Source organism: Setaria viridis, chromosome 7 (assembly GCF_005286985.2).
Source record: "Setaria viridis chromosome 7, Setaria_viridis_v4.0, whole genome shotgun sequence".
In the NCBI taxonomy this organism is placed as follows: domain Eukaryota; kingdom Viridiplantae; phylum Streptophyta; class Magnoliopsida; order Poales; family Poaceae; genus Setaria; species Setaria viridis.
Genome location: NC_048269.2, coordinates 15,491,461 through 15,635,639, shown reverse-complemented (window position 1 = coordinate 15,635,639; position 144,179 = coordinate 15,491,461). Strand labels below are relative to the sequence as shown.

General features: G+C 43.5%; 5 protein-coding genes, 2 non-coding genes and 3 pseudogenes across 7 annotated transcripts; 8 read left to right on the top strand and 2 right to left on the bottom strand.

Annotated features, from left to right (window-relative positions):
- Window positions 1-22,348: 22,348 nt before the first annotated feature.
- Window positions 22,349-29,110, top strand: LOC117865970 (wall-associated receptor kinase 4). Its single transcript, XM_034750253.2, has 4 exons — window positions 22,349-23,293; window positions 24,028-24,510; window positions 27,283-27,432; window positions 27,675-29,110. Exons 1-4 carry the CDS (start codon window positions 22,396-22,398, stop codon window positions 28,925-28,927), a joined length of 2,784 nt encoding a protein of 927 aa, XP_034606144.1. The 5' UTR covers window positions 22,349-22,395; the 3' UTR covers window positions 28,928-29,110.
- A 1,625-nt stretch (window positions 29,111-30,735) lies between these two features.
- On the top strand, window positions 30,736-31,556 carry LOC117862911 (auxin-responsive protein IAA2). Its single transcript, XM_072295293.1, has 3 exons — window positions 30,736-30,784; window positions 30,852-31,063; window positions 31,182-31,556. The coding sequence occupies exons 1-3, from the start codon at window positions 30,736-30,738 to the stop codon at window positions 31,290-31,292; spliced, it is 372 nt and encodes a 123-aa protein (XP_072151394.1). The 3' UTR covers window positions 31,293-31,556.
- A 21,780-nt stretch (window positions 31,557-53,336) lies between these two features.
- On the top strand, window positions 53,337-54,508 carry LOC117864655 (tubby-like F-box protein 7; annotated as a pseudogene).
- An 853-nt stretch (window positions 54,509-55,361) lies between these two features.
- On the top strand, window positions 55,362-55,500 carry LOC117866009 (small nucleolar RNA Z247). The gene has a single exon (XR_004642710.1). It is a non-coding gene; the product is annotated as a small nucleolar RNA Z247 (small nucleolar RNA).
- Window positions 55,501-58,052: 2,552 nt separating this feature from the next.
- On the top strand, window positions 58,053-58,191 carry LOC117866081 (small nucleolar RNA Z247). The gene has a single exon (XR_004642774.1). It is a non-coding gene; the product is annotated as a small nucleolar RNA Z247 (small nucleolar RNA).
- Window positions 58,192-65,518: 7,327 nt separating this feature from the next.
- LOC117864654 (reticulon-like protein B1) lies at window positions 65,519-70,915 on the bottom strand (annotated as a pseudogene).
- A 173-nt stretch (window positions 70,916-71,088) lies between these two features.
- On the top strand, window positions 71,089-113,123 carry LOC117864653 (wall-associated receptor kinase 2-like; annotated as a pseudogene).
- A 1,608-nt stretch (window positions 113,124-114,731) lies between these two features.
- LOC117864652 (reticulon-like protein B1) lies at window positions 114,732-117,804 on the top strand (the record flags this gene model as incomplete). The annotated part of the gene is made up of 3 exons (XM_034748773.2): window positions 114,732-114,921; window positions 115,972-116,152; window positions 116,272-117,804. Coding segments are annotated over 3 exons (543 nt in total), but the record flags the coding sequence as incomplete, so codon positions are not given.
- A 1,359-nt stretch (window positions 117,805-119,163) lies between these two features.
- Window positions 119,164-120,228, bottom strand: LOC140223449 (tubby-like F-box protein 7). The gene is made up of 2 exons (XM_072295292.1): window positions 120,208-120,228; window positions 119,164-120,074 (listed from the first exon to the last, which is right to left on the bottom strand). The coding sequence occupies exons 1-2, from the start codon at window positions 120,226-120,228 to the stop codon at window positions 119,487-119,489; spliced, it is 609 nt and encodes a 202-aa protein (XP_072151393.1). The 3' UTR covers window positions 119,164-119,486.
- A 1,017-nt stretch (window positions 120,229-121,245) lies between these two features.
- On the top strand, window positions 121,246-123,704 carry LOC117864434 (auxin-responsive protein IAA16). The gene is made up of 4 exons (XM_034748540.2): window positions 121,246-121,804; window positions 121,901-122,054; window positions 122,830-122,980; window positions 123,506-123,704. The coding sequence occupies exons 1-3, from the start codon at window positions 121,702-121,704 to the stop codon at window positions 122,831-122,833; spliced, it is 261 nt and encodes an 86-aa protein (XP_034604431.1). The 5' UTR covers window positions 121,246-121,701; the 3' UTR covers window positions 122,834-122,980; window positions 123,506-123,704.
- The last annotated feature ends 20,475 nt before the right edge of the window (window positions 123,705-144,179 follow it).

Below are 144,179 nucleotides of genomic sequence, written 5' to 3'. Positions count from 1 at the left end.
TTTTGAATTAACCCCAAACTTGAGCTTTTGAGGGCAAAAAGGACCTTTCACTTGCTAGATTAGTGTCTAAGCCTCCTATTCCAGCTTAACCAAGTTTAGTTTAAGTAGAGTTGTTACAGATTGAATGGAGGATGTGATGATATTGAAAACTTAGAAGAAATGAGAGATGTAGAAAGAGATCTTGAAAGATATCAGAGATACTTTAAGAAAGATAAGACCTCAGCAAATACATCAAATGGGCTGGTTTGAAAATAAAAATGGACTATATAGAATATCTAGAGAAGTAGAATTAATTGTTTTAACAGAACCAGTTCAACTAAGAATCATTAGTAAACAATTTGAGAGTGGGCTAAAATATTTAGGGTACAAGTATATACATCAAGGAATGTATATTATAGGAATTAAAGGAATGACAAGGAAGAAATTAGGAACCAAAATTTTAATAACTCTGTTAGATAAAAGATGGGATTCAAGAAATAAAGCAGCGTTGGGATTCTTAGAAGGAGATATGAATGAAAATATGTTAATAAAATACATAGCTCCAGACTTAATAATGCCAATAAAAGAATTTATAGATAAAATGGCAATTGGTTTCTGGACCAAAGGCTATCAAGACTTTAAAGGTACAAATTTATTAGTAAGTATAGAATTTGTAGGAAGGTTAACTAATAGAATTTGTAGGAAGGTAAATGTAAACAATATAATAGAAAGCATGCAGTCTAAGGGAATAAAATTTATGAGTCCTTTAAAAATTAGTTTTGAAGAAAGAGCAAGTGAAGAATGGAATATAAGTGCTTTAATAGAACCAAAGATTTTTAAACAACCTAAAGATTATGTAAGCTATGAAAATAGTAAAGGCAAAACTAGTATTAGGTTTGTTAATTATGAAGAAAAATTGGATATTGATAATGAAATAAAGCATTATAAGAAAAAGTTAAGTAAAATCCAAGATGAATACAATACCTCTATGATATGTGAATAGTTTGCTATTAGAGAGAAAGAACTTTACTTCAGACGAGAACTATATAGAGTTGGTAAGGTTAAGAAAGAAAGGGAGTTAAATAATAAAAAGGTTAGCATGCCAATAAAGAAACATGAAACTTCCTTCAAACAAATAAGCATTAAGGATAGTAGAGTTCAAGAAGAATTAGAGAATAATAATGAAAGGGTAAAAGACATAGAAGATAATACTATAAGTGAAGAGGATTAATAATAAGCTTTTACTAGAATGTTATGAAGAAGAAGATGAAGATATAAATGAAATATATAGTAGTAAGTCAGAAACCCATATTTGTTCTTTATGAAATGAAGAATTATGCAAAAAAGAGATTGCTATAGAAGCCATGGATATAGATCCAAGTCCATCAAAGAGACAACGAGAATAAGAGAGAGATATAAAAATTGAAGGAGAAAGGGATAGTCCATCTAGAAAACCTGGAAATTGGCCACCAGAAAAGGAAGAGCCAACATATAACTATATACCTGGACAATATAAACATATGGGGTCAAAAAGAAGAGATTTTGAAAGGATAGTACAATTTCAGAATTATAGAAGTGAAGGTGCTATATTAAATTTAGCATCACATGATCCTATAGATTGGCCAAATATAATAAGCATATGGAAAGGATTAATAGTCCAAAAATATATACAAAACCAGCATAATATTGGAAATTGAGTAGAAGATTTGATTACATATTTAGAAACATTCTTAGGAGAATTAGTTAAAGTTATTTGGGAACAATAGGTAGAAACTTATCCTCATTTTTATGAAGAATTAAAAAGAGCCGGTAGCAACCCTTATAATTTTGCAAATATTATATCAAGTATCGTCATAGATGAAGATCATGAACTAGGTTATACCACCTTGAAAAATGAAAGACTAAAGGAAATAGAAAAGTTGACACTAACAAATTGGAAAGAAATAAAATAATTCTCTCAGCACTATTTGTATAATGCTACAACTGCTAAACAAGGTTATAACAAAAGTATAGTTGAAAGATATGTTAATAAATTGCTACATCCTTTAGGATCGATGATATTTGAAGAACTTAAAAAGGAATCTAATGGCAAATAATACAATATTTCTCAGGCTATAACATTTGTTTTTAAGCAACTAAGAAAGATATGGACGAACATACAAGCTAAAAGGTCAATGAAGCAATCAGATTACAATTTTTGTAATAAAATAGTCCAAATACCATTGACATATGGAGAAGAAAAATATAGAAATAAAAAATACTCTAAAAATTATGAAAAGGGAAATGTAAAGACAAAGAAGAGAAATTTTCTGAGAAGATTAGATAATAGAGCTCCTTTTCTTCATATGGGAAATGTAAGAAGATATAATCCTAGAAAAAATTATGATAGTACATGTAGGTGTTTTATTTGCAACTCTCCAGATCATTTAAGTAAGACTTGCCCTAATAAAGATAAGAAAGGTATTCTAACAAGCAAGAAGAACAAGAAAAGGTATTGATAATGGATAGTGTGAATGAAAATATTTTGATATGTGATGATGACATAATGGATGATGAATCAATATATTCAATAATAGAAACAGATGAAATTGACTATGATGAAGAAGATGAATCAAGTGAAGAAGAAGTAAATTTAATAAATGAACTAGCAGGGTTAAAGATAGAAATGATGGATCAAATAATCTAGGATCATAAAAAAAGTGAACCTAATATAAAATGTGTGTTTTGTATATATTACCAAGATCCAGGAAAAAGAGCAACTTGTAGTTTATGTTTAAGACAAGCATGTGAGTCATGCCTAGAACAACAAAATAACAAGACAAAATGAGTCTATAGTTAATACAATATATGAGGAAAGTAAGACCATTCCAAGGGAAGACTCTTTAAATGATAAAAGAGAGAAAAACTATTTAGTCAATACTCCACAAGAGTTTCTCATTCCTAGAATAAGTTTTAAGAATGAACAAGTGTTGACATATTTTACACAAGATATTATAGATCTAATCTGGAAGAAATATGCTGAAAGGCAATACAAAATATTTTATGATATAGAAAATTACTTCATGAAGCTATATCAAGGAATAGAAAGGAATTTAGGAATAATTGTTAATGCAAATATTTTTTCTTTGCTTCATCTTGATGATAAATTAATTGTTAAGCCTCATCAAAAATTTATAATACTTAAGGTTGATATAAATCTAAAATATTTCAGAAATATACAAGGACATACAGGAGAAGACATCTCATTACAAACTATTATTGATCATGGGTTAGTCCGTGATGTTTATGGAACAATGGAAGAAATTCTTCAATCTAATTTAGGAAAGGCTGTTAAAGAAGCATGTAAAAGATTGCATATGTTCAAGGAAAATATAAAACAAAATAATATTCTAATCCACCAAAATTTACACAACCATTAAGACCAGCAAGTCATGATATATATATTACAAAAGGTTCATATAATTTTCCTACTATATGGTCTTCATACTCATGGCCTAATTATTAAGAAATATTTACCAAAAATACAAATCATGATAACTGGAGAATCTTTAGTGAAGCAAAAGAAATAGAAGGAAATACTAAATTTGATCCTGAATATCATATGATGTATCAAAAAGAATAACAAAGATATTTCTAAGAGAATATTTTTGTAAGAATAGTATAATATCAAGAGAAGTGGGAAGGCTAGCCAAGCCAGGTTATGGAAAGGAATGCCAACTAAGAAAGGAATATCATGAATTGTTGTCACGGTATGAATTATGGCAACCAGAAGAACCTAATATTGAAGAAAGTGAATAAATATATAACTTGCATAAAAGAATATTCTATCTCACATAAGAATATATTCCCTTTGTTGTTAAAATGTTAACAACAATTCGGTCAGAGGAAGAATAATACAACACAACATGCCACGATTTTATGATTGAAGTCTGCGACGTCAATCATTCAGGCATGGAAGACCGTACCAAGCAGCATTCAGAATGTCACGAGAAGACAACGCGCGATAGAGGATAGGGAAAAAGGAATAAATAGTGATTCTACTATAGCCAGGACAATTATTGAGGAGCGGAGCGCCGTCCAGCTGTCCAGGCAATAGAAGAGGTGAATAATTGAGGAGTCCCCCGAAACCTCTACTACGGCTATAAAAGGAGAAGACGGGCGAAGCGTTCATCATGGCACCACCAGACCAGAAGAAGATATCGCTCAGCACAACAAGCAGAAAACCTCCACCCACACTCCACTAACAAATAACTCCATGAAGACCACCACCACCTCGAAAGTGCTCTGAGGGATACCCACCATTAGTAGTAACACCCCACTACCATTGTATCACTCCACCACCTCTGTGATATTAGAATAAAGGGAGGCCGTTGAAGCTCATCCCGTCATTTGTAAGGTAATTAAGGTTCGTGCTAAGTGCTTGGGGTTTCCTGAAAGGGAAAGCCGTATGTAATCTTATCCTGTGGAAATGGATTAAGCTGTACTGGTAATATCCCTGCCTTCCCTTAAGCTCGTTCATATGGGGCGATGTCTCTACGCTAGGGACCCTACAGGAGAAACCTCTGCGTGTGTCATTCTCATGTTAGCCCTGGTAGCGCCATTTGAGGAGAACCCCGTGTGCGCAGAGAAGTGTTCCCTTCGGGTGGAACTACCTAGGGAGATGGTAGAGCCTGAGTCCTATGTACGCGTGGCTGGGGACGGTGAGGGTGAAGACCGGACTGGCCTGGTTATGAACTGAGCCAGCGTCGCATGCGGTGAGTACCGAGTAGGAGTGACACAAAGCATAGCAGCACAACCGATTGAATTCTTGGTCTCGCCAATCCACAAAGATCCTGTGAATCAATATAATTAAGCTATACGCCTAATCACGCACCCGCGCATTTCATATTTGCTGAATAGATGCTGATAGCAACCCCAAATAGTTGCTTAATAGTGCAGAATAGTGAGCGAATAGTGCTGCCATTTTTGCTCATCCTGAGGTGCTCCACCCACTCGTGGTGAGTGTCCGAGCGCTGTTCATATTCCTATAGCTTGATTGAGAAGCATCACTATTTTAGCTTAATTGACTACTTATAGATATATACCTATGAATAATGATTCTACTGTAACTAGGACAATTATTGAGAAGCATCACTATTTATTCTAGGACAAGTAATGCTTGGTATGGTCACTTTTTAACTGTTATACGAACAGTTACTATTCACTACACTATTCAAAATCGTTGGTTACTATTCAAATTGAGAGGCACTATTCAAATTCAGGTTACTATTCAAAATAGGAATATGAACAATGCTCGGGCACTCATCACTTCCGAGGTGGTGGTGGTCTTCATGGAGTTATTTGTGAGTGGAGTGTGGGTGGAGGTCTTCTACTAGTTGTGCTGAGCGATATCTTCTCCTGGTCTGGTGGTGCCGTGATGAACACTTCTCCCGTCTTCTCCTTTTATAGCCATAGTAGAGGCTTCGGGAGGCTCCTCAGTTATTCACCTCTTTTGTTGCCTAGACAGCTGGACGGTGCCTCACTCCTCAATAATTGTCCTGGCTACAGTAGAATCACTATTTATTCCTTTTTCCCTATCCTCTATCGCTCGCAGTCTTCTCGTGATATTCTTGATGCCGCTTGGTATGGTCTCCTACACTCGAATGATTGATGTCGCAGACTTCAATCACAAAATCATGGCATGTTGTGTTGTATTATTTTGAAAGGACTACGAGGTAGGCTACACTAGTGCAAAATAATTTTTTTACCGTGTAAACCAGGAATACTACTGTTTATGGATCACGGGATTACCACTAGACGCACAGATGCGGAAGTCAAAGCGCGTCAGGGCAGTGTAGTCGATCACATGTCAGGGCAGTGTAGTCGAACACCTCTATGTCAAGCGTGCAGCTCCTCGTGCAGCAGCTCATCCAAGTGCTGCAGATGCAACACCTCCAAGGTATCCACACATGCGGGGAGGAAGTGTCGCAAACCGGACTGCTAGATCTGCGAGTGCAACTAGGTGAGGATGTGGGAGGTGCGGCGGCTGCTCAACTAAAAGGATTAACCTTAAGCCGCCCCTACCCCACAATATATATAGGGGTCCTTGCCGGGCCTCTAGGTCCAAGGCCCATTAGTACTCCTAAACCTGGTCCAATTCAGATCATATCCTCATTGGGCTTCCAGCCCCTTAAGTGTGCGACCCTATAGGTTCAAATACGTATAGACATGATGCGAGTACTCCTACTCAACCAATAGTTGGTAGCGGTCTCTAGCAAGACATGCCAACTCCTATACACACACGAAGATCATATAAGACGAACCATCACAACATCACGTACATGCTATTCCCTTTGCCTCACGATATTTGGTCTAGCTCCAAGCCGACCTCTCTTTCTCACAGCATGCTTCCTGACAAACCCGAAAGATACCTTTATAACTACCCAGTTACGGAGTAGCATTTGACAGCCCCTAAGTAAGTCGATCCACAAATTGAGTGCATGCGACAATCTCAGGTCTAAGGACAAAGCATACACATTGTGTAAAGAGAGAACTATGTAACTACGTCTCGTGTTAGGTCAGTCCTAGCACATGTTTCTACACGTACCCACATTATTAGTTTGACATCTCCATGTCTATGACTTGTGAAACATAGTCATCAACTAACATGTACTAGTCTAATATTCATGTGTGTCCTCACATGAACTCCGACTAGGGATAACTTTAGAATAACTATACAAGTAAAAGAGTGTCACATACAATTCACATAATTGCCTATCAATTCAAGTAGCCTTTAATGGATATTCAAAGAACACAATATAAATCATGGATACAATGGAATATCATCATCTCTATGATTGCCACTAGAGCATATCTCCAACAGTCTCCCACTTGCACTAGAGTCAATCTAGAAGATATCTAATACCCATAGCTCTTGTGTGTGCATCATGCTTAGCTTGCGGGAGAGGCGTTGTCAAAGGATCAGAAATATTCAAATCTGTGTGTATTTTGCATATCTTGATCTTACCCTGGTTAGCAAAGTCTCGAATGAGATGAAATTGCCGCATTACACGTTTGTTCTTCTGGTGATTCCTTGGCTCCTTTGCTTGCGCAATAGCCCCATTGTTATCATAGTAGAGATTCAATGGGCTAGATGCATTTGGGAACACACCAAGCTCAATAAGGAAATTCCATATCCAAACACCCTTGTTCGTGGCTTCTTAAGTTGCGATGTACTCAGCTTCTGTCATAGAATCAGCCATCGTCTCCTGCTTGGAACTCATCCAGCTAACAACACCACCATATATCGTAAACACAAATCCTGATTGTGACTTTGAATCGTCTTTGTCTGATTGGAAACTAGCATCGGTGTAACCTGTTACAACAAGCTCCTCCTCACCTCCATAGACGAGGAACACATCTTTAGTCCTTCTGAAGTACTTAAGAATGTTTTTCACCACCGTCCAGTGACTCTCACCCGGATTAGACTGGTGTATGCTTGTCATACTTAGCACATATGAAATATCTGGGTGAGTACTTATCATTGCATACATGATAGATCCGATAGCCGAAGCATATGGCACTCTACTCATGCGATCCCGCTCATCAGTTGTCGAAGGACACTAAGTCTTTGCTAAGGTGTATGCCATGTGACATAGGCAAGAACCCTTTCTTCGCCTCTTCCATGCTGAACCGTTTCAACACTTTGTCAGTGTAAGTATCTTGGCTTCCTATAAGCCTTCTGGATCTACTCTATAGATTTTGATGCCCAGAATATATGCTGCTTCCCCTAAGTCCTTCATTGAAAAACTATTTTTCAGTGAGGTCTTGACAGACTCAAGCATAGGAATGTTGTTTTCAATCAGTAATATGTTATCCACATATAAGATTAGAAATACTACAGAGCTCCCACTAACCTTCTTGTAAACACATGCCTCTTCTTCGTTCTTAATGAAGCCAAACTCTTTGACCACTTCATCAAAATGAATGTTCCAACTTCTGGATGCTTGCTTCAACCCATAAATGGATTTCTGAAGTTTGCATACCTTTGCAGCATTGTTCGGATCGACAAAACCCTCAGGCTGCATCATATACACATTCTCAGTTAAATTTCCATTTAGGAAAGCTGTCTTGACATCCATCTGCCATATCTCATAATCGAAATATGCAACTATAGCTAGAATAATTTGAATAGATTTAAGCATCACTACGGGTGAGAAGGTCTCATCGTAGTCAACTCCTTGAACTTGTCGAAAACCTTTTGCGACAAGTCGAGCTTTATAGATGTGAACATTTCCATCCATATCTTTTTTCTTCTTATAGATCCACTTGCACTCTATGATTTTAACACCATCAGGCGGGTCAACCAAGTTCTAAACTTGATTGTCTCCCATCGACTCTATTTCGGATTGCATGGCACTCTGCATGTTTCAGAGTCTGGGTCCATCATTGCTTCTGCATATGTCGCAGGCTCATCATTTTCCAACAATAATATTTCCCGCGTTTCGCGGAGCCTTGCCGACCTTCGTGGTTGTGGTGCTTCTCTTGCTGTGGGTATCTCAACTTGTTCTGCTATGTTAGCATCACTCATTGATTCTTACCCAATTGGCTCATCCCAAACTTCTTCAAGATACATTGTCTTTCCATTCTTCTCCCCTCAGAGAAACTCTTTCTCTAGGAAAACACCGTTCCGAGAGACAAACACTTTGCCCTCTAATTGGTTGTAGAAATGATATCCTAAAGTTTCCTTTGGATATCCCACGAAAATGCATTTATCTGACTTGGATGTTATCTTGTCCGACTAAAGTCGCTTGACAAACACTTCACATCCCCAAATCTTTAGAAAAGACAAACTGGTAGTCTTCCCAGTCCACATTTCATATGGTGTCTTAACTACGGATTTACACGGTACCCTATTAAGTGTGAAAGCTGTTGTTTCTAGAGTGTATCCCCAAAATGATAATGGTAGGTCTGACTGGCTCATCATTGATCGAACCATGTCCAACAAGGTTTGATTACATCGCTCGGATACACCATTTCTCTAAGGTGTTCCAGGCTGCGTAAGCTGTGGAACAATTCTGCAACTCTTCAAATGATTGCTAAACTCGTGGCTTAAATACTCACCTCCGCGATCAGATCGTAAAGCCTTAATTTTCTTGCCATGCTGATTTTCAACTTCATTTTGAAATTCCTTGAACTTTTCAAAAGGTTTCAGACTTGTGCCTCATCAAGTAGACATAGCCATATCTACTAAAATCATCAGTGAAAGTTATGAAGTATTGGAACCCTCCTCTAGTTGTCATGCTCATTGGTCCGCATACATCAGTATGTACGAGTTTCAACAAGTCTAATGCTCTCATAGGAAAACCTATGAAAGACGCCTTGGTCATCTTGCCTAGCAAGCAAGTCTCACATGTCTCGTATGATTCAAAATCAAACAAACTTAAAAGTCCATCAAAATGGAGCTTCTTCATGCGTTTTCCACTTTTATGACCCAAACAACAATGCCACATGTAGATAGGACTCAAATCATTAGGCCGAGACCTTTTAGCACTTATATTATAGACAAGTGAATCATCAAGACTTAAAACAAACAATCCATTTACAATGGATGCAAAAGCCATAAACATATTATTCTTAGAGATCACACAACAATTGTTGACACTCGAAAATGAATAACCATCCTTCATCAAGCATGAAGGAGAAATAATGTTTCGAGTTAAACTAGGAACGAAATAACAATTATTCAACTCCATAATAAATCACGACGGGAGGTGGAGTTGCATCGTCCTGATGGTCAACGCAGCAACTCTTGCATTATTGCCCACGCGGAAATCAACTTCTCCTCTCTCCACGCTTCTACTTCTTATCAATCCCTGCATTGAACTACAAATATGAGCAACCGATCCAGTATCAAATATCCAAGAATTAATAATTGTATCAGTGAGAAATATGTTGTCTATAACATTAATAACAAGCGCACTTGAGGTGGAAGTACTCTTACTTCTGCCATTCTTCAACGAAGCTAGATACTCCTTGCAATTTCTCTTCCAGTGACCAAGTTTGTGACAATAAAAGCACTCTTTATCTAGAGCAGGTCCAGCTTTAACCTTGGGCACTGGGTTTGGCTTAGAGATCACAGCCTTGCCCTTTTTCTTTCAAGAATTGCCCTTCTTCTTAAAGCTAGGCTTGTTCTGTATTGCCATCACATGGCTGCTGCCAGCACTTTTCTTAATGTCACCCTCTGTTGTTTTAAGCATGCCACACAGTTCATTTAGACCCTTCTCCGCCCCATGCATATGGTAGTTCGAGATGAAGTTCCCAAAACTAGACAGAAGAGGCGAAAGAATGAAATCAGTGGCCAACTCTTGGCCCAGTGGGAAGCCCAGCTTCTCCAGCCGTTGAGTGTAACCAACCATCTTGATTATGTGTGGTCCTACTGCTGCGCCTTCTGCTAGCTTGCTCTCAACAAAAGCCTTAGATACATTGAACCTTTTAGTCTTAGCCTGTGTCTGGAACGTGTCTCTAAGTGCCACGATCATATCGTATGCCTCATGATTTTTTTTCAAACTGCATCCGCAGTTCGGGTTCCATGCAAGCAAGCATAAGGCAGCTTACTTCAAGATTAGCATCACATGTTTTATTGTAAGCATTCTTAACAGCAGCAGGTGCATCATCAGCAGGTTCTTATGGTAATGGGGTGTCCAGAACATCTTCCTTTTTCTCAGACTTAGTTCTGTTCTGCCTCCAATACTTAATTATAGTTTCCTTCGCATAAAGTCCTTCAGGCTTCACTCTAGTCTCCCGAACCATGTCTAGGTAATTTTCCCCCAAAGCAAGTCACTGTCAGGTAAAGGCACATCATACTCCTTCCTAATCTTTTCTATCAGTTCTTGTGTTTGTCTTGACTTCCATGGTTCCGATGTATGACCCAACTTTAACAATAAACGGTGCATATCAAGAAACTAACACTACTTGCTACACATCATACTAACATTCTCCTACTAAACTTACATGGGTCGTTAGCGTGCATTGAAAGAATGGAGTGAACTTAGGTGGAACCCCTAAGTTAGGACGTATAAGCTTAGCAGCAACTCCACACTTGCACATGGGAGGATCCCTCACACACCTACAAGTAGCCTCCTGCTTCTCCTCCTCGGTCATTCTAGCTGGTTTGGTGAGGAGGAACACAATGCCTAAACTGATGGTATGGTTTAAGCTCTGTGCTATTGTATGGGAATAGGTGGATCCTAGGATCATATTTGTCGAGTCCATCCATCTATTGAAAGAAATCATAAGGCGCAGCAAGAATTGGATCAAACGTCCACTTGCACACATAGATGGCTCTTCCGGCTGTCTTCGGGTGCCTTGATTGTTTCACCTCAGCTTCCACGCCACATCTACAAAGAGGTACCAGAAGGGTAGGAGGTACGGGAGCATCCGCATTGGACTCACCCACATAATCCACATACCAGCTACGCCGCTTGTATTCACATCCGGACGACATCATCTCACCTACATATGAAGTAACAAAAAATTAATACACAAATAAACTTTAGACACGTAATCCATCAACTTTACCATACCAACTATTGGCATCAATTGCATGAATATCTACCTAAGTCGAAGCATTCAACAAGTTCTACACATCATTTTTCAACTATAAGAAAATGAATTGAAATACTTAATCTAATTTTCCTAAGTATATACACATGGATTGGTTTTTGAAGTTTACTATCCATGTACCAACAGAGGATAAAGTTTCTAACCTTTAGAACACTTGAATGATTTCAATCCCTAAGAAATAGTCACAAATCCAGCAGCACCTCCCCTATGGCACTATGGATAGGGTGAAGCTTGAGATGTGGAAATTGTAGTAAAAATGTTGCATAGCTAGAGAATATAGAAAAATTCTTGAATTAGTGAGAAATGAACATTATTTCCTACAATTTGATAACATAACATATAAATAAAAAATTTCACCATTGTAGCTTATTCTAAAAATGAGTAATTACATACCTCTATTTGAAAAAAAGTTCTAAACTATGAAATTATTCCTCTAACCTCATATCAATTTCTTTGACTAGTATGAATCATGGCATGCAAAATTTTGTATCTTATTCTAAAAATCACAAATATGAGCTCTAAATAATACATTCATATAAATGAAAAAAATTCCCATTGTACCTTACTCTAAAAATCACAAAATTTTCTAGCTCTTAGCATAAAACTTAGTATACTAACCATGTATCAAGGGAGGATGAAGTTTAGAACACTTGAATGAGTGAAATCCCCTAACTAACATATTCATATAAATGAAATTTTTTCCTATTGTACATTATTCTAAAAATCACAAATTACTCTAGCTCTACAGCATAAAACTTAGTATACTAACCATGTATCAAGGGAGAATGAAGTTGCTAACCTTTAGAACACTTGAATGAATGAAATCCCCAAGAAATGGTCACAAATCCGGCAAAACCTCCCCCTATGGCGCCATGGACAGGGTGAAGCTCGAGCTAGTAGATGGGGCTCGGGCTAGAGGAAGAAATAGAGTATTTATAGAAAGGAAATAAGTACCGGTTGCGGTCACCAACCGATACTAAAGGGGTGCCCTCTAGTACCGGATGGTGCCTCGAACCGGTTCTAGAGGGGGGTGCCACACTAGTACAGGTTGCTAGCAACCGGTACTAGATGGTGCCCCCTTTAGTACCGGTTTATACAAAGAACCAGTACTAGAGTGCGCGTGGAGCATTAGTACGGTTGTAGCCCCCAACCGGTACTAATGCTCACCCTTTAGTACCGGTTGTTTCCTCCAACTGGTACTAAAGGGGTCCTCATGGCGCGCTCCAGGCAATATCATTTGGAACCGGTACTAATGCTAATATTAGTACCAGTTCAAAATGCAACCGGTACTAAGGCTAGGGATAAGAGGTCAGTTTTCTAGTAGTGCTTGCTGGTAGTTTATTCACAGTGCAGGCATGGTTGTCTTCGAATGCATCATATGACTGTACTAGTGAAGAAACAACTGATTATTAGAGCCCGACAAATTAAGGAAGCTGCAATGAGCATAGAATTTGCAAGATAAAAAATTTCCGTGACATCTACTGTCGCAACAGTGGCATATTGCATAAGTAGTATTTAAGTATATATATGTAGATACGTGGAGGGTGTTTTAATTGTGTTCTTGTGTAACACGTGTCTGTATTCTAAGATATATGCTTTCAGGTTGTAAAGAATGAAATGTTATGCAATTTTGTTCTGGGAATTCCATACATGTTCACTGAGAAATGCATGTTAATTAAGTTGTAGCTGAATGTTCCCCTGAATGCAAGGTCTCTTCGTACACTTGAATAACGCCGACCTGTTGCCCTCGAACGACTTAGATGCGGTCTTCACGGTATGTCTTTACCCGGTGAACGATTGAGTTGCAGTTTGGAGCTGATATTAGCCGCTGCATTCCAGATGCATGTTCGCGTCAATCAACGTCCAAGGGGAGACTGGAAAACGAATTGGGACGGAAGGAGTACAAGCCAATGCAAACAATACAAGGAGACTGACTGACTTCGCCGGAGACTGGTAGGTCTTCCCAAGCAATCGGGTTCATCCAATCAGTCAAGAAGGCACGGCGCAAACTGGAGCCACATTAATTCGAAAGCAAAACAGCCTGATGATGTTTCTTACAGACGCAAGCTACCTCATTTCCTACCTCAGTACAAATTTCCAGTCAAGCTATGTTTCGGTAGAACAACTCTACCCACAGCATGCTGCTCTAGGTGTACGTAGCTAAAACCCTAAATTCTGTTAGCATGAAGTGATAATTTTAAGAAGTTGGGAAAGTAATAACAAAAAAATATAGCAGTTTTGCTGCTCCCATGCATTGCAATAACTAGAATTATTGTATATAACATACAAGGAAAGAAAATTGGAATGTCAAATAATATTATGCCAGACACCTCTACTCTCTGTATAAACAGCACACAGACACCTTAACTCTGTTTTCACTGCATGCATTCATATATAAGATGCGGGCTTGAGTGACAATAATATCTATACCACTATACCTATACTAATTACAGATTCCAAGGAAAATCTCATCTTAATGGGAGAAAATCTAAAAATTTAACCATTTGATGAAGTATCAATGGTCCATATTGACTGTAACATTTAGTTAAGACATGGAACGATATTTTTAGATGGAAACTATCCGTCCTACATGAATCTACCTCTCCCATCGTATTTTTGCTGGTATTCTATTCACAGCAAAGGAGGGCAAGCTTTTGGAACTCCTGGACAGGGAGATAGCCGAGCAAGATAACATGGTACTTTGTCAAGTTGCTAGCCTGGCAGACAAGTTTTTGGCTAACACTGGTGCTAGCAGGCCAACGATCGAAGAGCCTAAGTGGCACAGGAACCACGCCAACTACTGGTCGGTCCAGAGATTCATGGCAGTGGTGAACTCCTTGCTGGTATTCTATTCACAGTACAGGCATGGTTGTCTTCGAATGCATCATATGACTGTACTAGAAACACTACGGGAAACCTTAAATTTGCCGAGTGTTTTCTTTTTGCCGAGTGTTTTTTTTCGGACACTCGGCAAACAAGCTCTTCGCCGAGTGCCAAGCCAAAAACACTCGGCAAAAAAAAAAACACTCGGCAAATAGGGACTTTGCCGAGTGTCAAATAAAAAACACTCAGCAAAGCCCCCTCTTTGCCGAGTGTCAAAAAAAATACTCGGCAAAGAGGGAGTTTGCCGAGTGTAAAAAAAGACACTCGGCAAAGAGGGGGGTTTGCCGAGTGTTTTTGCCGAGTGTTTTTTTGACACTCGGCAAAAAAATAATTTTTTTCCCTCTTTTCACCACGAAATTTTTTCTACTCCCCAATACAACATGTGGTACTCCATGTTAAAATTTGGTATATTTTTGGATTTATTTGCTATATTTATTTAATTAATTGCATTTCAAGGAAATTTTTGGTATAAGTCAAATTTGAACTGCAAGTGATTCAAATTATGGAACAAAATGAGTAGAAAAATGATATTCATGTTATTTGGCCCAATTTGAGACCTGACCCATGAAATGAAAAGAAATTTCGAACATCTTGTTCAAGAAACACAACCATGAACGTGTGGCAGTAGTATTTTTAAATTGTAAAAAAAACAAGCAAAGTCTGAAAATCATGAGATTTGTCATGATGTGATGATATAATACGTGGAGGCTATGGAAAAAAATTGAGAAGGTTTTGCACATTTCATCATGTACAATGATTACAAACTGAAGCATCTCAGAAGAAGAATAGTAATTTTGAGAAGATTCGATAAGATTTAGAGTCGAAGTGACGGTCGAGTTTGGTTTGACTACAAAAATTTTTGTACAGGCAATAGAGAACATATATTGATTCGTGTGAAAATTTGGTATTTTTTTGAAACTGTTGGATATTTTTTAAAATTTTTTCAAAAAAAATTTGCCGAGTGTCCTATGGTGGACACTCGGCAAATAAACCGTTTACCGAGTGTCCACATAGGACACTCGGCAAACAGACGGCCCACAAAACAAACCTCCCCCGGCCCCCTCCCCCCACTCTCCTATCTTCTCCTCCTGCCGCCTCCTGCCGCACGCCTCCTGCCGCCCCCTGCCCCCTCCCGGCCCACGCCTCCTGCCGCCGCCGCCGCCGCCGCCGCCGCACACCATCTCCCTCCCCCGGCCCCCTCCCCTCCCTCTCCTCCGGCGGACACCATCTCCCTCCCCTGGCCCCCTCCCCTCCCGCCCCCGGCCCCGCCGCCCGGCGCCCCCCGCCCTGCCGCCCGCCGCCCGATGCCCGGCCCCCGGCCCCGCCGCCCGGCGCCCGACCCCGCCCGCCGCCGCCCCCTTCGGATCTGGCCGCCGCCGCCCCCTTCTTCCCCTTCTCCGGCTCCCTCCCCTTCGGCCGGATCCGCGCCCCCTTCTTCCCCTCCGGCGCGGATCCGGCGGCCCCCACCTCTCTTCCCTCCGGATCTAGCGCGTGGTGGCGGGCGGCGATAGCGGGTGGCAGCGGCGTGGCGGCAGCGGGCGTGGCGGCGGCAGCGGGCGGCAGCGGCGTGCCGGCATCGACGTGGTGGCGGCGGGCGGCAGCGGCGTGGCGGCAGCGGGCGGCAGCGGCAGTGGCGGGCGGCAGCGGGCGTGGCGGCAGCGGGTGGCGTGGTGGCCGTGGCCGTGGATGGCCTGGGCGTGGCGGCGGCGGCGGCGGCCAGCTGGAGCTGCCCCCGGTGGCCGGGGTATGTTTTTTTTTTATTTTTTCTGGAAATATTGTTTGCCGAGTGTTTTGTGCCACTCGGCACACCCTTTGCCGAGTGCCTGACCAAAGACACTCGGCAAAGTTAACTTTGCCGAGTAAAACTTTGCCGTGTGCTCGTCGCCGAGTGTTACACTCGGCAAACACGTTGCCGAGTGTTTTTAGGGTTTCGCCGAGTGCCTGGGGCACTCGGCAATTTGTAGCTTTCCCGTAGTGTGAAGCAACCACTAATTATTACAGACCGACAAAGGAAGCCGCAATGAGCATAGAATTGGCAAGATAAAAATTTCGGTGACATCTATTGTCGCAACAGTGGTATATTGCATAAGTAGTATTTAAGTATATGTAGATACGTGGAAGGTGTTTTAATTGTGGTCTTGTGTAACACGCGTCTGTATATGTTCTTCAGGTTGTAAAGAATGAAATGTTATGCAAATTTGTTTCGGGAATTCCATACAAACAAGTAGTACCCAGCCTTGCTGAGGGAGGTGATGAAGGCGCGCACTTTGGCCTTCTTGCAGCGCTTGTTCTTCTCACGATCGGTGTACTTGTTCTTCTTCTTCTTGCTGTTCTTGTCATTGTACTTGTTGTAGTCGTACCTGTTCTTGGACTTGTTCTTGTTGGGGCAGTCGGCGGCAAAGTGTACCGGCTTGCCACACTCGAATTAGTTGTTTTTGTTCCTTCGCCGGTTCTTACAGTTGTCGTTGAAGCGCATAAACCGTCTCGTGATCAAGGCGAGCTCCCCATCCTCAAGAACCTCCAACTGCTCCTCTGAAGTAGACAACAGAGAAGACAAAGCAAAGGACATGGTGGAAGGGTTAGCCAAAGACGTAGACTGTCCAGAGCCTGACACAAGAGCCATACTATGAGGATCAGTAGGGCTCCCTTATTTTGCTCGGAGCCTCTTGTCAACCTCTGTCGATTTCAGCTTGGCAAAAAGTCCAACTATAAGAGTCTCATAGCTTGTGCACTCCATGATAGCATCAACCTTCGTACCCCACACCTCATGATCCAAAGCACGCAGGAGCTTTAAAGCTCTATCATGATCAGTGTAGGGTAAGATGGTGATGTTTGTTTCATCTTGTTCACAATAGCAAGAAAGCATCAACTCACTCACCGGGCACTGAACAAAGTTTTCATACTCACGCCGATAAGTCTCAAAGAGTCATGCCTTCACGTGATTGTTCCTCTCATGGAAACTCTGGAGTTTGGACCAAATCTCATAAGCAAGACATAGATCCTCGACATGATCAAACTCAGCACGACACAAATTAGCAAACAGGATATCCACCTATCAGGGATAGATCCTGAGTACCCGCAAGAAAGTAAGAAGATGAACTCCTACTAGGATTCCTCTATAATTCTACTAGGACTCATACCATGTGATCCTACTAGGACTCCTCCTTGTAATCAACTAGTTATCGTGCCCCCTAGAGTATATAAAGAATAGCTACTAAAGCATTATAATCCTTAAATTTGACCATTTTCTAACTAGGATAATGTCCTATAGTCAATACAACTCTGATACCACTTCTGTCACACCCAGTTTTAAAGGAAAAACCAAATGAATAAATTACATGCAACAACTTCAATAAATACCATAGACAATGCTAAAACGTAAAGAGAGTATTGAATTTATTACATGATCGAAGGTCTTTAAATAAAATAGCAAATGAGTCTTTATTCTATCACCAGAACTCCAACGATGACGACAACTCCACATGCAGTTGACTAGTGGCACACATTACCCTAGAACTCCTCAAAGTCCTCAGGATTGACTTGGTTTGAGCAGCGGTTTTAGCAAGTGTGAGTACACTTATGGTTGGTACTCAGCAAGCGTGAGGAATGTGTAGTGTGAGGCCATTCAAGGATAGGCTAATGTTTAACAACATCTTAGCATTTTAATTGGTTGGTCAAGTTTTATTAGCAAGTATAAGTTTATACCACCCAAATTAAACATGAACATAAATAAAGATAATAATAAATAAATAACTTCAATTTAATTTAACTTCCGATAAATTAATCATGTGAGGCTCCAGGCCGCTCTTGACCATGAGCACGGCTGATCAATCAATTTTACACTCTACAGAGGTTGCATATCTTTACCTACAAGTTGCGTAAAAGTTCAAAAGAACTTTAGACCCAACCATGTTCTGCCGGCCAAGCACAATACCACACTTTCGAGGTGTGATTGTATAGGGACGCTACGAGGCCTTTACAAAGATTCCCTACTAAATAGTAACCCGCAAAGGTTTCAGGTCAAAGCAGAGCATAAATCTCTCTCAAGACTGTGAAGCTACCATAGAGCAGATCAGCAGCGGGCCGAGTTATACCCCATCAACGCCTCCCTTCTTGCCCTTTCGGTAAGGTTACCCCAGACTAGAGTCTCTAATTAATTAGCCAAGATCAGAGCCATGTAGTTCTTGTGGTTGTACTATTTTCCTGGGTAGTTCTCCATGTTCCAATTTAGCATGGTAATCTTGTATTAATGAAAGGTACAACATCAAAACAAGTTTAAACATTGGTTCATTAATACCACCATACCCAAATAAAGCAACTAAGCAAGAACTATCCAACATGATATAAACCCAGGTTGATCAAGGCATAAGGATAAAACTAGGCAAACCTTATATAGGAACCATCATGTTTATAACCTAATGTGCATAGCATATGTGTATTGAACATAAAAGTAAATGTTGCATAGGATCAAATTGTGATCAACGGCATGACTTGCCTTCTTCAACTTGCTCTTGCTACTCAAAGTCTTCAAAGGCTTGATCTTTGAATCCCTCGAACTGTGATCCTTCTACTCGCATCAAACAGGTACATACAAGCAAACAAAGAACTAAAATAAGAAAACAATACACCAAATAGTAGCAACAGAGAAAAAACAAGTTCATAAAACTAGTCTATGCGTTAACACGAACTCGTAGACGCAAGAATCGTTCAAAACCGATCTAAAATGCTAAATATATAGCCTACACAAGATGCAAGAGCTTATCTGCAAGAAAAGTAAACTTCTAGGGGATAAACTTAAAGAAACCAAGGGCTAAAACCTAATTATGCTAGAAACCGAAGGTCTACTGTGTAAAAGAGCAAATCTAGGATGGCAAGCATAAAAACTAAGAAAGGTAGGGGCTAAAATGGAAGAAAAAGGATCTAGATCAAATTACTTTTGAACTACTCTGGACCTAGGGCGTGGGAGCTTAGGGTTTTCTTGGTGTGGTTTAGGGGTGTGGTGGTTGTTTAAATAGGCTTGGGGAGGGCATCTTGGTGTGCGGGCTAAGGAAGGTGGGGGCGGACGGGAGCGGCCGGAACTCAGACTAGAGTCCAATTCGGGTGCGGCGTCAGGAGAGGGATGATAGGCGGGCCCCGCCTGTTAGCAGCTGGAGCGGAGGCGGCACGGGAGCGAGCCAACGCGGGAAGATGGGTTGAGGCAGCTGCGCTGCAGAGCTGGGCTGGAAGCGGGACGACGCGAAGGGTGCTGCTGAGCCGAGCTGGGGCTGCCATTGCGCTGGTGAAACCGGGCCGAAAGGAAGAGCGGGCCGAAAGAGGAAAAGAAAAGGGAAAGGAAAAAAAAAGGTTTCCCTATTGTTTATAAAGATTCAAACAAATGAATTCAAATGCGAATTTAAATTCAAGCAACCAAAAGATAATGCACGGATGCTACAATAAACTCTTATGATTCATTAATTTACTTTGAGAAAGATATAAACGCCTAAGAAAATTAAATGCAACCTTAAAATTCCTTAGTCATGTGCAATTAAATTCTAACAAATTTTATTAATTGCAAAGTTTAAAATTTAGGGTTTTACACTCACCGGCACGAGTGCATGCATGTCGGCCAGTGGAGGGGACATGGCACGGCCGTGGCCTATGGCATGGACATGGACATGGTAAAGATCCTACAAGGATGAAAACTTTGACAAACATATCAGTCCTGTTGCCATTGATGTCACACAATCCCTAAAATCAGAACAATGACTTTGACCGCCATTTTCCTTACATGCATGTTTCTTTACCTGTATGTCTACTATGGATATGTAGAGAAGTTTCATCTTGTTTGCGAAACATATACCTCTGTTGCACTGTAAACAAGCAAAATTAATCAGCACATGGGCAGTGGCAGCAAACGGAGCGTGGTCATTCTGGACCAAAACAAGAAACATTAATTATAGGTGTTGCATGAGAGACATACAAGTTATTATTGAAATACCAAGCATGTTCCCCAGAGCAAGGAGCATCAGGCAGCTTCAAGATCGCCTCACGGCGACGAGGAAATATTTAAGGAAAACGACCTGTATCAGGGAGAGGGTCCATGATGTCAACATTCTAAGTACCTAACGACTATGTAAATGCATGATTCGCTACGGAAACCAGAAACCAGCTAGCCAAGCGATATTGACGCAGCCGGTGGGGACTGGACAAAAGTTTGTGCCTACCAGCTAGCAAGCCAACCAATCGAAGGCAGCTAGCCCACTACAGTCGCGGGCATAGCCGCATGTGCCTGCTGAAGCAGCTGTGTCAAGTTCTATGTTGTAGGTAACGGGCATTAACGTAGTCCGTTACCAGCTTTACCAGAGGGTAATGGGCGTCAAAATAACAGTCACGTACCTCTAGTGAAAATAGTTATATAACGGCTACAAAAATCCGTCAACGTTGTTGGCCAAGCCTGTAGTGTTGAAGTCTTTTTGTAGACTGTTCTGAGTCGTGGACTGAATGCCTAACTCGCCTGGAGATTGGAATTCCAGCTTGGAAAAATCTAGTCCCTCTTCGAATTGACGTCATCTTTTTTAACAACTGTACCACACACATCAGTCCAATGCTCTGCCTCCAATGAAGGTGTCGAAATCATGAATGCGCTGCTGCCCTATTCTACAGGTTAGAATAGTTTTAGCGTGTAGAGTAAGACAATGCGACTTAACTGATGACTAACATTGGACGACTCGGTGTTATGGGTCCCACGACAAGAGCATGCAGCGTGTTCGGGGCGCTGCTTTGCAGCTGCCTGCTGCAGCAGGCAGCGTGCAGCGGCAGCGGCAGCGGCAGCCGTTCGAACACGTTGATGAAGCCTCTTATTATTGGTCTCGTGTGGACAAGACAACTCGCACTAATTATTCATTATTCTCATCCATACATGTCTCGTGTGGAAAATAATATTTTGCTGATTTGTCACGCTAATACTTGCTGATTTGTCTCGGGTTTTTAATTTAAATCGTGTAGGGACTTTCTTAATTGGTCCAGATCCCAACAAAGTTCAAGTCCAGGAAACATTGTTTTTTGCCAATACATTTGAATGCAGATAATATAGGCCATGTTTAGTTCACTCCAAAATTCCAACTTTGGCACTATGCAAAAAGAAGATTCCCCATCACATCAAACTTGCGGTATATGCATGAAGTACTGAATGTAGACGAAATTAAAAACTAATTGCACAATTTTGTTGTACTTTGCGAGACGAATCTTTTGTGCCTAATTAGTCAATATTTGGACAATAATTCACCAATACAAACGAAACGCTACAGTGTTGCTACAGTAATTTTGGCACCCCAAAATTGGGCAACTAAACAAGGCCATAATCGCATATCTCTAATTATAGTTGTGACACTGAAGTGTATGGAAAACAAAAGCTACGCCACACATGAAAAAAACTTACATGCATACCTGGTCCAATGGATGCCACGTGTTTCGTACGTGTTTCATACATTTCTCACCCGTCGAGTTATATATGCGAGAAATCATAAGAGGAGTCAGAAAATCAAATTAAGGGGCTAGTTGAGATTGGCAAGACCGACACTGCTAGTTGAAATTAAGGGGTTGGATTTGGAGGGGTATACACATGTTTATTTTCTCGTTAAACAAAAGTATCAAATCCCTTGATATTTTGATCTTTTTGTTAGGGCTTCCATGTTTTGGTGTTGTGGACCCAAAAAGGCAAGCAGTAGACTATTGTTCTCTAACCGGCCAAATTTGACAACTGGAAAATGCATGTGGAGAAAAAAGAAAAAAGACGGCAACCTTTAGCCCCACAATTATATTGTGTAGTCAATGGAAATGACTAAGTTGCCCCAACATAATTCTATATAATGATGCATACCCTGTTTCCGAGCTATTCCTTCATCATTGAAACTGCAAACCACATAACATACAAAAGTCCCGCCGTGGAGGATGTTTCCATTATTGCTCCTCCGTTCACTGCTGGGGATTCAACTATTGATGCTGGTATCCGTCGTGCTGGGAAGCCAAGCAGAGAGCAATGGCACGGTTTCCACCATCCCCACCCTCTCCGGTTGCAAGACGAGCTGTGGAGACTTGACATTCAGCTATCCTTTTGGCATCGGGCCTGGTTGTTCCCGTGGTGGTGACTTCCAGCTTACCTGCAACGAGTCTGCTCAGCCCCCAACTCTCCTTCTACATGATGGCATCACCCAGGTTGCCCACAATATTGTCACAGTGGATACAGGGTATCTCTACAGTTCGAACAGATATATTAGGACGATCAATTTTCCATATACTATCCCAGTGAGTTATGGTGTTCACACATACAACATGTCGTGGAGTTCTCCTGGGAATTCATTTACAATTTCTTATATCTCGATGAATATCACTGGTTGCGACTTTGACATATATTTGAGTGATCAGAATGCGAATATAACATCGCCGGTTTGCACACTTAAATGTCCTACCAGTGATATCACGGACCTGGCGGCTAGGCAAAACTGCAACGGCACAGGATGTTGCCATATCTTCTGGGCGAGAAGTTTTCGAGCATTTAAACTCAAATTTGTCCGTCACAGAAAAAGCAGTCCAGAGGTAAATTATAATCGGAGCTCTTTGTGGGATTACATCAACGTAACTACAGTTGATTCTTCCCTCTCCTGGAACATCGTCGATCAACCAAACTGTGCGAGTGCCAAGGAGAATAATGCAACATTTGCTTGTGCTGGCAACAATAGCCGATGTATCGATTCACCACAAGGTTTTGGGTATATTGGGTATTCTTGCCAGTGCAATTCAGGTTACATGGGCAACCCATACATTTCAAGTGGCTGCTCGCGAGACAGAGGTATTAACACTACCCCGTTAACACTACCCCGTTATACCCGTTACAAGTGGCTTCTTCTATTACACTCGATTTCTATATTGAGAACTTAAGCCCGAGTCCATTCAGATATATAGATTTATTATTTATTAATAGAAGCGGTGTTTACGTCTTCAAAAAATGGTACAATATGTAGGGCAGTTAAAAGAACCCGTAGAAATTCAGCAAATTATAAATGGCCCTGCTTGACTTTCTACAGATGTTGTAGATATGCCAACTGCATAGTCACCCATATGACCAACAAAACTAAAATACTTTTCTTCCATTCATTTTCTTTCTGAATTACAAAATCTCCTAGGATTGACACAGTTGTCAAAAATACCAGAGAACCATAGTGGGTGTCAGGGTATGTTGAGCAGAATACAAAATATGGGTGTTAGAAGTATGTGCCCGTGGGGAGCAGAATACAAAGCGCGGTAGGTTTTCGTGAGACTTTGAGATTGGTAACTATATCCTCAAAGTTATAACTTTGGATCCTCTAAAATAAGTAGTAAGAGAATTTGGAGGAACTTGTCCCAGATTTTCTTTATCTTAAAACTACTGTGGTGGCTTATATTCAACCTAGCTAGATAGTAATCATCCCATTCTGGGTCACACTACAGCATCTATTTACATATTAGATAAAGGTATTACCTGCCAAAAGAAAACGTATTACTTTTCTATAGTACTCATTCTAAATACTTTTCTACTGGAATTAGGTTACAATCCTGCAGCGCAACAAAAAGCCAATTGCAGCCGTGTTTGTGGAAACATTGATGTTCCTTTTCCATTTGGGATTGAAGAAGGTTGTTTTGCTAGAGAACAGTTTTTTGTCAACTGCACAAATGTGACAACTTCTACCCTGCAACTGGGACATGGTCATGACTACTATCTTGTGAAAGAGATCAATATTGACGAAGGGCTTATCGAGTACACAATCGCTGATGATTATGAAGGATTTGTTAACCATATTTCTGACGACGACCCTGGCATTTTTGTTAGCTCAGGTGAGTCAGTTTCTATGAAATGGGTTGTTGCGAATCTAACTTGTCAAGAGGCACAGGCAAATAGCTCTGGATATGCATGTGTTAGCGCAAATAGCAATTGCATTCCAGTTAATTCTACAAGTGGCTATGTTGGTTACCAATGCAATTGCTCCTACGGTTTCCAGGGAAATCCATACCTCCATAGTGGTTGCGAAGGTAACTAAACTCTCCTTCCCGTATAAAATTATGATCCTATATGCTAAATACATATCTTTATATTGGAAATTGTTATTTTTAAGCGTGACTTAACTACATACTTAAAATGTTTCTAGTATCAACTAGATACTACAGCAAAATATTTTTTTAGCAGCTCATCCGTGATTGTAAAGTTTGGAACCAAGTACCAACAAGTTGTACCAGACAAACCCCTTATGGGTATCCACCAACAAAAATATCTTCATGATTATATGTGCGACTTTTGTCCTTAATACTACTACAGAAATTGTGATTTTTGGTAACTGCTGTCCTGCAGGCAGCAAAATCACAGCTGGTCAAAGATATGGACCGGTGGTATTATTCTCCTCATCACTGCCACTGATACCTCCATGAGCCAGCCCACATATTTTCCTACGTGTAATTTGAATTATATCTTTTTTAAAGAATTCATAATTTTCCATATAGACTCTGATGGATACAATAAACTCTATATAAAAATTATAAGTATCAACAAGATCTACATTCTCGCAGTTCATATTTTTCATTTAAAATTGTTTTTCTAGACATGTATGAAAGCTGGATATCATTATATTAAGAAGGATATATAGTGTATGATAAACACATACAACACCATGCACCACAAACCCTAGATATTTACAGGAAAACATGGGCACCTTTTAAACTAAAAGAGAACCCACTATGACCTTAAGCTCATCATTACATTTTCGGGCTGGGGGCAAATAAGAGAGAGAGCCCCTTAGCTTGATCCTCCATAAAAAGCACACTGATTCATGTGTTTCCATGGATACCAAGCCCCTAGAACAATGATGGAATTTAATCCTTGTAGTACTTGCCAGTCCAACAAAATCATTACTCCACGACCACCAGCAGCCATTAGAGGAAGATTCAGCAGGTTGCCGAGTCAAGCTTTGTAGGCCAACATTCTGTAGAACAGAAACAAAACTGTTGGGCAAAATCACAGTACAAGCAAGTGGATAATTGTTCCCGCTTCTTGGTCATAGATAGGATAGAGCTCAGGATGCTGTAAGCTTTGACAAGTAAGGCGATCAGCCATCCAACATCTATCAAATACGCCCTCCATCCGAAAATAAACAACATCGTGGGATTTTTCATACAAATTAGGGGTGAATGAAAAATACGCATTTGCCTTTAGTTAGTTGTGTTTGCATAGAGAAGATGGAGGGAATCCATTTCTATTTAATCATGCATGCACAAGCTAGATTAGCGTGCTAGATTATGCATGCACGATGCTTAAATCCTAGATTGCATTCTTTTTGGGATAAAATTTGATTCCAGGATGGTATTCTTTTTGGGACGGAGGGATTATGCTACAAACCATATGAAGAAGTGACATATCCAAATACACTGCCAATGTTCAAACTGAACCGTCCCTTATAAAAGTCCCTCATATTCTGACTTAGCCGAATAATCCCTTAAAGAAGATAAGCATCAAACATGTTTATCCTCCACACTAGAAGGCTGCAACAACACAGCCTGAGGATGAGATCCCAAAGGTCCAAATATCCAGCACTTACACCCACTATAAGAGCCCCTTGCATGTCAGCAATGGAGGCATTATCAGTAAGAGCCTCCAATATAGTTTGCTTGTTAGCCCTTCGCTTGGCCACCAAAGCAAAGAGATAAAGTGCAAGAGATTATATGCCCATGAAGCCATCTCTTTCCAAACAAGAGTATGCGCACAATATCCAACCTTAGTACCAATAGCCTTGGAGAAGAATGCTTGAACACAATGACGTACATGTATTGGAAATATGGACCAAGGCCGATTGGGTTCAGTGTTTTGTAACCACAGCCATCTTATACATATTGCACAGCCCATGCATTAAAGATCAGAAATGCCTAGGCCGACTAGTTCAGTTGTGTAGTAAACTTTTTACTCGTACCAGATGATAATGTTTTACACTGTGGATTCTAACTAGGGTTGTTTCAGAGGGGCGGTCATGTGTTTAAAGCTTAGAAACCACACATGTGGGTATTTCACACAGAAAAACATGCGACTTTTGTCTTGCAACGTTCTACTGCGTGGCTAGATCAGGGGTGGCTTTTGAATTCATTATTTCCTTAATTTTGCCCAAGTATCCATGTCAGTTTAAAAGATATATGAATAAATATTGTGTTCGTAAAATATTACAATTTATAGTTTATTCGGAATTTACCTTGTACTAAAGTTATGAACTGCCATGCATTACATACGGATGACAAAAAAAATATGATATTTGCATTGTCTAAATAACTAATTTGTCAATGGTATAGTATAGTTATAACCTGAGGCATTTAATGATGGTGTACACTCCCTCCATTTATGTTTATAAAGCGTACGTGCATACCTAGATTCAAACATTGCTATCTTTGATCAATAATTTAACAAATATTTTTTTATTTTATGATGTAAAATTGACATGGTTGGATTTGTAATCAAATGTACTCTCCAATGATTATAAGTTTATAACCATAAACAATATAATATAAGATAAATTAATGATCAAAGTGCAATTTGGGAGACCGTGCCATGTCATATCACGCCTTATAAAAATAAACGGAGGGAGTGTATGAACTTTTCGATAGATGTCTTAATAATGTGAAGATGATGTACAACATTATGGTGCATGTGCCGTCTTAAAATAGGGAAGTAATTATTCCTTTGGTTTTACATTTGATTATATCAGTAAACTATGAAAGGTTTTAGCAAATTCTGGCTACCTAAAAAAGATACATGTGCTTAATTTGCAGAGGTTGATGAGTGTTTACAACCAAACAGATGTCAAGGAATGTGCCACAATACTGTAGGAAGCTTCTACTGTACCCCATGCCCTGAGAACACAGTATACGATCCAACCAAATTACAGTGCTCGTCAATGAAACGACAAAATGCTCTCTTAGGTAAGAAGTATATTTTTTGAGATATTGTTAGTGGAAATTTATCTACAGAACACTACATTTACCTGGTTTTGTCGCTATGACACTTTGTTTGTTATCTCGAGGACACTGGACGGTGTCCTACAGTACAGAATAATAAAACTTGCTGCTGTGTCCTAGAGAAAAGTTTGTTTTTATTTAGTGTCCTGTAGACAAATTTCCCTATTATTTATGTTTAAATGGAACTCATATGTACAATTTTTCAGGTGTTATTATCGGTCTGTGCAGCGGTTTTACCGTTCTGCTTCTTAGTGTTGGTGGAATATACCTCACTCATCGATGGAAAAGAAACATCCAAAAACGACTGCGTAGGATGTATTTCCGTAGAAACCAGGGCCTACTCCTAGAACAACTAATATTATCTGATGAAAATGCTAGTGAAAAGACAAAGATTTTCTCTCTGGAGGAGCTTGAAAAGGCAACAAATAATTTTGATTCCACACGTATCCTAGGCCGTGGTGGACATGGTATGGTTTACAAAGGTATCTTATCGGACCAACGTGTGGTTGCAATAAAGCGGTCTAAAATTATTGAGGAAGGTGAGATTAATCAGTTCATAAATGAGGTTGCAATTCTTTCTCAAATAAACCATAGGAATATTGTTAAGTTATTTGGATGTTGTCTCGAGACCGAGGTCCCACTACTGGTGTATGATTTTATCCTTAATGGCTCACTTTATGACTTCCTCCATGGTGGTTCAAGTAACGAATTAGTTTTGTCATGGGATGGCTCCCTCCGGATTGCGGCCGAAGCTGCTGGGGCTCTTTGTTATCTCCATTCTGCAGCTTCAGTATCAGTTTTCCATCGTGATGTGAAGTCATCCAACATTCTCCTTGACTCCAACTATACCGCTAAAGTGTCAGATTTTGGTGCTTCAAGATTGGTTCCAATAGATCAAACACATGTAGTTACCAATGTCCAAGGAACGTTTGGATACTTAGATCCAGAGTATTACCATACTGGGAAATTAAACGAAAAGAGTGATGTTTATAGTTTTGGTGTGGTACTCTTGGAATTGCTTGTAAGAAAGGAGCCTATTCTTACAAGTGAGTCGGGCACAAAGCAAAACTTGTCTAACTACTTTCTGTGGGAGATGAAGATTAGGCCTATTACGGAAATAGTAGCTCCTCAAGTTCTGGAGGAAGCGTCTGAAGAAGAAATAAATTGTGTTGCATCTCTTGTGGAGATGTGCGTGAGGCTCCAAAGTGACCAAAGACCTACTATGAAGCAAGTGGAGATGGCACTACAATTTCTGAGGACAAAACGAGCAGAGTCGAATCAACCTGCTGCTGGAAAAGATGAAGAGAGGAAACCCTTGCTTATGAAAGGTGATATAAACAGCTATCAGTTATCAGGCATTGATTTTGGGAAAAAATCTGAACTTTCCTCATCTCAACGTAGCAAAAAGTTCTACAGTCTGGAGCAAGAGTTCCTCTCGACTGCTGGTTTGCCACGTTAGACGTGCCTCAAGTCCAACGATATGTTGTTCTTCGTGATAATCCATCTAAGCATCAGTTAAATGGGGAACTTTATATACCTGTATATTATTGTAGATAGACCTTCTGGTGTGGAGTGAAATGTTTATCTCTGTAGGTATTTGTAATGCATATCCTCAGACAATTGCACTATTTTACGTTTTACATCTTTTTTTATAGAGTATGACCTGACTGATGCTCTAGCAGCGTCATCAGGTGTCTCCTGAAAATCGCCTTCTCTGCTCGCATCGGCGGAACCCGTCGCCCCCTTCCTCACAGCCGTAGCTGTCGCTGACTCCCTCCTTGCAGTTGCGGCTGCAGAGGAGAGCCCGCACCATGCTGTGATGAGCGTTAGCTATGCGTAGGCCAGCATACAACCTCACTACCATGCAGGATACCTGTCGGATCTCTGGTGCTGGATTTCGCCCCTCCGCTACCGTCGTCTCCTTCATCTCAGCCGTGGCACGCCGCATAGCTGCTGCTGGCCTCCCTGCTTGCAATTGATTTCTGCTCCTCCTCTGTTCTCCATTTCCCCTTGGTCTATCTATTACTCTCTGTTCACCCTCCCTGTTACCACTTCATCATCAGCATTTGATTTGTGCGTTTTCCCTGGTTCAACTTGAGATCAGACCCAGGTGTTCTACCGATTTGATTATATATTTAAATGATTTAATTATTCTGTTGATTGACTTATATACTGATTTGCATGTTCCAATGAAAATCTCATGTGAGGGTTGTTATTACCAGGTAAAATTCAAGAGACGACATTAGATTTCCGATTTTCCATTTGGTAAAGCATGTTTGTTCTGTACCTCAACTGATCATTATATGAATTGATCAAAATATTTAATTAATTTTGAGTTTATAAATAGATTAGCAAATATCGAGCTTTTTAACTTTGGGCACATGGCTATGCTTGTTAATATTTCCTTTCGTTGTTCCACTGTCCATTACTATGCTTAAATACGCAGTAGACTAAAAGTAACTTTTATTCACTAGCCAATAGTTTCCAAATAATGAATAAGGGCCTGTTTTCTTCCACCTTGCTAGTTTAGCAACTTTGAGCTGCTAAACTGCAAAACACTCTTATTAAACTTGCTAAAGTTGAGTTGCTAAAGTTTAATACTTTAGCAAGTTTTTGGTTGCTAAAACTTGCTAAAAGGTGGGATAGACAACATATACCCCTCATTTATTGTTTGTCTCCCCCCTCCTGCGCACCTTTAATAAGGGTAGATAGGTCCTTTTACAGCTCATTAAATGCCTTTTAACAAGAGTATCCAAACAGCTTTGCTAAAGTTTAGCAACTTTTAGCAACTAAAGTTTAGCAAGGTGGAAGAAAACAGCCCCTAAGTACTATTCTTACGCAGTTACAAAGTACCGATTGTTATCGAATTTATATATATTGTCGACATATCATCACCTTTGGCGTTGGTCAACCTAAAATTTATGTATATTGTTATCATGGGAACTAAAAATTGATATTATATTTCCCCTTATATGTTGTGTATACAATCACCAACTAACAGAACTAGAAAGGAGTAGTAGAAACATGGAGGAGAGGAAACAAGAGTGATAAAAGGTATAACATTCAGATTGCTAAGCATAATATATATATATAGAGAGAGAGAGATTTTAAAAAAAATTTGAGTTCACAACTGCACTTCTAATATTAATACTTAGTTTTGCTGTCATAACAGCTAAGCATGTGCTCTTATTGTCTGTTTTCTTTACTAGTGAACTATTTATCTTATTGTATATACAACGAAAAAACTGCATGTATGTGCTTATCGAGATGTCCTCGACCACAGATGAGTGTGTTCACGACCAGCAGGTCGTCAGAGGCCCGTAATTGGTTAATTTAGCATGCCGCAGTCGTCGTCGGCTCATCATCAGGACGGCGGAGTTAAGGGAGGCCGCGGCGCCAAGGGAGGCGGCGCCGGCGAGGGCGAGCACAACCGCACAAGAGCGGCGGCCTGTTCGTGAAGATCAACATGGACGGAGTGCCCATCGGGCAGAAGGTGGACCTCACGGCGTACGGCGGCTACGCCGAGCTCTCCGCCGCCGTCGGCAAGCTCTTCCGCGGCCTGCTCGCCGGTACGTACTCCATCGCCGCCTCGTTTGTTCCAAGAACTGTGTATGCGTGCTCGCGTTGTCTGATCATGCGAGAAAAAAAAATCCCTCGATTGCGCAGCCCACAGGGACCCAGCCGCCGCCGCGGTGGGCCGGCGCTGCGGCGAGGAGGCAGCGGGGGAGGAGGCCGAGGAGCCCGTGATCAGCGGCAAGTACACACTGGTGTACAAGGTCGAGGAGGGCGACCGGGTGCTGGTCGGCGACGTCCCTTGGGAGTAAGTCTGAACGGGATCAAAATCAGCTAGCATGTCTGTCCGCATCAGTCACGATGTCGATTTCATGGAATTCTAGGCTGATGGCCATAGTCAAAGTAATATGACAGTATCTTAGTTGCCATCATTTTCGTTGTGTTTTACTCATTACTCCCAGAGATAAAAGGATGAGTGTTCTGTGCAACAAATCAGTCTGTACCCAACACATTTTTTGAAGGCAATGTTTATTGTTTTCAGTCACACCAATACAATTACGGTGACTGCATATCAATTTGTATTGTCAAATCAAGCCTGTCATTATCCTGAATCCTTCGCACTTGATAAATCACCTGCCACAGTTTGGGCACTAGACATTTAATTATGGTAAATAGCCGTTGTCCTAGTTGTATTAAATCACTTCATAACTATCGTCCATAGACTGTTGAATTATGTAAAATTCTACCATTTTGCATTATTAAATCGTGTCTTCAAGCATCATTTTGCTTTCTTGTGGTAAATCATCTGTCACATCATCATTGCTACATGTTTATTTATAGTACTCACAATTATCGTAAATTGGTTCCTCAATGCTATAATTTATGTAAATTGGGCACTTCATTGTAGTAAGTATGAAACAACGCGTGCTATCGCTTGCATTCTCGTAAATAACCCTCTGTCCATTTTTTAACTGTGTCCAGAATATACAAGAAAACATATAGCACATGCTAGTTTAGTTTCTCGTAAGTGAATCACCGATTGCAGATTAGTAGCGTGAGGAATTGGGAGTTACGATTGCAGATAGGCACTGGAGCACAGATAACAGAGTGACAGGGAGACAAACTCATAAGACAGAGGCACAGGAGCAGATTTATTAGGCAAATGAGCTTGTGATCAACAACAGCATCAAAGTGGTACCTGCCAGTTGCCATGCTCTAGATGATTTTGTAAGGTTGGTAAAAAATCGACTTGTATGGTCATTATTCTTGTTTTCCTTCTTTTATCCAAAGCTGTAGTATAGTAAATTTGATTATATAACTGAACTACAAAGCACTAGTATAGGGTGAACATTTAGTGAGTTTTGCGCAAAATGATTTCTTGTTTCCATGTCTTAGCAGCTAGTATATCACATAGATATGCGTTCATGGATATGTTATCTAGTCTTTATCCTGCAGTAATCATGTGGGACAAGATGCACTGGAAGTGTTGATTTTTTCCCTAGCCTAACAGTTCTGCAGTTTACTATTTTCAGTACCCTTTCATATGTTTATAGGACTATTTTGATAACTATTCAGGCACCATGCCCTGTTATGATGGCGAACCCGTTCATATTGTATCATTTTCAGTACTAAATCTAATACTGTCATTGGGAATTCTATGCATCATGATCAAACTGAAACTGTTTCAATTTGAACAGTGACAGTTGGAATAGTAATTGATATACTTCCATATTTAACATATGTTTCTGCCATTGTAGTAAATTCCACTGTAGTAACTTGATGCCATTGTGGTGACTTGAGATGATGGTTGTCTTTTTCATATTTTTGTCTGAACAATTATGTTGATATGATAAACATTGTACGATTTTTTAGTAGGGCACTCTGATCATAGTGTTCAGTAGGCAAAACAATGTTTATTAGTATCTGATCATCATGTGATTACCATACTTGGTTCAATCCTGCTTGCTCTCATTCATGTAGTTCATTCGTTCTAATTTTAAATCACTACATATGCAGGAAAAGGAGCCCAATTTAGGTTTGTGCTGCTCTTTTAATATTTACCGCTCACTGAACACCAGCCAACAAGTTTCCAGCCAGAACTTATGATACAACTTAATCTATATGTCATGGTATACCATACTTTTGTATTACATCTTTTAACCATTGTCTATTTGTCTTACATCATACTCCCATGGTCGAGCATTTTGGATTATAGTAAATGCAGTTGTGCTAACTTGACAGTTGACACCACCGTAGTAGTTACGAATTAGTTCCTGGTAAATGGGTCATGCTGTTATGGTAATTGGTCCATTTTTTTTTGAGAAACATAGTATAGTAACTAGATTGTGCAATTGTGGTAAATTGATTATAGCATGCCATTGTGGTAATTTTGACCATGTAAGTATCAATTTTCGTAGTTCTGGTACGAGGGATTCTAATAAACTCGATATTATTTTATAGTAACTTGATTATTCCAATTGTGGTAAATAACTTTGTGGTGAATTGATGATGCCATTCTCATAAAAATTGGTGGTAAATTGGTTTATGCCTAATCTGCATGCATATATGCTATTAGCCATCTAAACACTTGTTACAGATGTGAAATGAACTTACTTTTTAACTATTCTCCTAGTTATTATGAAGCTTTCAGGTGATGAGGTCTTCTGGCAAGTCCTGGGCAAGATGCGCTCCCTAACGAGCAGCTAATAGGCACGGTTGAAATCTGATTTCAATATCTCTGGCCAACTAGCTGCAACAAAACGAGAGAAGCTCCAAATAAATGATTTTCTCAAATTCTGGGTGTAGACATATGTATCTATGAGCCTTCTAAATTATTGTACAGTGTTTAAGCCAAGTCGTTCTTCAATGAAGTATGTCCCACCAAAATAGCTGTGTTCAATTTTAAACCTTCCCTCTATGTTCACTGGTAGAGAATTGGCCTTTAGTCCCGGTTGGTAGGGTGCATATCTCTCGAAAATCTATCCGGGATAAACCAACCGGGACAAAAGGGGGGGTCTTTAGTCCCGGGTCTTTTAACCGGGAGTAAAGGTCCCCCTTTAGTCCCGGTTGGATTTCCCAACCGGGACTAAAGGGTTACCCTTTAGTCCCGGCTGGATTCCAACCGGGACTAAATGGCGCTTGCATGGCACTGCCGTGACGCCTGAATTTTTCATGCATGCATCACGTATACGTAGTACCGCGGCCCTTTTAATTTGTTAACCTTTAGTAGTTGAGATTTTTTTAGAACGAAATCAACTAGTATTTAAACGAATGGGATTTGTAATTATACAATTACTATATATATACACAATCCTTATACACAATTCATATACACAATTCAACTAGCTTAGTACAAATCGATCGTAATTAGCACGTATTATATATACAAATAAATCAAAGTATCTTCCTACAATCTTCCCGTCGTGGTGTTGCTGATCGGAGTGTCTAATTGTCTTCCATCGTAATAAAATTCTCCTTTTGGATTTACCACCTCATCCATTATGAATCCAATGAGACCTTCACATATTGCCGCTACTCTTTCTTCCTTCAAGAGTCCTTGTTGAATATTTAACATCTATAATTTGGAAATTTGTGAATGTTACATGAACAAATACATATAAGGAGCTAGAAAATAATTAACTAGTAATAGTTTTATTTTACGTACTTTAAAGTTGTGCAGCGTCATCTTCAGTCCCTTGGGTCCCATAAAACTGTGCATGTGCTCACAGATGTAGTAGCCACATAGATTATTCCCGGGTTCCTGTCTTAAGCACTTCAGTGCGGAAAAAAATAAGTTATGAAATATTCGTGTTATATAATGTAATAAATGTGCAGACTGCATACATACCGGGAAGTCTGTGTTCCATGTAAGTTTTTCTTTGAATGGACCTTTGTGTGTCCTTATGAATTGTTTCCATGCGCTGCGGATTAGAATAATGAATGATATAGTGTAACAGGGATAAAATTTAGGAAATAAATTTTTGCATAGAGATAAAGGTCCAGAATTATTACAGGCCTAGCATGTCTTGCAATTCTTGGTAGTCCACCGGATCTTTCCTTAACGAATCGAAGACAGTGACGTGGCTTCTTTCAGGCTCAATTATAATAAGGATCCAGTGGAAGCTGCGTGCGTAAAATGTTCATGCATATTAGAGCTAACTAACATGTAGAGATAAGGAAAAAGACATCGAAACTAGACGGTATACACACACTTACTTGAAGTTGTATGGAAGTAGTATGAAATCCTTGAATGTTTGTTTGTCTATGAAATTGTATATTTCCGCAAAGGTTTTTTTCCGGCGCTAATTGTATCTGTTGTTGGTTAACTACAGATGGATCCATGAAGCCTATATGTAGGTACGCCTCTCGGCGGCATGTCTGAATTAGCATCCTACATGAAATGGAAGATGAAGTTAGTACGGTGACGCACGCCAAAATTTACATGTAGAGATAAACGGACACTTACAGAATCCAAGCGCTGATCAGAGAGATGTCCAGGGCATCATGATGGTACACTTCGTATATATCCTTGAAGTCTAGCCACAGCACTTTCTCCCCTTCACCGTGAAAATCTATCGGTTTTACCTTCATGCCGATCATCTCCCTCGAGTCGGCGGATGCCATCATGTACCATTGATGGAATGCGTACATCTTTGTTGATAGCTTCCGTACCAATGAAGGCTTTACTAGAGGTTTGCCTAGCTCATAAGGCCACTTCGGCTCAGGGGGCGGTGCAGTTGGCGTCTCAACTTGCCCTATGCATTCATCAAGTCCCAGACCTGTTTCTTCCATGAACTTCAATACATTTGCTTGTTGATCCAAGGGCATTGCTTTTACCCGTTGAGCATCTTTTTTTAATAAATGGCTGAGGTCGGGGACTGGACCGCTGGAAGATGACTTTCCTTTCCTTTTATCCTTTTCATCAGCCTTTACTAGAGCCCGTTCATAGTTTGACAAGAGTGGTATCCTTTTCTTGGCTCCTTCTTCCATCCTGATAAAAAAGTTTAAATCTCGCCGACTTACTGGCGGTGGCTCCATCTCCCTTGACTTTTTTTCTTCGGCTTTTTTCTTGAACCACTCACTGGCCTCTCGTTGGATTTCTGCCCACTGTTCTGCATGAGACATTGCCTTAAAGCGTTCCTTACGAGTCACTTCAGGCTCCTTTGTTTTTTTCTTTCTCTATCTTTGCTTGGGAGGCGGTGCTCGTGACTTCTTTAGTGGTGGTGCAGGTTCCTTTAAGGGGGCCGCTCTTGGTGCCAGCGACGGTGATCGGGGAGGGGTGTTGTTATTGTCGTCGTCGCTCCCAGCACCAGGATGTGGTGGAGATGGAGACCTTGATATAGATGGAAGGGACGGTCCTGGAGCAGGAGATGCCGGTCTCGAGGTATGAAGAGAAGGTCGCTGCTGGGGATCTACGGGGAGCGGTCTTGAGGTCTGAGGAGATGGCTCCGTGCCGGGAATAATGATGTAGCGTTTTTTCCATAGAATGATCCCATGAAGCGCATCTGCCAATGTCTTTTCCCCATCGCCTCCCGGGAAGTCGAGCTCTAGACCTTCATACTGGGGATCAACTATTTGCTCTACGCAGACGCTGGCGTAGCCTATTGGAATTTCCATGCCATGACTGCTCTGCCCTGCCAGGGTTGCTAACGCACTCCCGTACGCTACCTGTACATATAGCAGAAGTAAACAAGTTGAACTCCGATCTCGAGGCCTGGATCAATTGACAAGATTGCATAAATATTATGTATAAGTATACCTTAATAGTGAGGTTGCCGACCGGTGCATGCAGCTCACATGAGGTCCGTTGCGTGATGGCATCCACGGGGAACCGTTGCTCCTCCACGGGTAACCTGGGTGTCTGCGCATCGGGGACCCCTGTAGAAGCACAACTGATCAAGAGGCGTTGAGAAGGGCTGGCGGTGTTAGGATTCGGCAATGCTCCAGATTGGGCCAACTCCGCAACTGCGTGGGCCACCCGCCAATTGATTTCATCCATCATTCTTTGTTCTAGCATCTGCCGCCAGCTCTCCTCAATCTGTTCCTTTCTTCGCTTCCGGCTTCTGTACGAGGCGCTGTCGCCTCGGAAAGCGAACTTCCACGGAACCACCCCGAACCCTCAGCACCGTCCTGGGTGCTCTGGATTACCGAGGGCCAATATGAGCTCATCATTTTCTCGGTCCACCTTCAACCTCCTAGCCTTCGAATCTTCAATGTTCTTCATGAGATGTTCGGCCTTCTCACGTATTGTGTCATTAAAAATCAACGTCCCATTCCTCTTGGCTTAGGGAGCCTCCATGAGCGTAGTACCAATTTTTTGATCGTTCGGGCCATTCAATAGTTGCAGGTACGATTCCCCATTCGATCAGATCTTGTTCCATCTTCCTCCACTTGGGAATTGCTGAGCCATACCCACCTCGCCCCAAATGATGGTGGTAGCCCTTCTGACTAGCATTTGCTGTGTTGGTCGTGATCTTTTTCACACCTTCTTCACTCCTCTTATATTCAACAAATGCATCCCAGTGGTCCCTCAACTTTGGCCACGCGTTGAAGTCTGGAGTTTTGCCCTTCTTGATGTAGTGGGTATCCAGCATCTTCTTGAATGTCTGGAATTGAGTAGCCATCTTCTTAAGCGCCCACACTTTGACATCCTTCTCACTATATCCTTGGGGAATGTGAAATATCTCTTCACGTCTTCCCACAGCATATTCTTTTTTGTCTCTGGAAGGGCGTACAGATTAGTGCTTCTGCCCTTCCATTCTCTGATGCTGATAGGCACGTTGTCCCGGACGATTGCCCCGATTTGACTCACGTACTTCTTTGCTACTTTCTCGGGAGCAACCGGCCTGCCCTCTTCTGTAACTTCCGTGATGACAAGCCTCCCTTCCATCACCTTTGTACGACCTCGGGTCTTCTGCCCTTGTGTCGATCCGGAGGGCTAACAGTACAAGATTCGTTAATTAGTACGTAGTAGTAACGGTGGCGTGAAACAATACAAGAATGGTTGTATATACCTCACCGGAACCTTCCGCCACGGCAAGTTGTTCCTGCGGCTGTTGCTCTTCATTCCCATCGGCGGACATGTTGAGGAACATGTCCGCCTGGGTGCCCTCTTCATCCGTGTATGATAGTGGAACGTTGTCGCCACTACCATCACCAGCGATTATCTGCTCCATGATATACCTTGCAGTCTCATCGTCTGCCATTTCAACTATTGATGGAAACATACATGGAATCATACATGACAGTCATAGAAATCGTCTTACTACAAATTTCTACAAAGTCCTACAAAGTCCGGAATCATACATGTATATAATGAAATCATAAAATAACATGAATCGTACAAAGTCCAGAATATTTATACAAATTTCTACGAATTTTGACGAATTTCTACGAATTTCTACGAATTTCTATGAATTTTGACGAATTTCTACGAATTTCTATGAATTTCTACAAATTTCTACGAATTTCTATGAATTTTGATGAATTTCTACGAATTTCTATGAATTTCTACAAATTTCTACGAATTTCTACGAATTTCTAACAATATCCACGTGCGGTGCCTAGGTTGTGACGGCGGCGATCAGGGCGGCGGAGGCGGGACGGCGGCGGTCAGGGCAGCGGTACGGCGGAGGCGGGGACGGTTCACCGGAACCACGGGCGGTGCCTACTAGGTTGTGACGGCGGCCGTCAGGGCGGCGGTACGGCGGAGGCGGGGACGGTTCACCGGAACCACGGGCGGTGCCTACTAGGTTGTGACGGGCGGCGGGACGGCGGCGATCACGGCGGCAGGACGGCGGAGGGGACGGCGGTGCATCCTACGAATTTCTAACTTCATTTTCTAACTTAAAAATCTAACTTAACAAACTAACTAAAAAATCTAACTTACAAATATAACTTAATTTTCTAGCTTAACAATCAAAATTAAAAATCTATCGTAAAAATATAACTTAATTTTCTAACTTAAAAAAAACCCTCCCGGCGCTGCCGGCCGGCACGGCAGCGGACCTCTCGCGCGCGGGGCGGCGGCCGGGGCGGCGGCGGCCGGTGCGGCGAGGATGGAGCCGGCGACGAGGATGGAGCCGGTGGCCGGAGGCGACGAGGTGGCCGGGGGCCGGGCGCGTCGACGGACGAGGAGGGGATCGAGGCGGGCCGGCCGGGGGACGAAGACGGCGCAATGGGGGACGTCGACGGCGCAATGGGGGACGACGACGGCGGCGGCCGGCGAGGGAGGCGGACGGGCGGCGACGGCGGAGAACGCGCGGGACTTGGTGAAAATTTGGCTAAGTGTAACTGGCGGGGGGTAGAAGGGAGTACAGTGCCTTTTAACCCCCCCCCCCCTTTTATCCCGGTTCGTAATGGCACCCGGGACAAAAGGGCCTTTTGTCCCGGGTCCCGTCACCAACTGGGATAAAAGGCCCCCCCCTTTTATCCCGGTTGGTGACGGGACCCGGGACAAAAGGGTGCCCCCGCTAGGTGGGGTTGGGAGCGTACCCTTTTATCCCGGGTGCCACCACCAACCGGGATAAAAGGGGGGGGGCCTTTTATCCCGGTTGCCAACTGCAACCGGGATAAAAGGGTACGTTCGGCCGGGAGACGAAACGTACCCTTTTATCCCGGTTGCGTTTGCAACCGGGATAAAAAGGGGGCCTTTTGTCCCGGTTGCTGTTAGCACCCGAGACAAAAGGTCTTTTTTCCTAGTTTTCTTCTCCCGCCTATTTTTTGGAAATGGATTTTATTTTATCTTTTCACTGGATTTCAGGATGAAAAACAAAACCTTCACAGATTTTGTACATGCAAAAATATATTTAATTAACGAGTAAATTGACAATAAGTATGAATTAATCATTAATTCTATACCAGTTCATTTAGCCTCTAAAATATTTATTTTACTGCATTGCTATGATCAAGAAATTATTCAATTAAATAATTTCAATGCGCAGAAAAATCCATGTTAGTATGTGGTTAACAATGTTCATGTTTATCTAAAAAATCTTCACCTAACAAATTTAATAACACATGAAATCATACATAGGGTAAATTACAAATTGTATCAATTAATACACAAAGGTCATGTACATTTAACGCATTACAATACAACGTTGTAAAGTTTCTTCTTCACGAAAGTTCCTTGATCATGATCGCGGCGTAAGTACGGAGCCTCTTCTTTGGATAGCAGGATGCTTGGATCAACTTCAACGGCGAATGGAGGCATGCCATCAAACTGATCATAATCATCTGATTGGTCTGTTTTATCCTCGACTCCCACGATTTTTCTTTTACCTGGAAGAACTATGTGGCACTTTGGCTCCCATGTCTCTTCTGGATTCCTCTTGGGTTTGCTGCACATGTCCTTCACATAGAACACCTGATGCACATCATTGGCAAGTACGAATGGGTCATCACTGTATCCAGTCTTGCTCAGATCTACTATTGTCATTCCGTACTGATCTTTGGTGACGGCAGTTAGCTTCACCCAATTGCAAAGAAATAGAGGGATGTACAGCGGTCTGTATTCGAGTTCCCATATCTCCTGTATGAAACCATAATACGACTCCTTGCTATTATTTCTGTCCATGGCATCTATGCGGACACCACTATTCTGGTTCGTGCTTTTCTGGTCCTCGGCTCTCGTGTAAAATGTGTAACCATTTATCTCATAGCCTTGGAATTTGACGATTGTGCTAGCAGGTCCCCTGGCTAACCAGGCAAGCTGTGGGTGAATCTCAGAGTTACCCATAAGTTGTTGGCGCAACCAGGAGGGAAAAGTTTCCATGTGATGACGGGTAAGCCAAGCATCAGATTTGGTCGGGTTTTTGGAAGCTACCATCTGCCTGTGCTGCTCGATATACGGAGACACAAAGGATGATTGTTGTAGAACAGTGTAGTGTGCCTTGTCGAACAAATCAGTATCATTGCTCAAACTTGATTTCCTTCCAAGGGTGCCCATTTCTCGGAGCCTCCCCTCGTGGCGTGAAGTTGGAACCCCAATCGAGTCAATTGAATCAATAAAATCAACACAAAACTCGATCACCTCCTCTGTTCCATATCCCTTGGCGATGCTTCCTTCTGGACGGGCACGATTAAGAACATAGTTTTTTAGGACTGCCATGAACCTCTCGAAAGGCCACATATTGTGCAGGTATACAGGTCCGAGAATACCAATCTTTTTTACTAGGTGAACCAGTAAGTGCGTTATAATATTGAAGAAGGATGGTGGAAATAACAACTCAAAACTGACAAGACATTGCACCACATCGTTCTGTAGCTTTGATAGCTTGGATGGATTGATTGTCTTCTGCGAAATCGCATTGAGAAACGCGCATAGCTTTACGAGCGGCAACCGAACATTTTCTGGTAGAACACCCCTCAGTGCAACCGGAAGCAACTGGGTCATCAACATGTGGCAGTCATGAGCCTTGAGATTTGTAAACTTCTTTTGTTTCATATTTATTATTCCCTTTATATTCGAGGAGTACCCAGACGGGACCTTCATACTATTCAAGCATTCAAACATGCTATCCTTCTCTTCCTTGCTGAGAGTGTAACTGGCAGGACGTAATCCATTATCTCTCTTTTCCGGATGTAGGTCATCTCGTTGCCCCATGGCTTTCAAGTCCTGTCATGCTTCCAATGTATCTTTTGAGGTTCCATAAACACCCATGAAGCCTAGCACGTTCACGCAAAGATTCTTCGTCAGGTGCATCACGTCTATTGCATTACGAACCTCTAGGATTTCCCAATAAGGTAGCTCCCAAAATATTGACTTTTTCTTCCACATGGGTGCATGTCCGTTATCGTCGTTCGGAACAGGTTGGCTACCAAGTCCCTTTCCAAAGACTACATTTACATCCTTCATCATCTCGAACACACGCTTTCCATTACGGTGTGCAGGTTTTTTACGATGGTCTGGCGCCCCTTTGAAATACATCCCAGTCTTTCTCAGCTGGTGGTGAGCAGGGAGAAATCGACAATGACCCATATAGACGACCTTCTTATAGTGCTTCAAGTACATGCTGTCTGTGTCGTCTAAACTGTGGGTGCATGCCCAATATCTCTTATTTGTCTGTCCTGAAAGGTTACTCAATGCAGGCCAATCGTTGATGGTTACGAACAACAGTGCTCGTAGATTAAAGATCTCTTGTCTATCCTCATCCCACACACGTACACCTTCTTCCTTCCAGAGCTGTAAAAGGTCATCAACCAACGGCCTTAGGTACACGTCAATGTCGTTGCCGGGTTGTTTTGGGCCTTGGATAAGCGCCGGCATCATATTGAACTTCCGCTTCATGCACAGCCAAGGAGGAAGGTTGAACATACAAAGGGTCACAGGCCAAGTACTATGGCCACTACTCAACTCACCGAATGGATTGAATCCATCAGTGCTTAAACCAAACCTTATGTTCCTTGCTTCACTTTCAAAGTCTGGGAATGTTCTATCAATTGATCTCCACTGTGCCCCATCTGCGGGGTGTCTCAGCATCTCATGTTCCTTACAGTCTTCTTTGTGCCATCGCATCAACTTAGCATTCGCCTTGTTCCTAAACAAGCGCTTCAAGCGTGGTATTATAGGGAAATACCACATCACCTTCGCGGGAACTCTCTTCTTGGGAGACTGCCCCTCGACATCACCAGGATCATCTCGCCTGATCTTATACCGCAGGGCTTCGCAGACGGGACAAGCATCCAATTTCTTGTATTCTCGGGGACGGGACAGGGCTTCGTATGTTGTGTGTTGGAGGTATGCCCTAGAGGCAATCATAGAGATGATGATATTCCATTTGTATCCATGATTTGTATGTTATGTTCATTGAATATCCATTGAAGGCTACTTGAATTGATTTGCAATTATGTGAATTGTATGTGAAACTCTTTACTTGTATGGTTATTCTAAAGTTGTCCCTAGTCGGAGTTCATGTGAGGACACACATGAATATTAGACTAGCACATGTATTAGTTGATGACTATGTTTCACAAGTCATGGACATGGAGATGTTGAACTAATAATGTGGACACATGTGGAGACATGTGTTAGGACTGACCCAACACGAGAAGTAGTTCTCTCTTTAAACAACATATACGCTTTGTCCTTAGACCTGAGATTGTTGCATGTATTCTAGATGTCGATCGACCTACTTAGGGGCTATCAAACGCTACGCCGTAACAGGGTAGTTATAAAGGTAGCTTTCGGGTTTGTCAAGAAGCATGCTATGAGACATGGTCAATCAAGATGGGATTTGCCCCTCTCTGATTGAGAGTGATATCTCTGGGCCCCTCGAGTGATCGGATCCGAAAATGCATGGCCATGCTACGTACGGTTAAGAGTTAACCTACAAAGGGATTCCGAATCACAGGATCGAGAAAGAGCGGTCGGCTTGAAGCTAGACCAAATATCGTGAGGCAAAGGGAATAGCATGTATATTATGTTGTGATGGTTCGTCTGATATGATCTTCGTGTGCGTATAGGAGTTGGCATGTCTTGCTAGAGGCCGCTACCGACTATTGGGCCGAGTAGGAGTACTCGGGCCATGTCTATACATATCCGAACCCATAGGGTCACACACTTAAGGGGCTGGAAGCCCAATTCGGATCTGATCCGAGTTGGATTAGGTTTAGGAGTACTAATGGGCCTCGGATCCAGAGGCCCATCAGGAACCTCTATAAATAGAGGGGTGGGGGCGCCCTAGGGTTTACAGCTTTTGGCAAAACACACTTGCCGCGCCTCCCACGCCCTCTCCTGTTGCAACTCGCGGATCTAGCAGTCTGGCTTGCAACGCTTCCTCCCTGCACGTGTGGATACCTTGGAGGTGTTGCGCCTGCAGCACTTGGACGAGCCGCCGACGAGCCGACGACGAGCCGCGGTACCGGAGGCGATCTTGCTGCACGTGGACGAGCTGCTGAGGAGCTGCTGGACGTGATCGACTACGTACGACTACGTGATCGTCTTCACTGCATCGACGCATATCTACATCTTCCGCACCAGTAGTGCGTCGAGTGGTAATCCCGTGATCCTTATACGGCAGTTCTTCCTGGTTATACGCGGTAGAAATTTTGATTTGCGCTAGTGTAGCCTACCTCGTATCCCAACAGTGGTATCAAGAGCCGTAGCTGCTTAGTTTTGGATTCGGGATGTGTGCATATGGAGATATGCGAGTTTTCTGTTTGATCTATGTCCTAGTTTCGTGCCCTTACTGCAATGGTAGTGTAACGACATACTCCTACCGGTCGGTTTCCGCCATCGGAGTTAAGTGATACACGTAAATCCAGTTGCAGTGAGGGAAGATCAATATGATTGGTCAAATCGAGATCCAGGGTCATACGCCTGGCGCATTAGATGTGCAATGGTAGATGGGATCTACTGCCGGGGTCGGGATTTTGCCGTATGCGCATGCTTCGGTAAATCAGCCGTAACTTTTCGGTACGATCTCGGATCGGGGCGATTTCTATACGAAAATTGATCTACAGAAAAAGTTACACATGAAATTCAACGGCTTTGCCGTTTTCGGCGAAATTAGATTTCCCAAATTTGGCTTGGAAGATGGAGTTTCAGGCCTCCGAAGTTTGGAACGTTAGGACGCCTAACTCTCTTTTGCAGGATGTATGTATGTATCTTGTGATCAGTATGGCCCCCTTGTGTATGTGATGCATGTGTGTAACTCATTCGTGACCTGTGTGTCACACGTACGGCAACACGGCAGGAGCCATATGTGTTGTCACTTTATTGTATTTAATGGTCTGCGTACCAATCTGTGATGATCCAAGCAACTATGTAATTTTCATTACTAGATTCTTTACTAGCTATTAGGCGTAATAGCATGCTCTAGTTCTTGGAGGACTCATCACCAGGAGGATGGCGCACATGGAACATGGAGATGGAGATCACCATGGTGAACAGGTTCTATGGAGATGGAGATCACCATATGAAAACAGGCCATACTGTGTCACAAGCTGTGTGAATGCTATTCTGTTTATGTTTTACTTTCTGCATGCTGTGATGTTAGAAGTAGAACGATCCCTCACAAAGTTTAAGTTAGTATGCCCTCCCAACTAAAACTTGCACCGTCCCATGTCTTGTACAATTAGTGGTGGGTCTATGAAATTAGGGTGCCACTAGTTTTCCTTGACTAGACGGGTTTGTGTCGGACACTTACACGCATAAGGGTTGGTTTGCTTAACAAGATTATCTTAACGGTTAAGAACCTTGGGGCATAAAGGTTGGGCGCCGAGACATAGAGATGTCACCCAACAACAGGAGTCATATGTGATATGATTAGCAAAAGTTGCTTACCGATCTACCTCGTTTGCTAGCGGTGATGCTAAAGCTCACTAGTAGACTTGTTAGTTGAGGATCCTGAATCACTAAGTTTCAATAGAGGGATATTGATTTTAGTGGGAGTAGATTCTGTTAAAATAGTTTAATGTAATTTGCTCTATCATGGATACGTTTGTCTTAGTGTATTTTGCATTACTTTGTTGTAGATTAAATGGCACCTAGCAACACCACCACATCGTTTGCTTTGCGTTCGGTCCTTGAGAAGGACAAGTTGAATGGAACAAACTACTCGGATTGGATCCGTAACCTGAGAATTGTTCTTAGGGCTGAGAAAAAGGAAGATGTTCTAGAAAACCCACTACCAGAAGAACCTGCTGATGATGCACCCGCTGCTGCTAAGAATGCTTACAAGAAAGCATGTGATGCTAACCTCGAAGTAAGCTGCCTTATGCTTGCTTGCATGGAACCCGAGCTGCAGATGCAGTTCGAAACAAACCATGAGGCGCACGATATGATCGTGGCGCTTAGAGACATGTTCCAAACACAGGCCAGGACTGAAAGGTTCAATGTGTCTAAGGCCTTTGTTGAGAGCAAGCTAGCAGAAGGCGCAGCAGTAGGACCACACGTAATCAAGATGGTTGGTTACACTCAACGGTTGGAGAAGCTAGGCTTCCCACTGGGCCAAGAGTTGGCCACTGATTTCATTCTTTCGTCTCTTCCGCCTAGCTATGGGAACTTCATCTCGAACTACCATATGCATGGGACGGAGAAGGGTCTGAATGAGCTGTGTGGCATGCTTAAAACAGCAGAGGCTGACATCAAGAAAAGCGCTAGTACCAGCCATGTGATGGCGATACAGAACAAGCCCAGCTTTAAGAAGAAGGGCAATTCTTGGAAGAAGAAGGGCAAGGCTGGAACGTCCAAGCCAAACCCACCGCCCAAGGTTAAAGCTGGACCTGGACCTGCTCCAGACAAAGAGTGCTTTTACTATCATGAACTTGGTCACTGGAAGAGAAACTGCAAGCAGTACCTAGCTTCCTTGAAGAATGGCGGAAGTAAGAGTACTTCTACCTCAGGTACGCTTGTTGTTAATGTTATAGACAACATTTTTCTCGCTGATACAATTATTAATTCTTGGGTATTTGATACCGAATCGGTTGCTCATATTTGCAATTCGATGCAGGGAATGATAAGAAGTAGAAGCGTGGAAAGAGGAGAAGCTGATTTCCGCGTGGGCAATAATGCAAGAGTTGCTGCTTTGACCGTCGGGACGATGCAACTCCACCTCCCGTCAGGATTTATTATGGAGTTGAATAATTGTTATTTTGTTCCTAGTTTAAGTCGAAATATTTTATCTCCTTCATGCTTGATGGAGGATGGTTATTCATTTGCGAGTGAAAACAATGGTTGTGTGATCTCTAAGAATAATATGTTTATGGCTTTTGCACCCATTGTGAATGGATTATTTGTTTTAAATCTTGATGGTTCACCTGTCTGTAATGTAAGTGCTAAAAGGCCTCGGCCTAATGATTTGAGTCCTACCTACTTGTGGCATTGTCGTTTGGGTCATATAAGTGAGAAGCGTATGAAGAAGCTCCATTCTGATGGACTTCTAACTTCGTTTGATTTTGAATCATACGAGACATGTGAGGCTTGCTTGCTAGGCAAGATGACCAAGACGCCTTTCACAGGATTTCCTGAGAGAGCAGTAGACTTGTTGGAACTCGTACATAGTGATGTATGCGGACCAATGAGCACGACGGCTAGAGGAGGATTCCAATACTTCATAACTTTCACTGATGATTTTAGTAGATATGGCTATGTCTACTTGATGAGGCACAAGTCTGAAAGCTTTGAAAAGTTCAAGGAATTTCAGAATGAAGTTGAAAATCAGCGTGGCAAGAAAATTAAGGCCTTACGATCTGATCGTGGAGGCGAGTATTTGAGCCACGAGTTTAGCAATCATCTAAAGAGTTGCGGAATTGTTCCACAACTTACGCCGCCTGGAACACCTCAGAGAAATGGTGTGTCCGAGCGACGTAATCGAACTTTGTTAGACATGGTTCGATCAATGATGAGCCAGTCGGACCTACCGTTGTCATTTTGGGGATACGCTCTAGAAACAGCAGCTTTCACACTTAATAGGGTACCATCTAAATCCGTAGTTAAGACACCATATGAGATGTGGACTGGAAAGGTTCCTAGTTTGTCTTTCTAAAGATTTGGGGATGTGAAGTGTTTGTCAAGCGACTTCAGTCGGACAAGATCACACCCAAGTCGGATAAGTGCATTTTCGTGGGATATCCAAAGGAAACTTTGGGGTATTATTTCTACAACCGATCAGAAGGCAAAGTGTTTGTCGCTCGGAACGGGGTTTTCCTAGAGAAAGAGTTTCTCAAAGGAGAAAAGAGTGGAAAGACAGTGCATCTTGAAGAAGTTCAAGATGAGCCAATCGGGCAAGAATCAATGAGTGATGCTAACGTAGCAGAACAAGTTGAGATACCCATGGCAAGAGAAGCACCGCCACAACCACGAAGGTCAGCAAGGCTCCGCGAAATGCGAGAAATATTATTGTTGGACAATGATGAGCCTGCGACATATGCAGAAGCAATGATGGACCCAGACTCCGAAAAATGGCAGAGTGCCATGCAATCCGAAATAGAGTCCATGGGAGACAATCAAGTTTGGAACTTGGTTGACCCGCCTGATGGTGTTAAAGCCATAGAGTGCAAGTGGATCTATAAGAAGAAAAAGGACATGGATGGAAATGTTCACATCTATAAAGCACGACTTGTCGCAAAAGGTTTTCGACAAGTTCAAGGAGTTGACTACGACGAGACCTTCTCGCCCGTAGTGATGCTTAAGTCCATTCGGATTATTCTAGCTATAGCTGCATATTTCGATTATGAGATATGGCAGATGGATGTCAAGACAGCTTTTCTGAATGGAAACCTAGCTGAGGACGTGTATATGATACAGCCCGAGGGTTTTGTCGATCCGAAAAATGCTGGAAAGGTATGCAAGCTTCAGAGATCCATTTATGGATTGAAGCAAGCATCTAGGAGTTGGAACATTCGTTTTGATGAAGTGGTCAAAGGGTTTGACTTCACCAAGAATGAAGAAGAGTCTTGTGTTTACAAGAAGGTTAGTGGGAGCTCTGTAGTATTTCTAATCTTATATGTGGATGACATATTACTGATTGGAAATAACATTCCTATGCTTGAGTCCGTAAAGACTTCACTGAAAAATAGTTTTTCGATGAAGGACTTAGGGGAAGTGGCATATATTCTGAGCATTAAGATCTATAGAGATAGATCGAGAAGGCTTATAGGTTTGAGCCAAGATACTTATATTGACAAAGTGTTGAAGCGGTTCAGCATGGAAGAGGCAAAGAAAGGGTTCTTGCCTATGTCACATGGCATACATCTCAGCAAGACTCAGTGTCCTTCGACTGCTGATGAGCGGGATCGCATGAGTAGAGTGCCATATGCCTCGGCTATTGGATCTATCATGTATGCAATGATAAGTACTCGCCCAGATGTTTCATATGCGCTAAGTATGACAAGCAGACACCAATCTGATCCAGGTGAGAGTCACTGGACAGCGGTGAAAAACATTCTTAAGTACTTGAGAAGGACTAAAGATATGTTCCTCGTCTATGGAGGTCAGGAGGAGCTCGTTGTAGCAGGTTACACCGATGCTAGTTTCCAAACCGACAGAGATGATTCAAAGTCACAATCAGGATTTGTGTTCACGCTAAATGGTGGTGCTGTTAGTTGGAAGAGTTCCAAGCAGGAGACGGTGGCCGATTCTACGACAGAAGCCGAGTACATCGCGGCTTCGGAAGCCGCGAAGGAAGGTGTTTGGATAAGGAATTTCCTCATTGAGCTTGGTGTGTTCCCGAATGCGTCCAGCCCATTGAATCTCTACTGTGATAACAATGGGGCAATTGCGCAAGCAAAGGAGCCAAGGAACCACCAGAAGAACAAACACGTAATGCGGCGATTTCATCTCATTCGAGACTTCGTTAACCGGGGTGAGATCAAGATATGCAAAATACACATGGATCTGAACATTTCTGATCCGTTGACAAAACCACTCCCGCAGGCTAAGCATGATGCGCATGTAAGAGCTATGGGTATTAGGTACCTTCTAGATTGACTCTAGTGCAAGTGGGAGACTGTTGGAGGTATGCCCTAGAGGCAATCATAGAGATGATGATATTCCATTTGTATCCATGATTTGTATGTTATGTTCATTGAATATCCATTGAAGGCTACTTGAATTGATTTGCAATTATGTGAATTGTATGTGAAACTCTTTATTTGTATGGTTATTCTAAAGTTGTCCCTAGTCGGAGTTCATGTGAGGACACACATGAATATTAGACTAGCACATGTATTAGTTGATGACTATGTTTCACAAGTCATGGACATGGAGATGTTGAACTAATAATGTGGACACATGTGGAGACATGTGTTAGGACTGACCCAACACGAGAAGTAGTTCTCTCTTTAAACAACATATACGCTTTGTCCTTAGACCTGAGAGTGTTGCATGTATTCTAGATGTGGATCGACCTACTTAGGGGCTATCAAACGCTACGCCGTAACAGGGTAGTTATAAAGGTAGCTTTCGGGTTTGTCAAGAAGCATGCTATGAGACATGGTCAATCAAGATGGGATTTGCCCCTCTCTGATTGAGAGTGATATCTCTGGGCCCCTCGAGTGATCGGATCCGAAAATGCATGGCCATGCTACGTACGGTTAAGAGTTAACCTACAAAGGGATTCCGAATCATAGGATCGAGAAAGAGCGGTCGGCTTGAAGCTAGACCAAATATCGTGAGGCAAAGGGAATAGCATGTATATTATGTTGTGATGGTTCGTCTGATATGATCTTCGTGTGCGTATAGGAGTTGGCACGTCTTGCTAGAGGCCGCTACCGACTATTGGGCCGAGTAGGAGTACTCGGGCCATGTCTATACGTATCCGAACCCATAGGGTCACACACTTAAGGGGCTGGAAGCCCAATTCAGATCTGATCCGAGTTGGATTAGGTTTAGGAGTACTAATGGGCCTCGGATCCAGAGGCCCATCAGGAACCTCTATAAATAGAGGGGTGGGGGCGCCCTAGGGTTTACACCTTTTGGCAAAACACACTTGCCGCGCCTCCCACGCCCTCGCCTGTTGCAACTCACGGATCTAGCAGTCCGGCTTGCGACGCTTCCTCCCCGCACGTGTGGATACCTTGGAGGTGTTGCGCCTGCAGCACTTGGACGAGCCGCCGACGAGCCGACGACGAGCCGCGGTACCGGAGGCGATCTTGCTGCACGTGGACGAGCTGCTGAGGAGCTGCTGGACGTGATCGACTACGTACGACTACGTGATCGTCTTCACTGCATCGACGCATATCTACATCTTCCGCACCAGTAGTGCGTCGAGTGGTAATCCCGTGATCCTTATACGGCAGTTCTTCCTGGTTATACGCGGTAGAAATTTTGATTTGCGCTAGTGTAGCCTACCTCGTATCCCAACATTGTGGACGGTAATTCATTATTCTCGGGGAGAATCTTCTTGACAATGTTCAACATCCCCTGAAATGCCTTATCGGACACACCATTTTTTGCCTTCCATTGCACAAATTCTAGTGTCGTACCTAGTTTTTTATGGTCCTGCTGGCAACCTAGGTACAACAATTTTATGTGATCATCTATCATGCGCTGCAACTTTGCTGCTTCCTTCTCAGTTTCGCAATCTCTGTATGCATCTCGTATCACCTGACCAAGGTCATCAGTAGGGCCATTTTCTGCAAACTCATCTTCATCAGCCTCGCCCATTGTAGTACCTGCAAAAGCTTGGCCTGCAACCCAGTCCGGAATGTTGTCATCTTCCTCCTCCTCCTCTCCATCTTCCATTACAACCCCTAGTTCACCGTGCTTGGTCCAAACCAAATAGTTAGGCATGAAACCGTATTTAAACAAGTGGCTGTGAATAGTCCCCCAGGAATCCTTTGAATACTCCTTCCTGTTATTGCATTGGAAGCATGGACAACATACGAACCCATTCTCTGGCTTGTTCGCTTTTGCCACTTCGAGAAAATAATGCAAGCCATCAATAAACGCCTTGCTCCGCCTGTCTGCATTATACAGCCATTGCCGGTCCATTTGCATCGTATTACGCATGAAAATGGATTACACTTGATAATGGATTATGCGTGAAAATCGATTAAAGATCCAAACAACATGAAGATCCAAATACACATATTTAAATTAAAGTCCCAAACAACATGATACAATACAACAAGCCATCCACTGGTTATTATCAAGGAGGACTTTAAGCATCCTTGGACGGTGAAGACGAAGGTTCCGCTGACCCAACCTCATCCTTAGGTTTATTTGTGCCGCCTGAAACAGTAGTACTAAGTGGACGTGAAACACCCGGGACTGAGGGTGGAGCATAACGACCACCAAAAGGAGGTTCCTGACCCACGGCAACAGCTTTTTCCAGCTGTTTCCAGCGCGCATTGCTTTTTCCAGCGCGCTCTTTTTCTTCGGCTTATGCTGAGGGCCAACTATGATTGGAACCTTGCCATAATAGGAACCACGATCGCCCCCACGATCGCCACTTCCTCCAATAGCAGAAGCCATCTATGTACAAAAATTATTATCTTAACACTGCATAAGTTGTTCAACTTGAAGACCGTGATCATCTCGCGAGGATGTCCTCAACTGGGCGGCACCGTACTTCGTCATGAAAGAGGTTAGATGCTACGGAAAAGGGGACACGGTCACGATGTCCGTATCCACTCTTTCTCGTAGAATCGAACCTCCTTCTTGACATACGTTGCTGCTCGGCGGAAAACATCCTCGGAGAGATGAACACGGTATGCAAGTTTAACAAGTAGCAGAAGTCATCTATGTACAAAAATTCTTTCCTTACCACTACAGAAGTTGTTGAACTTGAAGACCGTGATCATTTCGCGAGGATGTCCTCAGCTGGGCGGCACCGCACTTCGTCATGAAAGAGGTTAGATGCTACGGAAAAGGGGACACGGTCACGATGTCCGTATCCACTCTTTCTCGTAGAATCGAACCTCCTTCTTGACATATGTTGCTGCTCGGCGGAGAACATCCTAGCAGAAATGAACACGGTATGCAAGTTCAACAAGTATGAATTTAAAAAACCATATTGAATTTGATAAGATAAACCGTCTAGACAAGGTAGCATCATTTTTAAACCACTGCAATAATGCATACTATATATGACACATCAATCTCCCTCACATTCTAGCTCAAAATACCTCTCCATTTTTCTACTTCATCATCACATTCTAGCAAATAATCTTTCCATCTCCAAAGCATAAATCAAAGCATAACACGAGGATGAAGTAGCAAACATTCACAACACTTGTGTTGGCCGAGTGAAATTCCCACGAAAATTAGGGAAAAAACTTCGGGCAGCACCTTCCTTGCTTGCTTCGGCACCACCGGAGAGTAGGTGAAGCTCAGCTCTCTCTGTCAATGTGCTGGACTGGCTCGGGCTGGAGGAGGAAGAAAGTCCTCTGTCTTGGCCGTATATAATGGGGATGAGTTTTTATCCCGGTTAAAAACTCCAACCGAGACATAAAGGAACACCTTTTGTCCCGGTTGGAAGTTAGTCCCGGTTGGAGGCTCCAACCGGGATAAAAGGTGAACCCAGTTGGAGGCACCAACCGGGACTACCCTTTTATCCCGGTTGGAGCCTCCAACCGGGATAAAAGTGTCCCGCCACCGACGCCCCCCAGCTAGCCGTTGCAACCGGGACTAAAGGGGGGCCTTTAGTCCCGGTTGCAATTACCAACCGGGAGTAAATCTCCCCTCCAATTTTGCCTACCGTGACGCACCCCCTTTTGTCCCGGGCCAACTTTAAACCGGGACAAAAGGGGGCGGATCGAAAGCCAATTCTCTACTGGTGGATAATGTATCATCGTAATCCACCAAATAGATTCCAGTACACAAGCCATGCATTATCGTAATTCATACCGCTAAAATAGTAGATATAGTAAACCATCAGATAACTAACTAGTATTGTCGTAAAAATTATCTAGTACCGTGATCCACACATTCTTGTACAAGAATTCTTTATTTCTTTACAGAAAACAGCCAACCCAAGTATTCTCGTAAGTTTTTGAACGTGTAGACAAAACCAAGCCCAAGTATTCTCGTAACCAGTGTACGATACACTTGCATGATGCAGTTCTGATAAGGAGAATTTTTTTTGAACGTCAATGTAGCTTTGATTACGTAGTAATGGCTAATTACTGTCGTTTCTCCTAGCTTCGATTACACAATGACCGGCTCCGTCGCTCAGGCGCCTCAGCTCGCTCGTCTCGTAGGAGCCCGGATCAGCAGGGAGGTGGACCCTCGTAGTAATTCCAATCATGGACTGCCAGTGCCCTGGCTATAGAATAATTATTAATTCTATGGCTGGCTTTAGAGTATACTCACCATATATCCGCTATTTCGTACCCAGGTAGGACCAGCGCGCCTACCCGGTTGTTCACCCCTGCCCGCACACGCCATGGACCAATTTCCCTTCGTCAGGTTTTTTAGAGGCGACAACAACCGCGATGAAAGGCCGTCCACCTCACGGCCATCTATTGGAACCGCCGCAGCCGTGATCTTCGAAGAAGATGTTGAGGCCCGGCATCGCTCCGACGGAGAACGCCGCCCCGACCAGCAGGGAGCCTGGCGGTGTTGTGCCTGGGCAACCGAAAGAGCTCCTCCCGAGGTTATTCGACGAGTCCTTCCGCAGCACAGCAACTTCTTTCTCCAAGTACTCCATCGCAGATAGCTCCATGGACTTGAGCAGTTGTCGGTACTCGGAGTTTGGCGGAGGAAATCAGCGAGGTGGCGGCGACGACGACGACGCAGACAAGGAGAGGCCCCTGGTTCTGTGCAACAAGGCGTCGAGGTGGCACGAGCAGCTGCAATGCTGCTGCCTCAACTTCCGTGGCCGTGTGACGGTGGCATCAGTCAAGAACTTCCAGCTGATAGCTTCTGCGGCACAGGCAGCCGCAGCAGGGGCTTCGGCACCTCCTGCTCGACAGACGCCGCAGCCCCAGGCGTCGTCGAGCCACGACACGGTGATCTTGCAATTCGGCAAAGTTGCAAAGGATACGTTCGATCACCATGGACTACCGGTACCCGCTGTCGGCTTTCCAGGCCTTCGCCATATGTTTGACCAGCTTTGACACGAAGCTGGCCTGTGAATAAGATCCATAGATGGGGTTAGCATTGTTAGAAGAATCGTCCTATGAGACAGGACTGTAACTTAGAGATAAGAGTTGTTATGATTTGAGTTGGCCTGCTAGAGATAGAGATAGAATCTTGATGTATTTGAAGGCTGGCTAAACTCTATCTGTAACTACATATATTGTAATGTGTTGGGACTTTGTCCCTATATAAACATGCAACCACGGTGAGCCAAGACAGGCAACCGTGTTCAATCTATTTGACAGGGTAATCAGAGCGCTTCTTCCATAAACACATCTATCTACTCCACCCTCTCCAGGCACATGCCATACACATCCATGGCATCATCATATGCTTCGCCTACGGCGGCACCGCTTGGAGCTCCTTTAGCTGAAAAGCTTACACAAGAGAATTATGTCTTGTGCCGCCTGGAGCTCCTTTAGCTAAAAATCTTACACAAGAGAATTACGTCTTATGGAAGGCTCAGTTCTTGCCCGCTGTGCGAGGCGCGCAGCTGATGGGAATCCTCGACGGATCTGTCAAGGAGCCGGCCAAGACCTTGGAACTGGTGAAGGCCGATGGCAAGAAAGAATTGGTCGCTAACCCAGAATATGATATATGGGTGGCGAAAGATCAGCAACTGCTGAGTTATCTCCTCAACTCCATCACCAAGGAAGTGCTAGCACAAGTAGCATCAGAGACGACGTCGGCTGGAGCATAGAGTGCGCTGCAGACAATGTTTGCGGCACAATCAAGAGCACGCGTGATAAATCTACGCATGCGGTTGTCTACCTTCAAGAAGGGTAGCATGACTTCATCAACATATTACACCAAGATGGTGGCTATCAAGGATGAGCTGGCGGTAGTAGGAGTCATCATTGATGATGGTGAGATGGCATCTTACATCCTTAATGGTCTTGATATCGAGTATAATCTGTTTGTGTCCTGGATGCTTGGCCGTGCCGATCCCCTCTCTCTTTCCGATTTGTACTCTCACCTTCTGTCCTATGAGATGAGCCTAGAGGCTTATAATGAAGGGGGACAGTACGCATGGTCGGCAAATTCAGCTTCTCATGGAGGTTTTCGGGGACGTGGCAATGGAGGATGAGGCAACGAAGGGTGCAACCGTGGGCGCACTAGTGGTGGCCGTGGTGGCCAGAACAGGGGCGACCAGACCAATAATAGTGGAAATCAGCCCAAGAAGGTTCTCCGTCAAATCTGCAAAAAGGTCGGTCACGAAGCACCAAGATGCTGGTACAGATACGATGAGGATGACATGGAGAAAGTGGCCGGCGCTGCGGCTACAGGTTACGGCTATGATACAAATTGGTATGCAGATAGTGGCGCAACCGACCACATCACTGGAGAACTTGACAAGTTAACTGTCAAAGACAAGTACAATGGTCGAGATCAAGTTCAGGTTGGCAACGATTCAGGTATGCAAATTAGTAATATTGGTCATTCAACTTTACATACCCCGGGTAGAACTTTATTTCTAAACAATATCCTTCATGTTCCTACTGCCCACAAAAATCTTGTTTCCGTCCACATACTAGCTTATGATAACAATACCTTTCTGGAATTTCATCCAAAATTCTTTATTATCAAGGATTAGGAAATGAAGAAAATCCTTCATCAAGGTAGATGCAAAGGAGGGCTTTATCCACTAGAATCTATCTCGTCAGAAGAAAGCGGCGGCAAGAAAGTTTATGGTGTTAGCAAACCTTCTGTTTCTAAGTGCCATAGTCGCTTAGGCCATCCAGCTTATCCTATTGTTCAGCGTGTGCTTAGTCATAATAATCTCCCTTGTGACGGTACTAGTTTTGAGTGAATTTTTGATACTTGTCAAATGGCTAAAAGCCATCAACTACCATATTCGAGTTCAGAAAATTCATCCAAAGCTCCGCTTGATCTTATTCACTCTGATGTTTGGGGTCCTGCACCTACTTCTGTGGGTCGTTATTCTTACTATGTGAGCTTCATTGATGATTTTAGTAGATTCACCTAGATTTATCTCTTGAAAAATAAATCTGATGTGTTCCAAGTTTTTAAAGAATTTCAGAATCTCGTGGAGCAAAAACATGATAAGAAAACTGTTTTTGTGCAAACTGACAGGGGAGGTGAATATGAGAAATTGAATTCCTTTTTTCAGCAGATTGGCATAGCACATCGTGTTTCATGCCCTCATGCCCACTAGCAAAAGGGTCTTGTTGAAAGGAAGCATCGTCATATTGTTGAAGTTGGTCTTGCGCTTCTTGCAAATGCATCGATGCCCTTAAAATTTTAGGATCAAGCTTTTTTAACTGCCACTTATCTCATCAACATGCTTCCCAGCAAAGTTCTTAGTTTTGATATCCCTATAGAACGCTTGCTACAAGAAAAGCCTGATTACAACTCTCTTCACATTTTTGGGTGCGCCTGTTGGCCTAACTTGCACCGTATAATACTCGAAAGCTTGCTTTCAGATCTATTAAATGTACTTTTATTGGTTACAGCTTCATGCATAAAGGCTTCAAGTGCTTAGATCCTTCCACGGGTCGTATCTACATCTCTCGTGATGTTATTTTTGATGAATCTATCTTTCCGTTTACCTACTTACATCCAAATGCAGGCATTCTTCTTAGAAAAGAGATTCTCCTTTTACCTAATCATCTTCGTAATCCATGGGATATAAGTTGCATTGACAATATTACTAATGCTACTAACCATTTGCCATCTAGCGATGAGAAGGCTGTTTTTCAGGAGGAGCTATCATCTGCGTCGGCGCACAGCGGTACAGTAAACTCAGGCGGCAGGCGGCATTTTTTAGGGCACATGCACTGATTTTCAAGCTGATTTGCTGGCTGTTCCTGTCACGCCAACGTACGACACGCCGGTTCCGTCTCCACCGCGTGGCTCAGCAGCTGTGCCTGCCGCTCCTACATATTGTAACGTGTTGGGACTTTGTCCCTATATAAACATGCAACTACGGTGAGCCAAGACAGGCAACCGTGTTCAATCTATTTGACATGGTAATCAGAGCGCTTCTTCCATAAACACATCTATCTACTCCACCCTCTCTAGGCACACGCCATACACATCCATGGCGTCATCATCTGCTTCACCTACGGCGGCGACCCTCGGAGCTCCTGTAGCTGAAAAGCTTACATGGGAGAAATACGTCTTATGGAAGGCTCAATTCTTGCCCGCTGTGTGAGGCGCGCAGCTGATGGGAATCCTCGACGGATCTGTCAAGGAGCTGGCCAAGACCACGGAAGTGGTGAAGGCCGATGGCAAGAAAGAATTGGTCGCTAACCCAGAATATGATATATGGGTGGCAAAAGATCAGCAACTGCTGAGTTATCTCCTCAACTCCATCACCAAGGAAGTGCTAGCACAAGTGGTGTCAGAGGCGATATCGGCTGGAGCATGGAGTGCGCTGCAGACAATGTTTGCGGCACAATCAAGAGCACGCGTGACAAATCTACGCATGAGGTTGTCTACCCTGAAGAAGGGTAGCATGACTTCATCAACATATTACACCAAGATGGTGGCTATCAAGGATGAGTTGGCGGCAGTAGGAGTCATCATTGATGATGGTGAGATGGCATCTTACATCCTTAATGGTCTTGATTTCGAGTATAATCCGTTTGTGTCCTCAATGCTTGGCTGCGCCGATCCCCTCTCTCTTTCCGATTTGTACTCTCACCTTCTGTCCTATGAGATGCACCTAGAGGCTTATAATAAAGGGGGACACTACACATCGTCAACAAATTCAGCTTCTCGTGGAGGTTTTCAAGGACGTGGCAATGGAGGACGAAGAAAAGGAGGGCGCAACCATGGGCGCACCAGTGGTGGCCGTGGTGGCCAGAACAGGGGCGGCCAGACCAATAATAGTGGAAATCAGCCCAAGAAGGTTGTCTGTCAAATCTGCAAAAAGGTCGGTCATGAAGCACCAAGATGCTGGTACAGATACGACGAGGATGACCAGGAGAAAGTGGCCGGCGCTGCAGCTATAGGTTACGGCTATGATACAAATTGGTATGCAGACAGTGGCGCAACCGACCACATCACTGGAGAACTTGACAAGTTAACTGTCAAAGACAAGTACAATGGTCAAGATCAAGTTCAGGCTAGCAACGGTTTAGGTATGCAAATTAGTAATATTGATCATTCAACTTTACATACTCCGGGTAGAACCTTACGTCTAAACAATATCCTTCATGTTCCTACTGCCCACAAAAATCTTGTTTCCATCCACATACTAGCTTTTGGTAATAATGCCTTTCTGGAATTTCATCCAAAATTCTTTTTTATCTAGGATTAGGAAACGAAGAAAATCCTTCATAAAGGTAGATGCAAAGGAGGGCTTTATCCATTAGAATCTATCTCCCTTGTGGCGGTACTAGTTTTGAGTGAATTTTTGATGCTTGTCAAATGGCTAAAAGCCATCAACTACCATATTCGAGTTCAGAAAATTCATCCAAAGCTCCGCTTGATCTTATTCACTCTGATGTTTGGGGTCCTGCACTTACTTCTATGGGTCGTTATTCTTACTATGTGAGCTTCATTGATGATTTTAGTAGATTCACCTGGACTTATCTCCTGAAAAAGAAATATGATGTGTTCCAAGTTTTTAAAGAATTCCAGAATCTCGTGGAGCGAAAATATGATAAGAAAATTATTTCTGTGCAAACTGACTGGGGACGCGAATATGAGAAATTGAATTCCCTTTTCCAGCAGATTGGCATAGCACATCGTGTTTCATGCCCTCATGCCCACCAGCAAAATGATTTTGTTGAAAGGAAGCATCGTCATATTGTTGAAGTTGGTCTTGCGCTTCTTGCAAATGCATTGATGCCCTTTAAATTTTGGGATCAAGCTTTTTTAACTGCCACTTATCTCATCAACATGCTTCCCAGCAAAGTTCTTAGTTTTGATACCCCTATAGAACGCTTGCTACAAGAAAAGCCTGATTACAACTCTTTTCGCATTTTTGGGTGCGCCTGTTGGCCTAAGTTGCGCCCCTATAATACTTGAAAGCTTGCTTTCAGATCTATTAAATGTACTTTTATTGGTTACAGCTTCATGCATAAAGGCTTCAAGTGCTTAGATCCTTCCACGGGTCGTACCTACATCTCGCGTGATGTTATTTTCGATGAATCTATCTTTCCGTTTACCCACTTACATCCAAATGCAGGCGTTCTTCTTAGAAAAGAGATTCCCCTTTTACCTAATCATCTTCGTAATCCGGGGGATGTAAGTTGCATTGACAATATTACTAATGCTACTGATCATTTGCCATCTAGCGATGAGCAGGCTGTTTTTCAAGAGGAGCTATCAGATGCGCCGGTGCACAGCGGTACAGTAAACTCAGGTGGCGTTTTTCAGGGCGCATGCACTGATTTTCAAGCTGATCCGCTGGCTGTTCCTGTCGCGCCAACGTATGACTCGCCGGTTCCGTCTCCACCGCGTGGCCCAGTAGCTGCGCCTGCCGCTCCTACATCGCCATGTGGGGAGGGGAGGGGGACAGAGCGGACCCACCAGTCGCTTTCGCGCCTCCCGTGCCAGGGGACAGCATGGTCCCACCGCCAGCGCTAGGGGACAGAGCACCCCCAGCACTCGCGTCTCCAACGCGCGAATCGTCTCCCACAGGAGCGCTGGATGAGGACGCCGGATCATCTGCGGGAGCTGGATCCGGCGTGGATTTGGTTGGATCTTCCGTGGCTGCTGGTTCTGGGGCAGCTGCTCCATCAGATGTGGCTGTACCTGTTGATTCACCATCAAGACGATGAATGTGGCTTCAAAGCGGAATCACTAAACCAAAACAGTTCAAGGATATGATCAGGTATGGGCTTTTCTCAGCTTCTGGGGAACCACGTGATTTTCGTGAAGCTCGTGGTGATCTTAGATGGAAAGCCGCAATGCAAGATGAATTTGATGCTCTCATTAGAAATCGCACTTGGCATTTAGTTCCTGAAACAAAGGGCAATAATATTATTGATTGCAAATGTGTATTTAAAATCAAGAAAAAATCAAATGGTACTATTGACAGATATAAAGCAAGGCTAGTTGCTAAGGGTTTTCGGCAACGGTACAACATTGATTATGAAGATACATTCAGCCGAGTGGTTAAAATTGCAACTGTCAGGCTTGTTCTTTCAATTGCTATTTCAAAAGGGTGGTGTCTTAGACAATTAGATGTGCAGAATGCGTTTCTTCATGGCATTCTGGAAGAAGAAGTTTATATGAGGCAACCTCCAGGATTTGAAAAAGGAGCTTCACATCTTGTGTGCAAATTGGACAAGGCTATCTACGGCTTGAAACAAGCCCCGCGAGCTTGGTATGCTAAGTTAAGTTCCAAACTTACTGCACTTGGATTTGTTGCGTCTAGATCAGACACCTCATTGTTCATCTATCAAAAGTTGGGTGTCATAATTTACATGTTGGTTTATGTTGATGATATAATTGTAACAAGTTCGTCGAGTGATGCTGTTACCGCATTGCTTGCTGATCTCAAGAAGGATTTTGCTCTAAAAGATCTGGGGGACCTCAGTTTTTTCCTGGGTATTGAAGTTAAAAGAGAAAAGAATACTATGTTGCTAACACAAGAGAAGTATGCAAAGGAGATCCTATCACGGGTTGGTATGGAAAATTGCAAACCGTCATCTACACCACTATCTACTAGTGAGAAACTTTCAAAACATGAAGGGGAGTTGCTAAATTCAGACGAAGTACAAGGTACAGAAGCGTCGTTGGTGCATTGCAATATCTCACTCTTACCCAACCGGATCTAGTATTTTCTGTAAATAAAGTGTATCAATTTCTGCATGCTCCTACCACGGTTCATTGGACTGCGGTAAAAATAATACTTCGGTATGTCAAGTTAACATTGGATCTTGGACTAAATTTCCAGGCGTCATCCTCCACATTGGTTAGTGCTTTCTCTGATGCTGATTGGGCAGGAAGTGTTGATGATAAAAGATCTACTGGAGGGTTTGCAGTCTTTTTTGGTCCAAACTTGATTTCTTGGAGTGCTAGAAAGCAAGCCACTGTCTCAAGATCGAGTACAGAAGCTGAATACAAGTTTATGGCAAATGCAATTGCAGAATTAATATGGTTGGAATCCCTGCTAAAAGAGCTGGGTATACAGCTGCATCAACCACCGTGTTTATGGTGTGACAATTTGGGAGCTACATATTTATCTGCCAATCTAGTCTTCCATGCAAGAGCAAAGCATATAGAAATTCATTTTCACTTTGTTCGCGAGCGTGTGGTTAGTAAGCAGTTGCAGGTGCAGTTAGTTGCTTCCAGAGATCAGCTTGCGGATGGTTTTACTAAGGCCTTGCCGTACGGGTTGCTGGAAGCTTTCAAGAGCAATCTAAATCTCAAAAGGAAGAGAAATTTAGATTGAGAGGGGCTGTTAGAAGAATCGTCGTATGAGACGAGGACTGTAACTTAGAGATAAGAGTTGTTATGATTTGAGCTGGCCTGCTAGAGATAGAGATAGAATCTTGATGTATTTGAATGCTGGCTAAACTCTATCTGTAACTACATATATTGTAATGTGTTGGGACTTTGTCCCTATATAAACATGCAATCACGGCAAGCCAAGATGGGCAACCGTGTTCAATCTATTTGACAAGCATAGCAGCGATTAGAGCAGGTAGATGCAATGTCTTGATGTGATAAGCACAGCTAGTAGCTGTTGATTCAAGTCTTGTTTTGTCCTGAAAATGGCTTTATAGTCCAAATGGGAAGCAATCAACATGAGAAGAAGTGTTGAGTTGTAATGGTAAGCTTGTTGACCTTTTTATTTGCTTCTGCCTGCTGCTGGGTATGCAAGATCGATGTTGTGTAGTTGCGCTGAAAAGTCAGGAAATCCGGTTGGGGTTTGGAATGATTGAGTTGTCTGTCTGCTAGTAGCAGATGAAGATTCATAGGGGTTTTCGTCATCATGATTGTGAATACTTCTAGTGCTGGTCCATACCATTAATAACAACTTGATACAGCGACTGATGCTGATGAGGTTTGCTGGCTGGCTGGCTTGGGGTTAGCTTGATGATTATTGCATAAGCAAGCAACACAAATTGGTCTAATCCTAATCCTGATCCTGATGGACGACCCTCCGCAGCAGCTCTTGGTTTTCCGGTCGCCATCAGCAGCTGCAGCTGTGCACTAGCCACTACTGGAAACCTTAAATTTGCCGAGTGTTTTTTTTTGCCGAGTGTTTTTTTCGGACACTCGGCAAACAAGCTCTTTGCTAAGTGCCGGGCTAAGAACACTTGGCAAAAAAAAAAACACTCGGCAAACGTGCGACTTTGCCGAGTGTCAAAAAAAACACTCGGCAAAGAGTGGGTTTGCCGAGTTTTTTTTTTGACACTCGGCAAAACAACAATTTTTTTCCTCTTTCCACCTTGAAATTTTTTCTACTCCCCACATACAACATGTGGTACTCAATGTTAAAGTTTAGTATATTTTTGAATTTGTTTGCTATATTTATTTAATTAATTGTATTTCAAGAAAATTTTTGGTATAAGTCAAATTTGAACCGCAAGTGATTCAAATTATAGAATAAAATGAGTAGAACAATGATATTCATGTTATTTGGCCCAATTTGAGACCTGACCCATGAAATGACAAGAAATTTCGAACATCTTGTTCAGGAAACACGACCACGAACGTGTGGCAGTGGTATTTTTAAATTATAAAAAAATAAGCAAAGTCTGAAAAAATCATGAGATTTGTCATGATGTGATGATATTATACGTGGAGGCTTTAAAAAAAATTGAGAATATTTTGCACATTTCATCACGTACGATGTTTACAAACCGAAGATGTTTACAAACCGAAGCAATTCAGAAGAAGAATAGTAATGTTGAGAAGGATTGCATAAAATTTGGAGTCAAAATGACGGTCGAGTTTTGATTTGACTACAAAACTTTTTGTATAGTCAATAGAGAATATATATTATTTCATGTAAATTTTTGACAATTTTTTGAAACTGTTGGATATTTTTAATTTTTTTTTAAAATAGCTATGCCAAGTGTCCTAGTTTAGACACTCGGCAAACAACCCTTCACCGAGTGTCACACCTAGGACACTCGGTGACCTTCTTTTCCCCAACCACGTAGGACTTAATTAGTCCCGGCACCGCACCCGGCTCCTCCATCTCCTTCATTCCTCCGCCACTAGTACCCCCACCCGTCCCCCACCTCTTCCTCTCTCCTGCCGCCGCCGCCCGCCGCCCGCTCGGCGCCCGGACCCCGCCCCCACCGCCCCCCCAGCCCGGCCCCGCCCGCCGCCCGGCGCCCGGCCCCCGCCCCCGCCCCCGCCCCCACCCGCCGCCGCCCCCTTCTTCCCCTCCGGATCCGGCCTCTCCTTCCCCGGCTCCCTCCCCTCCGGCCGGATCCGCGCCCCCGTCTTATCCTCCGGCGCGGATCCGGCGGCCCCCAGCTCTCTCCCCTCCGGATCTGGCGCGGATCCGACAGCAGGCGAGGCAGCGTGGTGGCGGGTGGCAGCGGGCAAGGCGGCGTGGTGGCGGGCGGCAGCGGGCGAGGCGGCGTGGTGGCGGGCGGCAGCGGGCGTGGCGGCCGGTGGCGGCGTGGTGGCCGTAGCCGTGGCCGGCGGCCGGTGGCCGGTGTTTCTGTTTTTTTTTTTTCCGAAAATGTTTGCCGAGTGCCCGATGTCCGACACTCGGCAACTGCACCGTTTGCCGTGGGAAAGTTCGCCGAGTGCGGTTCGCCGAGTGTTACACTCGGCAAACTTTTGCCGAGTGTTTTTGGGCCTTTACCGAGTGCCTCAGGTACTCGGCAAACTTCCTGTTTCCGGTAGCGAGCATATATATATGAGCGAATCCCAGCTTCAGAATTCTGTCTCGTGGATGAGCAATGCCAGATGCATAAACTTTTAAACAATTCGTTGGGTTCAAACCAATAAACAAATCAGCCAGCTGACCATACAACTAGCTTGGATACTATATAACCTTCCCGCACCAACTGTCATCTGCTCAAACCCTTTTCCGAGTGAGCATATGTTGCCCAGCTTCACTGACAATTAATTCAACTAAAAACATATTGCTATTTGAATACAATGATTTTGTGATTGCCAGCTCATGTTGAAATTATTGTGACACGACATGTCCAACATATAAGAACCTCCACTGAGAAATTTTTAGCATTCAACAGATGAAGATTGCAAAATCAAAGTGCCCACGAGCATGATAGGACAAGATTGCATTGTACTGGGAAGGACTCCAGGAAGGTGCTCCACAGTTTTTTCAAAACATTGGCAGAGGCACTGCCTTTCCTTTAAGAGAAAGAGTTTGGAACATACAGTTACACATGGGCGATTACATTGCTAAGAAATGAAAACAACAGTACTCGTAGAACATAATGTAGACACCGATGGCTATTGATAGTCTAGCAGCTCCCCCTGGATGAGAGGAGTCCCACATGCACTCCTTGTGTAAACTCAATGTACCCAAAACTGCATGAAATTTTTTAACAAGAATATGAATAGATGGATCATAAAATTATCTATGTGCATAAAAATGGTGCAAAAAGAAAAAAGAGAGAGACAACCAAGCAGGACTAACATTATATTTATGCTTCATAATACAGATATGTGAATGTAAAAGGCTGTCAAAATAGCAACGGTCAAATCATTCTGAATATACAGACAAAAGCAAGCCCTAAACCATTATAGGTGAACTATTCTCCTGGAAGCCAATTTACATCTGAGAGGTAGCCATAGCAAAAAGTTAAAACACCCTTTCTAGGTGCCTTCAGTTTTCTGCCAATAAACACGGAAGCAATGTAGAGACTTCCCTAGCTCACCGGAGTCCACAGGAGAGAATGAAGCAATTGTCAGAACAAAAAAAAAAGCAGGAGCCATGCTGTGGAGCTTAAATAATATGCATCTTAGGTTCCCTTGATAAACAGATACAGATTTTAAGAGGGAGAGGTAGCAAATTTGTGTTTATCATGAAAATAAAAATGCACTAATGTGGCAAATTATCTGTGTACAGAATCTCTAACAAAAGAAAAGGATTCAGGGAACAATAAGATTACCATAAATTGCTTCTGTCTTCAGCTTTTGCCCTTCAGGTATCCCCATTGTGATACTGATTGTGTACAGGGAGAAAATTGCCAGTGAAAAAATGTAGTGTTTGAAATTTTGTGACATGTTTAGTATCAGAGATTTACTATAGCACTGTTTCACTAACAAATAAAAGTACGATACATAACCTGTGGTTGCATGTAGCCCATCCCTTGGTTGTAAACTCCATGCTGAACCAACTGCAAGTAACATGAGTTCAATGTCAGGGAATTCAGAAGCTAGTGCAGTCAACCTTCTTCTCCAAAGCATGGATGCCTACAAAATTATAGGAGCAAAAGAGTTATAACCTTTCAAATCTTGGTTCATGTTTGAACAGAATTTAGTCAACATTACCTTGCAAATTTATGCAATGTGGCTCGTGGGAATATAAAATCTTCATTCTATCCATTGCAGCATTGAGTCAGCTAGTTTCGTAGTCACAGATAAAGGCATGTGTGATAGGTGCAGCATATATAGTGATTAAGAGAGGATCATCGCTTGCGACCATTGGGAGGAACCCAGATTCACTGACCTCTTTTTTCAAAGAGCTCATCCGCGTACGTCCCTGCGAACACCCACCGTTCCGCATCCTCATCTCCATGGTACTGCCACCTGCTGCGGCATCCTGATTCAAAAAAAAATAAAATTTGTCTCTGCACCAATGAGTATTTCCAGTATTCGAGAAACAACAGTGATGGCATTGATTTGGAGCAAAGATAAAGACAAACTGATAATACACTGGCATGACATATAGCTCTGAGAAATCAGTAGCATTCTTATGGATATAAAATTATAAACACAGGCAGACGGGCTGGCTTTACTAGGCAATTAAGCTCGCCTCTGCTTAAGTTTTTGAAGAAAAATGAGCAGTGCAAAGTTCAGGAATAATCTCCAATTTTACGAAAGAGCTCAAAACTGCATATAGCCTTGTCAAAAAGGAATAATGTCCAACGTTTCTAAAGCTACAGGAAATAGGGTACGTTTGCATTCATACGAGATAATAGGGTATGTTTGCATTCATACGAGATAATCCTAAAAGGCATACATACAGTAGCTACAGGAAAGAAAAAGCATGTACCAGTGATCAGCACAGGCAATCACATAGTAGACGTACCATAAGGAACTTCTTTATGTCCCGGCCAAGAGCAATCTGGCGAAGATTGACAAAGGCCCTGTTGATCTCATAGCGAGTAGATAGTGCAATATTGACAACCAGATCTTCAGGAATGATCACCTCTGGGATCCATGTGGGAGACCTGAAATAAAGGGCAGGATTTCACATCATTAACTAAGGGGCTGTTTGGCTACAGGGTGTTAAAGTTTAACACCCATCACATCGGATGTTTGATGCTAATTAGGAGTATTAAATATAAACTAATTACAAAACTAATTGTACATATGGAGTATAATTCGCGAGATGAATCTATTAAGCCTAATTAGTCCGTGATTTGACAATGCGGTCCTACAATAACCAATTGCTAATGATGAATTAATTAGGCTTAATAGATTCGTATCGCGAATTAGCACATGATTCTGCAATTAGTTTTATAATTAGCTCATGTTTAGTTCTCCTAATTAGCATCCGAACATCCGATGTGACACTGTTAAAGTTTAGCACCTCATATCCAAATACCCCCTAATTCTATATCCATGTAACTTGCAATGAACAAACTTTGTATCCTTTTAAGTCTGTGCAGTATATCACAATAAGCTGAAATCTTACTTGTTGATGAACGAGGAGGCATTAGACCAGAGAAAGAGAACACCCAGAGAGAATATGAGACCATGGCAAACGAAGGTCAGAAGATGGTAGCCAAGGCATTCAAAGAGGATCCAGATTGCAGTGACACCACCAAGTACTTCAGCAGAGATGTTCCTGTTCCTCCACAGCAATACATCAGCAGCTGCAAAATAAAGAACAGCAATGAATATGAATATGGCAGGTATAATAGTAGATAATCAGGAAATCAGGTCAAACAATTCCCATTATACCTCAATCAACAGACAATTAACTTGACAAAGAAAAATGTTTGCAAGCAAAGAGTGCTCTGGTTGTCATTTAAGTAAATATGCAATCAGGTGCAAAGACGCAGTGCAATAAGATAGTATCGCAACCTATCTAAGGCAAGGCCTTATGTTTTAGACAAACACAATGTGAAATAAAGCAGTTGATCGATTCTTTTCGTAAGAAACTTCAATTTGTCAGCATCTTAATGCAAAGAACCAAAAGACCCCAACAATATTAACCCCCATACAAGAACATATAACACCTCCAAAATGCACTGGCCCAAACGACAAAGCATTCATAAGCAAGGGATCCTCATCATCTATGTAAGCAGTTGCAAATGCAATAGGCAATAGAATTCTATTGTTACCAGACAATTGAAAAAATATTGGAAGGCTAGTTTCAAACAAGCTCAACAGATCAGATTGTGTACCACTATGCAATCAAGCTGCATTGAATCCAAGGCATAAACCTATCAGATCTAACCTGCAACCCAAGGCTTCAATCCCGTCCAGATCCCACGCAACCAGATCCGATCTACTGATTTCAAATCAAAACCATAAAAAAACAACGTGATTCAGAGCATGAAGCAGAGCCTCACGTTTGCCTCCTCCGAGGGCCTTGTGGATGGCTGCTCATGGCCGAAGCGGCGGAACACCTTGGCCTTAGTCTCGGAGGCTGCCGCGGCTGCGGAGTCGGAGAAGGAGGGCTTGACCTCGGCGGCGGGCGCCGAGCGGCGTGGCCGCTCGTCGTTGTCCAAGGACGAGGAATCCAAACGCAAACGGAATCATGCAGTGGCGGTTGTCGAGCAGCGGCGGCAGCAGCGAATGGCGAGCCGCGGCTTCCGCTACGCGACAGCGGCTGTGGATGGCGATTGTAGGCGGCCGGTGGGGAGAGGCGGCGGTGGTGGCTACGGATGGGGAGAGGAGACGGCGGCTGCGGATGGGGAGCGGCAGCAAGAACGCAACGAGGATCGGGAGGGGGAACAACACTGGGAGGCTGTTGTCGAGTGGCGGCAGCGACCGGGGTTGGCGAGAGACGGTGGCAGCGAATGGTGAGCTGCGGGGTCCACTACGGGAACTGAACGGAGCACCCACAACCGAAGGCATGCGTTCAGAGGAAAAAGTCGGAAAAAAACGGTGGAAGCGGGAGAGAAAAAGACTAGCGGGGAAGGTGCGAGTCAGATCCATGGATCAGTCGGGTACGGAATAGCCTATTCCATACCAGGATATTATATACAATATATAGCATATATATATATATATATATATATATATATATATATATATATATATATATATGATAAGAAGAAGCCCTTCACTGTACGAGTGACATTGGAGCGCACTGAGATCTTTCATGGCGAATTCAGCTTGTAGTTCTTTGACGATGTCATGAAGGAGATCCGTCATTGTTGACACTGTGAGGACTAAGATGTGTAAACTTTTAACAACATGGAGGGTAATAAGATGTGTAAATATGCTGAGCTGCTTCCTATTTTCCCTACTCCATAAATACAGGATTCGGAGGTGCCGTAGTTCATTCAGAGATCCAGTGAACTAAATTTAGTATATTCGTTGTTTTGATGATCCTGAAGAGAATCAGTACCCCTAACAGAAAGCTTCTAAACTCTCAAGGCCACAACAAACAAGCACAATCCTAGAGCAGGCACAATCCTAGGTGCTGCAGAGCTGAGGACTCCCCTATGCCTCCACCCCCTCCACCGCCAGTGGCCACTCCGGCCCCAGTGTCCACCCCCAGACCCTCCTAGATATGGCTCGTCTGCATCTTCACCGATGATCCTCTCCTCGTCCTCTTGGCCATGGCTCCCCACTACAGCTCTAGCATGTTTGGGTTTAACGCCCAAGAAGATCCCCTACTGGAGTTCTACTTTCCACTGCCATCTTCCGGAAGCACGGTATGCCTCCCCTCACCTCTTTCAATGTCTTCAACAAGATGGCCTCTCGTTCTCCCTTGGAATCTTCTCCTGCTACTCGTAATGCTTCGGGCTGACTCCCACCCCCGCTTTGGAAGCCAGCAAGATCGGTCTTTCACTTGCTAGTATCATTCAGCCGGAACCGCTTCAAGCTCACGGACTCCTCTGTTGTTGATTGCCTCCAATTCGTTCTAAAGGATTATGTGAAGATCTACTCTGTCTACCAATTGGATCAACAGGTTTTGAGGTTTTCAATTCCTTCAAAAAAGGAGGCCTATATGATTCTTGGCTCTTCTCCATTGTCTTGTGAGGATTTCAATTTGGATTTCTTTCCACACAATAGCTCGGGTCTTGGCAAGGCCAGGATTTTTTCGAAACGGGATTTAGGCCCAACTTATCAATGGCAACAAGTACCCCCCAAAAGAAGCAAGAACACCTCTCAAGTGACAAATTGGCTACCTATTCTGGCTTCTGGTACTTTCCCTCGGAGAGGCTCTTCCCTCTCCATCAAGAATAGGCACACTTACTCTGATGCAGTAAGAACAACATTGGCTCCTCTTTCTGGGGCAAATACTGTGCCTTTGGGCTGGCGTTCCACCGGCTCTTCTTCTTCCAGCATTCCTGTTCATCAGGTTCCCTGCAGAGACAAGCGCATTTCGGTTTTCTAAAGGATTTCTTCTCCAAGGCATTCGGTTTTCCAGAGACTGCAATTTCAAAATTCAAATTCATCTCGGGGTCAAGATGGTCAACGGGCTCCTCTGGCTAATGGGTCATGTGGCCCAACTCTGCCGAGACCTTTTCCTGTTGCAGGTTTTGATAGTCCTCCTTCTCGGGGCCTAACCCCCAACTACCCGAGGTTTAGCAACCAAAATGTCAGATGTTGGCACTGCAAGCGGAAAGGGCATATACTTCATGATTGCAACCTTTTTCACAGTCTCCAACACTTCATTAAATAGTGTCAATCCTCCTGTTCGTGCAACTTCTCCTTAGTGATTCCAACCACCTTTTGGTCTGAGGAAGCCATCCGCACCTGGTTCAAGACCCCTATGTCTCTTACTGATGGGCCCAACAAGCATGCGCTGCAACTGCCTATGCTTACAGAGGCTATCAGAGTTCCCTGGGGAATTGGAAGAGACACCCCTTCACTTGCTTCGGTGACTCCTCCCCAGTCACTGCGAGAAAACCCCATTGCAACTCTTCCCCATTTGCATCAAGAAAGCATAACTACTCTCGGCCTCCCCTCCACCTCCACCTGCAATCCTCTTCCTTCATCATCGGCAATGGCGTTTCTGAATATCGATCCTGAACCCATGATGCTAGCGGGATTCGAGCATGTTTTGATCCAAGGAAGATAGCAGTTCGCACGAGTGGTGACCCAAAGAACCTACCCCAGAAATGAAGATCTAGCCATCGTCTCCATATCCAACCTGCCCCCTGGTGAGATTCTCTTTGGTGATCTCCGCAATCGAGATTCTCTTTGGTGATCTCCGCAATCGCATTCTGGACCTTCTGGTTGAGGAATATAGGTTAGGGGTGCGCGAGGTCCAGAGGTGTCCTTTTGGGCGAGGACAGACCTACGTCCGGATGGAGAGGCCATCAGATAGAGATGCTCTTGTTTATCATAGTCCTCACTTCCACCACGACTTGGGGTTCTCTTTTGTCTTCCACAATAGAGGTGCTAATGCGAGAAGAATAAACTTTAATCACAAGTGTTGGCTAATGTTGATTGAGTATCCACCAGATTATAGATCAACCGCTAAGATCAAGGATGCTATTAAATCATTTGGCAGGCTTATCTTATGGCAGCGTGATAACATAATTAACCAGAATCATAATCAAGGCAAGAGTGACAGATTTAGTTGATGTACCCCACTACTTAATCCTGTTGGAAGGTGATGATTTTGAGGAGGTCTCTTTAACTGTACAATGTGAAATCATCTAACAAAATCTGCTAGATGGAATGTTGCAGGATGAGGATATTCCACCAGGGGAATTTGAGGATGGTGGCTTTGTGTTCCCTGGCTTCGATCAGCATGGCCTATCGGCACAACACCTACCACCATTCCCTCCTCCAGGACCACCGCACATTGAGCAACAACATGGCATTCCGGATCTAAATGATAATCTAGCTGAGGGAGCATTTGGGGGTATCATACCAGACCCAGTAGATATCTTGCCTGCTCAGGAGGGAAATCAAGAGAAAGAGGTGCAACAGAATGAGCTTGACCTCCACTTCAACCTCTCACCACCTCTACAACCCTCCAACAACATTGACATGGATAGTCCCTTCAGGGATTTGCAACAGGAACTGATCCAAGAAGAGCATCAGAACAACCTTCCAGAGGCCCAGATCCAGCAAGTGGTACTGGCTCTCCCTACCCCTACACTGGCACCTGATGTTTTGATTCATCACCCTAATGGTCAGATTGTGCAGGAACCCCATGGGCCAAATGCACTGCAAGCTCCCCAACCAGATAATGTACAAGCACCAGAACAACAGTTGCCAGAGATAGTGCTTCCTCAACAGATGGATGTGGACCAGGCAATGGGACTAGCTAAACCTCTCCAGCAAAACCCAGGGAATAATATCAATGTTAACATGGCACTAGCCATCATGCCACAAAGAGACCCAGGGTTTGATGATTTTTTGGCAAATTGGTCAGACCAACCACCCCGAAGCTAGACCTCTATAGACTGTGGGCCAAGCACTTCTCACCTATGGGCTGCCCAGAGCAAGTGGTTCATATCCCAAGTGACTGAGCTGCATTCTTTGTTGTGATGTTGCTCTCCCCGGCACACTTCACTTGGGCCAAGTCTTTTCTCTTCTCCCATGCCTGGAAGGCCATGCTGGAATGCTCACCAACTTCATCTATGATGTCCTTCACCCTCCCTTCCCAATGCCCAGCTGATACTCAGGTCATGTGCACATATCAGCAGGAGGGTATGGAAAGCTCCCCACTTCTCAAGGACTACTCTGATGAACCAGAAGAGGATCCCCCCATAAGAAAGGCTAGAATCAAGAGGGGCCCCGCTTTTACACCAGAAGTTGAGCCTGCAGTGAGAAGAAGCCCAAGAATCAAAGATAGGAATGCAGGTTTCAAACAAAGTGTTTATGCTAATAAGAATTGCTTTGCATGCTCCATCACTCCAACTGCCATCTCAACTTCAAACATGAAGGCCCTAGGATAGAAAATCTGCAAGATTGACCCCACTAAGCTGTCAGAAGGCTCTCTCCTCACCAAGAATGGACGCTGCACTCCCATAGGTGACTACTCGACCTCCACCAAGAACAGCCCAACCAAGAAGGACAAGGGCAAGAAGAAGAAATGTTTTGTTGATGAAGAAGATACCCTTGAAGGGAGCAAGAAGACCAAGATCTGATGGAAGGCTCTTAGTGATGTGTTTTTCTTAGCCTCATAACCAAGTTATTGGATGGTTCATATCCTTCCCGAACTCTTTATGACTGTTTACCTCATGGATGTTTGGTTGTTGTTCAGAACTTTATTTTGGTTGTGTTTCTCTGGTCCAGACTATATTTTGTGGTTACAATTATCTTGCTGGCAAATCGGCCATTGGCAATGTCTGAAATGTTTTGAATTGAATAATTGTTGCTTTTGCTCTATGCTGTGCATATTGCTTCAAGTCCCCCCTCCCATTCTGACAATTTAATTGATGAATTCTAATAGCAACAAGAGAAATTGATCTATTCTTTCTTGGAACATTCGGGGGATAAATTCAAATAAGAAATGGAATGCCATAAGAAGCAAAATCACTGAAGGTAAATGTGACATAGTCTGTCTACAAGAAACAAAGAAAGAATTTTTTGATGCAGCATATCTCAAAAACTTCTGTCCTTCACGCCTAGATTCCTTTCAATTCCTTCCATCATTGTGAGCTTTAGGGGGATCTATAATTATATGGGACTCATCAAAGTTTCAAGGGGAACTAATCTTTCAGAACTCTTTCAGCCAATCAGTGGAATTGCAGTGCCTCCTTTCAGGGGAGCAATGGATCCTTACTAATATCCATACCCCCTGCACACCTGAAAAGAAACTTGACTTCCTCAACTAGTTCAAGCAAATCTCAATGCCGGATGATCTAAAATGGCTGATTGTGGGAGATTTTAATCTCATCAGAAAACCAAGTGATAGAAACAAGCCCGGTGCAAACATTCAAGACATGTTACATTTCAATGAGGCGATTAGTAGCCTTAGATTAACAGAAATACCCCTTAAAGGATGCAAATACACCTGGACAAATATACAGCAAAATCCTCTGCTAGAATGACTGGATTGGTTTTTCACTTCCATGGCATGGACCTCCTCCCTCCCAAACACCATAGCTAACGGGCTGTCAAGAGACACATCAGACCATACACCTTGTGTTATCTCAGCTTCTACCATCATCCCCAAATCACAATCCTTCAGATTTGAGAACTTTTGGCTGCTCCATGACAACTTCCAGGAGGTCCTCCTCCAAGGATGGTCCTCCCAAACAACTTCTGAGGATAAAGCCAAACAGGTTAGTGCGAATCTTCAACAGGTATTCAAGAATTGGAAGTCAAATCTCCCTAGTCTGGCACAAACTATACAAACCTGCAAAGACCTCCTACACTTCCTAAATGTTATTGAGGAATTCAGAGATCTAGATTTGCAGGAATGGAACTTTAGGAATATCTTGCAGCAACACCTCCACAATCTTCTCCATCAACAGAAAGTCTACTGGAAGAAACGGGGCAAGATCAACTGGGTCAAACTTGGAGATGAATGCACAACATTCTTTCAAGCTAATACCTCTATCAGAAACAGGAGGAACACCATAACCTCTCTAAGGGACAACCTTGGCCAACAACACATGCAACATGAACTCAAAGCTAACATTCTATGGGAGGCCTTCAAAGAAAGAATGGGAAGATTTGATTTTACTCACATGTATCTAGACCTACAATCCCTCCTACAACTAGACCCTGATCTAGATTGGCTAGAGCAACAGATTACCAAAGAGGAAACAGATAGAATTGTGGCTGAACTTCCAAACAACAAATCCCCGGGACCAAATGGTTTCAATGGTGAGTTTCTGAAAAAAGCCTAGAGCCCTATATCCCAAGATTTTTATGACCTGTGTGAAGGTTTTTTCAATGGGACAATCTGTGTCCAGAGCATAAATGGTTCATATGTCACCTTAATCCCCAAAAAGGACTGCCCAGAAACTGTGAATGACTACAAACCCATATCCCTACTTAATTCCTCAATCAAACTGATCACCAAGATCCTAGCTGAAAGACTTCAGCAGGTCATCCTAAGATTGATTCACAAGAATCAATATGGGTTCATTAAGACTAGATCCATTCAAGACTGTCTAGCCTGGGCCTTTGAATACCTACATATCTGCACAGCCTCCAAAAAGGAATTAGTCACTCTAAAGCTTGACTTTGAGAAGGCATTTGATAAGATTGAACACCAGGCAATCTTAGACATCTTAAAGCACAAGGGCTTTGGTGATAGATGGATATGCTGGATTAAAGCAATATTGAGCACAGGAACCTCATCCATTCTTCTAAATGGAGTGCCGAAAAAGGTTTTTCACTGTAGGAGGGGAGTAAGACAAGGGGACCCTCTCTCTCTCCTACTCTTTGTTCTAGCGGCTGACCTCCTACAATCAATTATTAATAGAGCCAAAGACCAAGGTCTCCTACATCTTCCAATACCTGAACGAGCTAGGGCTGATTTTCCCATTATACATATGGAGATGATACTCTTTTGATAATGAAAGCATGTCCTGATCAAATGGAACATCTCAAGGGACTCCTTCATTCTTTTGCCAATCAACTTGGCTGAAGGTAAACTATAATAAATCGATCATGCTACCACTTAATATCACTGAAGACAAGCTACCACATTTAGCATCAATTTTGGATTGTCAGAAAGGGTCCCTAATATTCACCTACCTGGGTCTGCCACTAGGGACATCTAAACCCAATATTGAGGATTTTCTACCTCTAGTCCAAAGAGTGGAAAAAAGGTTAGGAGGAACATCTCTATTCTTAAGCCAAGGGGGCAAGCTCGAGATGGTCAACACAGTTTTTTCCTCCACTGCAATGTTTCACATGTCCACCATCAAGTTGCCCAAGGGAGTAATTAAACAGCTAGACAAATATAGGAAACACTATCTATGGAGGGGCCATACCTTAATTCAAACAAACCTGCTAAAGCAGCCTAGCCTATGGTGTGTATACCCAAAAAGGAAGGGGGCTTTGGAGTTATCAATTTGAACAATCAAAATGAGGCTTTTTTACTGAAATTCCTCCACAAATTCTTCAACAAAGCAGACATACCATGGGTCAACCTCATCTGGGAGAACTATTATATAAATGGAAAGTTACCTAGCCAACACAAAAAAGGTTTTTTCTGGTGGAGAGATATCATCAAACTGCTAGACAAATTCAAAGGTACGGCCTCAGCCCAGACTGGCAATGGATCTTCAATTCTTTTCTGGTCCGATCTTTGGATGAAAATATCCCATCTCAGGAATTCCCTGGAGTTTTATCATTTGCTTCCAACAAATGGATAATAGTTCGGGCAACTCTTCAGAAACCAAATTTCTTTCACAATTTCATGCTACCCTTGTCTGACCAGGCTTACCAGCAGTTCCAAATTCTTAGTGACAGAGTACGACATACCAACCTATCAGACGACAAGGACCAATGGTCCTACATCTGGGGTAATGGCTTCTTCTTAGTATCCAAAATTTATAAACATATCACGGGAACAAGGACTGTCTACCCAGTAATCAAATGGATATGGAAATCTCGCTGCCAAATGAAACACGAAGTGTTCTTTTGGCTCCTCGTCAAGGATCGCTTAAGTACCAAAGATATCCTAGGACGGAAGAACATGTACCTTGACTCATACACCTGTGAGATGTGCATTCTACGGAAAAGAGAAACGGTAGCCGACCTGTTCCTGTGCTGTAACTTTGCCAAAGCTTGTTGGGCATCCATAGGGGCCTCAGTAGCCACAACGAGACCAACACTACAGATTCTCAATTCAATCAAGCAAAGGCTGGTGGTACCTTTTTTATGAAAATCATTATTCTCATGTCTGCAAGTATTTGGGCATGCAGAAACAACTGGACCTTCAATGGCACTCCACCTTCAGTCGAGGCCTGCAAGAGGATGTTCATCACAGAACTCTCTTTGATCTCCTCTCACAGAGCGAGATCCCCCTTTGGTCCTTCCATTGCCGACTGGTTATCCTCATTGTAATCACTTTGTCAACAGTCTCCCTGATGCTCTGATCTTTCTTAAATTTATTTTTCTTCTCAATTCTGTAGTCGCTTTTCCTTTTAGGCCTTTGTTCCTGATTTGTATTTGATTTGTATTGTATTTTCCGACTTCATTTTTCTTTTGCAATAAATTCAGTAGGGGGATCACCCCTCCTGTTTCCATCGGAAAAAAAACAGAAAGCTTCTATAACAGTAAGCTATTAAGGCATGCACGCATCAAAATTCTCATGAAAAATTCTTCCTTCATGCTTCCAGTAACCTTCTTCGACCTCTTTCTTAAAAATATTGATCTAGATGAGAATTTGGGACAAGTTTCGAGAGCCTCGCATAACGCATGCGTCACCAGGACATACATGTGAGTCTGCGACACGCAACCAGAGAGGTTCAAGACACAGTCGAGGACTTGCTTGCAGTCTTCGCATCTTCTCTTGCCCGGTAGATAGATGATGCATCTGTTCTGTGGATGCATGATTCTCTACGTCAGTTTCATAAAAGTGAAATTTTCTGTTTTGGTGAAGCGAAAAATTATGAGACCTACTATACAGAGTTATTTGGATGTAATCCAGGATCATTTCTAATGAGGTATTTGGGTATTCCAGTTCACTATAAGAAATGATCAAATGCCGATTGGATAAAAGTTGAACAACGCTTCAAAAAGCAGCTCAGTAGTTGGAAGGGCAATGGGGACGACTGACTTTGATTAATTCGGTACTTGGTAGTCTACCTATGTACATGATGTCCTTTGAGGTTCTGAAGGGAGTCCTTAAAAGAATGGATTACATCCAAATAACACCACCACACCATGCTGCCCCATAGATTAGATGCACTGCTATGTCTTGGAGTAGTGGTCGTGCTTGCGGTAATAGTACTCTCTTCTGTTGAAGCATTGCCGCCGCCTAGCAACAACTGTCAGAGAAAATGCGGCGAAGTCGATATCCCATATCCATTTGGCATTGGGCCTGACGACTCGCTGATCATTGCTATTTGCCCGGATTCAACCTGAGCTGCAAGGAAGTCGGCCATGGATCATTCAGGCCATTTCTTATAGATGTAGAGGTTCTGAATATCTGGCTGCAGCAAGGTCTTGCCCAGATGAGGATGGACACATGTCGACTTATTGCTACAACACCTCCACTAAGGAAATGGATTACCTAAACTGGCGGCTGAACCTGACAGGTACGCCCTATAGATTCTCAGAGACTGCTAACTTGTTTACGGTACATGAGCGGTTGTGTCTCCATGTGCCGGCGAGGCGATGTAAGAACACTTACTAATGGCTCATGCTCCGGAATTGGCTGCTGCCAGACGGCCATCCCCAAGGGCCTGCAGTACTACGAGGTGTGGTTTGCTGAGGGCTTCAACACGTCAAGGATCTACAATTAACACCAGCCGCTGCAGCTACGCGGCGCTGGTCGAGGCATCCGAATTCACATTCTCCAAAAGCTACGCTACATCATCGGCGTTCTACGATGCTTATTGGGAATGGAACTTGCGATGAAGCCCGGAACAAGCCTGAGTCATATGCATGTGTCAGCAATAGCAGTGAGTGCTTTAATTCGGACAATGGACAAGGCTACATCTGCAACTGCGCCAAAGGGTTCCAAGGCAGTCCATACCTTCTTGACGGATGCGAAGGTAATGAAATCTATAGGTGCAATTCCTTTTGCGTGATATGTATGTATAAATAAGAGAGGTAATGTTTTAGCCTTTGATTAGGTCATGAGATAATCTACTACCACTGGAAATCTTTACTCGATATTTTATATACCACTGCTAACATTGCAGATGTTGATGAATGTAATAACAATCTGGAGAAATACCCTTGCTCTGTGAAGGGAACTTGCAAGAATACTCAAGGAGGATTTCAATGCATTTGTCCTCCGCATTACCCCAAAGGCAACGCATACAGATGTGAGAAGGACCACTTAATTCCTCTAGAAGTCACAATCCCAATATATAGGTACTACTCGTATCATCTGTACTGTTCAATTAGATCTGTGAAAGCATGGCTGAAACAAATCTGTCCTCATGGTGTCACATTTGTGTAGTGACTGAATATTGTATTTAAGTGACACAAGTATATATAAACCAACCAGTACACCAGTAGTTACCATACTTCTTTATTTTTTCCTTGCACCAACTTACGAGTTAGATACATGTCTGACCTGCAGGAATTTTTGCCTGTGTTTTGCTTGGTCTATTACTTTATCTTTGTAAAGAATGGATCAAGCACAAACGACAAATAATAAGGCAAGAATACATGAGGAAGATGATGAATGCTTTCAGCAGAATGGAGGGAAATTGCTAATGGATATGATGAAAGTAGCGAGCAATAAAACATTTAAGTTGTATAACCAAGAAGAAATTGAGTTGGCCACCAACAACTTTGACAAAAACTCAATCATTGGTGAAGGTGGTCAGGGGACTGTTTATATAAGGCAAAATCTTGATTTAGAAAATAATCCTGTTGCTATCAAGATCTGCAAGGGATTTGATGAGAATAGGAGAATGGAATTTGGTAAGGAGCTTCGTATACTTTCTCAAGTCAAACATGAAAACATCGTTCAGCTTCTAGGTTGCAGCTTGCAGTTTGAAGCTCCAGTTCTGGTGTATGAATATGTGCCAAATCAAACTCTACAACATCTTATTCATACACAAGTTGATCCGTCCAAAAGAACTCTAGAGGTCCGTCTTAAAATTGCCTCTGAGATTGCTGCAGCACTTGCATACCTACATTCTCTTAGCCACCCTGTCTTTCATGGAGATGCCAAGTCCGTTAATATTCTTCTAGGCCATGATCTCTCTGCAAAAGTTTCTGATTTTGGGTGCTCCATGATTAGGTCAGCTGATGAAAATGTTCAAGTAGTGCAGGGGACGATGGGCTACTTAGATCCAGAGTACCTTTTGAACTTTGAGCTTACTGATAAGAGTGATGTTTACAGCTTTGGTGTTGTTCTTTTGGAGCTCTTAACACGAAGGAGGGCACTGTCCAAAACAAAGGTAAGCCTCGTGTCTGTCTTCATGGAAGGTGTAAAGGAGGGCAAGCTTACATAACTCATAGATAGGGAGATAGACAATCAAGAAAACATGGAGTTAATACTTCAAGTGGCTGCGGTAGCAAGTCGGTGCTTGGCCATGACCGGTCAACACAGGCCAATGATGAGAGAGGTAGCAGAGGAACTCCAGCGATTGGCAAGTCCAGTACCACTTCGCACTCAAGGGTTTCATGGTGTTAGTGCACTCATGATGCAGGGACGGTCGTCTGACAATTCATCGGGTGACTATACTAGTGAAGAAAGCACAGATTATTACATCCTCCAGAAGAAAGCCTCGATGAGCATAGAGTTTGCAAGATGAAATCAATATGGACAGATAACTGAATTTGTTGAATGTAACACCCAAAATTTTAAATAATTCAAATTCATTAAAATTTGCTCAAATTAAGGTGTCATTTAAATTTTAGGCATTTAATTTCATTTTCTTTAATTTAATTAATTCATCATAGGAATTATTTGTGCATTCATGCTGGTGCATTTATTTTGATTGCTTGAGTTTGAATCAAAGTTTGAATTTCCAAATTTAAATTCAAATTCCAAACCTTTTCCTTTTCTCTTTCTCTTTTTCTTTTTCTCTTCTCCACCCGGGCCGCATCCCTTCCCCCTTTCTTCTTTCGGCCCAGCCCCTTTTCTTTTTCCTCCCCCGCGGCCCAGCACCCCGCCTCCTTTCTTTTTCTTCCGCGCGGCCCAGCCGTGGCAGCACGCCGGCCCCCTCCTTTTTCCTTCGCCGCTCGCCCGCCTCGCGGCCCACGAGCGCGCGTGCCGGCCCGCGACACCGCTCCGGCCTGCCTCCGCCCGCATCCGCTGACGGGTGGACCCCACCCGTCATCCCCTTCCTCCGGCCGAATCCGGCCGGGACTCCGCAACCGCCGCGCGCCGTCTCCGCCTCGATCTCCACCTCCGCTCCGACTCCTTCGGGGGGGGGGGGGTTTAAACTTGCGCCGCTCTATCCCCTAGCGCCTATAAAAGCCGCCGCCCCCTCCCGGTCTCCTCCGCCAAACGCCAGCGCCGCAGCTCACCCGAACCCTAGCCGCCACGAGCTCCAGCGCCGCTGCCTCTTCCCCGCCGTCGTTCGCCGCCTCCGGTGAGCCCCCGTCGTCAAGGACATCCAAAACGGGATCGCCGTGTTCTCCTCTTGCTTCTGGTGAAGTCCGCGCGTCAAACGGTGCCCCGTAGCGCCGTTTCGGTCGACTCTGGCGACCCGCCGCCGCTCGCCGCCGCCGCCGTTCTGTTTTCCGTCGCCGCCGCGAGTCATCGTCGACCGTGGCCGTCCGATCTCGATCTGACGGTCGATTGCGAGTCAATCAAGATTGCGTACCGGTCAACTATTCCGCGCCATGCCGCTTTTGCACTTGAGCCCCTGTCTTTTCCGCAAATCAACCCGCGGTCCAGATCGCGTTGAAAATATCTACAGATCTGCCCTCGCATTTTTCGATTTAACCCTTGAGCTTTCCAGAAATCAACCCGCCATCCGGGTTTGATGTTTTTACGCGTCAGACCCTCGGTTTATACGCATAATTACGTATAAGCCCTCGGTTTTCGCGGATAGGCCCTAAAAGTTTTGTTTTTCTCACAGAAAAGTCCCTGGATCTTGTTTTAATCATATCTTTTGCATCTTAAATCCGTTTTTCATGTTCTTTATATCCACGTGTTCATTTTAAAGCGTAGATCATCTTTTCAAGCTTGTTTTCTCTGTTTGACTATGTTTGGTATACTGTTTTCTTACTTTTTGCCCATGTTTGCTTGTATGTGCTCGTGTGACGCGTGTAGACGCCCTGCAGTTCGAGGGAGTTGCAGATCAAGCCTTCGAGGAGTACGAACAGCAGGAGCAAGGCCAAGAAGGCAAGTCGTGTCCTTGATCACTACCTTGTTGTCCTATACACCTTTAGTTTCTCGTACTCAACATTTATGCTATGCACATATTAAGATTAAATTGATGGGTCCCAATTAAGGTTCGCCTAGATTGATTTACCTTTGCCTTGACCAACCGGTTTACTTTATGTTGGGTAGCTCATGCTTAGTGCTTACTTGGTACATGGTGGTTTAACTACACACAATGCTTAATCTTGCTTTACTTCTGTTATACCTTTCATTAAGACAAGATCATTATTTGTTAATCGGAACATGGAGCGACCACCCAGGAAAACAGTGCTACCACAAGACTAAATGGCTCTGGTCTTGGCTGATTAATTAGAAACTCTAGTTTCGGGTAATCTTACCGAAAGGGCAAGAGGGGAGGTGTTGATGGGATATAGCACTCGCTCTGTTGGGAAGTGGGCTTGGCTGAGACACTATGCCCTCTAGTGGACTGCTATGTTTCGCTTCGACCTGAAACCTTAGCGGGTTACCACATTGCTAGCGAATCTTTGTAAAGGCCTCGTAGCGTCCCTATGCAACCACACCTCGGAAGTGTGGTATGGTGCCTAGCTAGCACCGCATGGTTGGGTCCAAAGTTCTATTGAACTTTTACGCGACTTGTGGGTAAAGATGTGCCACCTCTGCAGAGTGTTAAACTGATCGATCAGCCGTGCTCACGGTTAAGAGCGGCCTGGACCCTCACATAATAATATTATCGGAAGATGGACTTAACTTGTTATCATTTCATGCATATGTTGTTTACTTTATTTATGTTCATGTTTAATTTCGGGTGGTATGAACTTATACTTAGTTAATTGCTAATAAAACTTGACCAACTTAATTAAAAGCGAATGCTATTTATGCCTTAGCCATACCTTGAATTAGCCTTACACTACACTATTTTCCCACGACTTGTTGAGTACCAACCATAAGTGTACTCACCCTTGCAAAACCGTTGTTCAGACCAAGTTAATTGGGAAGAGGAGTATTTACACGACTTTGAGGAGTTCTAGGCGTACGTTTCTTCAGTCAGCTGCCTGTGGAGTCGTCTTCGTCTTTGGAGTTCCGCTGCGTAATAATTAGACTTTGTGGTTTATGTGAGATATTCGGTCATGTAATAATGGTTAATACTCTCTTTATTCGATTTAGCACTGTCTTTGTTAGTCACTATTGTCGTACATGTGTGTAACTTGATCCTGGCGCACATGTATTTAATGCACTCGATTTTGTCCTTAAAATCGGGTGTGACAAAAGTGGTACCAGAGCCGTGTTGACTGTAGGACGTAGTTAGAAAATGGTCGTATTTAAGGATTATAATAATCTAGTAGCCATTCCTACCTTTCTTAATTTAAATCTACTTAATTATTCTTAAACTTGATTTGTCTCATCCTTATTGCTATTTTAATCTTTTATTATCTAGCTTCGTTCAAAATTTTATTCTAAAAATTTCTTCTTTCTTTCTGCTAGATGGCTCGCACCCGGTTGACCGCACGCAAGAGCACCCGTCCCCCGCGTCATGGCATCGCGCCGTCGTACGCCCCCATGGAGCCTTGGGACGAGGAGGAAGAGGAAGAGATCTTCCAGCATCCGGGGGATGACTCTGACGAGGACGCCGTGACCGTGGAGCCGGAGACCACGCCGTCACCAGCACCGTCGCCAGCACCGGCGCCCGCTCCTGCACCAGCCCCGACGCCCGTACCGGTCGTCGACTTGACGGATGATGAGCCCGAAGCAGATCCCGAGCCCGAGAGGTGGATCAAATGGGTGAAGGAAGATTATGGCCAAGGAGTGCACATAGCCGACATACTCAGGTGGACTTGTCACCGCTTGGGGTACGGCATGAGGCCACTCTACAAGTGCGCCCGGTTCACCCACCCTCGCTATTCCACTTTTTGGGAGGTGAAGGTTGTCCTTCGTGAGGAGCACGAAGGAGGATGGGAGGTGAAGGCTATTCACCATGATGTGACAGTAAGGAGGACCATGGAGTCCGGCATTGCCGAGGCAGCCAGGAGGGCACTTGAGGTCGTCTCCCACAAGGAACGGCCGCGACTGCAGCACACTTACCATCGGTTCCTTCCATACCGAGCTAGTGGGGAAGCAAGAACCTTCATCGCTACTAATGATGGGGTTGACATGGCTACAGATTTCCTCCGCAAGTACACGTCGGCAGCTCTCACCGCATTGAATGAAGCAAACAACCACATCCAGGAGCTTCAACAGGAGGTTTAGGAACTCCGGTGGGAGAGGGATGCGAATATGGCTGCCGCGACGGGGGCACCGCCGCCACAGGAGTTTGCTGTTCATCCCGCTTTGTCGCCGTCGCCCAAGCGTCCCCGCTACGACTCGCCCGGCGCCGCCGTAGAAGACCTCTAGAAATTAGGAGTGTTTTAGTTTAAATTCTTGCAATCGTTAGACATCGTTTGAGTGTGTTAGTTAAAGTGTGCTTAGATGATTGGTTTTGTGTTACATGATTGAGTTGGATTTTGTAATGAGTGCGGTATGTGGGGCAATTGTCACACGATACTGGTCTTAATAAATAAAGTTCTTAGTTGGGTTTTATTTCTGTTCTAAATCAGAATCTAATCTTCCTCAATCATGATCTACTATCTGTCTAAATCTATCTATCATGCAAGCTAAGCGACCTTCAATTCTGCTCTCGACATTAACTGACACGCCAGTACTGTTTTACTTATATCTCGAGATACAGAAGTCCAAATGACATGAAATCAGTGGGGTTAGTTTCAGAATTTCGTGGCGTACGTTCTGTAAATTTTTCAGAATTTTTGGAGTATCCGTCTGGGAGATGTATGCGAATTAGTAAAGCAATCAGAATCTGAAACTGTCAACCGACACTGTCAGCTTGTTAATTTTGTAACTCGAGATCCAGAAGTCCGATTGAGATGATTCCAGTTGGGTTGGTTCACAAATTTAATAAGTTACGACTTGGTAATTTTTCAGTATTTATGTACACTTCTTCTAACGGCCACACCTAATTAAATGGAGCTAACAGAATCTGTTTTACTTTTACAACTTGTCGCTTTATCTTTCTCAGTTATTCTTTCACACATCTATCTAAATCTATTGTCTCTAACGCTCAGATGGTAAACACCAGGTCCGGATCAGGAGTTGACCGTCCCGCAGTGCCTCACCACAGGGACAACAGCAGCAATCACAACACCGCTTCGCAACAGAACCAACAAGCACCTGCAGGGATGGAGCAATTTCTAGCAGCTCAGACTCAGCTTCTCGCCGGACTGACCAACACTGTGGCAGCCTTACAAGCTCAACTGAATAATAACAACAACAACAACCAGCAGCAGCCGCCGCCAAGGGACAGGCACAGGGAGTTCATGAGCCACAAGCCCCCGACGTTTTCACATTCTCCGGATCCGTTAGATGCTGATGACTGGCTGAAAACAGTGGAGAAGATGCTGAATATCGCCCAGTGTACTGACAGGGAGAAGGTCCTGTATGCTTCAGGACGCCTGGAAGGGCCAGCTACTGATTGGTGGGATGCTTACACCACCACCCATGCCAATGCTAATGGTATTACCTGGGAGGAATTCAGGAACAGCTTCAGAAGTCATCATATTCCTTCCGGATTGATGAAGCTTAAAAAGAAGGAGTTCCTTGCTCTTAAGCAGGGGAACATGACAGTGGCAGAGTACAGGGACAAGTTTGTCCAGTTGTCCCGTTACGCTCCCGAAGATGTTGCTGATGATGAGCAGAAGCAGGAGCTGTTCTTGGATGGGTTGATTGGACCACTCCAATATCAGCTGATGTCGCACACCTTCCCCAGTTTCCAGAAGATGCTAGACAAGGCAATTGGCTGGAACACAAGAGGAATGAGCTTGGGGAGATGAAGAGAAAATTTAACTCCCAGTCTTCATCAGGAAGCAACACTCGCCCTCGCTTTGCTCCACATCAAGGGACACCGCTCCGCGCAGGGGGTCCGAGTGGGAATTATGGGCAGCAGTCATTCCAGCGCCCCGCTCAGCATTCATTCCAGCGCCCCAGCCCTCAGTTCCAGCGTCTGGGGATGCAGACTATGCAGACTCCGCGCCCTAGCTTTCCGCAGAACCGCCAGATGACTCCTGCAGGCGTTCTAGTGAGGCCTAATGCTCCAGGGGGTAACACTTGCTACAAGTGTGGTGAAGGTTGCCACTATGCCAACGCTTGTCCCAAGAGGAGTGTGCCTTCTACCCCTGTGCAGAATAATAACACTCCTCGACAGAACCCGCAGGCGCAGCAGTCAAGGAATGTGAACCAGACCCTGCAGCGCGCGCAGGGACAGCAGAACTTTGTGCATGGTAATCTAAACCATGTGGATGTGGATACCGCTCAGGAGGCTCCGGACGTTGTGCTCGGTATGTTTCTTGTCAACTCAGCATTCGCCTCAGTATTATTTGATTCCGGAGCATCCCATTCTTTCATTACTGCATAGTACGTAGCTAAGCATAACATACCCATAAGTACCATGCCACGCCACATGCTAGTCAGTTCACCAGGGGGAAATATGAAAGCATCATATCGATGTAACCAAGTGAACCTCAAGATAATCGGCAGAGATTTCCCGTCTAATCTTATAGTATTGGAGTCAAGTGGAATTGATGTGATACTCGGTATGGGATGGTTGAGCAAGTTCGATGCAGTGATATAGTGTGCAAAAAGGTCGGTTCTTCTCACAAGCCCAGCAGGAGAAAGAATTGAATTTGTGGCTGCTCTACCCTCAGCAGCAGATTGTGCAGTTAATCAGTTGGCTGGAAAATCCTTGGAAGATATCAAAGTGGTGTGTGACTACCCGGATGTGTTCCCCGACGATTTACCAGGTATGCCACCTGACCACGACATTGAATTTGCTATTGATCTTTTACCTGGTACTGCACCTATCTCCAAACATCCTTATAGAATGTCGGTTGAACAATTAAAAGAATTGAAACAACAACTAGAGGAATTATCATCAAAACAGTTTATTCGGCCTAGTTCATCACCTTGGGGAGCACCGGTTATCTTTGTGCCAAAGAAGGACGGTACTCAAAGGATGTGTGTGGATTATAGAGCACTGAACGAGGTGACCATCAAGAACAAGTACCCATTGCCTCGCATTGAGGATTTGTTCGATCAGATGAGAGGAGCCAAGGTATTCTCCAAGATCGATTTGCGATCGGGTTATCATCAGATGAAGATCAGGCCGTCTGACATACCCAAGACCGCTTTTACTTCCAGATATGGTCTCTTCGAGTACACGGTAATGTCGTTCGGGCTGACAAATGCTCCAGCTTACTTCATGTATCTGATGAATAAGGTATTTATGGAGTACCTGGATAAGTTCGTTGTGGTGTTCATTGATGATATCATGATTTACTCCAAAAGTGAGGGAGAACATGAGGAACACTTGAGGTTAGTGCTTCAGAAGTTGAGGGAACATCAGTTGTATGCGAAATTCAGCAAGTGTGAGTTCTAGTTAAAGGAAGTCTCTTTCCTTGGTCATATCATCTCCGATGGTGGAATTTCAGTGGATCCAGGCAAGGTTAGGGATGTTTTGAAGTGGAATCCGCCGCAGACAGTAACTGAGATCACGAGTTTTCTTGGACTTGCAGGCTATTACCGCAGATTCATTGAGGGATTCTCCAAGATAGTGAAGCCCCTCACTACGCTACTAGAAAAAGGAAGGGAATTCAAATGGACAGAGGCATGTCAGGCAAGTTTTGAGGAACTGAAGAAGAGGTTGACCACCGCTCCAGTATTGGTAATGCCAGATCTACATAAAGGCTTCGACATATATTGTGATGCATCTCGACAGGGTTTAGGTTGTGTTCTGATGCAGGAAGGTCATGTGATCGCCTATGCTTCCCGGCAATTGAGGAAACATGAGCAGAATTACCCGACTCATGATCTGGAGTTAGCCGCAGTGGTTCATGCCTTGAAGATTTGGAGACACTACATTCTGGGGACTAAGTGTCAGATCTATACTGATCACAAGAGTCTCAAGTACATCTTCACTCAGAAGGACCTTAATCTGAGACAGCGACGATGGTTAGAGCTCATCAATGATTATGATCTGGAGATTCACTATCATCCTGGTAAGGCTAACCTGGTTGCAGACGCTTTGAGTCGGAAGGGTCATGTTAACTTAGCCTTAGCATTCCAGCTACCTGACGAGTTGATGAAAGAATTTGAGAGGCTCAACTTGAGCGTCGTTGCGCATACTGAGGGAGCAACGATGGAAGTGGAGTCGACTCTAGAGCAAGAGATACGGGCAGGACAGCTTGAGGATGCCAAGGTCAAGGAAATCAAGGAGATGGTAAAGGAAGGAAGAGCCACAGACTATACAGAAGACTCTCAAGGAACCTTATGGGTCAAAGGAAGGATTTGGGTACCCGATGTGGGAAATCTCCGTGAGACGATCTTGAAAGAAGCTCACGATTCAGCCTATTCCATCCACCCCGGAAGCACCAAGATGTATCAAGATCTTAAACAGAAGTATTGGTGGCCCGGAATGAAGAAAGATGTAGCTGCACATGTAGCCGTTTGCGACATATGTCAAAGGGTTAAAGCTGAACACCAGAGGCCAGCTGGATTGCTTCAACCGTTAAAAGTGCCTGAATGGAAGTGGGAAGAAATTGGCATGGACTTTATAGTTGGGTTGCCCCGCACTCAAGCTGGTTATGACTCGATTTGGGTTATTGTTGACAGATTGACAAAGGTAGCACACTTCATTCCAGTAAAGACTACACACTCTGGGGCAAGATTAGCAGAGTTGTACATGTCAAGAATAGTGTGTTTGCATGGTGTGCCCAAGAAGATCGTGTCTGACCGAGGTACTCAGTTCACGTCACGCTTCTGGCAGAAATTGCATGAATCTCTAGGTACAAGGTTGAATTTCAGTTCCGCCTATCACCCTCAGACAGATGGACAGACCGAGAGAACAAATCAAATATTGGAGGATATGTTAAGAGCGTGTGCATTAAAGCATGGAGGTAGTTGGGACAAGAGGCTACCTTAGGCAGAGTTCTCCTATAATAACAGTTATCAAGCCAGTCTCAAAATGTCACCATTTGAGGCTTTGTATGGTAGAAAGTGCCGAACACCCCTTTATTGGAGTGAAACAGGAGAGAGTCAGCTATTCGGGCCAGAAATTATACAAGAGGCAAAAAGACAGGTCCAGATCATCCGAGAAAACTTGAGGACTGCTCAGTCTCGACAGAAGAGTTATGCTGACACCAGGAGAAGAGAATTGACCTTTGAGGTGGATGATTATGTATATCTCAAGGTATCGCCCATCAGGGGTCTGCGCAGATTTAAGGTCAAAGGGAAATTGTCACCTCGATTCATCGGTCCGTTCAAGATTCTTGAGCGAGTGGGACAAGTAGCCTATCGACTGGAGTTGCCTAACCAGTTGTCGGATGTACACGATGTGTTCCATATCTCACAGCTTAAGAAGTGCCTCAGAGTTCCCGAGGAACAGTTGCCAATGGAGGAATTGAATGTTCAGGATGATCTCACTTACACGGAATACCCCATTAAGATTTTGGATACTTTGGAAAGGGTTACAAGGAATCGGACGATCAAAATGTGTAAGGTTCAATGGAGTCACCATACAGAGGACGAGGCAACTTGGGAAAGAGAGGACGAGTTATAGAAGGAATTTCCCCATCTCTTTGCAGGATCTTCCGAATCTCGAGGACGAGATTCTTCTTAAGGGGGGTAGGATTTGTAACACCCAAAATTTTAAATAATTCAAATTCATTAAAATTTGCTCAAATTAAGGTGTCATTTAAATTTTAGGCATTTAATTTCATTTTATTTAATTTAATTAATTCATCATGGGAATTATTTGTGCATTCATGCTGGTGCATTTATTTTGATTGCTTGAGTTTGAATCAAAGTTTGAATTTCCAAATTTAAATTCAAATTCCAAACCTTTTCCTTTTCTCTTTCTCCTTTTCTTTTTCTCTTCTCCACCCGGGCCGCATCCCTTCCCCTTTCTTCTTTCGGCCCAGCCCCTTTTCTTTTTCCTCCCCCGCGGCCCAGCACCCCGCCTCCTTTCTTTTTCTTCCGCGCGGCCCAGCCGCGGCAGCACGCTGGCCCCCTCCTTTTTCCTTCGCCGCTCGCCCGCCTCGCGGCCCACGAGCGCGCGCGCTGGCCCGCGACACCGCTCCGGCCTGCCTCCGCCCGCATCCGCTGACGGGTGGACCCCACCCGTCATCCCCCTCCTCCGGCCGAATCCGGCCGGGACTCCGCAACCGCCGCGCGCCGTCTCCGCCTCGATCTCCACCTCCGCTCCGACTCCTTCGGGGGGGGTTTAAACCCGCGCCGCTCTATCCCCTAGCGCCTATAAAAGCCGCCGCCCCCTCCCGGTCTCCTCCGCCAAACGCCAGTGCCGCAGCTCACCCGAACCCTAGCCGCCACGAGCTCCAGCGCCGCCGCCTCTTCCCCGCCGTCGTTCGCCGCCTCCGGTGAGCCCCCGTCGTCAAGGACATCCAAAACGGGATCGCCGTGTTCTCCTCTTGCTTCTGGTGAAGTCCGCGCGTCAAACGGTGCCCCGTAGCGCCGTTTCGGTCGACTCCGGCGACCCGCCGCCGCTCGCCGTCGCGCGCCGCCGCCGTTCTGTTTTCCGTCGCCGCCGCGAGTCATCGTCGACCGTTGCCGTCCGATCTCGATCCGATGGTCGATCGCAAGTCAATCAAGATCGCGTACCGGTCAACTATGCCGCGCCACGCCGCTTTTGCACTTGAGCCCCTGTCTTTTCCGCAAATCAACCCGCGGTCCAGATCGCGTTGAAAATATCTACAGATCTGCCCTCGCATTTTTCGGTTTAACCCTTGAGCTTTCCAGAAATCAACCCGCCGTCCGGGTTTGATGTTTTTACGCGTCAGACCCTCGGTTTATATGCATAATTACGTATAAGCCCTCGGTTTTGGTGGATAGGCCCTAAAAGTTTTGTTTTTCTCACAGAAAAGTCCCTGGATCTTGTTTTAATCATATCTTTTGCATCTTAAATCCGTTTTTCATGTTCTTTATATCCACGTATTCGTTTTAAAGCGTAGATCATCTTTTCAAGCTTGTTTTCTCTGTTTGACTATGTTTGGTGTACTGTTTTATTACTTTTTGCCCATGTTTGCTTGTATGTGCTCATGTGACGCGTGTAGACGCCCCGCAGTTCGAGGGAGTTGCAGATCAAGCCTTCGAGGAGTACGAACAGCAGGAGCAAGGCCAAGAAGGCAAGTCGTGTCCTTGATCACTACCTTGTTGTCCTATACACCTTTACTTTCTCGTACTCAACATTTGTGCTATGCACATATTAAGATTAAATTGATGGGTCCCAATTAAGGTTCGCCTAGATTGATTTACCTTTGCCTTGACCAACCGGTTTACTTTATGTTGGGTAGCTCATGCTTAGTGCTTACTTGGTACATGGTGGTTTAACTACACACAATGCTTAATCTTGCTTTACTTCTGTTATACCTTTCATTAAGACAAGATCATTATTTGTTAATCGGAACATGGAGCGACCACCCAGGAAAACAGTGCTACCACAAGACTAAATGGCTCTGGTCTTGGCTGATTAATTAGAAACTCTAGTTTGGGGTAATCTTACCGAAAGGGCAAGAGGGGAGGCGTTGATGGGATATAGCACTCGCTCTGTTGGGAAGTGGGCTTGGCTAAGACACTATGCCCTCTAGGGGACTGCTATGTTTCACTTCGACCTGAAACCTTAGCGGGTTACCACATTGCTAGCAAATCTTTGTAAAGGCCTCGTAGCGTCCCTATGCAACCACACCTCGGAAGTGTGGTATGGTGCCTAGCTAGCACCGCATGGTTGGGTCCAAAGTTCTATTGAACTTTTACGCGACTTGTGGGTAAAGATGTGCCACCTCTGCAGAGTGTTAAACTGATCGATCAGCCGTGCTCACGGTTAAGAGCGGCCTGGACCCTCACATGATAATATTATCGGAAGATGGACTTAACTTGTTATCATTTCATGCATATGTTGTTTACTTTATTTATGTTCATGTTTAATTTCCGGTGGTATGAACTTATACTTAGTTAATTGCTAATAAAACTTGACCAACTTAATTAAAAGCGAATGCTATTTATGCCTTAGCCATACCTTGAATTAGCCTTACACTACACTATTTTCCCACGACTTGTTGAGTACCAACCATAAGTGTACTCACCCTTGCAAAACCGCTGTTCAGACCAAGTTAATTGGGAAGAGGAGTATCTACACGACTTCAAGGAGTTCTAGGCGTACGTTTCTTCAGTCAGCTGCCTGTGGAGTCGTCTTCGTCTTTGGAGTTCCGCTGCGTAATAATTTGACTTTGTGGTTTATGTGAAACATTCGGTCATGTAATAATGGTTAATACTCTCTTTATTCGATTTAGCACTGTCTTTGTTATTCACTATTGCCGTACATGTGTGTAACTTGATCCTGGCGCACATGTATTTAATGCACTCAATTTTGTCCTTAAAATCGGGTGTGACATTGAAGCACGTGATAACTAGTATAATAATGCCTTGGTCTTCCGGTGCTAAAAGTTGTGACAAAAAATGAAGGACTATAAAAGGGAAGCACAAGTTTCATAACACATGGAGCTTGTTATTTGTTTCAATTAATTCACAGGATTCTAGTACCATTTTTAATAGTCTGTATATGGTTTTCATAAGGTTGCCACTTATGCTTCTCTTGTAAAGATGCAATGAAGTTTTTGTATAGAAAATTTGTACATACTTTCTATAACAACTCAAGTTTCGTTGTAATAACACTATAACAGAAGCCAGCAAGATGCCTAACACATTTAGCAATGCGTCATTTTGAATAACTTCGCATAACATTATTTAAGATTGATGCCCTTTAACCTTTCTATCGAAGAGGGTTGAATGTTAGCATAAACTGTAGCAGATACTTTCGCACCCATGCAAAAAAAAACAAACCACCGTACCTGGCACACACTCTCCTCCACCCGATCCTCACCCTACCCCTCTTTCTTCCCCTTTGTCGAGATATGCAGAGAACATGATGCTGCCGCCATCATCATCATCTTCTTCTTCGGTAGAATGGTTGACTGAGTAAACGCGTCCAAGTCGCGAGAGATGTACTGCTTTAATGATAGAATGAAAAGAAAACTCCAAACCCTCGTGCGTTCGTTGACTGAGTAAACGCGTGTTGGCTTGATGGTGATACTTCGTGAAGCACCTACCCACACCTTCCTGGTCAGTCTACTCGATGGGAAGACTGGAGGAGGGCGCGGGCGAGCGCAATGACCCGGCAAAAGTTGCCAACCTAGCATCAGTTTCGCATGCTTCTATCAATCATCCTGCGTAAACTGACAACTGAGAGTGTTTCTCACGCGCGGCACATTTTGACGTGCAGTACACGAACAACTAATCTCGATTTCCCAACCGGGATTACGAATTCGGGGATGCTCACATATGCGCACGAGTCACGTAACTTTTCACACGAAATATATGCGTGTGCGGTGCGTGCGATTCAAACTCACGACCTCTTGCCTCACGCATAGCTTCTGTCACATCCAGTTTTGAAGCAAAACCAAGTGCTACCTATATGTATGTCAGGATCTAATTTCATACATATAGTGACATCATAAATGAATAACAACAACGGTATCACGAAAAGAAAGAGAGTCTATAATAGATTTACAGCGTAATCCTGGAAACGGAGGCTCCAAACTTCATAGAAAATCGACCGGGGGTTGCGTACACCTAGACCTTAGCACCATCTTCACAACAACTTCATAGCAGCCTCTTCTTCTGAGCAACATTGGTTATAGTAAGGGTGAGCATATTATCGTACTCAGCAAGTATGGGGAACGTATGAATGCAAGGCTTAAACAAGTAGAAGCTTACTGGTTTACTACGATAAGCAATTTTAGTTGGTCAAATTTTATTAGCACATGAACACTAAGGTATAAGTATATACCAACCCACATTAACATAAACATGAGCCATAAGCATATGGTGAAAACATAACCATAACTACAATTTAAGTTCATTTTCAAGTTCAATTATCATGTGAGGGTACAGGCCGCTCTTGATAGTGAGCATGGCTGATCAATCAGTTTTAGACACTCCGCAGAGGTTGTACATCTTTACCCACAAGTCGCGTAAAAGTTCAAAAGAACTTTAGACCCAACCATACTACGAGCCAGGCACTTATCACACTACCGAGGTGTGACTGCATAGGCACTTATCATAAAAACAAGGGAAAACCTTAATAGGACCCATCAAATTAAATGCAAGCAAATGCAGTAGTGATTGAATAAGATCATTAGGACAAAAGTACAAGGACACACTTGCCTTCCTTTAAGCCCTGCTACTACTCAGAGTCTTCAAAGCCTTGATCTTTAGGAAAAACCTCGAACGGCACGTTTGCTATGCATCACACAAGCATATGCAAAGAAAGCAATACAATAAAATAAGAAATAGTACATCAAACATAACAATACAAAACTAATCTATATGTTAATACGAACACGTGAGTGAAAGAATCGCTCAAAACGGAGCTAAAACGCGAAAGATGTGACTTAGGAAAGCTCCAGAGACTTCCTGGCAAGGTTTAAAAACTTCTAGGGGCTTAACTGCGAAAATTGAGGGTATTACTGGTCATAAGATTAGGAATTTCTTCAGAAGCCGAAACGCAAAATTGCCTTCTTCTTCAACCTTGGGTTGGTCAACCCGATCTGTGTAGCCGGTGGATGGGCCTTGCCGGTGGGCGGCTAGCCAGGGGAGGGGCGCGTATTGAGCTGCGGTAGGCGGCGGCGCATCTGGGAGGCGGCTGCAGCCCTACGCAAGGCGGCTGCACGGGGCGTGGTTGGGCGAGCGCGCGGCGCATGGGCAGGGGCGTGGCGCGGCCTGCTAGGGGAGCGGAGCCAAGGGTGGGCCCACTTGTATTCAATGGTATTCAGTTGAATACCCATTATTTTTGCAAAAACAAAAAAAAATTATATATATATGTGTATATATATATTGTATTCTAGGTATATGTATGGAAAAAATAAAAATAAACAAGCTAACACAGTGAAACCATGCAAAAAAGCCCACCGGCGGACAACTTCACTCTCCCTGGCCCCATTTGCCACAAGCCTAACTGGCCCACTCGCCACTCGGCCTCCCATTGCCCCATTGGGTGCACGCACAGGCCACACAGGCACAGCACTGGCGCACAAGCACAACACGGACACGCCACACATCCAAGCGCCTCTGCTTCAACACTAGCTGGTGGCAGTGGCCGGCGGGAAGAGCGGAGCTCGGCGGCGGGGAGGGTGGAGCGTCGGAGCTCGGAGGCCTGCGCTGCTGCGTGGAGCGGCGGTGGCGGCACCGCGGCAGCCGCGCCACCTACTGGACGGCCGGTGCTACTGGACCGCCGACGGGCGGCGGCGCTGCGCCGCGTGGCCTCCACGTGGCACGTGACCGCGTCCCCGACTGCATCAGGGGTCTGGACCGCGTCCTCTGGTCTAGTGGTCCTGATTCCTGAACGGCTGAACTCCTGATTGTTTGTGAAATTGAGGTGAGCATTACCAATTGTTTGTGAAATTGGTACAGCACAACAACTTGCAAAATGCCGATGCTCATGAATTTAGGACAACTTTTGTAACTTTTATTTTAGGTCTGAACCATGAAGAGGAAGAGTAGTGCTGCTACTTATGTGAGAGTTTTCATGGCAGGGCTGCTGCAAAGAAGAGACAACCTGAACTGGAGAATGTTACTGAATCTTGCAATGAAAGCCACATGCAGATAGTGTTATTCCAAGGGCAGAGTGGCAGTGGAACTAGCACAGTACCACCTGAACTAGTGAGATCTAATCAACCAGCAGAGCCTCCGGTAACTGAAGATGGTGAATCCATGCTCATGGAAGAAAATGATTCTAGTGATGAAGACAAAGATGATTATGGCATTGAGCATGATTCTAGATTGAGACTAATGGAGCTCAAACTATGCTCACAGTATTTAAGTCCTTTGAGTTTGTTTTCCTGCTACACTTGATGAATGAAATTTGGATACACAAATGACTTGTGTAATGCTTTGCAAAAGAGGGAGCACGATATCGTAAATGCAATGGATCTTCTGGAGTTCACAAAGGTAGAACCGGATGTTTTGAGACAAAATTATGGATGGCAAGAATTCCTTACCATGGTCACTTCTTTTTGTGAGAAGCACAATGTTAAAGTTGTTGACATGAACGGGAAGTATATTCCTATGCAAAGATCAAAGCAGTTCTACAGAGGTGCCATTAATTATAACCGGTTTCATGCTGATATGTTTTTAGGTGTCATTGATAGGTAATAATAAGTTTGATGAGGTAAACACAGAGCTACTTAGATACACGACATCATTCAGTCCAGGCCAATTTCTTTTCTGCTTTTAATGTTGAGAACTTGGTTAAGCTTGCTGGGTTCTATCTACATGGCTTTGAATTTCAAGAAATGAACCAGCATCATTTTCTGTTGCACCACTATATAAATGATGTCAGAAATGATGAAAACTTCCAAAAATTTGAGAAGTCTAACAGAGTTGTCTATGATGCTAGTTAAACAAGTAAAGGTTGCTTAGTATGAAATTGTTTATAAACTTCTCAAATTGGTGCTTGTTCTCCCTGTTGCAATTGCTGGTGTTGAGAGGATCCTTTCTATAATGAATTTGATAAAAAAAACAAGAGAAGAAGCAAGATGAGGCAAAAATATTTGAATGGTTGCTTCGTCATACTGATTGAAAGAGAATTCTTCATGCAAGCTAAGGATAAGGACATCATTGCTCATTTTCAAAGCATTAAGGATCAGAAAGTTGTCCTGTAACTTATAAGTTGTAAGCTTTGTTACCATTTTGCTATTTTATCCTCTATTTATTTCACATGTTGCCACTTTGATATGTTGATCATTAATAGCTGGACAATTTCAAGTTGTGATCAATTTTATTAATCAATGATGCTACCACTTAATTATGTGCTATAAAACTATAATTTAGGCTGTCAAATTTTTTTTCTTGCCACCAGCAATTTTGAATACCCATGGTCCAAATCCTGCGCCCGCCATTGGGGGGAGCACGGGAAGCAGCGCGGTGTAGCGGCGAGGTGGTGCAGAGGCTCAGCGAGTAGGCGGAGGCAAGTGAGGGCGCGGGCGCCCAGGGGCCACGCAAGTGATGCGGGGAAGCTCGGGAGGAAAAGCCATGGCCATGGCCGGCAACCAAAAATAGAAAAAGGAAAACAAGGAATCGCCCGGGAATGGCCACCAAACTCGCACCGAAGCGATAAAATAGAACGCCGATGATGACACCAATGCGATGGTGCTCTCACCTTCGACAAGGCTTATGGTTTTGCCAGATTTGTTTGCCGAAGCCGAAGTTCAGCGGATGCAGATAATTCAGCGTCAATTTGCGGGAGTTAGGGTTGTCAAAATGAGGTGGAATTAGCGGGGTTGGAAAAAGGATGTTAAGGAGATCACCGGAAAGTATTTATGGACCGGGTTGGAGTCATGTTTTATTTTCCTCCTTTTTCCAATTTTGATAATTAATTTCGAATTTGAAAACAATTCCAGAAAATTCTGAAATCATTTCTAAATCACGAAAAATACTCCCAAAACTCTCAAAACGTCATGAAAATTCCTGGAGATGGTTTGGGATACGAGGAACATAGATAAAATACTTGGAGATCGTGGAAAGACCTTTAGAACCTTCCATGGGCTAGTTGGACCAGGCTAATTTGGAGTACCATGCATGTGACATGGTAGCTCTATGACTTTAGTCCCAAATGGAAAGTTGAGAGTGTGATGAGCTAACATAAATAGCCAATTCTAGAAGGCATTGCAACCTTAGATTAATCCTTTTACACGAAGCGAGGAAAAAAGTGTAAGCGGGGTGCTATGTGTACGCGTGCCTGCCCCTCGTAAGGGCTGGACGGTTTAGCTTTGGAGGACGCGGTGTTACAAGTTTGTAGTAACTCCTTTTCCTTTTGGTAGTCAATGGATATTTTTAATGAACTTCATCTCTCAGACTTCACAAAATTCGACTGCAAAATGTATTTCAGCAGGCTCTCATTGACTTGTATTTGTCTTACAAGATTTTTGTTCACCGTTTAACAGGAATTTGCACCGCTGTGTTTTCGGGCCTGATTATTTTTCTTGCGGTAGAGTGGATCAGGCATAAGCAGACGATCCCAAAACAGGATCTCATCAGTAAGAGGGATGCTTATTTTCCTCAGCACTGAGGTCAACTGTTAATTGATATGATGAAAATAGAGAACAGTTCATTTAAGTTGTATGGCAGAGAACAGATTGAATTGGCAACAAACAAAACTTTGATGACCGAGGAGTCATAGGTGAAGGAGGTCAGGGGACAGTTTTTAAAGGGTATAATATTGATTCAGACAATAACCCAGTTGCAATCAAGAGATGCAAGAACCTCGACCAAGATAGGATCCAAGAATTTGGACAGGAGCTGCTCATACTTTCTGGTGTCACACACAAAAACATTGTCGAACCTCTTTGTTGCAGTTTACATTTTGAAGCTCCAGTATTGTACGAATTTGTTCCGAACAATACTCTACACCATCTAATCCATGTCCAGGACAATTAAGGCATCCATTAGAACACTAGAGATCCGTTTGAGGATTGCAGCTCAAGCTGCTGAAGCCATTGCCTACCTTCATACACTTAGCCACCCAATCTTTCATGGGCATGTCAAGCCTGCAAACATTCTCCTAGACCACAATCTTTCCCCTAAGGTATCTGATTTTGGGTGCTCGATGATTAGATCAGCTGAAGAAAACCTTCAAGCAGTTAAAGGGACAATGGGCTACATAGGTCCGGAGTACCTATTAAACTTTGAGTTCACTGATAAGAGTGATGTATAGAGCTTTGGTGTTGTTCTTCTTGAACTATTAACACGCAGGATGCCACTATATCGAAACAGAAGGAGAGCCTTGTATCTGTGTTTAAGGAGGCAGCAAAGGAGGGCAAGCTTTTGGAACTCGTGGACAGGGAGATAGCCGAGCAAGATAACATGGTACTTTGTCAAGTTGCTAGCCTGGCAGACAAGTGTTTGGCTATGACTGGTGCTAGCAGGCCAACGATGAGCCAAGTGGCACAGGAACTACGCCAACTACTGATCAGTCCAGAGATTCATGGCACTGGTGAACTCCTTGCTGGTAGTCCATTCACAGTGCAGGCAGGGTTGTCTTCGAATGCATCATATGACTGTACTAGTGAAGCAACCACTGATTATTACAGCCCGACAAAGGAAGCCGCAATGAGCATAGAATTTGCAAGATAAAAATTTCCGTGACATCTATTGTCGCAACAGTGGCATATTGCATGAGTAGTATTTTAAGTATATGTAGATACGTGGAAGGTGTTTTAATTGTGTTCTTGTGTAACACGTGTCTGTATTCTAAGATATATGCTCTTCAGGTTGTAAAGAATGAAATGTTATGCAAAATTGTTATGGGAATTCCATACATGTTCTCTGAGAAAGGCATGTTTATTTGGAGCTGAATGTTCCCCTGAAAGCAAGGTCTCTGCGTACACTTGAATAACGCCGACGACCTGTGGCCCTTGAACGACTTAGATGCGGTCTTCACATTATGTCTTTACCCGGTGAACGATTGAGTAGCAGTTTGGACCTGATATTAGAACGATTGAGTAGCAGTTTGGACCTGATATTAGAACGATTGAGTAGCAGTTTGGACCTGATATTAGACGCTGCATTCCAGATGCATGTTCGCGTCAATCAACGTCCAAGGGGAGACCGGAAAATTATAAGAAATCTCTGTACTACCAACCTACTCCTTCCGTCTCAAAATATGTACCTACAAATGCCAAAACAAATAGTAATTTTGGACTGAGGGACTACAAGCCAATGCAAACAATACAAGGAGACTGACTGATTTCGCCAGAGACTGGTAGGTCTTCCCTGAAAGATAACAGAGGCGCTTGCACTGCGTGGAACGTTGCCCCAACCTTAAGGGTGCAACGGTTGCGTGTTATAATATTGTGCAAAATAGCACACAGGAAATTACAATATATAGGACCTCTTTAGTATATACCTTTGGCTAAACTAATTTACAAATACATATCTGTTACAACTAGAATAACAGCCGGCCAAAGATAATCTTCCAGATATCCTATTCCAATTACAACCAAACTCTTCATCTCTAACACTCCCCCTCAACCGTTCTAGGTTCAGATTGTTCTTGAACAACTCCTGCTGCCGCATGGTCAATGGCTTTGTGAAACCATCAGCCACCTGCTCCTTTGTAGATATATACTCGATATCAAGTAGTTTCTTAGCCGCCCTTTCTCTTACAAAGTAATAATCGACTTCTATATGTTTAGTTCTAGCATGGAAGACTAGATTCGCAGAAAGATACTTAGCTCCAATATTGTCACACCAAAGCTTGGCTATCCTCGGCACATCTATGCCCAATTCATACAACAAAGTTTGTATCCACATTGTTTCTGCAGTCGCATTAGCTATTGCTTTATATTCCGCTTCAGTGCTAGACCTTGACACAGTTGCTTGTATTCGAGCACTCCAAGAAACTAGATTCGTCCCCAAGAATACTGCAAATCCTCTAGTAGATCGTCTGTCATCTAGGCACCCTGCCCAATCAGCATATGAGAAAGCACTCACCAACAAAGAAGAAGACTTGCAAATCTTTAAACCAAGCTTGACCGTGTGCTTAAGATATCTAAGAATTCTCTTGACCGCCATCCAATGCACAATATTAGGTGCATGTAGAAACTGATAGACTTTATCAACAGAATATGATATATCAGGTCTAGTCAAAGTTAGATACTGTAAAGCTCCTACAACACTCCTATAATTTGTGGCACCATTCGGTCCAAACAAATTACCTTCACTAGTAGAGAATTAGCCTTTAGTCCCGGTTGGTAGGGTGCATATCTCTCAAAAATCCATCCGGGATAAACCAACCGGGACAAAAGGGGGGGTCTTTAGTCCCGGGTCTTTTAACCGGGAGTAAAGGTCCCCCTTTAGTCCCGGCTGGATTCCAACCGGGACTAAATGGCGCCTGAATTTTTCATGCATGCATCACGTATACGTAGTACCGCGGCCCTTTTAATTTGTTAACCTTTAGTAGTTGAGATTTTTTTAGAAAGAAATCAACTAGTATTTAAATGAATGGGATTTGTAATTATACAATTACTATATATATACACAATCCTTATACACAATTCATATACATAATTCAACTAGCTTAGTACAAATCGATCATAATTAGCACGTATTATATATACAAATAAATCAAAGTATCTGTCTACAATCTTCCCGTCGTGGTGTTGCTGATCGGAGTGTCTAATCGTCGTCCATCGTAATAAAATTCTCCTTTTGGATTTACCACCTCGTCCATTATGAATCCAATGAGACCTTCACATATTGTCGCTACTCTTTCTTCCTTCAAGAGTCCTTGTTGAATATTTAACATCTATAATTTGGAAATTTGTGAATGTTACACGAATAAATACATATAAGGAGCTAGAAAATAATTAACTAGTAATAGTTTTATTTTACGTACTTTAAAGTTGTGCGGCGTCATCTTCGGTCCCTTGGGTCCCATAAAACTGTGCATGTGCTCACAGATGTAGTAGCCACATAGATTATTCCCGGGTTCCTGTCTTAAGCACTTCAGTGCGGAAAAATAAGTTATGAAATATTCGTGTTATACAATGTAATAAATGTGCAGACTTCATACGTACCGGGAAGTCTGTGTTCCATGTAAGTTTTTCTTTGAATGGACCTTTGTGTGTCCTTATGAATTGTTTCCATGTGCTGCGGATTAGAATAATGAATGATATACTGTAACAGGGATAAAAATTAGGAAATAAACTTTTGCATAGCGATAAAGGTCCAGAATTATTACAAGCCTAGCATGTCTTGCACTTCTTGGTGCACTTCTTGGTAGTCCACCGGATCTTTCCTTAACGAATCGAAGACAGTGACGTGGCTTCTTTTAGGCTCATTTATAATAAGGATCCAGTGGAAGCTGCATGCGTAAAATGTTCATGCATATTAGAGCTAACTAACATGTAGAGATAAGGAAAAAGACATCGAAAGTAGACGGTATACACACACTTACTTGAAGTTGTATGGAAGTAGTATGAAATCCTTGAATGTTTGTTTGTCTAGGAAATTGTATACTTCCGCAAAAGTTTTTTCCGGCGCTAATTGTATCTGTTGTTGGTTAACTACAGATGGATCCATGAAGCCTACATGTAGGTACGCCTCTCGGTGGCATGTCTGAATTAGCATCCTACATGAAATGGAAGATGAAGTTAGTACGGTGACGCACGCCAAAATTTACATGTAGAGATAAACGGACACTTACAAAACCCAAGCGCTGATCAGAGAGACGTCCAGGGCATCATGATGGTACACTTCGTATATATCCTTGAAGTCTAGCCACAGCACTTTCTCCCCTTCACCGTGAAAATCTATCGGTTTTACCTTCATGCCGATCATCTCCCTCGAGTCGGCGGATGCCATCATGTACCATTGATGGAATGCGTACATCTTTGTTGATAGCTTCCGTACCAATGAAGGCTTTACTAGAGGTTTGCCTAGCTCATAAGGCCATCTCGGCTCAGGGGGCGGTGCAGTTGGCGTCTCAACTTGCCCTATGCATTCATCAAGTCCCAAACCTGTTTCTTCCATGAACTTCAATACATTTGCTTGTTGATCCAAGGGCATTGCTTTTACCCGTTGAGCATCTTTTTTTGATAAATGGCTGAGGTCGGGGACTGGACCGCTAGAAGATGACTTTCCTTTCCTTTTATCCTTTTCATCAGCCTTTACTAGAGCCCGTTCATAGTTTGACAAGAGTGGTATCCTTTTCTTAGCTCCTTCCTCCATCCTGATAAAAAAGTTTAAATCTCGCCGACTTACTGGCGGTGGCTCCATCTCCCTTGCTTTTTTTTCTTCGGCTTGTTTCTTGAACCACTCACTGGCCTCTCGTTGGATTTCTGCCCACTGTTTCGCATGAGACATTGCCTCCCAGCGTTCCTTACGAGTCACTTCAGGCTCCTTTGTTTTCTTCTTTCTCTATCTTTGCTTGGGAGGCGGTGCTCGTGACTTCTTTAGTGGTGGTGCAGGTTACTTCAAGGGGGCCGCTCTTGGTGCCGGTGACGGTGATCGGGGAGGGGTGTTGTTATTGTCGTCGTCGCTCCCAGCACCAGGATGTGGTGGAGATGGAGACCTTGATATAGATGGAAGGGACGGTCCTGGAGCAGGAGATGACGGTCTCGAGGTATGAGGAGAAGGTCGCTGCTGGGGATCTACGGGGAGCAGTCTTGAGATCTGAGGAGATGGCTCCGTGCCGGGAATAATGATGTAGCGTTTTTGCCATAGAATGATCCCATGAAGCGCATCTGCCAATGTCTTTTCCCCGTCGCCTCCCGGGAAGTCGAGCTCTAGACCTTCATACTGGCTATCAACTATTTGCTCTACGCAGACGCTGGCGTAGCCTGGTGGAATTTCCATGCCATGACTGCTCTGCCCCGCCAGGGTTGCTAACGCACTCCCGTACGCTACCTGTACATATAGCAGAAGTAAACAAGTTGAACTTCGATCTCGAGGCCTGGATCAATTGACAAGATTGCATAAATATTATGTATAAGTATACCTTAATAGTGAGGTTGCCGACCGGTGCATGCAGCTCACATGAGGTCCGTTGTGTGATGGCATCCACGGGGAACCGTTGCTCCTCCACGGGTAACCTGGGCGTCTGCGCATCGGGGACCCCTGTAGAAGCACAACTGCTCAAGAGGCGTTGAGAAGGGCTGGCGGTGTTAGGAATCGGCAATGCTCCAGATTGGGCCAACTCCGCAACTGCGTGGGCCACCCGCCGATTGATTTCATCCATCATTCTTTGTTCTTGTGCCTGCACTTTAGATTCTAGCATCTCCCGCCAGCTCTCCTCGATCTGTTCCTTTCTTCGCTTCTGGCTTCTGTACGAGGCGCTGTCGTCTCGGAAAGCAAACTTCCACGGAACCACCCCGAACCCTCGGCAACGTCCTAGGTACTCTGGATTACCGAGGGCCAATGTGAGCTCATCATTTTCTCGGTCCACCTTCAACCTCCCAGCCTTAGAATCTTCAATGTTCTTCACAAGATGTTCGGCCTTCTCACGTATTGTGTCATTAAAAATCAACGTCCCATCCTCTTGGCTTAGGGAGCCTCCATGAGCGTAGTACCAATTTTTTGATCGTTCGGGCCATTCAATAGTTGCAGGTACGATTCCTCGTTCGATCAGATCTTGTTCCATCTTCCTCCACTTGGGAATTGCTGAGCCATACCCACCTCGCCCCAAATGATGGTGCTAGCCCTTCTGACTAGCATTTGCTGTGTTGGTCGTGATCTTTTTCACACCGTCTTCACTCCTCTTATATTCAACAAATGCATCCCAGTGGTCCCTCAACTTTGGCCACGCGTTGAAGTCTGGAGTTCGACCCTTCTTAATGTAGTGGGTATCCAGCATCTTCTTGAATGTCTAGAATTGAGTAGCCATCTTTTTAAGCGTCCACGCTTTGACATCCTTCTCACTATATCCTTCGGGGAATGTGAAATGTCTCTTCACGTCTTCCCACAGCATATTCTTTTCTGTCTCCGGGAGGGCGTACGGATTATTGCTTCTGCCCTTCCATTCTCTGATGCTGATAGGCACGTTGTCCCGGACGATTGCCCCGATCTGACTCACGTACTTCTTTGCTACTTTCTCGGGAGCAACCGGCCTGCCCTCTTCTGTCACTTCCGTGATGACAAGCCTCCCTTTCATCACCTTTGTACGACCTCGGGTCTTCTGCCCTTGTGTCGATCCGGAGGGCTAACAGTTCAAGATTCGTTAATTAGTACGTAGTAGTAATGGTGACGTGAAACAATACAAGAATGGTTATATATACCTCGCCGGAACCTTTCGCCACGGCAAGTTGTTGCTGCGGCTGTTGCTCTTCATTCCCATCGGCGGACATGTTGAGGAACATGTCCGCCTGGGTGCCCTCTTCATCCGTGTATAATAGTGGAACGTTGTCGCCACTACCATCACTAGCGATTATCTGCTCCATGATATACCTTGCGGTCTCATCGTCTGCCATTTCAACTATTGATTGAAACATACATGGAATCATACATGACAGTCATAGAAATCGTCTTACTACAAATTTCTACAAAGTCCTACAAAGTCCGGAATCATACATGTATATAATGAAATCATAAAATAACATGAATCCTACAAAGTCCGGAATATTTATACAAATTTCTACGAATTTCTACGAATTTCTAGCAATAACCACATGCGGTGCCTAGGTTGTGACGGCGGCGGTCAGGGCAGCGGAGGCGGGGACGGTTCCCTGGAACCACGGGCGGTGCCTAGGTTGTGACGGCGGCAGTTAGGGCGGCGGTACGGCGGAGGTGGGGACGGTTCCCCGGAACCACGGGAGGTGCCTACTAGGTTGTGACGGCGGCGGTCACAGCGGCGGGACGGCGGAGGGGACACATATACAAAAATCTAACTTAAAAAAAAAACTAACTTAAAAATCTAACTTAAAAATATAACTTAAAAATCTAACTTAACAATCTAACTAAAAAATCTAAATTGAAAATATAACTTAATTTTCTAACTTAACAATCATACTTAAAAATCTATCATAAAAATATAACTTAATTTTCTAACTTAAAAAAAAAGGCCCTCCCGGCGCTGCCGGCCGGCGCGGCGGCGGACCTCTCGCGCGCTGTCGTCGACGGTGGCCGGGGCGACGAGGTGGTCGGGTCGGCGGGAAGGCGGCGGCCGGGCGGTAGGACGGCGGCGGCCGGTGCGGCGAGGACGGCGGCCGAGGCAATGACGACGAGCCACCAAGGCGCGCGGGATGGCGGGACGGCATAGGCAGGATGGCGACGAGGTGGCGACGAGGGGCGACGAGGGGCGACGAGGCGGCGACGAGGATGGAGGCGGCGACGAGGATGGAGCCAGTGGCCGGAGGCGATGAGGTAGGGGCCGGGCGCGACGGACGAGGAGGATCGAGGCGGGCTGGCCGGGGCGATGGAGGACGACGATGTCTGGGCGCGGTCAGCGGCGGGACGACGACAGCCGGTGCAATGGGGGACGACGACGGCGGCGGCCGGCGAGGGAGGCGGACGGGCGGCGACGGCGGAGCAGAACGCGCGGGACTTGGCGAAAATTTTGCTAAGTGTAACTGGCGGGCGGTAGAAGGGAGTACAGTGCCTTTTAACCCCCCCCCCTTTATCCCGGTTCGTAATGGTACCCGGGACTAAAGGGCCTTTTGTCCCGGGTCCCGTCACCAACCGGGATAAAAGGCCCCCCCCTTTTATCCCGTTTGGTGACGGGACCCGGGACAAAAGGGTGCGTCCGCCAGGTGGGGCTGGGAGCGTACCCTTTTATCCCGGGTGCCACCACCAACCGGGATAAAAGGGGGGGCCTTTTATCCCGGTTGCAGTTGGCAACCGGGATAAAAGGGTACGTCCGGGCGGGAGACGAAAAGTACCCTTTTATCCTGGTTGCCGTTTGCAACCGGGATAAAAGGGGGGCCTTTTGTCCCGGTTGCTGTTAGCACCCGAGACAAAAGATCTTTTTTCCTAGTTTTGTTCTCCTGCCTGTTTTTTGGAAATGGATTTTATTTTATCTTTTCACTGTATTTCAGGATGAAAAACAAAACCTTCACAGATTTTGTACATGCAAAAATATATTTAATTAACGAGTAAATTGACAATATGTATGAATTAATCATTAATTCTATACCAGTTCATTTAGCCTCTAAAATATTTATTTTACTGCATTGCTGTGATCAAGAAATTATTCAATTAAATAATTTCAATGCGCAGAAAAATCCATGTTTGTATGTGGTTAACATTGTTCATGTTTATCTAAAAAATCTTCACCTAACAAATTTAAGAACACATGAAATCATACGTAGGGTAAATTACAAATTGTATCAATTAATACACAAAGGTCATGTTTATTTAACGCATTACAATACAACGTTGTAAAATTTCTTCTTCACGAAAGTTCCTTGATCATGATCGCGGTGTAAGTACGGAGCCTCTTCTTTGGATAGCAGGATGCTTGGATCAACTTCAACAGCAAATGAAGGCATGCCATCAAACTGATCATAATCATCTAATTGGTCTGTTTTATCCTCGACTCCCACGATTTTTCTTTTACCTGGAAGAACTATGTGGCACTTTGGCTCCCATGTCTCTTCTGGATTCCTCTTGGGTTTGCTACACATGTCCTTCACATAGAACACCTAATGCACATCATTGGCAAGTACGAATGGGTCATCACTATATCCAGTCTTGCTCAGATCTACTATTGTCATTCCGTACTGATCTTTGGTGACGGCAGTTAGCTTCACCCAATTGCAAAGAAATAGAGGGATGTACAGCGGTCCGTATTCGAGTTCCCATATCTCCTGTATGAAACCATAATACGACTCCTTGCTATTATTTCTGTCCATGGCATCTATGCGGACACCACTATTCTGGTTCGTGCTTTTCTGGTCCTGGGCTCTCGTGTAAAATGTGTAACCATTTATCTCATAGCCTTGGAATTTGACGATTGTGCTAGCAGGTCCCCTGGCTAACCAGGCAAGCTGTGGGTGAATCTCAGAGTTACCCATAAGTTGTTGGCGCAACCAGGAGGGAAAAGTTTCCATGTGATGACGGGTAAGCCAAGCATCGGATTTGGTCGGGTTTTTGGAAGCTACCATCTGCCTGTGCTGCTCGATGTACGGAGACACAAAGGATGACTGTTGTAGAACAGTGTAGTGTGCCTTGTCGAACAAATCAGTATCATTGCTCAAACTCGATTTCCTTCCAAGGGTGCCCATTCCTCGGAGCCTCCCCTCGTGGCGTGAAGTTGGAACCCCAATCGAGTCAATTGAATCAATAAAATCAACATAAAACTCGATCACCTCCTCTGTTCCATATCCCTTGGCGATGCTTCCTTCTGGACGGGCACGATTAAGAACATAGTTTTTTAGGACTGCCATGAACCTCTCGAAAGGCCACATATTGTGCAGGTATACAGGTCATAGAATACCAATCTCTTTTACTAGGTGAACCAGTAAGTGCGTCATAATATTGAAGAAGGATGGTGGAAATAACAACTCAAAACTGACAAGACATTGCACCACATCGTTCTGTAGCTTTGATAGCTTGGATGGATCGATTGCCTTCTGTGAAATCGCATTGAGAAACGCGCATAGCTTTACGAGCGGCAACCGGACATTTTCTGGTAGAACACCCCTCAGTGCAACCGGAAGCAACTGGGTCATCAACATGTGGCAGTCATGAGCCTTGAGATTTGTAAACTTCTTTTGTTTCATATTTATTATTCCCTTTATATTCGAGGAGTACCCAGACGGGACCTTCATACTATTCAAGCATTCAAACATGCTATCATTCTCTTCCTTGCTGAGAGTGTAACTGGCAGGACGTAAGTAGTGCTGTCCATTATCTCTCTTTTCCGGATGTAGGTCATCTCGTTGCCCCATGGCTTTCAGGTCCTGTCGTGCTTCCAATGTATCTTTTGAGGTTCCATAAACACCCATGAAGCCTAGCACGTTCACGCAAAGATTCTTCGTCAGGTGCATCACGTCTATTGCGTTGCGAACCTCTAGGATTTCCCAATAAGGTAGCTCCCAAAATATTGACTTTTTCTTCCACATGGGTGCATGTCCGTTATCATCGTTCGGAACAGGTTGGCTACCAAGTCCTTTTCCGAAGACTACATATACATCCTTCATCATCTTGAACACACGCTTTCCATTACGGTGTGCAGGTTTTTTACAATGGTCTGGCGCCCCTTTGAAATGCATCCCGCTCTTTCTCAGCTGGTGGTGAGCAGGGAGAAATCGACGATGACCCATATAGACGACCTTCTTACAGTGCTTCAAGTACATGCTGTCTGTGTCATCTAAACAGTGGGTGCATGCCCGATATCCCTTATTTTTCTGTCCTGAAAGGTTACTCAATGCAGGCCAATCGTTGATAGTTACGAACAACAGTGCTCGTAGATTAAAGATCTCTTGGTCCAAACCAAATAGTTAGGCATGAAACCGTATTTAAACAAGTGGCTGTGAATAGTCCCCCAGGAATCCTTTGAATACTCCTTCCTGTTATTGCATTGGAAGCATGGACAACATACGAACCCATTCTCTAGCTTGTTCGCTTTTGCCACTTCGAGAAAATAATGCAAGCCATCAATAAACGTCTTGCTCCGCCTGTCTGCATTATACATCCATTGCCGGTCCATCTGCATCGTATTACGCATGAAAATGGATTACACTTGACAATGGATTACGCGTGAAAATCGATTAAAGATCCAAACAACATGGTACAATACAACAACATGAAGATCCAAATACACATATTTAAATTAAAGTCCCAAACAACATGATACAATACAACAAGCCATCCACTGGTTATTATGAAGGAGGACTTTAAGCATCCTTGGACGGTGAAGACGAAGGTTCCGCTGACCCAGCCTCATCCTTAGGTTTATTTGTGCCGCCTGAAATGGTAGTACTAAGTGGACGTGAAACACCCGGGACTGAGGGTGGAGCATAACGACCACCAAAAGGAGGTTCCTGACCCGCGGCAACAGCTTCTTCATGACGTTGTTGCAAATAACGAAGCATTGCTTTTTCCAGCGCGCTCTTTTTCTTCGGCTTATGCTGAGGGCCAACTATGATTGGAACCTTGCCATAATAGGAACCACGATCGCCCCCACCATCGCCACTTCCTCCAGTAGCAGAAGCCATCTATGTACAAAAATTATTATCTTAACACTGCATAAGTTGTTCAACTTGAAGACCGTGATCATCTCGCGAGGATGTCCTCAACTGGGCGGCACCGGTATTCGTCATGAAAAAGGTTAGATGCTACGGAAAAGGGGACACGGTCACGATGTCCGTATCCACTCTTTCTCGTAGAATCGAACCTCCTTCTTGACATACGTTGCTGCTCAGCGGAAAACATCCTCGGAGAGATGAACACGGTATTCAAGTTCAACAAGTAGCAGAAGTCATCTATGTACAAAAATTCTTTCCTTACCACTACAGAAGTTGTTGAACTTGAAGACCGTGTTCATTTCGCGAGGATGTCCTCAGCTGGGCGGCACCGCACTTCGTCATGAAAGAGGTTAGATGCTACGGAAAAGGGGACACGGTCACGATGTCCGTATCCACTCTTTCTCGTAGAATCGAACCTCCTTCTTGACATACGTTGCTGCTCGGCGGAGAACATCCTAGCAGAAATGAACACGGTATGCAAGTTCAACAAGTATGGATTTAAAAAACCATATTGAATTTGATAAGATAAACCGTCTAGACAAGGTAGCATCATTTTTAAACCACTGCAATAATGCATACTATATATGACACATCAATCTCCCTCACATTCTAGCTCAAAATACCTCTCCATTTTTCTACTTCATCATCACATTGTAGCAAATAATCTTTCCATCTCCAAAGCATAAATCAAAGCATAACACGAGGATGAAGTAGCAAACCTTCGCAACACTTGTGTTGGCCGAGTGAAATTCCCACGAAAATGAGGGAAAAAACTTCGGGCAGCACCTTCCTTGCTTGCTTCGGCACCACTGGAGAGTAGGTGAAGCTCAGCTCTCTCTGTCAATGTGCTGGACTGGCTCGGGCTGGAGGAGGAAGAAAGTCCTCTGTCTTGGCCGTATATAATGGGGATGAGTTTTTATCTTGGTTAAAAACTCCAACCGAGACAAAAAGGAACACCTTTTGTCCCGGTTGGAAGTTTAGTCCCGGTTGGAGGCACCAACCGGGACTAACCTTTTTATCCCGGTTGGTGCCTCCAACCGGGATAAAAGGGTTCACCTTTTATCCCGGTTGGATCCTCCAACTGGGATAAAAGGGTCCCGCCACCGACACCCCCCAGCTAGCCGTTGCAACCGGGACTAAAGGGGGGCCTTTAGTCCTGGTTGCAATTACCAACCGGGAGTAAAGCTCCCCTCCAATTTTGCCTACCGTGGCGCACCCCCTTTTGTCCCGGGCCAACTTTAAACCGGGACAAAAGGGGGCGGATCGAAAGCCAATTCTATACTAGTGGTTGTTACCTGAGGCATTTAATGATGGTGTATACTCCTTCGTTTATGTTTATAAAGCGTACGTGCATAGCTAGATTCAAACATTGCTATCTTTGACCAATAATTTAACCAATATTTTTTTTATTTTTATGATGTAAACTTGACATGGTTGGATTTGTAATCAAATGTAGTCTCCAATAATTATAAGTTTATAACCATAAACAATATAATATAAGATAAATTAATGATCAAAGTGTAATTTAGGAGACCGTGCCATGTCATATCACGTCTTATAAAAATAAATGGAGGGAGTATATGAACTTTTCGATAGATGTCTTAATAATGTGAAGATGATATACAATATTATGGTGCATGTGGCGTCTTGAAGTAGGGAAGTAATTATTCCTTTGGTTTTACATTTGATTATATCAGTAAACTATGAAAGGTTTTAGCAAATTCTGGCTACCTAAAAAAAGATACATGTGCTTAATTTGCAGATGTTAATGAGTGTATACAACCAAACAGATGTCAAGGAATGTGCCACAATACTTTAGGAAGCTTCTACTGTACCCCATGCCCTGAGAAGACAGTATATGATCCAATCAAATTACAGTGCTCGTCAATGAAACAACAAAATGCTCTCTTAGGTAAGAAGTATATTTTTTGAGATATTGTTAGTGGAAATTTATCTACAGAACACTACAGTTACCTAGTTTTGTCACTATGACACTCAGTTTGTTATCTCGAGGACACTTGATGGTGTCCTACAGATAATAAAACTTGCTGCTGTGTCCTATAGAAAAGTTTGTATTTATTTAGTGTCCTGTAGACAAATTTCCCTATTATTTATGTTAAAATGGAACTCATAGGTACAATTTTTCAGGTGTTATTATCGGTCTGTGCAGCGGTTTTACAGTTCTGCTTCTTAGTGTTGGTGGAATATACCTCACTCGTCGATGGAAAAGAAACATCCAAAAACGACTGCGGAGGATGTATTTCCGTAGAAACCAGGGCCTACTCCTAGAACAACTAATATTATCTGATGAAAATGCTAGTGAAACGACAAAGATTTTCTCTCTGGAGGAGCTTGAAAAGGCAACAAATAATTTTGATTCCACACGTATCCTAGGCCGTGGTGGACATGGTACGGTTTACAAAGGCATCTTATCGGACCAACATGTGGTTGCAATAAAGCGGTCTAAAATTATTAAGGAAGGTGAGATTAATCAGTTCATAAATGAGGTTGCAATTCTTTCTCAAATAAACCATAGGAATATTGTTAAGTTATTTGGATGTTGTCTCGAGACTGAGGTCCCACTACTGGTGTATGATTTTATCCCTAATGGCTTACTTTATGACTTCCTCCATGGTGGTTCAAGTAACGAATTAGTTTTGTCATGGGATGGCTCCCTCCGGATTGCGGCCGAAGCTGCTGGGGCTCTTTGTTATCTCCATTCTGCAGCTTCAGTATCAGTTTTCCATCGTGATGTGAAGTCATCCAACATTCTCCTTGACTCCAACTATACCGCTAAAGTGTCAGATTTTGGTGCTTCAAGATTGGTTCCAATAGATCAAACACATGTAGTTACCAATGTCCAAGGAACGTTTGGATACTTAGATCCAGAGTATTACCATACTGGGCAATTAAACGAAAAGAGTGATGTTTGTAGTTTTGGTGTGGTACTCTTGGAATTGCTTGTAAGAAAGGAGCCTATTCTTACAAGTGAGTCGGGCACAAAGCAAAACTTGTCTAACTACTTTATGTGGGAGATGAAGAATAGGCCTATTACGGAAATAGTAGCTCCTCAAGTTCTCGAGGAAGCGTCTGAAGAAGAAATAAATTGTGTTGCATCTCTTGTGGAGATGTGCGTGAGACTCCAAAGTGACCAAAGACCTACTATGAAGCAAGTGGAGATGGCACTACAATTTCTGAGGACAAAACGAGCAGAGTCCAATCAACCTGCTGCTGGAAAAGATGAAGAGAGGCAACCCTTGCTTATGAAAGGTGATATAAACAGCTATCAGTTATCAGGCATTGATTTTGGGAAAAAATCTGAACTTTCCTCATCTCAACGTAGCAAAAAGTTCTACAGTCTGGAGCAAGAGTTCCTCTCGACTGCTGGTTTGCCACGTTAGACGTGCCTCAAGTCCAACGATATGTTGTTCTTCGTGATAATCCATCTAAGCATCAGTTAAATGGGGAACTTTATATACCTGTATATTATTGTAGATAGACCTTCTGGTGTGGAGTGAAATGTTTGTCTCTGTAGGTATTTGTAATGCATATATATCCTGAGACAATTGCACTATTTTACGTTTTACATCTTTTTTTTATAGAGTATGACCTGACTGATGCTCTGGCAGCGTCATGAGGTGTCTCCTGAAAATCGCCTTCTCTGCTCGCATCGGCGGAACCTGTCGCTCCCTTCCTCACAGCCTCCCTCCTTGCAGTTGCGGCTGCAGAGGAGAGCCCGCCCCATGCTGTGATGAGCGTTAGCTATGCGTAGGCCAGCATACAACCTCACTACCACGCAGGATACCTGTCGGATCTCTGGTGCTGGATTTCGCCCCTCCGCTACCGTCGTCTCCTTCATCTCGGCCGTGGCGCGCCGCATAGCTGCTGCTGGCCTCCCTGCTTGCAATTGATTTCTGCTCCTCTTCCTCTGTTCTCCATTTCCCTTTGGTCTATCTAGTACTCTCTGTTCACCCTCCCTCCCTGTTACCACTTCATTATCAGCATTTGATTTGTGCGTTTTCCCTGGTTCAACTTGAGATAAGACGCAGGTGTTGTACCGATTTGATTATATATTTAAATGATTTAATTATTCTGTTGATTGACTTATATACTGATTTGCATGTTCCAATGAAAATCTCATGTGAGGGTTGTTATTACCAGGTAAAGTTCAAGAGACGACACTAGATTTCCAATTTTCCATTTGGTAAAGCATGTTTGTTCTGTACCTCAACTGATCATTATATGTCGTTAACTCTTCAATTATATGAATTGATCAAAATCTTTAATTAATTTTGAGTTCATAAATAGATTAGCAAATATCGAGCTTTTTAACTTTGGGCACATGGCTATGCTTGTTAATATTTCCTTTTGCTGTTCCACTATCCATTACTAAGCTTAAATACACAGTAGACTAAAAGTAACTTTTATCCACTAGCCAATATTTTCCAAATAATGAATAAGTACTATTCTTACACAGTTACAAAGTACCGATTGTTATCAAATTTATATATATTATCGACATATCATCACCTTTGGCGTTGATCGACCTAAAATTTATGTATATTGTTATCATGGGAACTAAAAATTGATATTATATTTCCCCTTATATGTTCTGTATACAATCACCAACTAACAGAACTAGAAAGGAGTAGTAGAAACATGAAGGAGAGGAAACAAGAGTGATAAAAGGTATAACATTCAGATTGCTAAACATAAAAGGTATATATATATATATAGGATTATACTATTTGGTAACCTAGGTACGGAATAAACTATTTCGTACCCGAGTCACCCGCGGATCCGGCTCGCACCTTCCTGCCGGGTTTTTTTTCTCCCGCTTCCCCCGTTTTTTTCCCACTTTTTCCTCCGAACGTGCGTCTTCGATCGTGGGTGGTCCGTTCAGTTCCCGTAGCGGACGCCGCAGCTCGCCATTCGCTGCCGCCGTCTCTCACCAACCCCAGCCGCCGCCGCCGCCTCCCAATGCTGTTCCCCCTCCCGGTCCTCGTTGCGTTCTCGCTGCCGCTCCCCATCTGCAACCGCCGTCGCCTCTCCCCATCCGTAGCCGCCGCCGCCACTCGCCATCGGAACCGGCCGCCTACAATCTCCATCCGTAGCCGTCGTCGCCTAGCGGACGCCGCTGCTCGCCATTCGTTGTCGCCGCCGCTGCTCGACAACCGCCACTGCGTGATTCCGTTTGCGTTTGGATTCCTCGTCGTCCTCGGACTCCGACAACGACGAGCGGCCGCACCCCTCGGCGCCCGCCACCAAGGTCAAGCCCTCCTGCTCCGACTCCGCAGCCGCGGCGGCCGCCGAGGCTAAGGCCAAGGTGTTCCGCCTCTTCGGCCGCGAGCAGCCCATCCACAAGGCCCTCGGAGGAGGCAAACGTGAGGCTCTGCTTCATGCTCTGAATCACGCTGTTTTTTTTATGGTTTTGACTTGAAATCGGTAGATCGGATCTGGTTGCGTGGGATCTGGACGGGATTGAAGCCTTGGGTTGTAGGTTAGATCTGATAGGTTTATGCCTTGGATTCAATGCAGCTTGATTGCATAGTGGTACACGATCTGATCTGTTGAGCTTGTCTGAAACTAGCCTTCCAATATTTTTTTCAATTGTCTGGTAACAATAGAATTCTATTGCCTATTGCATTTGCAACTGCTTACATAGATGACGAGGATCCCTTGCTTATGAATGCTTTGTCGTTTGGGCCAGTGCATTTTGGAGGTGTTATATGTTCTTGTATGGGGGTCAATACTGTTGGGGTCTTTTGGTTGCTTTGCATTAAGATGCTAACAAATTGAAGTTTCTTACGAAAAGAATCGAACTGCTTTATTTCACATTGTGTTTGTCTAAAACATAAGGCCTTGCCTTAGAGAGGTTGCGATACTATCTTATTGCACTGTGTCTTTGCACCTGATTGCATATTTACTTAAATGACAACCAGAGCACTCTTTGCTTGCAAACATTTTTCTTTGTCAAGTTAGGGGGCGTTTGGTTCCCTTTGCTTATTTTTAGCACGTGTCACATCGAATGTTTAGGTACTAATTAGGAGTATTAAACGTAGACTATTTATAAAACCCATTACATAAGTGGAGGCTAAACGGCGAGACGAACCTATTAAGCCTAATTAATCCATCATTAGCAAATGTTTACTGTAGCAACACATTGTCAAATCATGGACTAATTAGACTTAATAGATTCGTCTCGCCATTTAGCCTCCACTTATCTAATGGGTTTTGTAAATAGTCTACGTTTAATACTCCTAATTAGTATCTAAACATTTGCTGTGACGGGTGCTTAAAAATAAGCAACCGAACCAAACCAGGCCTTAATTGTCTGTTGATTAAGGTATAATGGGAATTGTTTGACCTGATTTCCTGATTATCTACTATTATACCTGCCATATTCATATTCATTGCTGTTCTTTATTTTGCAGCTGCTGATGTATTGCTATGGAGGAACAGGAACATCTCTGCTGGAGTACTTGGTGGTGTCACTGCAATCTGGATCCTCTTTGAATGCCTTGGCTACCATCTTCTGACCTTCAATTGCCATGGTCTCATATTCTCTCTGGGTGTTCTCTTTCTCTGGTCTAACTCCTCCTCGTTCATCAACAAGTAAGATTTCAGCTTATTGTGATATACTGCACAGACTTAAAAGGATACAAAGTTTGTTCATCGCAAGTTACATGGATATAGAATTAGTTAATGATGTGAAATCCTGCCCTTTATTTCAGGTCTCCCCCACGGATCCCAGAGGTGATCATTCCTGAAGATCTGGTTGTCAACATTGCACTATCTACTCGCTATGAGATCAACAGGGCCTTTGTCAATCTTCGCCAGATTGCTCTTGGCCGGGACATAAAGAAGTTCCTTATGGTACGTCTACTATGTGATTGCCTGTGCTGATCACTGGTACATGTTTCTTCTTTCCTGTAGCTAGTGTATGTATCCATTTTAGGATTATCTTGTATGAATGCAAACGTACCCTATTATCTCGTATGAATGCAAACATACCCTCTTTCCTGTAGCTTTAGAAACGTTGGACATTATTCCTTTTTGACAAGGTTATATGCAGTTTTGAGCTCTTTCGTAAAATTGGAGATTATTCCTGAACTTTGCACTGCTCATTTTTCTTCAAAAACTTAAGCAGAGGCGAGCTTAATTGCCTAGTAAAGCCAGCCTGTCTGCCTGTGTTTATAATTTTATATCCATAAGAATGCTTCTGATTTCTCAGAGCTATATGTCATGCCAGTGTATTATCAGTTTGTCTTTATCTTTGCTCCAAATCAATGCCATCACTGTTGTTTCTCGAATACTGGAAATACTCATTGGTGCAGAGACAAATTTTATTTTATTTTGAATCAGGATGCCGCAGCAGGTGGCAGTACCATGGAGATGAGGATGCGGAACAGTGGGTGTTCGCAGGGACGTACGCGGATGAGCTCTTCGAAAAAGAGGTCAGTGAATCTGGGTTCCTCCCAATGGTCGCAAACGATGATCCTCTCTTAATCACCTATCGCACATGCCTTTATCTGTGACTATGGAACTAGCTGGCTCAATGCTACAATGGATAGAATGAAGATTTTATGTTCCCACGAGCCACATTGCATAAATTTGCAAGGTAATGTTGACTAAATTCTGTTCAAACATGAACCAAGATTTGAAAGGTTATAACTCTTTTGCTCCTATAATTTTGTAGGCATCCATGCTTTGGAGAAGAAGGTTGACTGCACTAGCTTATGAATTCCCTGACATTGAACTCATGTTACTTGCATATTTATCAAGGGAACCTAAGATGCATATTTAAGCTCCACAGCATGGCTCCTGCTTTTTTTTTGTTCTGACAATTGCTTCATTCTCTCCTGTGGACTCCGGTGAGCTAGGGAAGTCTCTACATTGCTTCCGTGTTTATTGGCAGAAAACTGAAGGCACCTAAAAAGGGTGTTTTAACTTTTTGTTATGGCTACCACAGCATGGCTCCTGCATTTTTTTTGTTCTGACAATTGCTTCATTCTCTCCTGTGGACTCCGGTGAGCTAGGGAAGTCTCTACATTGCTTCCGTGTTTATTGGCAGAAAACTGAAGGCACCTAAAAAGAGTGTTTTAACTTTTTGCTATGGCTACCTCTCAGATGTAAATTGGCTTCCAGGAGAATAGTTCACTTATAATGGTTTAGGGCTTGCTTTTGTCTGTATATTCAGAATGCTTTGACCGTTGCTATTTTGACAGCCTTTTACATTCACATATCTGTATTATGAAGCATAAATATAATGTTAGTCCTGCTTGGTTGTCCCTCTCTTTTTTCTCTTTGCACCATTTTTATGCACATAGATAATTTTATGATCCATCTATTCATATTCTTGTTAAAAAATTTCATGCAGTTTTGGGTGCATTGAGTTTACACAAGGAGTGCATGTGGGACTCCTCTCATCCAGGGGGAGCTGCTAGACTATCAATAGCCATCGGTGTCTACATTATGTTCTACGAGTACTTTTGTTTTCATTTCTTAGCAATGTAATCGCCCATGCTGTAACCGTATGTTCCAAACTCTTACTCTTTCTTCTTAAATGAAAGGCAGTGCTCCTGCCAATGTTTTGAAAAAACTGTGGAGCACCCTCCTGGAGTCCTTCCCAGTACAATGCAATCTTGTCCTGTCATGCTCGTGGGCACTTTGATTTTGCGATCTTCATCTGTTGAATGCTAAAAATTTCTCAGTGGAGGTTCTTATATGTTGGACATGTCGTGTCACAATAATTTCAACATGAGCTGGCCGGCAATCACAAAATCATTGTATTCAAATAGCAATATGTTTGTAGTTGAATTAATTGTCAGTGAAGCTGGGCAACATATGCTCACTCGGAAAAGGGTTTGAGCAGATGACAGTTGGTGCGGGAAGGTTAATTATATGGTATCCAAGCTAATTGTATGGTCAGCTGGCTGATTTGTTTATTGGTTTGAACCCAACGAATTGTTTAAAAGTTTAGGCATCTGGCATTGCTCATCCACGAGACAGAATTCTGAAGCTGGGATTCGCTCAGATATATATGCTAGTGCACAGCTGCAGCTGCTGATGGCGACCGGAAAACCAAGAGCTGCTGCGGAGGGTCGTCCATCAGGATCAGGATTAGGATTCGACCAATTTTTGTTGCTTGCTTACACAATAATCATCAAGCTAACCCCAGCCAGCCAGCCAGCAAACCTCATCAGCATCAGTCGCTGTATCAAGTTGTTATTAATGGTATGGACCAACACTAGAAGTATTCACAATCATGATGACGAAAAACCCTATCAATCTTCGGGGCATTTGGATAGCAGGGGTTAAACTTTAACCTGTCACATCGGATGTTCGGATGCTAATTAGGAGGACTAAACATGAGCTAATTATAAAATTAATAGCAGAACCCCTAGGCTAAATCGCGAGACGAATCTATTAAGCCTAATTAATCCATCATTAGTGAATGGTTACTGTAGCACCACATTGTCAAATCATGGATTAATTAAGCTTAATAGATTCATCTCGCGATTTAGCCTAGGGGTTGTGCAATTAATTTTGTAATTAGCTTATGTTTAATACTCCTAATTAGTGTCCAAACATCCGATGTGACAAGGGCTAAAGTTTAGCCCCCATCTCCCAAACACCCCCTTCATCTGCTACTAGCAGACAGATAACTCAATCATTCCAAACCCCAACCGGATTTCCTGACTTTTCAGCGCAACTACACAACATCGATCTTGCATACCCAGCAGCAGGCAGCAGCAAATAAAAAGGTCAACAAGCTTACCATTACAACTCAACACTTCTTCTCATGTTGATTGCTTCCCATTTGGACTTTAAAGCCATTTTCAGGACAAAACAAGACTTGAATCAACAGCTACTAGCTGTGCTTATCACATCAAGACATTGCATCTACCTGCTCTAATCGCTGCTATGCTAACCCCATCTATTGATCTTATTCACAGGCCAGCTTCGTGTCAAAGCTGGTCAAACATATGGCGAAGGCCTGGAAAGCCGACAGCGGGTACTGGTAGTCCATGGTGAACGTATCCTTTGCAACTTTGCCGAATTGCAAGATCACCATGTCGTGGCTCGACGACGCCTGGGGCTGCGGCGTCTGTCGAGCAGGAGGTGCCGAAGCCCCTGCTGCGGCTGCCTGTGCCGCAGAAGCTATCAGCTGGAAGTTCTTGACTGATGCCACCGTCACACGGCCACGGAAGTTGAGGCACCAGCATTGCAGCTGCTCGTGACACCTCGACGCCTTGTTGCACAGAACCAGGGGCCTCTCCTTATCTGCGTCGTCGTCGTCGTCGTCGCCGCCGCCTCGCTGATTTCCTCCGCCAAACTCCGAGTACCGACAACTGCTCAAGTCCATGGAGCTGTCTGCGATGGAGTACTTGGAGAAAGAAGTTGCTGTGCTGTGGAAGGACTCGTCGAATAACCTCGGGAGGAGCTCTTTCGGTTGCCCAGGCACAACACCGCCAGGCTCCCTGCTGGTCGGGGCGGCGTTCTCTGTCGGAGCAATGCCGGGCCTCAACGTCTTCTTCAAAGATCACGGCTGCGGCGGTTCCAATAGATGGCCATGAGGTGGACGGCCTTTCAGCGCGGTTGTTGTCGCCTGTAAAAAAAAACTGACGAAGGGAAATTGATTCATCACGTGTGCGGGCAGGGTGAACCGGGCAGGCGCGCTGGTCCATGGGGGGCTCGGGTACGGAACAGTTATTCCGTATCCTGCTACCAAATAGCGGAGGCTTATACATAGAGAGGGGGATTTTTAAAAAATTTGAGTTCACAACTGCACTTCTAATATTAATACTTAGTTTTGCTGTCACAACAGCTAAGCATGTGCTCTTATTGTCTGTTTTCTTTACCAGTGAACTATTTATCTTATTGTATATACAACGAAAAAACTAACTACATGTATGTGCTTATCGAGATGTCCTCGACCACAACAACGCACAACAGATGAGTGTGTTTACGACCAGCAGGTCGTCAGAGGTCCGTAATTGATTAATTTAGCATGTAGCACAAATAGCTTGCTACTCTCTCGGTGTTAGATTCTGGCAAGTCAGCAAGGACAACGTGCGACTGGCACAAAAACAAAAGAACGAGACATCATGCATGGTATGCTGCTCAAAATCCAGAGACTTCCTATTCCAATAGGTCATGTTTAGTTACCTCCAAACTTCCAACTTTAACACTATGAAAAAGAAGATTCCCCATCACATCAAACTTGTGGTACATGCATGGAGTACTAAATGTTGACGAAATCAAATGCACAGTTTTGTTGTACTTTGCGAGACAAATATTTTGAGCCTAATTAGTCAATATTTGAACAATAATTCACAAATACAAACGAAACGCTACAGTTGCGCATTTATAGCAAAATGCTAATTTTGACACTTCCAAATTGGGAACTAAACAAGGCTTTAATCGAGCCAGTATCGTGGAATCCTGTCGTATTTTTCTACATTAGTCATTTTTTTCCGCTCTAACATATTCTGATGCAAGTTGTGTGCGTGTGTATTTATATATATATAAAGGGATCTATTTATCTGTAGCTGGTCACAGAATAGACTATTCTGTAACCGTGTAACCGGATCATCCATCCGTCCAAATCGAGATCATCCGCCACGTAATCGACCGAGCCAGCGAGCTTAGCGATGGAGTCGAGCCACGTAATCCAGCTCGTCATGGGACCGCTCGTCGGCTCCATCCTCAATCTTATCCGCGTCCGCCGCTGCCGCCCAAAATCCATCGCCTCCCCGTCAGCCATCCCGCCCGCCCCCACGCGCGCAGTCGCCGCCCAAATCTCGCTCCCAACTCCGAGCAGGTCCCCCTCCCTCGCCCCTACCGATCTGGAGTCGGGCTAGCCGGCCTGGCCCACCTCCGCCCTCCCGCCCCCTCCTGCCGCCACGGGATATGGCGAGCGGCGGCAGCCCCCGCCGGCCCCTCCTCCCGTGCCGCCCGCCGGCCCCTCCGCCCGGTGGAGGGGTGGCCGCCGGTGCGGTCGTTCAGAGGAACCTGGCGTCCATCAGGTACTCGCCGCAGTCGTCGTCGGCTCATCATCAGGACGGCGGAGTTAAGGGAGGCCGCGGCGCCAAGGGAGGCGGCGCCGGCGAGGGCGGGCACAACCGCACAAGAGCGGCGGCCTGTTCGTGAAGATCAACATGGACGGAGTGCCCATCGGGCAGAAGGTGGACCTCACGGCGTACGGCGGCTACGCCGAGCTCTCCGCCGCCGTCGGCAAGCTCTTCCGCGGCCTGCTCGCCGGTACGTACTCCATCGTCGCCTCGTTTGTTCCAAGAACTGTGTATGCGTGCTCGCGTTGTCTGATCATGCGAGCAAAAAAATCCCTCGATTGCGCAGCCCAGAGGGACCCAGCCGCCGCCGCGGTGGGCTTGCGCTGCGGCGAGGAGGCAGCGGGGGAGGAGGCCGAGGAGCCCGTGATCAGCGGCGAGTACACACTGGTGTACGAGGTCGAGGAGGGCGACCGGGTGCTGGTCGGCGACGTCCCTTGGGAGTAAGTCTGAACGGGATCAAAATCAGCTAGCATGTCTGTCCGCATCAGTCACGATGTCGATTTCATGGAATTCTAGGCTGATGGCCATAGTCAAAGTAATATGACAGTATCTTAGTTGCCATCATTTTCGTTGTGTTTTACTCATTACTCCCAGAGATAAAAGGATGAGTGTTCTGTGCAACAAATCAGTCTGTACCCAACACATTTTTTAAAGGCAATGTTTATTGTTTTCAGTCACACCAATACAATTACGGTGACTGCATATCAATTTGTATTGTCAAATCAAGCCTGTCATTATCCTGAATCCTTCGCCCTTGATAAATCACCTGCCACAGTTTGGGCACTAGACGTTTAATTATGGTAAATAGCCGTTGTCCTAGTTGTAGTAAATCACTTCATAACTATCGTCCATAGACTGTTGAATTATGTAAAATTCTACCATTTTGCATTGCTAAATCGAGTCTTCAAGCATCATTTTGCTTGCTTGTGGTAAATCATCTGTCACATTATCATTGCTACATGTTTATTTATAGTACTCACAATTATCGTAAATTGGTTCCTCAATGCTATAATTTGTGTAAATTGGGCACTTCATTGTAGTAAGTATGAAACAACGCGTGCTATCGCTTGCATTCTCGTAAATAACCCTCTGTCCATTTTTTTAACTGTGTCCAGAATATACAAGAAAACATATAGCACATGCTAGTTTAGTTTCTCGTAAGTGAATCACCGATTGCAGATTAGTAGCGTGAGGAATTGGGAGTTACGATTGCAGATAGGCACTGGAGCACAGATAACAGAGTGACAGGGAGACAAACTCATAAGACAGAGGCACAGGAGCAGATTTATTAGGCAAATGAGCTTGCGATCAACAACAGCATCAAAGTGGGACCTGCCAGTTGCCATGCTCTAGATGATTTTGTAAGGTTGGTAAAAAATCGACTTGTATGGTCATTATTCTTGTTTTCCTTCTTTTATCCAAAGCCGTAGTATAGTAAATTTGATTATATAACTGAACTACAAAGCACTAGTATAGGGTGAACATTTAGTGAGGTTTGCGCAAAATGATTTCTTGTTTCCATGTCTTAGCAGCTAGTATATCACATAGATATGTGTTCATGGATATGTTATCTAGTCTTTATCCTGCAGTAATCATGTGGGACAAGATGCACTGGAAGTGTTGATTTTTTCCCTAGCCTAGCAGTTCTGCAGTTTACTATTTTCAGTACCCTTTCATATGTTTATAGGACTATTTTGATAACTGTTCAGGCACCATGCCCTGTTATGATGGCGAACCCGTTCATATTGTATCATTTTCAGTACTAAATCTAATACTGTCATTGGGAATTCTATGCATCATGATCAAACTGAAACTGTTTCAATTTGAACAGTGACAGTTGGAATAGTAATTGATATACTTCCATATTTAACATATGTTTCTGCCATTGTAGTGAATTCCACTGGAGTAACTTGATGCCATTGTGGTGACTTGAGATGATGGTTGTCTTTTTCATATTTTTGTCTGAACAATTATGTTGATATGATAAACATTGTACGATTTTTTAGTAGGGCACTCTGATCATAGTGTTCAGTAGGCAAAACAATGTTTATTAGTATCTGATCATCATGTGGTTACCATACTTGGTTCAATCCTGCTTGCTCTCATTCATGTAGTTCATTCGTTCTAATTTTAAATCACTACATATGCAGGAAAAGGAGCCCAATTTAGGTTTGTGCTGCTCTTTTAATATTTACCACTCACTGAACACCAGCCAACAAGTTTCCAGCCAGAACTTTTGATACAACTTAATCTATATGTCATGGTATACCATACTTTTGTATTACATCTTTTAACCATTGTCTATTTGTCTTACATCATACTCCCATGGTCGAGCAATTTGGATTATAGTAAATGCAGTTGTGCTAACTTGACAGTTGACACCACCGTAGTAGTTACGAATTAGTTCCTGGTAAATGGGTCATGCTGTTATAGTAATTGGTCCATTTTTTTTTTTGAGAAACATAGTATAGTAACTAGATTGTGCCATTGTGGTAAATTGATTATAGCATGCCATTGTGGTAATTTTGACCATGTAAGTATCTATTTTCGTAGTTCTCGTACGAGGGATTCTAATAAACTCGATATTATTTTATAGTAACTTGATTATTCCAATTGTGGTAAATAACTTTGTGGTGAATTGATGATGCCATTCTCGTAAAAATTGGTGGTAAATTGGTTTATGCCTGTCACACCCGGTTTTAAAGGCAAAACCGAATGCTACCTATATGTATGCCAGGATCTAGTTTCATACATATATTGACATCATAAGTGAATAACAGTAACAGTATCACGTAAAAAGATACAAATAAAGACTTACGAAACCATCAGAGATACGCAGCTTAAATACCGAAAACGGAGGCTCCAAACTTCATAGGCCAAACTTCATAGGCAATCGACTGGGGGTTGCGTACGCCTAGAACTCAGTATCATCTTCGGAATACTTCACACACCTTCTTCTGATGAGCAGCAGTAAGGATGAGCAGCAGTAAGCAAGGGTGAGTACACTTATGGTTGGTACTCAGCAAGGCCACAAAAAATAACCAGAATAACGATTTGAGTCCATCTTCAAGTTTAATTAATCATGTTATTATTAACAAAGCATAGGTAGAGGGATAGTTAGGGACACTTGCCTTTCTCCAACGGAAAGTTACTCTTACTGCTTTTCAGCTCTTGCTCTCCTGAAGCTCTTACTCTTCAAAACTTCCGAACAACGATCCTTCTACTCGGAGCAAACATCGGCACAAACATGCAAGCAATAAACAAGTACAACTAAGAATAATACACCAAAACAAAAGGGAAGTTTTAAAAGAGCGTACTAAACGACAAGGCTCGATATAAGGTCACGCGAACGTAAGGAACACTTAAAACGGAACTATGGTTGAAAAGATAAAGCTATCGAGAATTTTAAATTATAAAAGAAAGATGAGAGCTACAAGCTTTATTTATTTTAGTTAAGCTTAGTCCAATTTTATTTATAAATATTTGAGTACAATTTATACAAATTAAACATTTAATTTAAAAAATAAGATACATGTAGACATCTAAGCGTATAGCTTTATGATTCGGGTTGAACTAACCAAATTATAATTTAAAAACACATTTATATTCATATTAGCCAAATTAACATTTAATTATGAAAACTCGAGATATAACCTATATAGATTTTATTTAGAAAACAAATTGAATAAACACTAACCAAATTGAATTTAATTTATGAAACACCGAGGTATAACTCTTAGTGGCTTTTAATTGGAAGAATTATTTAGATAGGTATTAACCAAATTAACTTTAGTTTATGAAAAACCAATATATAACTTAATTGGCTTTTATTTAGAAGAGGGTATAAAGTAGGCATTAATCAAATTAGCACTTATCATGAAAACCGGTGTATAACACTAAACAAATTTTATTTAGAAAAGAACTCGATTATCAGACATTAATCAATTTAATATAAAATTTATTTTTAAAAAGAACATGTGTGAAGGAAAACATACCACTAACGTGTAATTTACATCATTATAAATCTAACGCAACTTGAACGGACAAAAACGAAATTAAAACGTAGAATCTATGGGTTAAACAAGCTGCAAGGGCCCAAACGCAATTAACCGTAGGCTTGGAGGGTTAGCTGAGAAGATTACCGAGGCACAGGGAATAGTGCTCGCAAATAATAGAAATAACAGGGTTAGGTCCAAAAGAGTGTGAGGCTCGGTTTAAATTGAATGGGATCGGAAAGATCGAGAGGTTTTCTGTGAAGTTGCCAGGACACAAGAAATAAGCTGAAAATTTGAGTTTTCCTCAGGGGCCTAATAGCAAAATCACCATCTCATCTTCAACCTTCCAACGCACTCCAACTGGTAACACGTTGGCCATCGACCGTGGTCTAGGCCGGTCCTGCCGGCGGCGACGGCTGGGGCCGGGGTGGCTTGCGCGAGCGGCGGGTGAAGACGCCAGCAGGGAGGCTCGGCCGGCGGCTCCGACGGCGCACAGGCGGCGGCGCAGCGTGCAGGCGGCGGGCAGGGGCGACGGCCGGCGCGTGAGCCACGGGTGGCGGTGGTGCGGCGCGATGCACAGGCAAGGAGGCAACAGTGCGCGCGGCGACAGCACAAGCGAGCGGGAGATGGCTGGGCGAGCAGGACGAACGGACCAGCCGACGGCTATGGTTACGGACGGTTCGGTTGCTAAACAGGAGAGAGAAAGATGGGAAAGCCGGAAACGAAGTCCGATGTAGTGTCGGTTTTCGCTGGAAGTCCACGGTTTCGTCGGAAATGCTCGCCGGAGTTTGGCGAAGACCGAACTTTTGACTTCAGATCTACGGAGTTAGAAGATGCAACTCGTGAAAAGGTTTGCAGATCTAAAATCCTCGTGTCGAGACGAACGCAGTGATATATATATAGGCCAGACTAGGAAAAAGATATTTTCGAGTTGATTTTTTATTTTCGGAATTTCTGATTTTATTTATCTGCGCGAAAAAAATTCCAGAAATAGCCGAACTCTTTTTCTAAAGCGAGAAAAATATCTAGAAAATTCCGAAAAATCTGAGATAAATCTCTGAGATGGATTGGGACACAAAGAATCCAAATAAAATACTTGGAGCCCGTGAAAAGGATTCTAGAGCCTTCCAAAAATTGGATTTAACTCTAGGAAAAGGAGAATAAATTCTAGAAAAAGATGGAAAATCCTCACAAGGGTCTGGGCAACGTCTAAACGCATTTTTCAAACTTTTGCACTCAAGAAACACCAAGATGCAACGACATGAATGCACAGACATAGAACAACATTATTTAATTTAGAAAAGCAAACAATTATTTTTCCTATACTAAATTTCCTGTAAAGAAAAAGAAATGTTAGGAAAATTTTAAAATTATGAGAAAATTGTTGTTCAATTACTCTTTTTAATCACATCCTGAAATTCGAAAATTTCAGGGTGTGACAATGCCTAATCTGCATGCATATATGCTATTAGCCATCTAAACACTTGTTACAGATGTGAAATGAGCTTACTTTTTAACTATTCTCCTTGTTATTATGAAGTTTTCAGGTGATGAGGTCTTCTGGCAAGTCCTGGGCAAGATCCGCTCACTAACGAGCAGCTAATAGGCACGGTTGAAATCTGATTTCAATATCTCTGGCCAACTAGCTGCAACAAAACGAGAGAAGCTCCAAATAAATGATTTTCTCAAATTCTGGGTGTAGACATATGTATCTATGAGCCTTCTAAATTATTGTACAGTGTTTAAGCCAAGTCGTTCTTCAATGAAGTATGTCCCACCAAAATAGCTGTGTTCAATTTTAAACCTTCCCTCTATGTTAATGTATCATCGTAATCCACCAAATAGATTCCAGTACACAAGCCATGCATTATCGTAATTCATACCGCTAAAATAGTAGATATAGTAAACCATCAGATAACTAACTAGTATTGTCGTAAAAATTATCTAGTACCGTGATCCACACATTCTTGTACAAGAATTCTTTATTTCTTTACAGAAAACAGCCAACCCAAGTATTCTTGTAAGTTTTTGAACGTGTAGACAAAACCAAGCCCAAGTATTCTCGTAACCAGTGTACGATACACTTGCATGATGCAGTTCTGATAAGGAGAATTTTTTTGAACGTCAATGTAGCTTTGATTACGTAGTAATGGCTAATGACTGTCGTTTCTCCTAGCTTTGATTACACAATGACCGGCTCCGTCGCTCAGGCGCCTCAGCTCGCTCGTCTCGTAGGAGCCCGGATCAGCAGGGAGGTGGACCCTCGTAGTAATTCCAATCATGGACTGCCAAGTGCCCTGGCTATAGAATAATTATTATAGGACAAAACTTCCAATGCATATGAATGATGCACTTGCATATGATTTCACCAACAACACTTCAAACTTTCAGTTCTCAAGTGTGAAATTACCACACATTTTGGCATAATGGGATCATTCATCATACTTTAGATATGCAAGAGACCACAGATACCAGATCATAAGTAAAAGTGATTTTACTGATCATTAAAGTGTAGATGGCAAAAAAAACAAAACCTATAATAGCAACCCACTGGCATGTTTACTTGCCTCTGACGACAACCACTCTAGGTGCGATCCATGGAATATATTACCACCTGTTTTGATAACATAAACTCAGTACAAGACTTTAACCAATCACGCAAAACTGGTAGATAAAACATTCCTACGGCATAACCCAAGAAAATAAAAAAAGGGCATATTTCACTTTGTGACTAACTGCAGTAGTGTTGCTTTATTTTTTCATATCTTTGAATCTATAAAAGCAGTGGTAGAATAAAAAAATACACTTCCGAAAACTGCAGGTCATGACCTACAACAATGTACAGAAAACATATTTTATTGCCTTTATTTAAGCATCCAAAAACTTAACTGAATTTGACTGAATATTTCTGACTGCAAAACAGGACAGTCACGATAAAAAAATATAACCAGAGTTTTACTTATCAATAAATAGTGTACTTTACACTGTTGGAAAACTTGTAAAGTCTACTACAATATTGGTACTCATCTTAGGAACTGGATCCTAACAAAAAGACTGTTAATATCAAAAAACTAAAAACTATACAGAGAGCAAATTTCTTTCAACAGGGATCTTATGACCACCATATCTCCCAAAATTATCGAGCAAAAAAAAAAGAGCTCTTTTACGGTGCACAATACTACCAGGTGGTAGTATAGAGTATATGTTGTTTTTTGGTATGGCTAAAATTGTAATTAGCACAAAATGTATTATTTGGATTTTTTTACAAAATATTAAGATAGGATAATTAAGAAACATTTGATATACTAGCAGAAATGCCCGTGCGTTGCTACGGGTCATTACTTGCTCACGTGTTGGCGTTGATGGAGGTGATCTCTGCGCGTGTTGCTGAGCAGTTTCTCGATGGCGAGGAGGTCCTGGGCTCCTGGCCACAACCCCGCAGCTACGGCAGATTCATTGGGCAACGGTGCGAGTGACGACGGAGGTGGGGTGGGATGAGGTGCACGGAAATGGGAGCTTTCCTCTTCACCATGCCATCACCCTAACCGCGGCGGCACCAGCCGCGCCGCTCGGTGGCCGGCGCCCAGAGGCCCACGGCCGGCGTGGGTGCGGTGGCATGGCGGCTGGAGCGGCACGGGCCCATGCGGCAGTGCACGGGGCTCACAGCGGCCGACGCCGCGCACAGGAGCGTCGGGCCGGCATGGCCAGACACAACGCATGGCCCCACGGCGGCCGGCGCGGTGCACGGCCCCATGGTTGATCTTTATGAACAACAGTTATACTGGGGAATTTACTGAAAAATACCAGATGCGATCTATTGTTTTGACCTGCATAACTATTTAAATTACTTACTTAAATCAAAGCATTACAACATAAAACATAAGTTTCTTCTTCATCAGTAACATGAGCATATGATTTTGCCTTCTTTCCCACCCCTCGATGTAGTTCTCTCAACATATGAATCATAAGTTTTGACAGAGCATGGGATCCTAGCACGCGATCAACAATTACTCTGAATCGCACGACCTCAATAGCAAAATTCACTATGCAAAGTGGCCAGCATCAACAGTTTGCAATATAATCAAACCTAAACTACATTGGGAGAAGCTCATCAAGCAAACACTTCCATTTCAATCACACAAATCAAGCTTAAAACACTTCCATTTCTAACAAACAGGGCTTAAAACCCACAACTATGACTGTAACCGGCTTAAAACCCACAACTATGACTGTAACTGCATACAGAACTAAAATTCTAAGACATGAGAATTTCAAACCAACATATAATATTTCCCTACATGATTCTGAAATAAAATGCAAAGGGAGATGATAAATGCATTGAGTGATTTGTGTTTTCCATTACCACCCAATTTTTTAGAGCAGAATTCTTTTTATCTTTCCCACCGCGCCTCTGAAGCCCCCTCAAATATGGGAATTATCAGGTCCACCTCTTAGTGAAAAACTAAGCTGATTCACCTTATCAATCTGCTTATGTTTCCCACTTGGATATTTGGGGTGGCAGGTGGCTATCCCTTCACAAGCACAGAATGAATAATTCATATTGACAATGTCATCTGGATCCTAGAAATAAACTTTGAAGGAATTACAAGTTGTGCTTGGCTGATATTAAACCTTCTTAAGTAATGCTACAGATAGCAACCACCAACATTTTAAGTATGAAATTTGGTCATAATTTTAGCATGTATCACAAAATAACTATAGAACGGTATTAAAATAAAAAGGAATATGAAGTAACTTTGACATGTAGAGGACAAAAACTATGGACCAATCCTTAGAGCTACTAAATCTTCAGCCAACTGAAACGGCAGAAACTGATTTGCTAACAAAAGTAATGTGCAGACATACAAATCTACAGTTTTAGCCTTAAAGTAAATACACCAGATTCTGAACTTACAACAGAATGCCCTTAAATCCAATAATCACATGGAGAACCTACAGGAGTCATCTATACCTTCAATGGTTGATGGCCTAACGCTTGACCAGAGGAAGATAATGTTTTGCACATTCCATAGGAACTTAATTAGTAAATAAAGAAATCCTGACCGAGACCTTAGAAAGGCATATAATCAGTGAATATGGAACATCTGTCATATATGAAACCGATGCGCCAGAAAAATTAAGGTAAGAGAGCACCAAAAGATTACCTCTTCTGCAGTTGGACGATTCTTTGGATGAACAGCTAGTAGCTTTTCCAATAGTATGCATGACAGAACAAGGAAAAGGAGAATTATATCTCTACCTAAGAAAGGACAGACTCCAAGACAATAATGGTACTATCTGAAAACAACTAAAGGAATCAATCAGCAGCATGTCCAAATATGAGTATTCCTAGGACCAGATATTCTTCACATTATCTACCACACATATTCAGAAATCATATTAATCATATTCAGGTGAACTTATTATCATATTCAGTCCAGGGCATACATCCTTAATTTGGTCATATTCAGACGTGTTGCATATACAATGAGAAGCTATCAAGACTCGATCAAATAGTATGAACCTTCAGTCACAAATATAACATCCCCCCCCCCCAATATTAAACCAAGTTGATTCTATTAATGATGTATGGCAGTCTGAGGCATAAATGCAATGACTATTATTTCAGGGCGATAAAAGCATACTTTTCAAAGATGTATGATCATTGATTGCATTACCAATAAAAACACTGTTCTTATCATATAAAAATTTTGTAAAAAGAAAACAATATGATGTAAAACATAGCTTCTATTATTATGAATTTTCAAGCTTAATCAAACTCCTCCAGCATCAACATGAGAACAGGTTCCAATAGCTGCCAATCCAGCATAAGGATCCTATCCCTTGAAGTTCGCAATGGTAAAACGGGAACAAGAGTTCCATCATACATCAAGTTTGAATATAGTCAATTTACTTTCACATCCAAGCAACACAGAATCTGAGAGGTGTCAAAGAAATTACTTTCACCTCTCAGGTACTAAATCCTAGCATGCTTTCTAATGTAAGGGGAAAAACAACAACAGTATCTGAGAGGTGTCAAAGACTAACACACCACTGGCCAGAATATGTTAACGCAGGAAGCCAGCACTGATTCATCAAACCTTTTTATATATACACATGCACATCAAATGAGAGTTCGATTTGAAGGCCCAACGCTGACCTAGCTTAGGTCAAAGAATGTATCACTGAGAAGGTTTCATTGCAGCTGTATCTATACAACCTAAAATATTGACTATTCTCAAAAACATTCTATATGAACAGGTTGCTCCTTTTTTTTATCAGACAAGCAACATATATAGCTACACTTGATCAGTACCACTTGAGAACATTAGGTAAAAAATGTCAGCTACAAGCATAGTATTAAAACATCACCTCATAGTGAGTGAGTGTTAGATAAGTACAGATTCATCACCTTAAATCGACTGGCCAAACTAATTGAAGTGCAGCTGCACTCCTCGTAGTACAACAAACAACACCTCACTGCACATTAATATCCTGTTGTAGCAACCTGAGAATTGAACATAGTCAATTAATAAAGAAAAAGATTTGGCATTAGCATGTTATGGCACATTCGCTCTAACTCTCAAAAGTTCACAGTTCAGCTCAGGAAAGATCAGATGGTGTTAACTAACCTTCAATTGCAGTTTGTGGTTTCAAACGACAACCATTTAGCTTTGCAGTTTGTAGTTTGTGGATCTAGTTGTAATGTATTCCCCATATACTCTGTCCTCGGCCCCCTTCCATTGCAGCAGCCTTTGAATTCCTTGGTGTCCAGGCAATTTATGATTCTTCATTTCAGATAACATATGTGCAGTGGTAATTTAATCGAGCACCTAGCATGCATCACAAGTGGTGTACGTCAGGAGCTAGTTAACCAGATCCAACTGCTGCTACACACCTGCTCATCTTCACGATCTGAATCATCAGTCAAGCACTGGAATCAAGGTTCCACATGACGAATGGTGGATTCCTGGGAGATTGATGGCAACCAAAGACCAAGAGAAATCGACCAGAAGCTCACCTCACCAGAGATTATCATCATCCACGATGGCCGTGCTGGCCGCAATAATGTCTCCCGCAAATTGACGCGGTGTACCGCCGGCTGGCAGTTCGCCCGAGCAATGTCGCGCCGATGCTCAAGTGCATGAGCTCTGCCTCGTGGCGTCAGCGTCTGCGCTCCGCCCACATTGGAGACATTACCCGTATCTGTATCCCGGGTTTTAAGCACGTGATTTCGGGTGTAAATTGGTGAGGTGGGATTATACCTGGGTGGGCGGCTTGCAATCCCCGCCGCCTTCGGGCGCGCGACGCTCCGGCCGCCACTCCGTCTCCGTTGCCCCGCCGTCGCCATGCTCTGCCCCCAGCCCCGCGCATGCGCCCCTACCACCTCACTCCGCCCCAACCCCGTGCGTGCATCGCCGCCGCCTTGCTCGTGCGCCGGCGGCCGGGCTCCGACCTCGACCCCGCTCGTGCGCCGGCGGCCGGGCTCCGACCTCGACCCCGCTCGTGCGCCGCCGCCCGCCCTCGCTCCCCGCTGCCCCTCCCTGCTCCCGCCAGATCTAGATCCGGCGCATGGCGCGGCTCGGAGGGAGCGAGAAGCGAGCGTCCGTGGCGGGCGGGCGGGCGGCTGTAGCCCAGCAGCGCCTGGCAGGGAGGGGGCCGCCGGCCGCCCGCTCCGCTGGCTGCCGCGAGGCCGCTCCGCCGCCCGCCCTCGCTCCCCGCCGCCCGTCCCTGCTCCCGCCGGATCTGGATCCGGTGCAGGGCGCGGCTTGGAGGGAGGGGGAAGCGAGCGGCCGTGGCGGGTGGCGCGGCGCGGCCGTGAAGGGTGGGCGCGCGGCCTGAGCGGCCGAGGCCAAGGTCGGGGAGAAGTTTTTCCCCTTTAACCCCCTCCCTTCCCTCCTTTTTCCATCCGACACCCAGTCTCTTCATAATAATGGACTGCGGGTTGATTTCACGAAACGTCAGGGGTTTTTTTGCAAAATGACCACGACGTACGAAAACCCAAGCAGAGACGTTACTTGCTTTAATAATAGGTAAAGATTTCAACAATGTCATTTTACATATTTCAATCATACCCCTATACTACCCATACTACTCATGCGTACTACCTATACTACAGCTTAAGGTTTTAGTAGTATACAATTAATCTCAACCGTCGGATCTTTACATACGAGTCCTTTACAAACAGCACTACAAGGTAGTATTGTGTACCGTAAAAGACCTCAAACAAAATTGCAATCCTCTTACCAAAAGGAAGCTATAAGAATTTCCTACAACTTTGGTAACTATTTCCAAGATCAGTAAGATGGTGTAAAACCTAATAGAGCTAGCTAGAACTGTACTGGACTTGACAGAAGAAGGTAGCCACCAAACACAGACTGTATCTACTAGAATACTTGGCCTAAAATACTCACTCCTGATCCATAAGAAACACTAAGTCCTCTATAACATTATGGTTTTTCTCAGAATTTATCAAGCCTACATCAAGGACAAAATCTCTATATATATCAAAACTGCATCCTCTGAAATCTCTAGAGATCACGTTCTTACCCCCCAACGAGTAAGATGAAGTCTCCTGATGATTCTCTGATCCTACTCCTCTTCTTTTTTTTTTCTTCTTCTTCACGTTCTCCCTGGCTTCCTCTATTTCCCTCTTGCTGCACCATGGGCGTTGCCTAATAGGAGGAAGCTGGCGTGGTTATGCAGGGGAGAGGAGCTAAAAAGACCCTTGGAACTCTGGGAACGCTTGAATGCAAAGGGACGTGACTGTAGCGTTGGGCACTGTAGCATTATTATTATTATTATTTGACCTTGCAACTCAGAGAACTTTATGGTTCAGATTTCAAATATGGTATATGAGTAGTCAAACGGAATGTGTTCGACGGACTTTACGCATCCAACCTCTCTGAACGTACATCCGCATCACAGATCATAGGGTCAACTTTATGCCTCTAGAACTACCGGTCAACCATTTACTAATTTACGTATTTCGATTTGCAAACCGTATTTTCATCCTTTTAGGCCATTCTTAATGGAAGTTTCATGGACAATAAATGAGCTGCCATGTAAGCAATTTTGATGACGTGGCATACTATTTATGAGGTGAGAAAAAAAAGTAGTTTCATCGGGATGAAACTATGTGTACACTGTTTCCAAGATCTCTATGTCTTCAATGTAGCCTTGGAAAAAATAAAAGATGAAATTATGCATTGTGTGAGCTATTTTATCTATGAACTAAATACATTCTTGCTTACGTGACACTCTTGGAAACACAGATACTCCCTCCGTATAGGATTTAGAGGTCGTTTAGGACATGATTGTGCTTACCAAGGAGTGATTAATTAGGAGATATTTTTCCCTATCTTTTTTTCGACCACTAAACGATCTCAAATAAAAAACTTGTCAAATGCAAAGTTTTAGATCTAGTCAAACTCTATAATTTTGATATAAAATTTGTATTCATCCGAGATCACATGAAAAACTTGTATTAAAAATACATCCATTCTAATTTTTGCTCCCAAATTTGTCAACTATAAAATTTAAGACTACTACCACTCATTTATTTATATATACTCCCTCCATCCTGAAATACAAGCCATCCTAAATATTTTAGAACATATTAGCAGTTGTAGCAAAAGACGCATGTACTCCTGAGTTAGTGATAATATTTTAGAACATATTAGTAGGAGTAGCAAAAGAACATATTAGTAATAATGCACCAATCAACCACCCTTATCTTGTTAATTATACGAAGAATTAAATGGCAATCATCCAAATATGTCTACAATATATTATATTATAGGAAAAATTTTGATTGCTTGGATGCATTGTAATGCAGGATGGAGGGAGTGCAAATATACATTTAGATCTTGTTCAGCATTACAACTTTAATATAGAGTCATTTCAAAAAATTTAGATTTCAAAATTAGAGATCTTATAACAATCTCAAATTGAATACTTGCTAACTTCATAGTTTTAGGTCTCATTGACCTCTACAAGTTTGATGCAGAGCTTCTCTATAGCAGAAGTCATTTGAAAATTCAATATACTTAGATTTCAAAACTAGAACAATTTAAAGTATCAAACAATATCAAATGAAAAACTTGACCCGCTGTTGTTCATTATGTCACCAACAGATTCAATACTTTTGCCAATGGTGAGCGTATAAATCGTTGAAATATGTTGTTCATTATGTCACCAACAGATTCAGTACTTTTGCCAATGGTGAGTGTATAAATCGTTGAAATATGTCAGTGCATATTTTCAGGAGGATTCGCTTCAAGTTTTTGCATATCTTTGTCCTAACTTCATTACTATCATTTGGATGTCTTAGAAAAAGGCTATCTCTCGATTTTCACTATCATTTAGAGGCCACAGAATTCTTTAAAGTTTTTCTTTTTCGGTGAATTGTGCCGGTGCACAATTCCTCTAGGATTCGCTTCAACTCTTTGCACGTCTTTGTCTCGGCTTCAATACTATCATTTGTGACTTTGGAATTCATCTTGAGACCTATAAAACACCTACAAAGGTACATCTTCAAAAATACATTAATTCCAATGACTATATTGTCATTAATTACTAAAATCATTATGGTCTAGTGCCATTTTGCTTACATGAGTAATTGTCGGTAAAAGTATTTTCCTAACAAGGCAAACTTTGCCAAACTCATTGGTGCCTTGTATAGTATTTTGATAGGCCCAAATTACATAGATTTTATATATACGTTATGTCTATACACATAATAGAAAATATGAATTAAAAAACTTAATGATCATAATTTAGGACCAGGGAGGCGTTACTTGCGCAAATATGATCCCATGGATCCAACTTAAATTGCGGGAGCACCCAATAGATTGTGGATTGTTAAAAGCTGAATTCACCTTTAATTTGGATTGTAGAAGCTGATACTTGCTGATTGTGAGACAGGGTCGTGTTGGTGGATTGTAAATGTTGGAGGTATGCCCTAGAGGCAATCATGGAGATGATGATATTCCATTTGTATCCATGATTTGTATATATTGTGTTCATTGAATATCCATTAAAGGCTACTTGAATTGATTTGCAATTATGTGAATTGTATGTGAAACTCTTTACTTGTATGGTTATTCTAAAGTTGTCCCTAGTCGGAGTTCATGTGAGGACACACATGAATATTAGACTAGCACATGTATTAGTTGATGACTATGTTTCACAAGTCATGGACATGGAGATGTTGAACTAATAATGTGGACACATGTGGAGACATGTGTTAGGACTGACCCAACACGAGAAGTAGTTCTCTCTTTAAACAACATATACGCTTTGTCCTTAGACCTGAGATTGTCGCATGTATTCTAGATGTGGATTGACCTACTTAGGGGCTATCAAACGCTACGCCGTAACAGGGTAGTTATAAAGGTAGCTTTCAGGTTTGTCAAGAAGCATGCTATGAGACATGGTCAATCAAGATGGGATTTGCCCCTCTCTGATTGAGAGTGATATCTCTGGGCCCCTCGAGTGATCGGATCCGAAAATGCATGGCCATGCTACGTACGGTTAAGAGTTAACCTACAAAGGGATTCCGAATCACAGGATCGAGAAAGAGCGGTCGGCTTGAAGCTAGACCAAATATCGTGAGGCAAAGGGAATAGCATGTATATTATGTTGTGATGGTTCGTCTGATATGATCTTCGTATGCGTATAGGAGTTGGCACGTCTTGCTAGAGGCCGCTACCGACTATTGGGCCGAGTAGGAGTACTCGGGCCATGTCTATACGTATCCGAACCCATAGGGTCACACACTTAAGGGGCTGGAAGCCCAATTCGGATCTGATCCGAGTTGGATTAGGTTTAGGAGTACTAATGGGCCTCGGATCCAGAGGCCCATCAGGAACCCCTATAAATAGAGGGGTGGGGGCGCCCTAGGGTTTCACACCTTTTGGCTGAACACACCTGCCGCGCCTCCCACGCCCTCGCTTGTTGCAACTCGCGGATCTAGCAGTCCGGCTTGCGACGCTTCCTCCCTGCACGTGTGGATACCTTGGAGGTGTTGCGCCTGCAGCACTTGGACGAGCCATCGACGAGCCACGACGAGCCGACGACGAGCCGCGGTACCGGAGGCGATCTTGCTGCACGTGGACGAGCTGCTGAGGAGCTGCTGGACGTGATCGACTACGTACGACTACGTTGATCGACTACGTACGACTACGTGATCGTCTTCTCTGCACCGACGCATATCTACATCTTCTGCACCAGTAGTGCGTCGAGTGGTAATCCCGTGATCCTTATACGGCAGTTCTTCCTGGTTATACGCGGTAGAAAATTTTGATTTGCGCTAGCGTAGCCTACCTCGTATCCCTACAGTGGTATCAGAGCCGTAGCTGCTTAGTTTTGGATTCGGGATGTGTGCATATGGAGATATGCGAGTTCTCTGTTTGATCTATGTCCTGATTTCGTGCCCTTGCTGCAATGGTAGTGTAACGACATACTCCTACCGGTCGGTTTCCGCCATCGGAGTTAAGTGATACACGTAAACCCAGTTGCAGTGAGGGAAGATCAATATGATTGGTCGAATCGAGATCCAGGGTCATACGCCAGGCGCATTAGATGTGCTATAGTAGATGGGATCTACTGCCGGGGTTGGGATTTTGCCGTATGCGCATGCTGCGGTAAATCAGCCGTAACTTTTCGGTACGATCTCGGATCGGGGCGATTTCTATACGAAAATTGATCTACAGAAAAAGTTACACATGAAATTCAACGGCTTTGCCGTTTTCGGCGAAATTAGATTTCCCAAATTTGGCTTGGAAGATGGAGTTTCAGGCCTCCGAAGTTTGGAACGTTAGGACGCCTAACTCTCTTTTGCAGGATGTATGTATGTATCTTGTGATCAGTATGGCCCCCTTGTGTATGTGATGCATGTGTGTAACTCATTCGTGACCTGCGTGTCACGCGTACGGCAACACGGCAGGAGCCATATGTGTTGTCACTTTAATGTATTTAATGGTCTGCGTACCAATCTGTGATGATCCAAGCAACTGTGTAATCTTCATTACTAGATTCTTTACTAGCTATTAGGCGTAATAGCATGCTCTAGTTCTTGGAGGACTCATCACTAGAAGGATGGCGCACATGGAACATGGAGATGGAGATCACCATGGTGAACAGGTTCTATGGAGATGGAGATCACCATATGAAAACGGGCCATACTGTGTCACAAGCTGTGTGAATGCTATTCTATTTATGTTTACTTTATGCATGCTGTGATGTTAGAAGTAGAATGATCCCTCGCAAAATTTAAGTTAGTATGCCCTCCCAACTAAAACTTGCACCGTCCCATGTCTTGTACAATTAGTGGTGGGTCTATGAAATTAGGGTGCCACTAGTTTTCCTTGACTAGACGGGTTTGTGTCGGACACTTACACGCATAAGGGTTGGTTAGCTTAACGAGGTCATCTTAACGGTTAAGGACCTTGGGGCATAAAGGTTGGGCGCCGAGACATAGAGATGTCACCCAACAACAGGAGTCATATGTTGATATGATTAGCAAAAGTTGCTTACCGATCTACCTCGTTTGCTAGCGGTGATGCTAAAGCTCACTAGTGAACTTGTTAGTTGTGGATCCTGAATCACTAAGTTTCAATAGAGGGATATTGATTTTAGTGGGAGTAGATTCTGTTAAAATAGTTTAAAGTAATTTGCTCTATCATGGATACGTTTGTCTTAGTGTATTTTGCATTACTTTTGTTGTAGATTAAATGGCACCTAGCAACACCACCGCATCGTTTGCTTTGCGTTCGGTCCTTGAGAAGGACAAGTTGAATGGAACAAACTACTCGGATTGGATCCGTAACCTGAGAATTGTTCTCAGGGCTGAGAAAAAGGAAGATGTTCTAGACACCCCACTACCACCAGTACCTGCTGATGATGCATCTGCTGCCGTTAAGGCTGCTTACAAGAAGGCATTTGATGCTAATCTTGAGGTAAGCTGCCTTATGCTTGCTTGCATGGAACCCGAGCTGCAGATGCAGTTCGAAACAAATCATGAGGCTTACGATATGATCGTGGCGCTCAAGGACATGTTCCAGACACAGGCTAGGACCGAAAGGTTCAATGTGTCCAAAGCCTTTCTGGAGTGCAAGTTAGCAGAAGGCGCAGCAGTAGGACCACATGTAATCAAGATGGTTGGTTACACTCAGCGATTGGAGAAGCTGGGCTTCCCAATGGGCAAAGAGTTGGCCACTGACTTCATTCTCTCATCTCTTCCGCCTAGCTATGGGAACTTCATCTCGAACTACCATATGCATGGGACGGAGAAGGGTCTGAATGAGCTATGTGGTATGCTCAAGACAGCAGAGGTAGACATTAAGAAAAGCGCTAGTACCAGCCATGTGATGGCTGTACAGAACAAGCCTACTTTTAAGAAGAAGGGCAATTCTTGGAAGAAGAAGGGCAAGGCTGGAACGTCCAAGCCAAACCCACCGCCCAAGGCTAAAACTGGACCTGCTCCAGATAAAGAGTGCTTTTACTGTCATGAACTTGGTCACTGGAAGAGAAACTGCAAGCAGTACCTAGCTTCGTTGAAGAACGGCGGAAGTAAGAGTACTTCTACCTCAGGTACGCTTGTTGTTTATGTTATAGACAACATATTTCTCGCTGATACAGTTATTAATTCTTGGGTATTTGATACCGGATCGGTTGCTCATATTTGCAATTCGATGCAGGGAATGATAAGAAGTAGAAGCGTGGAAAGAGGAGAAGTTGATTTCCGCGTGGACAATAATGCAAGAGTTGCTGCTTTGACCGTCGGGACGATGCAACTCCACCTCCCGTCAGGATTTATTATGGAGTTGAATAATTGTTATTTTGTTCCTAGTTTAAGTCGAAACATTTTATCTCCTTCATGTTTGATGAAGGATGGTTATTCATTTGCGAGTGAAAACAATGGTTGTGTGATCTCTAAGAATAATATGTTTATGGCTTTTGCACCCATTGTGAATGGATTGTTTGTTTTAAATCTTGATGGTTCACCTGTCTGTAATGTAAGTGCTAAAAGGCCTCGGCCTAATGATTTGAGTCCTACCTACTTGTGGCATTGTCGTTTGGGTCATATAAGTGATAAGCGCATGAAGAAGCTCCATTCTGATGGACTTCTAACTTCGTTTGATTTTGAATCATACGAGACATGTGAGGCTTGCTTGCTAGGCAAGATGACCAAGACGCCTTTCACAGGATTTCCTGAGAGAGCAGTAGACTTGTTGGAACTCGTACATAGTGATGTATGCGGACCAATGAGCACGACGGCTAGAGGAGGATTCCAATACTTCATAACTTTCACTGATGATTTTAGTAGATATGGCTATGTCTACTTGATGAGGCACAAGTCTGAAACCTTTGAAAAGTTCAAGGAATTTCAGAATGAAGTTGAAAATCAGCGTGGCAAGAAAATTAAGGCCTTGCGATCTGATCGTGGAGGCGAGTATTTGAGCCATGAGTTTAGCAATCATCTAAAGAGTTGCGGAATTGTTCCACAACTTACGCCGCCTGGAACACCTCAGAGAAACGGTGTGTCCGAGCGACGTAATCGAACTTTGTTAGACATGGTTCGATCAATGATGAGCCAGTCGGACCTACCGTTGTCATTTTGGGGATACGCTCTAGAAACAGCAGCTTTCACACTAAATAGGGTACCATCTAAATCCGTAGTTAAGACACCATATGAGATATGGACTGGAAAGGTTCCTAGTTTGTCTTTTCTAAAGATTTGGGGATGTGAAGTGTTTGTCAAGCGACTTCAGTCGGACAAGATCACACCCAAGTCGGATAAGTGAATTTTCGTGGGATATCCAAAGGAAACTTTGGGATATTATTTCTACAACCGATCAGAAGGCAAAGTGTTTGTCGCTCGGAACGGGGTTTTCCTAGAGAAAGAGTTTCTCAAAGGAGAAAAGAGTGGAAAGACAGTGCATCTTGAAGAAGTTCAAGATGAGCCAATCGGGCAAGAATCAATGAGTGATGCTAACGTAGCAGAACAAGTTGAGATACCCATGGCAAGAGAAGCACCGCCACAACCATGAAGGTCGGCAAGGCTCCGCGAAATGCGAGAAATATTATTGTTGGACAATGATGAGCCTGCGACATATGCAGAAGCAATGATGGACCCAGACTCCGAAAAATGGCAGAGTGCCATGCAATCCGAAATAGAGTCCATGGGAGACAATCAAGTTTGGAACTTGGTTGACCCGCCTGATGGTGTTAAAGCCATAGAGTGCAAGTGGATCTATAAGAAGAAAAAGGACATGGATGGAAATGTTCACATCTACAAAGCACGACTTGTCGCAAAAGGTTTTCGACAAGTTCAAGGAGTTGACTACGACGAGACCTTCTCGCCCGTAGTGATGCTTAAGTCCATTCGGATTATTCTACCTATAGCTGCATATTTCGATTATGAGATATGGCAGATGGATGTCAAGACAGCTTTCCTGAATGGAAACCTAGCTGAGGACGTGTATATGATACAGCCCGAGGGTTTTGTCGATCCGAAAAATGCTGGAAAGGTATGCAAGCTTCAGAGATCCATTTATGGATTGAAGCAAGCATCTAGGAGTTGGAACATTCGTTTTGATGAAGTAGTCAAAGGGTTTGACTTCACCAAGAACGAAGAAGAGTCTTGTGTTTACAAGAAGGTTAGTGGGAGCTCTGTAGTATTTCTAATCTTATATGTGGATGACATATTACTGATTGGAAATAACATTCCTATGCTTGAGTCCGTAAAGACTTCACTGAAAAATAGTTTTTCGATGAAGGACTTAGGGGAAGCGGCATATATTCTGGGTATTAAGATCTATAGAGATAGATCGAGAAGGCTTATAGGTTTAAGCCAAGATACTTACATTGACAAAGTGTTGAAGCGGTTCAGCATGGAAGAGGCAAAGAAAGGGTTCTTGCCTATGTCACATGGCATACATCTCAGCAAGACTCAGTGTCCTTCGACTGCTGATGAGCGGGATCGCATGAGTAGAGTGCCATATGCCTCGGCTATTGGATCTATCATGTATGCAATGATAAGTACTCGCCCAGATGTTTCATATGCGCTAAGTATGACAAGCAGACACCAATCTGATCCAGGTGAGAGTCACTGGACAGCGGTGAAAAACATTCTTAAGTACTTGAGAAGGACTAAAGATATGTTCCTCATCTATGGAGGTCAGGAGGAGCTCGTTGTAACAGGTTACACCGATGCTAGTTTCCAAACCGACAGAGATGATTCAAAGTCACAATCAGGATTTGTGTTCACGCTGAATGGTGGTGCTGTTAGTTGGAAGAGTTCCAAGCAGGAGACGGTGGCCGATTCTACGACAGAAGCCGAGTACATCGCGGCTTCGGAAGCCGCGAAGGAAGGTGTTTGGATAAGAAATTTCCTCATTGAGCTTGGTGTGTTCCCGAATGCGTCCAGCCCATTGAATCTCTACTGTGATAACAATGGGGCAATTGCGCAAGCAAAGGAGCCAAGGAACCACCAGAAGAACAAACACGTAATGCGGCGATTTCATCTCATTCGAGACTTCGTTAACCGGGGTGAGATCAAGATATGCAAAATACACACGGATCTGAACATTTCTGATCCGTTGACAAAACCACTCCCGCAGGCTAAGCATGATGCGCATGTAAGAGCTATGGGTATTAGGTGCCTTCTAGATTGACTCTAGTGCAAGTGGGAGACTGTTGGAGGTATGCCCTAGAGGCAATCATGGAGATGATGATATTCCATTTGTATCCATGATTTGTATATATTGTGTTCATTGAATATCCATTAAAGGCTACTTGAATTGATTTGCAATTATGTGAATTGTATGTGAAACTCTTTACTTGTATGGTTATTCTAAAGTTGTCCCTAGTCGGAGTTCATGTGAGGACACACATGAATATTAGACTAGCACATGTATTAGTTGATGACTATGTTTCACAAGTCATGGACATGGAGATGTTGAACTAATAATGTGGACACATGTGGAGACATGTGTTAGGACTGACCCAACACGAGAAGTAGTTCTCTCTTTAAACAACATATACGCTTTGTCCTTAGACCTGAGATTGTCGCATGTATTCTAGATGTGGATTGACCTACTTAGGGGCTATCAAACGCTACGCCGTAACAGGGTAGTTATAAAGGTAGCTTTCAGGTTTGTCAAGAAGCATGCTATGAGACATGGTCAATCAAGATGGGATTTGCCCCTCTCTGATTGAGAGTGATATCTCTGGGCCCCTCGAGTGATCGGATCCGAAAATGCATGGCCATGCTACGTACGGTTAAGAGTTAACCTACAAAGGGATTCCGAATCACAGGATCGAGAAAGAGCGGTCGGCTTGAAGCTAGACCAAATATCGTGAGGCAAAGGGAATAGCATGTATATTATGTTGTGATGGTTCGTCTGATATGATCTTCGTATGCGTATAGGAGTTGGCACGTCTTGCTAGAGGCCGCTACCGACTATTGGGCCGAGTAGGAGTACTCGGGCCATGTCTATACGTATCCGAACCCATAGGGTCACACACTTAAGGGGCTGGAAGCCCAATTCGGATCTGATCCGA

What these genes read in the sequence shown, in the direction of transcription:
- LOC117865970 (XM_034750253.2), top strand. Translation starts at nt 22,396, where the DNA reads ATGTTTCCATTATTGCTCCTCCGTTCACTGCTGGGGATTCAACTATTG. An exon ending in CCTCCATAGTGGTTGCGAAG is followed by an intron (nt 24,511 to 27,282) that starts GTAACTAAACTC and finishes CTTAATTTGCAG; the next exon opens with AGGTTGATGAGTGTTTACAA. An exon ending in ACGACAAAATGCTCTCTTAG is followed by an intron (nt 27,433 to 27,674) that starts GTAAGAAGTATA and finishes ACAATTTTTCAG; the next exon opens with GTGTTATTATCGGTCTGTGC.
- LOC117862911 (XM_072295293.1), top strand. Translation starts at nt 30,736, where the DNA reads ATGTCCTCGACCACAGATGAGTGTGTTCACGACCAGCAGGTCGTCAGA. An exon ending in CGACCAGCAGGTCGTCAGAG is followed by an intron (nt 30,785 to 30,851) that starts GCCCGTAATTGG and finishes GGCGGAGTTAAG; the next exon opens with GGAGGCCGCGGCGCCAAGGG. An exon ending in ACTCCATCGCCGCCTCGTTT is followed by an intron (nt 31,064 to 31,181) that starts GTTCCAAGAACT and finishes CGCTGCGGCGAG; the next exon opens with GAGGCAGCGGGGGAGGAGGC.
- LOC140223449 (XM_072295292.1), bottom strand. Translation starts at nt 120,228, where the DNA reads ATGGACCAGCGCGCCTGCCCG. An exon ending in TGGACCAGCGCGCCTGCCCG is followed by an intron (nt 120,075 to 120,207) that starts GTTCACCCTGCC and finishes TGATCTTTGAAG; the next exon opens with AAGACGTTGAGGCCCGGCAT.
- LOC117864434 (XM_034748540.2), top strand. Translation starts at nt 121,702, where the DNA reads ATGGACGGAGTGCCCATCGGGCAGAAGGTGGACCTCACGGCGTACGGC. An exon ending in CTTCCGCGGCCTGCTCGCCG is followed by an intron (nt 121,805 to 121,900) that starts GTACGTACTCCA and finishes TCGATTGCGCAG; the next exon opens with CCCAGAGGGACCCAGCCGCC.